Source organism: Leucopleurus acutus, assembly GCF_964270905.1.
Source record: "Leucopleurus acutus genome assembly, chromosome: 9".
NCBI classification, from domain to species: domain Eukaryota; kingdom Metazoa; phylum Chordata; class Mammalia; order Artiodactyla; family Delphinidae; genus Leucopleurus; species Leucopleurus acutus.
In genome coordinates, this window is record NC_139144.1 from 91145034 (window position 1) to 91288255 (window position 143222).

General features: G+C 47.1%; 5 protein-coding genes and 1 pseudogene across 9 annotated transcripts in view; 2 read left to right on the plus strand and 4 right to left on the minus strand.

Moving 5' to 3' along the window:
* Positions 1–7039: 7039 nt before the first annotated feature.
* On the plus strand, positions 7040–21070 carry TMEM140 (transmembrane protein 140). The gene is made up of 2 exons (XM_082846021.1): positions 7040–7597; positions 20430–21070. The coding sequence occupies exon 2, from the start codon at positions 20466–20468 to the stop codon at positions 21051–21053; it is 588 nt and encodes a 195-aa protein (XP_082702147.1). The 5' UTR covers positions 7040–7597; positions 20430–20465; the 3' UTR covers positions 21054–21070.
* A 1549-nt stretch (positions 21071–22619) lies between these two features.
* Positions 22620–26292, minus strand: CYREN (cell cycle regulator of NHEJ). 4 transcript variants are annotated; one of them, XM_082846024.1, is made up of 4 exons: positions 26165–26292; positions 24790–25050; positions 23755–23830; positions 22620–22892 (listed from the first exon to the last, which is right to left on the minus strand). In XM_082846024.1, exons 2-4 carry the CDS (start codon positions 24921–24923, stop codon positions 22641–22643), a joined length of 462 nt encoding a protein of 153 aa, XP_082702150.1. In that variant the 5' UTR covers positions 24924–25050; positions 26165–26292; the 3' UTR covers positions 22620–22640. The 4 variants fall into 4 exon arrangements, with proteins under 4 accessions (XP_082702150.1, XP_082702149.1, XP_082702151.1 ...); XM_082846023.1 differs by having other exon boundaries at positions 26115–26292; XM_082846025.1 differs by having other exon boundaries at positions 22620–22889; positions 25958–26292.
* Positions 26293–30206: 3914 nt separating this feature from the next.
* On the minus strand, positions 30207–57968 carry WDR91 (WD repeat domain 91; the record flags this gene model as incomplete). Its single annotated transcript, XM_082845960.1, has 15 exons — positions 30207–31025; positions 33457–33654; positions 34928–35040; positions 35872–35980; positions 38247–38415; positions 38547–38641; positions 40142–40292; positions 40892–41085; positions 42993–43148; positions 51069–51234; positions 52352–52482; positions 53472–53554; positions 55311–55518; positions 56307–56486; positions 57846–57968. 15 exons carry the CDS (start codon positions 57966–57968, stop codon positions 30861–30863), a joined length of 2241 nt encoding a protein of 746 aa, XP_082702086.1. The 3' UTR covers positions 30207–30860.
* An 11481-nt stretch (positions 57969–69449) lies between these two features.
* Positions 69450–69753, minus strand: LOC309966645 (protein S100-A10-like; annotated as a pseudogene). The gene has a single exon. The product of its transcript is annotated as a protein S100-A10-like (transcript).
* Positions 69754–79644: 9891 nt separating this feature from the next.
* On the plus strand, positions 79645–97809 carry STRA8 (stimulated by retinoic acid 8; the record flags this gene model as incomplete). The annotated part of the gene is made up of 8 exons (XM_082847090.1): positions 79645–79836; positions 83604–83679; positions 84331–84415; positions 87219–87428; positions 88250–88535; positions 92964–93037; positions 94693–94804; positions 97735–97809. The coding sequence occupies 8 exons, from the start codon at positions 79645–79647 to the stop codon at positions 97807–97809; spliced, it is 1110 nt and encodes a 369-aa protein (XP_082703216.1).
* A 1827-nt stretch (positions 97810–99636) lies between these two features.
* The window catches only part of LOC309966111 (solute carrier family 23 member 1-like), a gene marked incomplete at both ends in the record, with an annotated part of 44447 nt that continues 861 nt past the window's right edge, over positions 99637–143222 (minus strand). The window contains 11 exons of the mRNA XM_082846047.1: positions 99637–99893; positions 101171–101266; positions 102643–102751; positions 103155–103319; positions 112594–112842; positions 113672–113833; positions 114926–115046; positions 115970–116151; positions 124048–124207; positions 135088–135245; positions 138197–138340. Coding sequence (XP_082702173.1) covers positions 99637–99893; positions 101171–101266; positions 102643–102751; positions 103155–103319; positions 112594–112842; positions 113672–113833; positions 114926–115046; positions 115970–116151; positions 124048–124207; positions 135088–135245; positions 138197–138340 — 1803 coding nt within the window. The remainder of the gene's footprint in view (positions 99894–101170; positions 101267–102642; positions 102752–103154; positions 103320–112593; positions 112843–113671; positions 113834–114925; positions 115047–115969; positions 116152–124047; positions 124208–135087; positions 135246–138196; positions 138341–143222) is intronic.

Genomic DNA, 143222 nt, shown 5'->3' on the forward strand with positions numbered 1-143222 from the left:
TAAGATCCCACAAGCTGCACAGTGTGGCCAAAAAAAAAAAAAAGGAAGAAGAAGAAGAAATCAAAAGTCCAAGACCAGATGGCTTCAGAGGGGAATTCTACCAAATGTACAAAGAAGAACTTACGCTGATCCTTCTCAAACTCTTCCAAAAGATCAAAGAGGATGGAACAGTTCCAAAGTCATTCTATGAAGCCACCATCACCCTGATACCAAAACCAGACAAAGACACTACTGAAAAAGAACATTATAGGACAATATCTTTGATGAATATAGATGCAAAAATCCTCAATGAAATATCAGCAAACAAATCCAACAACACATAAAAAATGTCATACACCATAATCAAGCTACAATCATCCCAGGGTCACAAGGAGGGTTCAACATATACAAATCAATCAATGTGATACACGACATCAACAAAAGAAAAGACAAAAGCACACGATCATCTCAATAGATGCAGAAAAATCATTTGATAAAATTCAACATGCATTCATGATAGAAACTCTCACCAAAGTGGTACAAAGCGAACATATCTCAACATAATAAAAGCCATTTATGATAAACCCAAGCCAATATAATACTCAACGGTGAAAAGCTGAAAGCCTTCCTGTTAAAATCTGAAACAAGACAAGGATGCCCACTCTCACCACTTCTATTCAACATAATAGTGGAAGTCCTAGTCACAGCAATCAGACAAGAAATAAAAGATATTCAAATTGGAAAGGAAGAGGTAAAATTGTCATTATATGCAAGATGACATGGTACTATATATGGAAAACCCTAAAGACTCCATACAAAAACTATTAGAACTGATAAACAAATTCAACAAGGTAGCAGGATACTAGATTAACATACAGAAATCGGTTGCATTTCTTTACACTAACAATGAAGTACCAGAAGTAAAAAAAAAATCCCATTTAGAATCACATCAAAAAAAAAAATACATAGGAATAAACCTGACCAAGAAGGTGAAAGACCTATACACTGAGAACTATAAAACATAGATAAAGGGAACTGAAGATGATTCAAAGCAATGGAAAAATATTCCATGCTCTTGGATTGGAAGAATTCATATTGTTAAAATGGCCATATTACCCAAAGCAATTTACAGATTTAATGTGATGTCTATCAAATTACTCATGACATTTTTGACAAAACTAGGACAAATAATCCTAAAATTTATATGGAACCATAAAAGACCCAGACTTGCCAAAGCAATCCTGTGGATAAAGAACAAAGCTGGAGGTACTGCCTTCCCAGACTTCAGACAATACTACAAAGCTACAGTTATCAAAACAGTATGGTATTGGCACAAAAACATACATATGAATCAATAGAAAAGAGAGCCCAGAAATAAATCTATACACCTAGGGTCAATTAATCTTCAACAAAGGAGGCAAGAATATACAATGGAGAAAAGACAGTCTCTTTAGCAAGTGGTGTTGGGAAAGCTGGAGAGCCGAATGTAAATCAATGAAGTTAGAACACTCCCTCATACCCTACACAAAAATAAACTCAAAATGGCTTAAAGACTTAAATATAAGACAATGACACCATAAAACTACTAGAAGAGGACACAGGCAAAACATTCTCTGACATAAAATTGTAGCAATGTTTTCTTAGGTCAGTCTCCCAAGACAATAGAAATAAAAGCAAAAATAAACAATGGGACTTAAACTTATCAGCTTTTATACAGCAAAGGAAACAATGAACAAAAAGACAACATGCAAACTGGGAGAAAATATTTGCAAATGATGCAACCAACAAGGGCTTAATTTCCAAAATATACAAACAGCTCATACAGCTCAATATCAAAAAAACAAGCAAATCAAAAAATGTGCAGAAAACCTGAATAGACCTTTCTCCAAAGAAAACATACAGATGGCCAATAGGCACATGAAAAGATGCTCAACTATGCTATTAGAGAAATGCAAATCAAAAGCACAATGAGGTATTACCTCACACCAGTCAGAATGGCCATCATTTAAAAGTCTACAAATAATAAAACACAGATGAACAATACAATAACTGAAATTAAAAATAGACTAGAAGGAAGCAACAGCAGAATAACTGAGGCAGAAGAACAGATAAATGACCTAGAAGACAGAATGGTGGAAATCTCTGCCATGGAACAGAATAAAGAAAAAAGAACAAAAAGAAATGAGGACAGCCTCAAAGACCTCTGGGACAATATTAAATGCACCAACATTTGAATTATAGGGGTCCCAAAAGAAGAAGAAAAAGAGAAAGGGCCCGAGAAAATATTTGATGAAATTATAGTCAAAAACCTCCCTAACACGGGAAAGGAAATAGTCACCCAAGTCCAGGAAGCACGGAGAGTCCCATACAATATAAACCCAAGGAGGAACACACCAAGACACATACTAATCAAAAAAGCCTACAAATAATAAATGCTGGAGAAGGTGTGGAGAAAACAGGAACTCTCCTACACTGTTGGTGGGAATGTAAATTGGTGCAGCCACAATGGAAAACAGTATGGAGGTTCCTTAAAAAACTAAAAATTGAGCTGCCATATGATCCAGCAATCTCACTCCTGGGCATATATCCAGAGAAAACTCTAATTTGAAAAGATACATGCACCCCAATATTCAGAGCAACACTATTTAAAACAGCCAAGACATGGAAGCAACCCAATGTCCATCAATAGATGAATGGATAAAGGAGATGTGGTACATATATACAATGGAATATTACTCAGCCATAAAAATCATGAAATAATGCCATTTGCAGCAACATGGATGGATCTACAGATTATCAGACTAAGTGAAGTCAGGAAGAGTAAGACAAATACCATGTGATATCACTTATATGTAGAATCTAAAATGATACAAATGAAAGAGAACTAGAGTCACAGACACAGAAAACAAACTTATGGTTGCCAAAGTGGAAAGGGAGTGGGGGAGAGATAAATTAGGAGTTTGAGATTAGCAGATACAAACTACTATATATAAAATAAATAAACAATAAGGTCCTACTGTATAGCACAAGGAACTATATTCAATATTCTGTAATAAACCATAATAAAAAAGATTAAAACAATATATATATGTATAACTGAATCACTTTCTGTGCACCAGAAACTAACACACTGTAAATCAACTATACTTCAATTTAAAAAATAAAATAATAATAAAAAAATAACATAAAACACACAAGTAGGAAAAAAATCTCAACAGTAAGGAAACAAATAGTTCATTTAGAAAATGGGCAAAAGACATGAATTGATATTTCACCATACAGAATATACAGATGGCACATAAGCCATGAAAAGATGTTCCACATCATTAGCCATTAGGGAAATGCAATTAAAACCACAATGAGATATCACCACACACGTATCAGAACGGCTATAATAAAAAATAGTAAATGCCGACGAGGATGCAAAGAAACTGGGTTACTCACATACTGCTGGTAGGAATTTAAAATGGTACAGTCACTCTGGAAAATAGCTTGGCAGTTTCTTTAAAACCAAATATATAACAACCATATGACCCAGCAATTGCTCTCCTGAGCATTAATCCCAGAGGAATGAAGACTTATGTTCACAAACCTACACACAAATGTTTATAGCAGCTCTACTTGTAACAGCGATAAAATGGCAACAATCCGCATGTCCTTCAATGGATGAATCATTAAACAAACTGGTACATCCATGCCATGAACTACTACTCAGCAATAATGAGGAATGAACTACTGATACACAAAACAACCTGGATGAGTCTCCAGAGAGTCATGCTGGGTGAAAAAAGCCAATCGCAAAAGGTTACATATGGTAACCACATTCTCGAAATAACAAAATTATGTAATTTGGACAACAGACTGATTGGCAGGAATTAAGGAGGGGATGAGGAAGGAGGAAAGTAGGTATGACAGTAAAAGGGAAACATGAGGGGACTGTTCTGTATCCTGACTATATCTATGGCAATATCCTGATTGTGTTATTGTTTCTTATTTTGTAGTTTTCTGAAATTTGTCATTTCGCATTTGTTCATGATACTCTTTGCTATCTAAATGTCTTTAGATTATATGAAGTTAAAACTTTTCCCTTTAAAAAACAATAAAGGGGCACAAATCCAGTTCTAGAACTGCAACCTGAGAAAATCCTCCATCCACTCCCCAGTGAGAATACCAAAACTGGTTTTTTTAAAAAAAATTAAAGTCTTTAGAAATTGTCCTAAGGGCACACAACAAGTGAAGAAACATTTATTCAAGAAAATCTACCAAATCTCAGTAAGAGCAGTAAGAGTTTGTGGCACTTAAGCCACAACCCATTTCTCCCTTCACTCCAGTTCAGCATGAGGGAAACTCCACTCTCCCAAGTGTGTGACCAAGGACACAGGAATAGCACTCCCACAGCTCCCAGTCAAGGGCTATGGTATCTCCCCAGACAAGGCAGGCTGCTAGCATTTCTCATGCCCCTACCTTTATTTCAGAGGCTAAATTCCAGGAAAGTACAACCAAGAAAGAGGTCAGAGCCTCCTGTCCTCCACCCAACCAGAGGGCTGGGTGGAGGACAAGACAAAGGCTCTTCCCCAGATTCAGCAGGCCAAGAAGCTGGAGTCCCAGTCACCTTTGCCCAAGCTTGTTCATAGGGTGGAGGTTCCATGCAGGGTAAAAAGACCAGCGGCTATCGCCCCACCCAGCACCACACTCAAAAAGCAGAGGTGTCGCTCTAGAAGTGGATCGCTGCCTCCACCCCCAGCTCCACAGCTGTGGCTCAGAGAGTTTGCCCCAGGAGGAGAGGCATTCCATAAGAACTAAGAGCTCTGAAGTTCTCCCTACCTATACTGATTTGTTTGGAACAGAATGTGGAGAAGCTCAAGCCTAAGGGTGCTGTCAAAAACAACAGAGATTTGGGGGGTTAGCAATTAAGAGGAGGCTAGTAGCTTGATAAGAGCGACAAACTCTACTAGAGGACCACTATGTTGTCAGAGGGAACCAGTGAAAGAGACAGCTAAAAAGAGCCCTCCAAGGGTTTAAAAAAAAAAATTAGACTTTCAGTAAAAAATGGCAAACTGGACACATATTTAGACACATATTTATCCTTTTTTTTTAATCCTTTTGAGAAGGACACACATGCTCCTTCTCAAAAGCCTACTAAAATAACAATTTTAAGACAAAGCTACAAGGATGAGACTAGGAGAAGAGGCCATTTTGGAAGCTAGAAAGCAGAATGGCTCTAAACTTCTCAACTTCTAGTGAAAGCTAGATGGAATGGAACAAGACTTTCAAAATTATAAAGGCCAATTATTTTTAACCTAAAATTCTATACTCTTCTAGCTTTGATCAAATTTAAGAATAGAATAAAGAATAGATCAAGAAGGCTTCCCTGGTGGTGCAGTGGTTGAGAGTCCACCTGCCGATGCAGGGGACGCGGGTTCGTGCTCCGGTCCGGGAGAATCCCACATGCCGCGGAGCGGCTGGGCCCATGAGCCATGGCCACTGAGCCTGCGCGTCCGGAGCCTGTGCTCCGCAACGGGAGAGGCCACAGCAGTGACAGGCCCGCGTACCGCCAAAAAAAAAAAAAAAAAGAATAGATCAAGAAAAGCTTCTGACACAGGAAATATGAGATCCAACATTGGACAGAGGCAATGAGAACCCCAGGATGGTGGTAGTGAAATGAAATACCAGGATGACAGCTGTGTATCAGCCCAGACTTGTTGGGAAGGCTCCAGGGGAGACTATCTTGGGAAGAGATCAAGTACCATGCCTACAAATTCCTTGAAAAAAGATATTATGAAGATTTAAGGGTTGGGTTAGTGTTAAGTACACAGAAAACCACGCAAACAAACAAAAAGTTAAGGTGAGTATCATCTCCAGAAAAAGACAAAAAATTATGCAGGAAAGGAAAAGAAATTGTCATTTTCTGTGTGGCTCAGCTACTATATATGGTATTTACACAGTTATAATATTGTAGACACTGAGTACCAATTTAAACAAAATAATAACCAATGTGGAAGAGGGAATTAGGACTTGTGGCACATGGGTCAGGGAGAAGAAAGCTACATCGTCATCTTCTACAGTTGAGAGTCAAAAGATTATGCCAGAAACTGAGAAATCAAGAAGTACCACTATCAGCATGTTACTTACAGAGCAGAGGTAAATACCTAAAGAATCAGGTAAAACAGACGAGGTGCTTACCCTGGAGAAGAAGAAGGTGCTAGTGCAGGACTACTGTTTTCTATAACAAACTTTGACGAATTCTTGACTCTTTAAAAACTATGTGCATTCTAACTTGAAATAAAATTCTTAAATGTATACTTCTATCTCTTCTATATTGTGTCACTTCATTCACCAGTGTTCGGGTTTCAGCGTGACTAGTTTATACCAGTACCAAAAAATTAATTTTATCTCTGCCTTGAAGGCATTATTATGAAGGCTAGACAAGATATTCAGAAATTCTGCTTTTAATAACAGCTACCATTACTGTGTGCCCAGTACTGTACTAAGAACCTTCATACATTATCTCCAATTTCCACAACAGCCATGCTAAGTAGGTATTGTTTCCATTTTACACATGAGACCCTGATGCTCAGAGAGGTTAAATAATTTACTAATCTGTAGCAGAGCTCCTTGATCCCAGAGTTTCTGTTCTTCCTTCCTATTAGATCACATCACCTACATCACCTCTTTCTAGGGTTTGAATTTAAAAGAACTACAAAGGGGAAAAAATGTAGCAGTTCAAAGAACTCCTTTGAGGGAAGGCCAGGGAGGGGAAGAGGAACCCTGAAGGATTCAGCAATATTACTAGGTAGCTGTCTACTGACTTAACCGAGCTTAACCCCAAATTGGAATTTCCAGCTGGTCATGTGAGCATAGAAAGCAATTTTTAAACTCTGGCTAGGAGCCCCTATGATTACAAAAATAAAAGCTCCGTTCTGCTCTTATTTTGAAATAAGATATTCCAGCTGTTCCAGCATGGGCCTAAACACCCTGGTAAGGACACTAAGACGACAAGGTTTTGTGTCCAGGGATACCCAGTCATCCTACAAGGCTGATTTCCGAAAAGGAGGGGACAGATGCATAACTTCTTCCCCAGTGGTGACCTGGGTCTGGGATCTCAGACCAGATGATCTTGAGGGTCCCTTCTTAGTAAGATTCTAGGTTGTATTTATCTTGGTTTAAAACATTAGGAGTTTTGAGGGTGTCTTGGCCAGTTTCCTTTCTGGAATTGTGGTGTGATATAATCAAGACACTTGCCTGCCTCTTTAAGTCTACTGGTTGGTTGGTTCAGGTGTGGGTAAAGTGGCCGGCTTGAGGAACAACAATGTTGTTTACATTCTTTCTTTCTGAAAAGTCAGGAGCCACCGGCAAGAAATGAAAGTGAAATCAGGGGATAGTGTCATCAGTCAGCACAAATGTGACAAAGTTCAGAGAGCTGTTTACTTAGGCACAACTGCGCCTGCCAGCCAGTCATAAGCTCGGGGCTTATGCTCGGGGCTGCATCGTTCCCGTCTCCACCGGCCTCGTTTCTGGAACCTGACATTAGGACGCAGCGAGAGAGAAGAATCAAGCGAACATGATTTCCTGCTCCTCCTCTTTATGAGTGTTTTGTGGGTTCTGCATCTTCTTTTTGGTAAGTACCTACCCTACATGCCCCAGAGCTCGCCCAGAGGCCTGCTGTTCTGCAAGACAAGTCAGCTTTCCTCTCAGACCCTGCATTCTAGCCATGGGCCTGGGGAAACGACTGGTAGTCAGGATCTGGGGACCTTCCCCCCCATACACACCCACCTTCGTGAGCTCTGCTCTTCCCTCCTTCTCCCTACTCCCTGCAGCATCACTGTGCGACTCTGGCCTCAGAAGGGGTGCAGGTAATGTCAGTATAACTGGTTAGAAATGCAGGGGAGAACTGTGGGCAGCAGGGTCTTGCACCGAGTCTGTACAAATAATGGTTTGTGACGCATGAAGTGGATTCTTCATCAGAAATAGGCCACCAAACAAAAGCAGATCACTGACTCGCAGTAGCTAAACTGGTAGTTACAGGAAACACCATGAGTTCTTAAAATACGCACTGTGGACTAAGATTGTCAGAAAGACCTGTGTTCTTGACTCAGAAAGAAGACAAGAGATTTTCAGACCCTGTGTTATTAGACTACATTGCTTTTCACACCTTGATGGAAATTCATGGCGGGATTTTAGTTCAGTTGGTGATCTTAAAAGATTTTTTTTTAATGTGGTCTATTTTCCTAATAATTTCCAATATGCTTCTTCACCTGTAAACTCAAAGGCTCTTTGGGAAGAGATAAATACATGTATGTATGTGATTTGTCCTTCCTTCCTCCCTCATGATGGCTGAAATGCATTTTTCAGTACCTTCTTCCTAAACCTCATCTCTCCCAAAGTCCCGAATCCGTGCACATGACGTTCTCCTTTTGATTTTGTATATTCCCCTTCCTCAACACTCTTTCCAGCTAACCCCTGCTTTATCGAATCACTAAGATTGTTGGTTTTCTAAATTTCACTTTTACATAAATATAACACATGATTCTGGAAATATTTTTAATGTAAAAAGAAAGGAACTCTTACCCATAATGCCAGAGATATCAGGGCAAACATGAACATTTTAGAACAATTCCTTAGTCTCTTTCTTGCAGTTATACTATAAAGTGTGATTTCAGACCTGGTTCTTCTAAAGGCTGCATAGAGTTTTAGTATCTTGATATGGCATAATTTGATTGTAATGTTGGGCATTCAAGTTGCTTCTCATTTTTTGCCAAAGTAATACTATGATGAACATTCCTGTATATAAATCATTGATTGCATTTCTGATTGCTGCCTTAGGGTAGACTCATAAGTGGAATTACTTGGCCAAAAGGTATGATGATTTTTAGGGTTTTCAGTGCCTTTTGCCATATTGCCTCCCAGAATGTTTCTAGGAATTTTCACATCCACCATCATTATATGAAAATGCTAGTATTACTGCACTCTTGATATCAGTGTTTTTAGCTGCAGTTTTAATAGGGAAACTTATAGGTTATTTTACTTGGCATATCTTTGATTACATTACATGAGGTATAGACTTTTTTTCATGTTAGTTAATGTGATAGAGTGTTTTATAATAAGAAATATGTGTTTGGTCTCTGTCCCCATTTCTGGCACAGAGCTCCTAAAACCCTTGGAATTTCCTTAGTGATAATAGAGGTAAAGGTGTCTTTTTTTTATTCATTACAAACCCTTTTCAACCACATCTGAGTTGTTAACTTTTGGCAAGTCGCTAAGGATGGGGCCGGCTGCCAGGGAAAACCACCACCCCAGCCCCCAACCTCTAGGGAGGTGAGAGCGGCTGGAGACTGAGTTCAATCACCAGTGGCCAATGATTCAATCATACCTACGTAATGAAACCTCCATAAAAATCCCTTAAGTACAGGGTTCAAGAGCTTCTGGGTTGGTGGACACACGGAGATGCCAGGAGGGTGACAGGCCTAAAGAGGGCATGGAAGCTCCACGACCCTTCCCCCCACCCTTTGCCCTAGGCATCTTCTTGGTGGCTGTTCCTGAGTTGTATCCTCCTATGATGAATGAGTATTCTAGTTAGTAGGCTGTTTTCCTGAGTTCTGTGTGAGCCACTCTAGCAAATTAATCAAACCCAAGGAGGGGGTCATGGGAAACTCGAAGTTATCCTAGACTTGCACTGCGGGGGGCAGCGCTCGGCTTGTGGCACTGACCCCTTAACCTGTGGGATCTGATGCTATCTCCAGGTAGATAGTGTCAGAATTAAGTTAAATTATAGGACATCCAGGTGTCACAGAGAATTCCTTGGTGGGGAAAAACCCTCACACATGTGGTGGAGGGTACAAATAAACAGAAGAGCTTTTACAGTTAACTATTCTGCATTCCTTCTTATGTGAAATATCTCTTCATATGCCCTGTCCATTTTTATGGAGATTAATGTTTTTCTTATCTGTTTGCATGAACAGTTGTTATATTAGGTATATTAACCATTTCATGTTTGTTGCAGATATTTTTCCATACTCACTGACTTTTTTTGGGGGGGCTGCATTGGGTCTTCTTTGCTGTGCTCTGGCTTTCTCTAGTTGTGACGAGCGGGGGCTACTCTTCGTTGCGGTGTGGTGGCTTCTCTTGTGGCAGAGCACAGGCTCTAGGCGTGTGGGCTTCTGTAGTTGTGGTGCAAGGGCTCAGTGGTTGTGGCTCACGGGCTCTAGAATGCAGGCTCAGTAGCTGCGGCGCACGGGCTTAGTTGCTCTGTGACATGTGGGATCTTCCTGGACCAGGACTCGAACCCGTGTCCCCTGCACTGGCAGGCAGATTCCTAACCACTGTGCCACTAGGAAAGCCCTCCATGGTCACTGACTTTTAATTTTACATTTTGTTGTATAAAATGTATATTTTAACAGTTAAATCTGTACTGCTTTTTTCTTTGTAGTTTCAATTTGCTTTTAAGCTCAGAGCATTCTTTCTCATTCATAAATCAAATATTTACTTTTTTCTAGATCTTTTTTTTTTCTTTTGTCTGTTTGTTCCTTACACTTCACTATCGGATCCATGTGAAATTTATTTTGGTATGTGGAGTGAGATGAGGCCCTAAAAGAGTTTTCTTTTGTTTTAACTAATCAATTGCTTCAGCATTAGTCAATGGAAAACCCTTTCTTCCACTGAATTATAACACCAATTTTACGGTGTATTAACTTCATATACATGGCTTTTCTGAGACATTCTGCTCTCTGAGCTGTCCATCCAGTACCCCTGCCATTCTGTTCTATTGGGCCCACTTCCCCCTCAGTTATTTCTACTTGGGAGCTGGACACTGCAATGACCTCAGTGACTCTAGCCTGCCTTAGGCCTCTTCAAGTGAACTACAGCTTAAGGTGAATTAATTAATATAATAAATATCTTTGGAAGTTTAATCTTCACATATGCATACACAGTATGTTCTCGCAGAAACTGAGACTTTTTGCAGGGCTTTATTTTATACCCCTAGGCTCACACCACCTCAGCTGTCTCAGTCCTGTCAAAATGACAGAACTGAAATAATTTAGTAATGAGTTTACTCATTCCTTTGTTCAAGGAAAAACAATCCACAGATCCAGGGAGCGTGGCGCCTCACAAGCGGTGGAGCATTCTTTCTAGGGATGTGGGACAGAGCATTAGAAGAGGCAACGTGGCTTACGATGAAGCCTCGACCTCGTAGCCAGCAGGTCCTGTTTCCTGGGGAAGGTGAGCTGGCTCAGGCTGCTGGAAGACTGTGATTGGTGTATGTTAGGGTTCCTTGACAGGTGTTTCCCAGGCAGGCTGACTTGGGTTTAGATTTGTGACCTGGGCTGGGCCACTGGGGCCGCCTCATTTTCTGAGTCCCAATATACAACTTAACTTGATCAGCCAAAAATCTAGACTTGAATAGACTTTGGGAGGGGACGCCCCCGATCCCCAGCTCTTCTGTGAGGACACAGATCTTCTGCCCACTCAGCAGCAGTAGGGAGGTGCAGGTACTAACAGCCAAGACCCTGGCAGAGCAGAGAACACAAAGGAGCAGCGACCTCAGCCCCTTCCTGCAGCATCCCGCCCACCAGGAAGCATCAGGCCTCAGTCAGCAACCCCCTAAGAGTGACCAGGGAAAGATTCACTTTCTGAGGGATGGAGGGAGAGGCCCCATAGCACCTGCTACTCAGTTTGCCTGTGATTTGCTTTCTTTGAGTTATTTCAGTGAGTTACAAAGCCATTTCATATGCGTTACAAACTCTCCAGGTAAGAACCGCATCCTCCTGTGTGGGGATGGAGGCGAAGTCCAAGAAAACTTAGCCTCCTTTCCAGCCAACTCTCAAAATAACTTTTGCAAAACTGAAGGTCTAAGTCTAAGTGACCATCTATCATTCTTTCCCTCCTCTTCTTTCCTTTTGACTGCTGGGGGCAAACTACATTCACTAGTTTTACAGCAGGGCTAGTGGGCAGAACCGCCAGAGACAATGCCTGGCACTGCTCCAACCCCAGTTCAGGAACTCTCCGCACCTTCAGCGCCGCCACCTGGGGCCTCGCGCCTTAGGTTTGGGGGAGCAGGGGCTTGAGTTAATGAAGCACCTAGTGAGGATATAATCCAAACCTCTCACCCTGGCCTCCAAGGTCCTCAGGGACCTGGGTCCGCTCACCAGTCCAGCCTCGTCCTGTCCCCTCAGTCACTAGGCTGTCACCCAGTGTCTGTTCCTCTCCCAACCCGGTATTTATAACCACTGCACTCTGTTTCTAGAAGGCTCTTCCCCTGGCTTTTTCACACCCCTCAGGCCTCAAATCAAATGTCTCCTTCACAGACAGGCCTTCCCTGACCCTCCAATGGAGACCCATCACTTCCTTCTACCAGGTTCTCTCGTTCACATCACCCTGTTTATTTGCTTCCCAAATCTCTTCAAAAATTATAATTATCTTTTTAAAAATACATGTTTGGTGTTTGTCTCCCCAACCAGAGTGCAAGCTCAAGGAAGGCAAGCCCCTGCTTTGCCCCGCATGTTACTGATTCCCCAGGGCCTGTGACTCAGGGAATCGTCCAACATGTATGATCGCTGGAGTCACAAGAGGAAACCCTGGCCTCATCAGTAGAAGGAGGGGTCAGTGGCTCTCCAGGTGAGTGCAGGATAGAGGGCAGAAGCAGCATAATCGAGGGCGACAGCAAAGGCCGTCACTCTTTGCTGGTACTGTTATTTGTCTTCAAACTCTGCCTTGGGGCCTGTGAATCTTGGCCCCCCCCTAAACTGCACTGTGAAGTCCCCCCAGTAAAAACCAAACGAGGATGGGTCCCAAGGTGCAGGCGTTTTCTCATTTTTAAGGATTACTTTTCCCCCCACCCCCACCCCCCCCACTAAATTTTTTTTTGACCTTTGTTCCCAGCTGGATCATCTGCTTACTAGCAGGGCTAATGAGCAACAAAACAACTGGACAAACAGCAAGTTAATATTAATGGAGCTGCTGAGACAGTCTACTGCAGTAGCTTGCTGGAGGTGGAGGGGGTGGCGAGTGCGCCAACTCCACGCTGCAGTCTCATGGTGTAGTCATGTTTCTGCTGGCAAAGCTGTTTTTATTTACATGGAAAAATTAAGTAAATCCAGACGTCACAGTGTTCCATAAAAAGCCACTGCTGGCCCGGCCATCCATGCGGCATCTGAAACCCAGGCGGCTGCTTCCATCTTACAACATTTGGGAAACAGCGCTGTGGCCTCGTTTTCAAAAGTAAGAACCTGAGCTCACGTTTCTGCCAAAGCAAATATGACACATTTCCCTTTCTTCTTCCCTTTTTATTTTCGTCAGGAGCCACACCCAAACCACAAGCACAGTGATGGCTCAATGAGTTCAGCTAGACAGATTTTCGCCAGGGCTGGAGGCCCCCTCTGACAACCTGGCTCTCTCCTCTGTCAGATTCTGTTTTTCTGACTTTCTTCTGCTCCTATTTTCTTCCCTGGGCTTCGCTCCCCCCCATTCACGTCGCAGCCACGCCCTCCGCCCCTGTCCTGCTCTTCCCTCGTGTCCCCTTTCTCCCCTGGACCACAGCCTCCACCACGGCACCAGAGCAGGCAGCAGTCCACCTGTGCAGATCAAATTAACTCACTTCAGTCTCACAACAGCCCCCAGGGACAGGCCCGAAGGCGCGTTAAGGGTGGGGATGTAGACTCCGACAAGCTCACTGACATGCCCAAGGTCACGCGCTATGAGCGACAGGACAGCAGCCTGAACCCCGGTGGTCTGGCGCTAAGGTCCACGCTCTTCACCACCACATCCCTCACACCATCCCGGAGTCGTCCGCGCCAGCCACCAGTGAGGACAGCTTCCTGGAGTCCAGGTTCTACAGGGAAGCTCTGTTCTGAACTCCAGTACTAGTGTCTCCTCAAGAATGTCACTTCTCTGAGCCTCAGTTTCCTCTCTATGATAATAATTTAAGTAACACTAGGTAACGTTCCACATGCTGCACATAAATCACCTCACTTAATTTCCATAACATTTACAGAACATGCTCTATTGTTATACCCATTTTGCAGATGAGAAAACTAGGCAGAGAGACATTCAGGTAGCTAGTAAACTGTAGAGCAGGGATTTGAACCCAGGACACACAGCTTCAAAGTCTAAGCTCAATGTCACCCCCATACAAGAGGAGAATAATGTGATGTCCACACACTGTGGCCGTGAAGATTAAAGGGGATGATGCACGTGAGGGCCAGACCTCGGGAGACAAGACTCAGGTTCTTACAGTGATTTCACAATTCTGCCCGACAGGGCTCACCAGGCTCACTTGGGGAAGTTACTGAGCCTCACTAAGCCTCAGTTTTCTCCTCTGGAAAGTGAAGATAATAACATTAAATGCGCTCTCATAGTGAAAACTTAAGAATACCTGCTAAGTGCTTAGTACAGGGCCTGGCGCAGAGTAAATGCTCAAAAAGATTTTGAGGTCAGTATTTGATCTTTAATAAGCCCTCAATCAAACTAGATTCTTTCTTAGACACCTCCAGTGATCATAAAGACTCCTCAAAGCAAGTTCTGCCCTCCAAGCTCCCCTATAGCTTTCTTAAGTCATTAATGAGAAGGAAGGCCGGGAGATGAATTTGTAGCCGACAAACTAGAAACCCATCCGTTTTTCTTTCAAGCTTCTGTTCCACAAAACTTGCACACTGTGTAGTGTCTGTCAGCAGCAAAATTATAACATCCAAGTTTTGCCAGGTCATGGCAGCAACTGCTCCTGCTGGTGCGGGGGCGGGGCGGGGCCTCACCACACCTGAGTCCCTCCTTGCAAGGGGCCTCACAGTGTCCAACGCCTGAAGCTAGCTACAGGCTCACATACATGTCTGAGAAAGAGGGGACAAGCTTGAGGAAACTTACATTTAGGAAATGGGAAGCATAAAAAACAGAGAAGGAGGAGAACTAGGACAGAGATTCAGGTCAAAAAAATAGAAGCAGGGCTTCCCTGGTGGCGCAGTGGTTGAGAGTCCGCCTGCCAAGGCACGGGACGCGGGTTCGTGCCCCGGTCCGGGAAGATCCCACATGCCGCGGAGCGGCTGGGCCCGTGAGCCATGGCCGCTGAGCCCGCGCGTCCAGAGCCTGTGCTCCGCAACGGGAGAGGCCACAACAGTGAGAGGCCTGCGTACCGCAAAAAAAAAAAAAAAAAAAAAAAGAAGGAGGCATTTACGAAACTCTACGTGCCATGGCTGACGTTCACGAAACCATTGAGAGGTCACTCAGTGGATACTTACTACGTGCCCATAATGTGCCAGGTAGTCCTGGGTGTTGCGGATGTAACAGTTAAAGGCAGATTTTGAGAGAGACGGGCAGCCATAGATTTTTGTCTGATTTGCCTAACAGATAAAATTCCTTGCCCACATGAAGTTTACATTCTACTGAGGGTTGTAGATGGAAGACAAAAGAAAACATTTAGCACGTTAGATGGTGGAAAACGGCAAGGAGGAAGAGCAGGGAAGCAGCACAGGGAGAGCGGTGCCGGTGCCGCGGAACGGCTGCTGCGGCTTCAAAATGCCGACCAGGGATGGCGCCACTGAGAAAGGGACCTTTGAGCAGAGACCCAGGGGAGGCAGACACGTGATAACAGAGACCCAGGGGAGGCAGACACGTGATAACAGAGACCCGGGGGAGGCAGACACGTGATGACAGAAGAGCACTCCAGGCGAGGAATGCAAGTGCAAAGTCCCAAGCTTGCCTAAAGTTTTTGGAAAATGCGAAAGGAGCCAATGTGGCAGAAGCTGGGGGAGGGAGTGGAGAGCAGGAATAACGGGAGAAGAGGTCCAGGAGGTGACACGGGCACTAACAGCACTGGGGAGTCCTGATCCCAAAGAAGCAGGAGAAGGCCAAGTTATTGTTAATGTTGTCCCTGGAAAGTGGGCGCCCTTGGCATCAAGAGTCATCCTTGTTAACAAGCTCCAGGACATTTACACACCTGCGGGCACAGCACACTGTATCATTCCCTGGCCGAGGAATTCAAACGTTCCAGAGTCTCGTCCCCACCCTCTGGAGCGGGAGCTCGGGCTGAAGGGGACACTTACAGGAACTTGCCTTCCTCTCCGATGGGCACCTATAAGGGCTCATTAAACACGTGATGAACGAAGCAGAATCTCCCGGTGGTGGACGAGTGGTGCCCTGATATGAGCGCCAGTGCAGGGTGCTCCAGGAGGCTACCCTCGGGGCAACATTCGGGACAGAGGCGTGCAGGTGGTGAACTTGGGCAAAATGGCGAGAAACTAAATAAGCCCCAGCTATATAAAGTCCTGTTACTGAATATCATTAGACGTTCAGGCAGGAAGAATGAACTGAAAAAACAGAATGAGGTGGGTGATTTGGTAGTGGGTATTTTTGCTAAGTCAATGTAGAGAAAGGAGTTTTGTGGGGAATCTCGTATGTTGGGGGTAAGATGAAAATGTAATATGTGAAGTCATGATTAGAGCAGTGACGAATCAGAAGTTATAAATAAGTGTGTGATCAACATCTGTATACAGCAGCCGCATAATGATTAAGCTGATAGATATTTTAGCATAAAAGAAAGAAGTGCTTGGGAGCTGGAGCTACAGACCTTCTCTAAAATGGAAACAAAAGGTCGACGGGCAGCAGTTTGCAAAGTCCACTTTGACCCTGGAACTCAAGAGAGCACGTGGTAGGCCTTCAGCCATCTGAAGTAAACAAGCCAGTGTCGGTGGCAAGAGCCGGCCTCCCCGCTCCATCAGCCCTTCTCAAGTGTCCCTTACAGTCAAGGGGCAGGCCAGGGGTGAAACCTATGCTGGGAAAAGCTCTCTGGTCACCCGTTCTCTGCCTGCCAGGTGTCCTACCCTCGGGGCGTGGGCGGCCAGAGGGATTTCCAGTGCGACAATCCGCCAGAGCTCCAACCCTCCCTCAGACACGACCTCATGCAAGTTTCCCTCTTTTAACATGAAGGTGGCAAGAACGTAATTTAGAAGATCAGGATACTATGTCTGTGCCTCTTTCAGCCATCATCCCATCAGCGTGAAAACTTCAGAGGTGCTTAAACTAGAAAACAAAAGCAGACAAACTGCCTCGAATGCACTGTCTGGGAGTGTTCTCCTTCTGCTTCTCTAACTGCGACCCTGCTGCCCTGGGCTCTCCGGTGACAAGCGTGAACACACTCCACACACTCACTCAGAGTCAAGATCTGTGTCTTGGTCCAGGGGCCCCACTGCCACAAAAGGGTTATGCTTTACGATGACCGTTGTGACGACAAAAGGCTAGCAGCCTTTATTTATAAAGAGCTCATATAGAGAAACCAAACAGAAACCAAAACTGAAAATGATAGAAAGAAAAAAAAAAGGAAATGACAGCACTCCCAAGAGAAGAAAACAGAGACGGTAAACAAACACTTAAAAAACGTTAAACCTTGCTCATTAAAAAGAAACAGTACAGCAATGCTGTGTCATTTTTCATTATCAAAGATGAAAAGACAAGAAAATTCAATCTGGGAGGATGAGATGAGATAAGTACTCTCTTAAGCTGCTGGTGGAAGGATAAACTGATTCACAAACATAGTCACCCTGGCATTATTTTTAATATTATAAAACAACATCGTAAGACAGAATATATAAACCATACACAATAGAACAGCTAACGCAGCCGTTAAAAATATTGTTTAGGAAACACTTCTAGTGACAAAAGGAAATATTAATGCTATAATGTTTACAAAGCGGGATACAAGCACATATATTTATGTGGTCCCAACTATGTAAAACAACATTATAGAAGGAAATGTGTCGTTGACTGGTTACTTCTACAACCTTGAAATTATAGACGATTTTTAGTCTTGTCTCCATACTTTGGTGCATTTTTCTAGTTTTCTACAACCAAGATGCATTACTTTATTATAAACAGGAAAACTTCACCTAAAAATAGCAACAGTGACTCAGCAGTGTCCCCTTCTGCCCTCTGAAGGAAGCACAGGCTTATCATCTAAAGGGAACTAAAAAGCTCATTGTGGTGAGAACATGAATACTAGGATTGTTAAAAGCCAAAACAAAACAAAACAGGGTAAGCTCTTAGGAAGGCAGAGCAGAGTACCCTAGGGTTTTCCAACCAAATAACCATATCGTTTTACTGGGAAGTGTTTAGAAAAAAGAAGCTAGGACTAGCCCCCAACCTCTCTGTCCACATCCCAACAGGAAGCACGGAGGAGCCATCCCAGCACTGAGTATATATGAGACGTAAAACACGGCCCCTCACCTCAAGAAGCTTTGCCGTCTTGTTAGATAAGTACATGCAGGACCTAAAGGGCGCTACATGTCATTTTCATTCAAAAAAAAAAAAAAGAGTTCCTACTGTGTATCACGCACCATTCTGGGATAAAAAAGCGAGTGGGAGCATAATCTTGGCCTTCAGCTATAGCAGAGTGTGGGCTGAAGTAGTCTGAGAAAGCTGGTGAAAAATTAGTAGGACTCAGAGAGGCAGAGAACAGGGTAGGACTTGAGGAGGTGGAGTGCCTGAGCGGGTGGGCAGTCAGGAACGGGGACAGTGGGCAGGTGCCGGACTGAGCAAAGCAAGGGGGTAAGACCAAAGGGAGCTGGGCCTCACTGGAGAACCCAAGTTCAAGTTCTAAGCCATACCAGATCGTGGTGAGCCTCACGTACCAGGCATAGGAGTTGGGACTGAATTCTATGTGCATAAAGGGGTGAGAGGAAGCAAATCAGGGACTACCACCTTCTCCACACGCCTGCTCATGGGCTTCCTAGCTCCAATTTATTTTGTCTCACTCTCTGTTGAAAACCTCGAGAGAGAAGAGGAAGTCAGAAACAAAGGCCCTGGGTGCCTGGGGAGCTGCTGATTGACGTGGCTCAGGCAGTCTCCTCTGAGAAGCCCCAGGAATCTTTTTGCATTAAGCTTAATATATATATATATATTTTTTAGCCCAAGTGTAACAGGCTTGAAATAGGAGAAGTAAGAGGGAGCGTTTACACAAAGGCACCCCAACTCCCAACCTGGACCATGGAGGCAAGTCAAATCTCATTTCCCACTGCACAATGGTGTAAATCCGGATTCCAGTCCTGGAAATCCATCCTACACCCCGAAATACCTAAATGCATTAAAAATGGAGATACAGGCTTTTAAACATTTGTTAATATGTAAAACCGTGCAAATGATGTTCCTGCTGGGAATTTTTCCCATCCCGTGGGCTGCACCGGTTAAAACTCACCGTACCAATCTAATACCGTGGACTAAACACACTCTTCTTATACCTGGTAAATCTTTCTGTCTCTGCCAAAGGAGTCACTGATAAATCTTTATTCTCATCAGCCACCTACTGCAGACTGAACATCTGTGTCCCCCCAAAGTTCGTATGTTGAAACCTAACCCCCAACGAGACAGTATTTGTAAGTGGGGCCTTTGGGAGGTGATTAGAATGGGATCGGTGTCCTTAAAAAAGAGGCCCCAGAGAGTTCCTGGTCCCTTCCACCATGTGAGGACACAGCAAAAAGCTGAGCCCTTACCACACTCTGAATCGGCCGGTGCCTTGATTTTGGACTTGCCGCCAAAACTGAGAGGAAGAAATCTCTGCTGCTGACGAGCCACCCAGTCCGCGGTAATTTGCCGTAGCAGTCTGCATGGCCTGACGCTGCCCTCCCCCTCAGTCTGCTCCACGTCCTGCCCCCTCTCACCATGCTTTGTTTTTCCACGCGCAGGACAAGTGTGGGAGTGGTCAGGCAGACCCTCCAGCCAGCTCTGGGAAAGGTGAGGGGCTGCACCTCTCAAGGGGTCCCTCCAGAAATTGATCTCCAGGGCCACCACTGGCCACCACTCCCTGCACTGCCCACACCATGGGCAGCCCTGGCCGGGTGCACTGCAGGACACCACCCTGTGTTCTGGCCCTGTGCTCCTAGGCACTTCAGGATGGAAATGGCTGTTTTGTTCCATATTGGCAAATTTACAAATACAAAGGCATAGTATGCAGATTACTGTTTGAGAGGCCAATCTGGAGAAGTCCTTCTGATTAAAAACTTAGTGAAAACATTTTTCCAAAAAGATGACGAAGGTACATCCTATATATATCGATACTATATACTATGGAGGGACTAGAGAAGGCAAGTTTCCTGTAGATCAATTTGGCAAAATGCAGTAAAATCACTAAAAAATATTGCTACCCTTGACCCACTGATTGCAGTTTTAGATATTAATCCTAAGGAAAAATCAGATTCAGCAAAGTCTCAGGCCAAAGGTCATTCAGTTATGATATTTCCCGCCCTCAAAGCTGCCAGGAGGGCCCTTCCTCCTGACCTCAACCCAGAGAGGCAGCTGAGGACTTAGCCCCTGGAGCCTGCCTGGAGGTTACCCCAGATGTCTTGGTTTTGGTTTGGCTGTCTTGAAGGGAGTTTGCCACAGGTTTTTATGGAATTCCAGAAGGGAGAGCAGGAGCTTGAGAAGAAACTGGGAGGGAGACAGGGAGAAATGGACACTCACGGCGTGACTTCCTGCAGGTACCCAGGAAGGCGCCCTGCGAAGCGCAGGAGAAGATGCCCGTCCTAAGGTCAAGGCGGAGTAACCAACTGCTGTTCCTGGGAATCATGACACTCACAGTCACAGTGATCTTCCTGCTGTTCTTTGCTCTCCTCTGGAAGGCCGGCAACCTTATCGACTTGCCCAACCTCAGAATTGGCTTCTACAACTTCTGTCTTTGGAACGAGGGCACTGGAGCCCTACAGTGTCACCAGTTCCCTGAGCTGGAGGCCCTGGGGGTGCCTCGAGTTGGCCTGGCCCTGGCCAGGCTTGGCGTGTACGGGGCCCTGGTCCTCACCCTCTTCGTGCCCCTGCCTCTCCTCCTGGCCTGGTGCAACAGTAACGAGGGAGAGTGGCAGCTGGCCGTGGGCTTCCTGGCCACGTCCTCCATGCTGCTGGCCAGCGGCCTGGGCCTCTTCCTCACCTACACATGGAAGTGGCTCCGGCTCTCCCTCCTGGGGCCTGGGTTTCTAGCTCTGGGTGCTGCCCAGGGCTTACTCATCCTCTTGCTTATGGCCACAGTCGTGTTCCCTCAGAGGGCAAAGGACAAGAACTTGAGAGCTGCTAGCTCTAAAGGCTTACGTGATTGCAAGGGTTCTGTTTGAACTATGCTCAGAGAAGGTGCCAGAGGATTCACGGGCTGCTGTGTCTTCTCGGCCATCCTGCTTCATAGCTAATGCTGATCTCAAGACTAGCAGACGGGACCCACCGCGGAGGGGGTAGGGCACCCGACGTCAAGGACAGGCAGCAAGGGCGGCCAGGGCTCCCTCGGCCACTTAGTGTAGGGTTGTGCGTCCTTTGGGACTTTTAAGGTTCCCAAGGTCACCCTAAAACCACACAGCTCATTGTCACAAGAATTCCTGCTTTAACTAACTGATCTGAGCAAGCCATTCTTACTTTATCCTCAGAACAATGGGGAGATAAGGCTTCCTGTCATGGGGCCAGATTTCCAGTACAAGTTGCCAAATGCCAGACTGGAACCCAGTGAGGGTTTATGAAGAAACACCTCAGGGTCCCTGGGGGCCCTGCCTGGCAGGCTCCCCATCTCCATCCAAGGCGGGTAGAACGCGATGAGCCCCTCACCTCTGACAACGCTCCCAAAGGCCCAGGAATAACCTGAGGGATTCACCGAAGACAGAACACATAGGCACAAAGAGCAGGCTTGGTGGCTTTGAAGGTTCCCCTGAAAAGGCTCCCGGCTCCCTAAAGGCTCCCTGAAGGCTCCCTGAAGCCCGACAGAGCAGGGAGTCAGCGGGCAGATCCCTCCCAGCACGTGACCTGGGAGTTCAGGAGCCGAAGACACCGGGTCCCTGGTCAGGAGAGGAAGGTGAACAGGACTGAACGGTTCCACATCCACGTGAATGCTGCATCCCCTCACCTCTCACCCCGGGCCCAGAAAGGATACAAGCACAACTCACGCACTGGGGAACTTTGTGTATTTTTCAGCACCTATATATTGAAAACCTGTACAGCACGTGATTGCCTCATCCTATGCCTGTCAAAAGCCACAATGAATACAGAAGCAGAAACACGGACTCTAGTGTGATGTCTTGTCCTTGGTGTCTCCTTTGGGTTCCTGTCCCGCTCTTGCTTTCCGACTGTCCAGGGACCAAGGCCGAGGCCACCAAGTGGAAGAAAGGTGGCAGCTCGGGGGGAGGAGGCCTGACTGGTCAGGAGGCTTCCCAATCTGTATGCTGAGCCTCAGGTTCCTGGACGGAGCCCAGCACTGTGGCAGGATGTCTGGTTCAGGGCTGGACGAGCAAGGGCTCACAGACTGATCGACTGCCTCGTGATGAAGGCTATTTTTAAAATAGGCTTCCTCCTTAGGGAGGCCAAACAGTAGGAATTCCAGGGTACTTAGCAGCCATACTTGTTTTTCTTTAAACATTATTAAGTTGACTCTTTGGTTCCAGTAAATTGACCACCACAACCTCATCTCCCTGGAACCAGGTAACTGAACACAACAGACTGTGGGGATCCCAGACCCTCTGAGCGAGGAGAGAGCACAGTGCAGGGAGGATCTCTAACGGGAGCTCATTCTGATTCCTCACTTCCCAAGGTGAATCTGTGCAGCCCAGAGAGGCGCAAAGCTGGGAGCAGAAGCCGTGACAGTCTGAGGGCAGCGCCCAGGCCAAGAGGGAAACCCCGCTTCCTTCAGCCACTCTGGGCAGAAAGTCCTGGAAGTTTGTCCCTTAGCTGAAAAATATCTCTCTGACGTATTTTAGCGCGTCCTGGTCCTCCCCGAGTTCTCTGCCGCAGGCCGAGTCAGAACCCGCAGGCCCCGGAGGAGGGCCGTCTTCCCCACAGTCCTCGTCCTCGCTGTCCTCGCTTCTGCTCCCGCGGGGACTCGGGGACGGCGGTGCTGAGCTGGCCGGGGACTGCTCTGGCTTATCAGCGCCTGCCAGAGGCAGCTGTTCCAACGGCTTTTCCTGTTTTCGGCCCTGCTGAGTAGAAGCAATGGCAGGCAAAACAGACGGGGTTTACTTCCCTAACGTGCTGGTTTATCCGTCGGTGACGCAGAACATGCCCAGAAGCAACTGTGAAGCCAGCACCGGAGGAGTCAGGCCCTGCCCCCAAATCACAGATGGCCCCTCCCTCCCTTCACCCGACCCCTCCCCTCCCCGCCACCCCTTCTCAGATGGTGCAGAGGTAGAGACCAGCTTGGGAGAGCAGCAGCAGGGGCCTGAGGAATAGCGCCACAGGAAAGAAAACTAGAATAAATGTACGTGGAAAGGCGGGGTGACAGAATGCAAGGAGCACAGGAGACGAACCCCGAGTGCGGGCCTTAGCCTCTCCCTTACTGGCACCAAACCACTTATTGTAACTAATAATAATATCTATCAGCAGGTTATTGCAAGGAATAAATGCGATAGGAATATATAAAAGTCCCTGAGCAACCATCAAGTATTACCAACTATCAAGTACAACTCTAAAGTGGGACAGTTATCATTCGCTTCCGGAAGCCAAGACACTCAGCGGCGTGGTGCTCCGTACGGCGCTCAGAAGTCACCTCGCCCGACTGAGACCCTCCAGAGAACATGAGCAGTTAACGACTTCTGTCCCGTCCACACACCACCAGCACAGAGTCACCCAAACAGAGAGGGCTGCCCTCCCTCGCACAGCTGCACCCTCCCAGGTCTCCAGCCCCAAGCGGGTGCCCACCAACCAGGGAGCGGGCTGCGGATGAGTGGGCTCCTGGCCACCCCAGCAGGCAGGGCTCCTGTTTTATTAGCATGAACCAGGCCCTGGTCTAGTTTCTGCCCACCAAGAGTTTCTGGTCATAAGAAAAGACACAGCTGACTTTACCTCAATCAGGATCCCCAGAGCAACGTCTACGATTTCAGCTTCATTCATGCAGTACACAGTCCTCATGGCAGGAAGTCTGAAAGAAAAGCACAAAGCTAGAGATGGCACGGAATCACCAGGAGGAGAGAATGAGAGCAAGAGCTGCGTCTCAGGGCCTGCCCACCAGGGGTGAGAGCAGCAGCTTCCCCAGGGCACCAACGTGGTTTCTGCATCCTTGTAACCAGTGACTGGCACAGGGGGTTCTCGAGGCAACAGTGTGGGGCTTCCCAGCCTCCACCAGCTCCCCTGAGGATCTGGAAACAGGGCACGATGGCTGGCTTCTGAGAGTCAAACTCACACACACGGTGGATGCGAGCAGATCGAACAAGCCAAGACACAACCCACCCCCCTCCCACCGCAGTGCATGAACACAGTAAAGGAGGGCGGCACAGACCAGAAATCACGGCTGGCCAATGAAGAAAACTTAGAAAGGGAAGGGCAGAGAGGGACAGTGAGCGCCTGGGACCACGAGGGTAGAGGGCAGGGACATCCCCTCCGTGGCAGCCCAGAAACCCCCGCCATTACCACCATTCAACTAACCCACCCCGCGGCCTCTGATCTCAGGCCGGCACAGTAACCTGCAGCTTGTCCACCTGTCCCTGAAGATCTACCCGCAGGGAGTCTGGACCACCTCGTCACTCATCTTGCCCAGTGGATGGTCACAATTTCTGTGGCAAGAGAAGCAACTGGCAATTTGGACAACTGGCGTCTAAGACCTTGGCTGGTGTGTGTGACCCGAGAGGGGGAGCCGCTATCCAGGAGCTGACAAGTGAGGGTCTGGCGGTGGAGATTCACCAAGAGAGGCAGAAGCCGGTGCCAGTCTGGGAGGGCACAGCTCACTTCCTGTGCACCCCCCGAGAGCTGATGAGAGGTCTGTGGACTGAAACACCCCACCTCACCGTTCTGCCAACACGGGAAGAGTGGGCCCCAGCAACTGTGATGCCCCAAATCCCTCCCCCTGTCCTAATTCCCCAGGAGGACCAGAAGCTGCCCCACCTTGCTGCAGCCACTGGCACCGTGGCTGTTCTCCTCTTGGGGGTCTTCACCTGCACCGTCCTCTTTTCAGCCACCTGGGCTGTCATCCATGCGGGAAGCACCCTTTTTTTACTCTCAGATTTTAAGTCTTCCATCTCCCTAGTCTCTCATGAAGAGGAACCAGGGCCCAAGCTTAATGACTTCAGGACAGCAAATCCCACTCTCTCATCACACCAGGAATTATAGGTCTGTTTGTCCTGAATGGGAGTCCAGCTTTAATTCCTACAAAGAAGAACAAAGACCAGTGAATTCTAATAAGCGAGAATACTCCCAGGCATCAGCCGAAATTACTGGTCAGGGCAGGGCCCAGGAGACGCAGATGTGCCGTTCACAGGGCATGAAGGGGCAGGCGAGGGGCTCAGGGAGAAGCAGCCCTCCACGCAGGGCCCAGGGACCCCACCGGCAGCCAGGCCCAACGCCTCCAGGAGCCTCTGCACTGAGTCATTCCACACGGGAGGAGTGGCATGAACACCCTCCCAGGAGGACGGGAGGGAGGTGCCCCTGCTCCTCTCCACCGCAGAGGCTCACGGTCCCCAGGGTGTCCAGACTACCCTACCCTTAAGACACCTCTCCAAGATCTCTCCCCTGTTTCTCCCAACCACAGACTTCTCATTCCCTCTTCTGGGAGCGGTTATAAGAAATTCCAAGGCCATTTTGATTCACAATGAGGTTTCACCGGCCAACACCCACTCCCTTACACCAAAGATACTTCTGACCCGTCAGATTTCAGCCAGCAGTAGGGTCAGGAATCCAGAAGCTGGGGCGCCGGGCTGGGGGGAGTGTCTCACCTTACCGGGCCTCTCCCCACCCGCACTGGATTCCACCTCAGCCCCTCCTCCTAAAGCTCAGCCCCGACCCTGTGACTCAAAGGGTGCAGGGCTCCACCCTCCACTTAGCAGTTAACCCTGAAGGCAGCTGCGGGCGCCTTCTGCTTAAATTCAAGCGGTGCTAATACTCATTCCCACATCTAACGAGCACCGCTAACCGCCCGGCACAAACAGCGCGGCGGTCGGTGCATACACTGATTTGACCGTGAGGTAGATATTCTGAAGCGTATTTAACAGATAAGGAACTGAGACTGAGCAGTATGCACAAAGTCACAAAAAAGTTTGAAATGGCCGGCCGGGACACGCACCCTCCAGACTCCGCCGGCTGGGGGTGGGTGAGGGCCTGGGACGCCCCGGCGCGGCCCCGCGGGCGCGTGCCCAGCCCAGAGCTCCCGATTCTCAGCCGCCGCAGCCCTCGGGGACTCCGCGCCGTCCTGGCGCGACCAGACCGGTGCCGACCTGCAGGAGGAGGGCGAGGTGGGACGCGCGACAACCACGCGGAGCCTCACCGGCAACAGCACCGCCCGCGTCCCCGGCGCTCCTCCAGCAGGGCTTCCTGCCTCCGGGCCCGCGCCCCCTTCTTGGCTTCCGGGGCGGGTCCGGGAGTCTGATTCTGGGCGGTAGTAGGGAACTCGGAGCCCGGGCTCCGACCCCGCGCGCACCGTGACCCTTCCCCCGGCTCGGCCGCGTCCCCGCACTTCCGGCTTCCGGCCGCCCGCGGGCGCGGAGGCCCGGGCGCGCCCCCTGTCGGCAGATCGCGTTGTCTGCGCCCTCGGCTGTGGAGCCCTGACTCCCCAGCTGATGGGAGACGCCGGCCCCGCTGTCCCGGGTCCTGACAGTCTCTCCTTGACCACATCCAGGTCGGGCTCCTCTCTGAACTCTTCTCAGCTAGGCCCTGCCTTTTGGACTTCCGTGTGCATCTCCAAATTGTCCATTTTTAGCAAGAATACTGCTAAGTTGATCTAACCAAAGTCCACCCATCCCCCGCATCTGATCCTCACCCGCCACCATCTTCCAGGTGGTGTCTAATCACCCGGCCGCCCTCAGCAAGAATCCTGTTAGGTCAATTTAGCCAGAATCCCCTCTTACTCCTATGTTTCCTGTTAATAATCATCCATCCACCGACCCCCCACCCTGCCACTTTTCCTTGTATTGGGAGTTGAGCCCAACTTCGCCCCCACTGCAAAACCCTACTGAGTAGCCCCCTCGAATAAAGTTTGCCTTACTTGTCTTTAACAAGTGTCATAAATAATTTTCAACAATATTTTTTCTTTAACAGTCCCCAAACGTGGCTCCATTTGAGGCTTGCTGGATAGACTCTGTTAAAGTGTCAATTCCCAGCCCTCGCCCCCCACCAGAAATTAGGGGGAGGGGATCTGCATTTTTGAAAGCTCTGCTGAGGAAGGGCAGAGGCGCAGTGCTCCCTGCTGGAGGCGTGCACTCCCAGGCAAGGGGGGTGCAAGGTGAGCCCCCCACCCCCCGCCGCAGGAAGGGAAATTAAAGATTCTGTTTACATTTCAAATTGGCCAGAGGTGTTCTGTGAACAGGGCTGCTCCACGAGGCTGCCCAGATGTCCTCACTGCTTTGCTTTCAGCCTGATGCTGAGCACTGCAGTTTACACGTGGAGTTAGCATCTAGTTTAACTTAGAATCACACAGGTTGAAGTAGCTTAAAAGACAGACAAAAAAAACCCAGGTGGCACACATCACTAAAAACACAAGGACAAGTGCAGATGGTGAAACTTCTACCACATTTTGAGGCAAAAGGATGATCAGAACCAACCTCTACCCCCCAAAATGCAAAATTATCAAGACAGCCATTTGAAATGTGACTTACAACAAATCAGCTAATAATAGAATAATTACTCTCCATATGCTACAGGTGCAGGATAGGGGAGTGTGATCCAGAGTTTGGAGAATCCAGAGCCAGGAGTTCTCACTTCCAACTGTGTGTGCCTTTGGTTTCTGCAAAGCATTTTCACCCCATACTAATCCTCAATCCTAGGGAAGTAGGCTGGTCCAGGAAAGTTTAAATCAATTAAGGCTTAAGGAGTAAATCAGTGATTTCAAGTCACAAAACCAACCTGCTGTGCATTGGGGTAATTTAGCTGCGGGCTGAACCTGGGCTCTCCCTCCAGCCTCTTCAGGAGGCCAACCCTTCCAGGCAGGACTTGCTTCTCCTCTGATTCCCTAAAGGTTCCAAAATCACTGACCTCTAGGGTCCTCCGCTCCCACGGTCTGTGAGCCAGGACAAATCCAAGTCTGATGGGTGGAGATGCATCATTTTGTTTTAATAAAGGAACAGAGAACACTTGCCATTATGAGAACCACTCCCTCCACCTTTTTCTCAAAAACCTTCTCCCATAGCCAGCCGAAAAATGGGGTCTGAGGAGCAGGAAACCCATCTGCATAAAAAACATAAAAAACTGTGTGAAAGGCCAAATAGGGATGAGAAACCCCAGCTGTGGGATTTGAATGCGTGGCAATCAGCTCCTGAAGCATTTTGAATGCTGAGTTCAGGGAGTCTGAGGTCTTGGAGCAGAAGAAGGCAAGCGCACACAGGTCTCAAGGACGAGGGGAACGCACCTCACTGTTCTCGTGCAGCCCAGCCCAGAGCCAGGCTACACCTGCGCAGGCTTGGGGGCCTGAGGCTGGACTGGCTTGATGGTTTTCATCTAGTTGCCCTTGCCCAAGCTAGTGGAGGAGTCTTGCTGGCATTCTCGGGTAGATGTCAAGCAGGTATTGTGAAGATGTGAATTTTTTTTTTTTGGCTGTGTTGGCTCTTCATTGCTGCACGTGGGCTTTCTCTAGTTGTGGCGAGCCGGGGCTACTCTTCGTCGTGGTGCGCGGACTTCTCATTGCGGTGGCTTCTCCTGTCGCGGAGCACGGGCTGTAAGTGTGCGGGCTTCAGTAGTTGTGGCTCGCAGGCTCTAGAGCGCAGGCTCAGTAGTTGTGGCGCACAGGCTTAGTTGCTCCGTGGCATGTGCGATCTTCCTAGAGGTCAAGACAAGGGGTCGAACCGGTGTCCCTGGCATTGGCAGGCAGATTCTTAACCACTGAGCCACCAGGGGAGTCCCTGAATTTAAGTTTTTGTTTTTGTTTTTTTTGCAGTACGCAGGCCTCTCACTGTTGTGGCCTCTCCCGTTGCGGAGCACAGGCTCCGGACGCGCAGGCTCAGCGGCCATGGCTCACGGGCCCAGCCGCTCCGCGGCATGTGGGATCTTCCCGGACCAGGGCACGAACCCGCGTCCCCTGCATTGGCAGGCGGACTCTCAACCACTGCGCCACCAGGGAAGCCCTGAATTTAAGTTTTGACATGCGTTATTGGAGGATGAGAGCTCATCTTGGAGGGGTGAGGAAGTGGGACAGGGAGGAACACCAGGATGAATGCATGCTGACAAGCACTCAGGATGGGGTGGAGGTCAGAGAGAGATAGGCCAGGAGGGGACAGGGTGGCCCGCTGCACAAATCGTACTTGCTAATTTCAAAAGGTCAGAGGTTAATGGTGTTTTGGTTTTGTGTTTTTAGGCAGCTTCAAAGTGATGTGGAAGCCCCACCTCAATCCCTCCTGGTGGAGCCTCAGTCACATCAGCTATGAGCCAAGCTCAAAACAAGAGGGAGACAGGTATCCAACCCAGAGCATAAAGGAAATGAGAGAAGAGACAGCTCTTCAAGTGTTTTCTACAAACCTTAAAGACATTTCAATAAACTGTGGAGACCGTATTGAGAGGAGAGAATGGGCAGTAAGACAGAAACTTCGAGATGGAGAGAGGAAAAGCTAAACAATTAATTCTCTCACTCAAATGAAACACATGACCACTTTTTAAATGTCCTACAGAATCACTGGGAGAGATCAATAAGGTTGCTCATTCAATGCAGAAGATGGGAAAAATTATAAATGGAAAAGTCTTGAGTTTGTTCATCTGAAGGAGGATTACCAGGTGGAAATGGGTAACAATGTGTAAGTAACTACTTATCACTAAGTCTCTGGTGTTATCTCATAATTGAGCCACATAAACACCTCCCTGCTTTCCTCCTGACTCCCAGCAGATCAGAGCCAAAGCTTTAGTACCAACCTCTTCATGATTTTCCAAAAGTAGGTAACTGGGAGCACTCCCACACCAGACCTGCACCCCGGATCTGGGCTGGAGCCTCTGCAACAACTATTCTGAGCAGCTTGGTGACAAACTGCCCCTGTCAAGTGTCAGAGCCCGAGGTCCAGGCCTGAAATCCCACCGCCTCAGGTGGAAATGCAAGTGGGAGAACGGAGTCATTTTCTTGTTCCTCTCCACCCTGTGAGGGCATCTGCCTCTTCAAGGTCCCACCCCAGCCAGGGAGCAAAGGGCCGGGCTGTGGACACACGCGGATGGTGTGAACCCTAGGTTCCAGGCCGGCACCTGGCCGACTTGCTCCTGTCCTCTGGCCACTCACCAGCAGAGGGCGCTGGAGGCCGGCTTTGTTCAAACTTAGGGAAGTGAAGTTGAAAGAATGGGAGGAACCACAATCACCCAGATGGAGAGGGGCAGATGCCTCAGACCCTGCACTTGTCCTAACAAAAGCTGCCAACTCTCAGGGTAAAAAAGACACCATGGCCTCCTTGACATGAGCCCAAAGAAACAGGAACGGCACAAACCTTGGTTAGCCAACGGAGCAGTAGAGAGAGGACGTCCTACATCCGTGGCAAAGCGACAAGCAAACCTCCAATAAAGGTCAGCCCCATGGCTGGTGAGGTAAGAGCTGGGGCGCGGGGCCGAAGCTCACAGTGACCATCGCCAGGGCAAAGGGTGAAGGGAGATGCTCTGCCGCACGCATACGTTCCAAAAAGAGACACCAGGTGACCACAATAACATTCTTTTTTAAAAAAAGAAAACTGAGCAAACATATACAAAGTCCTTTCAATCTCTTCTAGGCCGACAGAGCAGCCACCACAATGATTCTCCTGCTTCCTGAGCTTTCCTCCCGCCGCCTGGAGCCCGCTCCCGGCAGAGGCCAGCGTGCCGATGTCTGGGGAACACGTGCCACAGTTCTACGTGGCTCCTGTTCTCGTCAGGCGGCTGGACAGTGCCCGAGCCCCCTGGGCAGTCTCTCCCTGAAGACTCCCCACCCTGGCAGGGAGCCGGAAGGGGAGCGCCCTGTCTTCCTGAGCCATCTCTGCCTGCCTCCCAGGATAAACTGTTGCCGTGGGTGGCCCTTGGGGCGGGCCCCGTCAGACTTTATGGGCCAGGAGGGTGGTCAGCTTGATCTTGCCGTCCATGGAGGCAGTGAGGCAGGTGCCGCAGTCCACAGCTGTGCTCCAGTCCACGGTGACCACAGGGGCGCGGTGGCCACCCAGGCTCAAACAGCTCTCCAGAACCTTCTCCTCCCCGCCCAGCTGCAAGGGGACAGGAGAGATGAGGTTGCATCATCAGGCACTGCTCACAAACACATCCACTTTATCCACTTTCGGTGGCCAAGCTGCCTCGAGCCTGGGGGCTGCCACCCCAAGCTGAGAACATGCCCAGGCACACAGGTCCCCCTTTCCAGAAAGTCTCAGGTTCGTTGCTTGGACCAGGAAATATCTTCACTTTCCCGACTACAGTTACTCCTTCAGCTGAAGTAGGAAATAGGTCCCTAATATGCTCTGAAAGACACAATTTTCCCTGCCACCTTTAACCTGCTGTGAGCCGTGTCTCCTGCTCGTGCCTGGTGTTCTCTTCCAGCACCATCTACCGCTCCCAGCTTCATATCATGTATCTGCCTCTCTGTTTTACATTTGCTTCCCCCAGGGAACACCAGCGGCAGGAGGGCAGGAGGGCAGGGTCTTGGTGATTCCCTGCCGTGCGGCCGGCACACACCCAGAGAGCAGTGCTGGCACCGGAGGCCCTGGGTCAGGGCACAAACACGGCTCTCCTCTGTGCCACCAGCACCTGCTGTCCGGGACTCATGTGCACAGGTGTGAGGGGTCAGAAGGTAATAAGGGAAACCAGGAGCAGACTATCAATCCAGCTACATGTAACATCCATGAGCAAGAGAGAGGAAGTATTCAGCCTTCACGGAGAAAACATCTTTAACAATCATGAACTGTTTATAGATTGTAAAAATGGGACCTGAAGGTCATTATATTCCTTAAGTAATTAGACCCCATTTTTGACATTTTTTAAATGACAGAGGAAAATCTTTCAACCCGTTAATTGGTTATAGAGAAAGTCTGACTGCAAACCATACGAACTGATCAGGACAAATGATAAAGCCTGCACGATCAAAAATAAAATAATATACACACACAATCATACAGAGAGCAAAGGAGAGCCCACCTGAAACTCAACTAAATCTAAATGATAAAATAAAATGAGGCTTGTGAACAGAAAGCTTTTTACGATACCTCCCGATAGCAACTACAAGAAATTACGGAGCTTTATATGAAACCATCACACTGTACACCTCAAATATATACAATTTTTGCCAACTGTACCTCAATAAAACCTTTAAAAGATTTTTAAATGTATATATTTAAATAAATAAGTAAAAATAAAGTGTGGAATTAATTTTTAAGGAGCGGTCAAGAGCCACCCAAATCATCACCATCTGCGGAAAAGAGGAGCCTGGGCGACAGTAAACCCAGGCCTCCTGGTGCCACACGCAAGGTCAACAGTCCAGAAGCCTCGCTACTTGCCACTTCAGCAGCCCCCTTCCCCCTCGCCCCACCGTTTGCCCTTGCTCCCCTCTGCCCTGTGGAGCCCCAAAGCCCACCTTCCTGCACATCCTCCCAACCCCTCCTCCTCCAAAGGCCTCAAATCCACAGACAGCCCCCCCGCCCAGTCCTCCCTGAGGACCCGGCCCCCACCCGGCTTCCTCCCCTGGGGGCCCTCAGCTCTGTACTGTGGTCACTGTTAGTGCTCGCTCTAACTTGAGCGTGAGCCCCAGGAGAGCGGGGCCGCACTCTCCGTCTCCTGTGTGCACTGCCCAGGGCCAAGGACACGCCCGCAGGCAGCTGCCGTCCAGAGCACCGGCTGCCCGCAGGCTGTGAGCCATGCGAGGCGAGCTCGGGGAGCCCCAGAGAAAGAGCATCCCACTCCATGACTCTACCTGCAGACGAAACACCGCCAGGCAGAGAGCTAACACCGAGGCTCAGAACTGAATCCACGTGGCAACGCGGAGCCAGACCATGTGCTTAGGCCACGACACAAATCCTCATCCCTAGTCTATTTGGTAGCGCTAGTAAAATAGGAGAGATTTATAATTTCGTTCAATCATACATCCAAAAAAAAGTACATGAACCAGAGAGGCTGTGACATGAGAATTAAAATAAGCAGATAAACTGAGTGGACAGCTTACATCCCGTGTGACAAACCACACCCCCCCGGATTTCTGTCCCAGCCATGGATTATAACGTCCTTGACCCACAGGACCTCCCATAAACAATAAACCTACACCAGATTAGGGTACCTGGAACAGACCACCTAGGCACCCTCCTGTTTGGGGTATGTCCCCCCAAACCAACCTACAGCCCTTCTCCCTAGCTCTTGAGGTTTCTATAGTTGGTATTATTCCCAAGGAGGGAGGCAGAAAAGGGACAGAGTCTCGTCCAAGGACAGTGACGGGCGAGCAGAGAGGACGGACATGCCACACTCATGCCCACTCCCGCCTGCTCCCTCGAGCTGGCCTGCAGCCGGGAGGCCCAGGCGCTGTCCATCCCGGGTCAAAGGCTTCTCCACGGCCATCGGGGAGGGACAGAGATTGGGACAGAGACAGGGACAGAGCCTCGAACTCAGCCGGGCCCAGACCTCCGAGGAGGAACCTCCCTGCCACCACCCGCCAGCTACCTTGTAGATGACGCCCCCTGTGGCAGAGCATGTCAGCATGTAATTCCCCTCCGAGTCAAAAGCGAAGAGTCGGCCCCGGGGGGCCTGCACCTGCTTGTAGCCGCTGTAACCCGACAGCACGAAGGGGCCCGTGGCGTCAGCGGGGAGGCCGTACTCGGACACCTTCAGGCCGCTCCTGTGGATGTTCCACTGGATGAACTGCAACCGCAAAGCACAGGCTTGGCACTCTCAGTGGGCCGGCAACAGAGCCCAGGTCCGGGGGGGAGGAGAGAGGACAGGCCCCAGGAAAGAGGAGGTGGGTCCACAGGCCCTGGGAAAGGTAGTGAGATGACCACCCAGTCCCGACTCTTCCCAACACAATTTAAGCATTTTCTTAAGGGAAGAAAATCTAGAAAGAGTCAGCCACTTCATGTCAAAGCCTGAACTTTCTCTCTGGCCTGACTCCAGGAAAGGGAAGAGGCAGGCAACAGCCTTCGCCTGGATTCCCATCTCTCAAGCAAGGGCAACGCTCCAGTGATTGTTATTATTACTGTTGTTGTTGTTGTTGTCATTATTAATATTTCTGTCAGGGTTAGAACCCAGCTAGATTTTTCTTAAAAATAGGACAAGTTCCAAATACACTTCCCGTTTCTCAGCGGTGCAATCAATGCAACATGAGCAATGAGGGATAAGCTGAGCTTCACGTTTTGTAGTGCAAACAGCCCTTTAGCCCACCCAAGGGACAGGCTGCCTGGGTGTGGCCACCGCTTAACCGAGAATCCTACTCAAATAAATAGGAAGTAGGGCTTTGATTTAAAAATCCCCTCCCATAGTTTTCAAATGAAGAATTCATCTTGTAATTACTGTCTTCATTGGATAATACAAGTGGATAGTATACAATCCAAAAGGTACAGGAGGGTACACGTGAAAAGCTCGTTTTTCTCCCCGCTCTGCCGCCCCAGCTCCCTTTCCAAGGATCCTAATGAATCTTTCCAGGGAGAATCTAAAGGGGGCAGTGATTTTTACTTTTTTCCCCAGCTTCCTTTTTACATTTCTTGACTCTGTTTGGGCGAAACTGTCTGCAGGCCCCAGCCCTGGCAAGCCCTACATATCCATGCTGTGACCACCCGATGACCAAGCTCACTGAAGTACATCCCTGCACCCCTGGGAGCCCACCGAGTCAAGTGGGTCAGTGAGATGAGTCCTTTTTGCTACAATCAGGAGGAAGGATGTAGGTCTTCCCCTTTCATAAGAACAGTCAACTCCCACTGAACTCATTTAAACCTCACAAAGACCCTGTGAGACTGGTTACTATTTTCATCTCTGTTTTACAGATGACAAAACTGAGGCAGAGGCCCAAGGTCACAGAGATAGTAAGAAGTACAGTCGGGATTGGAACCCAGCCCGTCACGCTATTCTAGTGCTCTCTAGAATCTCAGATGCCTAAGCCAGAGGAAGGGAGCTTCCTGACCCAAATCCCGTTCCCACCTACCTTCCCGTCCTCGCCAATGCTGTACACGGTGTTCTCATCGTAGCTGAACTCCACAGAGCAGACCTCCCCGCAGTGGGCCTTCCAGCTCATAGCGCACTCATGCTGCTGCATATCTGAGGCAATGAGACGCCACTAGGATTCCCGCCCAGGCCCTGGGGAGACATCTGCCCACGGCAGGAGGTACCTCCCACCCTCCCTCTGCCCCATGGGTGGCAGAGGGCCTCCCAGACCCGACAGGAGTCACAGAGCTGACCCCCGGTGAAGAGTGGGCACTGGGTGCTTCATTTTACCAGTTCTCTCCCCCACTGCACCTAGTCTTCTGCTAACCAATCTTAAACGGAAGCTTCTTTCACTGGGTCAAAAGTCAGGTTCAGAAATCCCTGGGTGGAGCCTGAGCTCATCTGGGGAGCCCGTAAGTCTAGGAGGACACGAAAGTCCTTCCTGGGAGGGCGCTGTAACTTCCCACCAGGGAGCCCTGGAGATCGGTTAAAGATACAGTCCCCAGGGCCTTCCCAGACCCTCTGACTCTGGTCTCCTGGAACAGGCCTGGCGAGAGGAGCTTTAAACAGCACGCCAATGACTCTGACGCACACCGTTCTGCTGCTCTCACGGGGACAATGAAGTGGTCACACCAAGAGGACAGGACGGCATTACTCTCTCGTATCCTCTTGGATCTCACTCGGGCCATGAGGACTCAGATCCAAAAGCTCAGGACTGGAGGACTGCTAAGCTCCACGCCGCCTCCCCGTGTCCACGGACACAGACCACGTGCAAGGTAATTAGGGGGTCCTGAAAACAGCGGACTCTGACCAAAGTTAAGTTCTATTACAAGCATCTTGAACTGGGGTTTTGCAATAGCCTCTAGTCCAGCTGGCAAAAATCCAACTCTCTTCCCTGGGGCATTTGAGGAGGGGACCAGGATGGCCGTGAGCACGCTTGCCTACCGAACAGCCGGATGACACCATCAGCTGCCCCCGTGACCAACAGGTTCCCATTGTGATTGAAGGCTGTGCAGTTGATGGCAATGGGCTCCGGATCCAGGGAGAACTGGAGCTAGAAAAAGGACAAACTAAATTTTAAAATGTAAGATGGTAATAAACCAAATTTCAAGACAGGTTCTGTTTGAAAGGGGGAAGGAGACCAAGATTGAGGAAGGGTACACCAGGGCATAAAAAGTGTCGGTAATGTCCCACTTTTAAACCGTGATGGTAGGTAGGTGCTCATTTCACGGTTCTTCTCATTATTCCGTACACCTATGATTTCAATATTCTCTTCTATGTATTCAATATTTAACGAAAAGTTGAAAAATAACAAGTGAACATAAAATTACAAATCATGACAAGTTCTTAGCACAAACTAACAAGATTGAAAAGAACCTAACCAGACTGGGTGGGTATAAAGGGGAGCATCTACAAGATGCTGGAGGACAGATGTCAGCCGGATGGAGTGGGGTAGGAACACTCTCGAGAGGGGACAGCATGCAGAGAGGGCGTGTGGCTGCAGGATGAGGAGGACAGGAGGCACCAGGAGGCTGGAGCAGCAGGGAGGGCCAGGCCAGGCACGTTCCAGGGGGTGTGGATGGGAAACCCAGAGGAGCGGGAAGGGGCAGGACCTGCCTCCGTGTCTGCCCATCCCCCAGGCGCAGTGTGGCAGGCGGGCGCCATGGGGGGCGCTGTCCAGCAGCTGTCCAGCTGAGGGGTGCTAGCGGGCATGTCCCCGAAATGGAGAGGAGTGTTCAGACTGGAAACAGGTTTTGGAGGTGGAACTGACAGTGTCTGCTCCTGGACTGACTTCAGGGTGAGGGAGAAGGCTGGCTCCAGAAAGACACCTGGTTTCTCAGTGGGACGCATCTGCCAGGACGAGGGAGCTAGAGAGCAAGAACTGACGTGGCAGGGTGGCCCTGACTGGCTGGAGAGACCTGCGAGGCTTCCAACTGGGAACAGGAAGGCGCAGAGAGGCACAAACGGAACAATCGGGACCCAGCCACCAACAAGACAGGGACACTTCAAGTGTCCGGTACCAACAGGAAACACGCTGCTGCAGGTAAGGGCCTGACCGCAACTGATTCTCCCAAGAAACACCACTGCCTTTTAAACAGGTGAGTGTAAACAGCACTGAAGCTCTCGGGATTCAGGCTCATAGCTGTAAGCATCTGCTACTGTTCTGGGTGGGAAGGCATCCTCCGCTGCTGGGAAGGTGAGTCACAGGCTCTGTGAGCAAGCTTTCTCAAGACTGTCATTTCTTAAGAATACGCATGTGTCCTCACTGCTTCTAGCTGCTGCTGCAATTTTTATGCAATTGTAAGTTAAGAGGCAGCCAGAAGGGGACTCTAGTTGTCTCCTGAAAAATAAACCACTTGAATGCTTAATAGTAAGTGAAAGAGGCCAATGTGAAAAGGCTGTCTGACTCCAACCATATATTCTGGAAAAAGCAGAACTATGGAGACAGTGTAAAGATCCACGGCTGCCGGGGCTGGAGGCAGCGGAGACTACATGGAGCACAGGGCAATTTCAGGGCAGTGGAAATACCCTCCGTGACACTGTAATGGTGGCTACGTGTCATTACACATCTGTCCCAACCCTTAGAACGTACGCCACTAAGACTGAACCCTGATATAACCATGGACTTTGGGTGATGTTGATGGTCAGTGTAGGTGCATCAGCTATAACAAATGTGCCCCTCTGGTGGGGGATGCTGACAGCAGGAGAGGCTGTGCGTGTGTGGGCAGGGGGTCTATGGGGGATCTCTGAAACTTCCTCTCAATTCTACTGTGAGCCTAAAACTGCTCCAATAAAAGAAAAAACTTGGGGCTTCCCTGGTGGCGCAGTGGTTGAGAGTCTGCCTGCCGATGCAGGGGACACGGGTTCGTGCCCCGGTCCAGGAAGATCCCACATGCCGCGGAGCGGCTGGGCCCGTGAGCCATGGCCGCTGAGCCTGCGCGTCCGTAGCCTGTGCTCCGCAATGGGAGAGGCCACAACAGTGAGAGGCCCGCGTACCGCCAAAAAAAAAAAAAAAAAAACTTTAAATATTAAAAGAAATTAAATTAAAAGATTTTAAATAAGCCAAAAGGGCCCGATAAGAGGCTGTGTGTGAATCCTAAATTTGTGGCATGATGCTGAACGACTTCAGTTGCTGGCAATCTGCCCCACTGGAGTATTACTATTTTTCAACACTTAAATGTTGAAACCTCCTCACAAATCAAAATCTTGACGAGCCCAAAGCAAAGAGGGAAGAGACCTCAGAAACAGAGGGCAGCACAGGCTGTGTGCCTGCCCGGGAGTGTGATCAACCCCAGGGAGACCACGGGGCAGGCCCGCACCTGCTGCTTCATGGTTTTCGTGTCCCACAGCAGCAGCTTGCCAGGAACCTGGTTAGTGCCCTTGCTGCCGATGTCTGGTGCGGACAAGTCCACCTGGGCAGCAAGGCTCGGAGCTGCAGCTGAACAGACGAAAGAGGCCCCGCTGGGGCTACACGCGAGAGACAGAATCCTGCAACACACGTGGGGCCGGGTCAGTGCTCCGCCCGTCCACAGAGGGAGGGGGAGCGGGGCTCGGGGGCTCGGCCAAGGCCAAGGTAGGCCCACCGAGCACAGCAGTTGAGGGAGCGGCCTCCAGCGCACCTGGGCATATCATCGTTGATGCTGATTTCACAGAGGTTCTTCTTGGCTTCCGTGTCATAGAGGCGCACCGTCCCCACACCGCTGCCCAGCAGGAGCTGGAAGGAGAAAGGGCGGGAGATGCAAAGGACAGCTCTGGGTCAGGCCCGCTCAGGGAGGCCCACTGGGGAGCCAGGCTCACCCCTGTGCAGTGGGCCAGGCTGTGGGGTGAGGCCTGCCTCCACTTCTCCAGCTAGTTCAGGGGAAAAACCCGGCTACAAAGGCCCTCATTTAAAACTTAAAGACATCACAGGTGACCTTGAACAGAAGCAAAACCACAAAAGGAATGTGTGGAATAGAAGCTCTATTGCTACCTCAGGTAGAGCTGGAAATGAGACCCTCTGCCCACCCCACCCCTTCCAGTTTAAATCCCAGCTGTCCCAGTTCTGCCCTCTGGCTCCGGATCCACCACCACCTCCCTGGGCAGCGGCCCCAGCTGGTCACTGGGCTGGGTGACAGCCCCATTTGTGTATCCTGGGGACAGCTCTGGCTCTGGGCCTACAAAGGCCTCCAGAAAAAAACAGAGGCTATCCTTGTGATTTATTTGGTGAAAACTTCAAAGACAATAACGAGGACCGCCAGAAGAAAGCAACAGAAGCAGATCTAAGGGTGTCCCCCAGGAATATTCCCTGGAATATGGCCTCAGCATTCACCTAGCAAACTGACACTGGTACAGGGAGAGCCCCGAGATCCTAGTGCCATAAGGATAATTCCTGCAGTTGTCAAAAATTATTTAAAAACAAGGTCTGGGCTTCCCTGGTGGCGCAGTGGTTGAGAGTCCGCCTGCCGATGCAGGGCACACGGGTTCGTGCCCCGGTCCGGGAAGATCCCACATGCCGCGTAGCGGCTGCACCGGTGAGCCATGGCTGCTGAGCCTGCGCGTCCGGAGCCTGTGCTCCGCAACGGGAGAGGCCACAACAGTGAGAGGCCCACGTACCACAAAAAATAATAATAATAAAAATAAAAAAATAAAAAATAAAAAAACAAGGTCTGCTCCTTGGGCTGCTGAGTATGATCCCCTCCAAAATGGAATACGGTGAAGAAAAAAAAAAAACACTATAAATCAACTTTATCTCCTTAACTACAAATGCTATGTCAAATATGCTAACACCACTGTGGGAACCCCAGGATAGGACACACCCCCTCCGGCCTGGCCAGGGAGGGGTCTCAGCAGGAGGGGGCACAGCTGAGAACGCTCGTGGTGCGCTGTCAGAAATGTGCAGGGATGGCAGGAACTGGTGGGGGAGAACAGGCAGGGAGCCGGTCTCTCTGCAGGAAGACGAAAAGCAAGCCAGACCACCCCACGCAGGAAGAAGGCCTCTGCCATCGGACAGGGTCCCACTGCAGCCTAATTCCAATTCCTGTTAATCCAGTAACCTCCAGATAGGAGCCTGCTGGGACAGTCCTGGATGTGTGGTCCCTGCCTTCCCAGTGAGAGAGAGAAGGGAGGGGCTCGTCTTGGAGGCCCCCACCAGGCCTGTGGTGCTGGAGCCACTGGGGAGAGCCCTAGAGAGTTCTTCACTTAGACCACAGGTCCAGCAACAAGTAAGACCACTCACCAGCCTGTCCCGTTTGGTGGCCCACTCTAAAGAGAGCAGTGGCGACTTGGAAATGGAGGATGCCTTGGTCTGCATGATGGGGTTGAAGGACCACACTTTGATGACCCCATCTACGTCTAAGCTGGCGACCCTCCTCCCCGAGCAGTCCACTCTAAGATGAGAGAAAGGGGGACGCTGTTAGCACCCTTGCCTTAGTCCGCCGTCCTCTTCAGCGCACCCAGAGGATCGCTTTTCTGACTCTCCTGCTGAGAGTCAAATGCCCACACTCCAAGGACGGGCGTGAACTACTTCTAGAAACAGTCATTCGTTCATCTGTCTGAGAACTACTTACGAAGCATTTATTCAATATTATGTGCTGAGCCCTGTGGGCAAGATGCACACAGCCCCGCCCTCGGCACTCGTGTGGTCTCTAGAGACGGAGAGCCTCCTGCATCACGGCTCCAGAGCAAGGGATCACCTACCCTCTGGGCGTTACACCCCAGGATCAGGAGTGAAGAGGCTGACCCGGCCAACGGCAGCTCTCGGCAGGACCCCAACGGCAGCCGTCCAGCCCTCCTCTGACAGTTCAGGGGTGACCACGGTCCCTCCGGGCCATCCCACCCTCCGCATCTCTGTTACCTCTCATCATCCTGCTTGCCACACCTTCACACGCACAGCCTGAAAACCGAGGCTTCCCGGGGAGCCCAAACCCCACGCCATCAGCCTTTCCCCCAGAGGGCCCTGGCCCCAGCCGGCCGGCCCAACACCCACCTGCAGTGCATGATGGAAGAGTGGTGCTCTGCGTACTCCTCCTGCCCCAGCACGATGAACGGTTGCTCGGGCCGGACCCCCCCACCCTCAGGGCCTGCGGCAGGAGCCCGCGCCAGGGTCTCCAGCACCTCCACGTGGAGCTCTGGGCAGGGCTCTGCCTCCGGGCCACCAGCTTCGGGCTTCTTCTCTGCACACTGCACCAAGCAAAGGGGGCACAAGTCAGCTGTGAGGGGTCTGCACCGGGCCCAGCCATTCCCCACGTCTGGGGACACACTGCGAGATGTCTGGGACGCAGGCCACAGCCCTCGGGGGAGGATCCTGGTGGTCTCAGGGTCTAAAAGAAAGAGCTCTGAACTACAAGAGCCTGCTCTGCTGGCGGCCCCTTCCTAGAGGCCCTGCTCCTCTCACAGGCCCTGTGGAGGGAGTGTGGGCCACAGGCTCCCGGCCACAGATGACGAGACTTGGGACACGCACCACCTTGACAGACCAGGCCAATGATAACAAGAATCAGTGAGTGAGTGAGTGCCTACTGCATTCCAGGCACTACGTGAGTATGATTGATTGCCTCATTTAATGTTCCACCCAAACATTTCTGATCCTACTATTAACCCCACTTTACAGCTCTGTAAAGTAAGACTGAAACCAGAAGTTAAATAACTTGCCTAAGATCAAGAGCTGGCCCGGGGTAGGATGCTGATGTGAAGCCGGGTCAGCCAGAGGCAAGCGTGGCCCCTTGCCAGTGCGCTGCCATGTCAACCAGCACCTCCTCCTGGGAGAGGGGTACTGAGAGACTGGGGCGACGGGCCAGGCACAGAGATAGACCCGAGCACAGCAGCAGAGCCAGAGCCAGGCGGGGCACCAAATGGCACCCCACACACCCAGCCACCCGGGAGGGCGGCAGCCGCCCGTCTCTGCCTCCCTGGGACAGCAAGTGTTGTTCATCACGATTACTATCTGCTCACCCAGACGTAACCCAGGCCAGGGGGCACCAGCCAGGGCACTCTCTACCACCCGCATGGTTCCTGAGGCTCCTCTAAGCACTCCTTGGGGTCCCAGAAAGAGCAGTTCTACAGCAAAAATGGAATGAAATGGAATGGAATGGAATGGAATGGAATGGAATGGAATGGAATGGAATGGAATGGAATGGAATGGGATGGGGTGGGATGGGATGGGATGGGATAGAATGGAATAGAATGGAATGGAATAGAATAGAATAGAGTAGAATAGAGTAGAATAGAATAAACAGAGACCTCCGAGCTCAGAGAGGTACCTTACGGGAGTGGCTGAGCTCGGGTGCGCCTCTAATCTTACAGCACAGAAGGATTTGAGATCCGAGCCGTAAGGGTCTACGCTATCGAACCAGAACCAGCACAGGGCTGCTAACGCCAAAAAATGCCTTTAAAACAGGCAAGTAGCCTCAATTAGGAGATAAATGGTCAACAAGGTGACTTAGGCAGTAAATCCCTTTTGCCTTCAATCCAGAGTATTTGACCGAAACGGAAGCAGCTTATACCACCAGGAAGAGCAGACCCCAACCCATATCCACTAGTGAGAGGAGTCCCTGAGCTCGCGCGGCAAGGGCCCTGGGCCGCAGCACGACGCTGCGTGGACACGTGGCTCTCGGGGCAGCGGCTCCAGCAGGGAGTGCAGGAGAAAGTGATCCTGTGATTGAGCAAGTCTGGGAGATGCTGGGTGAAACCAAGGGAAACAGGTCTCTCTCCCACCGACTCTGAGCGCCCGTGACATGCTAACACGCACAGTTAACCTAAGGGAAGGACAGAGCATGCAAGGGGTCCAAAACCAATTATTCACAGAGCTCACCTTCTGGGAACCTTTTCAGAGGCCAGCATTTTATGGCCCCTGTTTAGGGAAACACTCCATCGGGAAGAGGGATCACTGGAGAGCCAGGTGGTTTTGGAACAAAACAACCAAAGTGCAAGCAATTAAACCCAGTTAGGCAAAACCACACTCTACACAGCAGAAGAAATCAAGAGAGGTAAGAGCAGGCCCTACAAGGCCCCCCCCATTTTCCATGGCCCTCCACCATGTGGCCACGTGGTGTCCCTGCAGGCAGTCGTGAGACGCCAAGGCCAAGCCGTACCTGCAGAGTCATGGAGAAGAGCTCCTTCCGTTCCTTGCCATGGTCCTGCAGGCGCCGCTGGCGGTGCTGTGACCAGCTGGACTCCCCAGTGGCCAGCCCGCTGAAGAGGCTCTTCCCGTCCTTGGGCGCACATGCTGGCTCCCTACCCTTGGTGCTCTGGAGGACGAGACACCAGGCTGTGAAAAGTCTCTTCCTACCTGGGCCCAGGCCATGACACCTGGGCCAGGAGGGGAGCAGGGGCCAAGGAGTGGACGCTCCTCTTACTCCTGGGTAAGGTTCCTCCCTGGCCATGCTGAGAGGTAGTTAAAATGTTACTATGTCAGCCCATGAGCGAAGTCAAGGGCAAAACATAAGCAGGCTGGACCTCCTCCTTTCTGTTCCCCACTCCCCCATCCTAAGAGGACAGGTCCCTAGCACTTCTCCACCTGCCACACCTATCACCGGGAGGTAATACATATATATCCCCTTGATCTAACTGCAACTGTTAACTTTATTTAGCTTAGCACTTACTAAGTGACAATTATGAGGCAGATCAGGCCCTATGCTGGGTGTTACAAAGATTTACAAGCAATTATATGTTTGGGCAATACAGCAAAAAAAATTATACAAAATAAAATCACCCCTCTGGAGGGAAAAAGGAACACAGCACCCTCTTGTTTTGGGCCAAGTGCATGACTAAACCAGCCAATGTTAACAAATATTGAGGTATTTGGAAATGATTACTAGGCAACCAGAAAGTCTTAATAGAAATTGTTGGAAACTCAAGGCCTTTTGAGCAAGATAAATTGGACAAGAGAGAAACTGGCATCTTCTGGCTCCTTTTCATAGCAAGTGAGATAAAGTCAACCAAGGTTACAGCAAATGAACTCAGTAATTCCCACTCCTATAGAGACTGAAGATTCCTAATCTAGAGCTTTTTAAAAAAGGAGCTGCCACCTCATCACCTTTCCAAATTATCTGGCTGGTTCCTTTTATTCCACCCTTATTCCCACAAGTTGTGATGGTCACACTCCTACCCCCCCAACACACATCTTTTTTTTTTTTTTTTTTTACACTCTTAGCAAAGGGATAAGATGCAAACAGCCGCTATGGTTTGAGACCAACCTCCTCACAAATCATTTGTACACAAGTCCTAAGTAAAGAGAATAAACTGAACCAAAGTCTATTTGTGGGCTTCTAGTTCTTCTACTGGTTATTTTTTATGTGAACACTAAACAACTTAAAATGATTAACGTATGTTCCTTGGGACCCCGGAGTCATGTGAACAGTTAAGAAAGGAAATTTTAAAGGCTATTAGTTTACCTGGAGCCTAACTGTGGCTGACCTACACAGGATTGGTTATTTTTGGTTTTCTGATGAGGCGACCTCCATTGGTATCTACTTGTGCTTGTAACAGATGTTTTCTCTAGAAAGAGTATTTGATTCTCTGAATTCTGACTTATTTTGGGAAAAGTAAAGATCTTAGTTAAGATTTTTTTTAAAAAACCTAAGAAGAAAACCAACAACAATAATAACATCAATATATACTACTCATTGAGCATTTACCATATGTAAGGTGCCATGCTAAGAACCTTACAAACACTCCCTTAAAGATGAGGCATTATTTTAACATGGGGAGCAGAGGTTTAGAGAGGTTAAGTTACTCGTTTAACACAGGGAGAACTTGACAGAACAGGAATTTACATCCAGATCTGACAGTGGCCCCAAACTCTGAGAAACCTGAAGAAAGAAAAACCATGATGGGAGCACATGGAAGAAAGTGACACTGAAGAGAAAAGATAAGAAGAAATGTCATAATCCTGGAGCAAAATAACAACCAAGGTAAGGCCCTTCTCTCAGTGCTTCCAGCCATTCTTAAGAAGTATCCCATGGTCCATGAAACACTGAATAGGTCCCACAGTTTTAGAAAGTGGAAGATGACTCCTGTTACCTTCCCAAAAGTAAGAGGTGGTCCTGAGGTAACCATGGTCCCTCACACGGTCCCGGGGTGGGTAGTGGGATCGGGGGTGGTTGACTCCCTAGGAGGAGATCCAAGGATGCCAACCTTCATTACACAAATCTATTAATTCCTCCCTATATCTACTGATCCAGAGGGCAAACTGCTCAGACTAAAGAATTCCACAGGGGAGGCTATACTTATATCAGACAAAATAGACTTCAAGCCAAAGACTGTAATAAGAGACAAAGAAGGCCATTATATAATGATAAAGGGGTCACTCCAACAAAAGGATATAACATTTGTCGGGCTTCCCTGGTGGCGCAGTGGTTGAGGGTCCGCCTGCTGATGCAGGGGACACGGGTTCATGCCCCGGTCCGGGAAGATCCCACGTGCCATGGAGCGGCTGGGCCTGTGAGCCATGGCCGCTGAGCCTGCGCATCCAGAGCCTGTGCTCCACAATGGGAGAGGCACAACAGTGAGAGGCCCGCATACCGCAAAAAAAAAAAAAAAAAAAGATATAACATTTGTAAATATTTATGTACCTGACATCAGAGCACCTCAATATATAAAGCAAATATTAACTGAACTGAAGGGAGAAATAGGCAGTAGAAAATAATAGTAGAGAACTTCAATACCCTACTTTCACCAGTGGATAGATCACCCAGACAGAAAATCACTAGGGACACACTGGACTTAAAACTGCACTTTAGACCAGATGGACTTAATAGACATTTACAGAACATTCCATCCTCAAGCACACATGGAACATTCTCCAGGATAGATCATATGTTAGGCCACAAAACAAGTCCTAATAAATTTAAGGAGACTGAAATCATAGCAAGCATCACAATGGATGAAACTAGAAATCAATTACAAGAAGAAAACTAAAAAATTCGTAAATATGTGGAGACTGAACAACATGCTCCTGAACAACCAATTGGTCAAAGAAGAAATCAAAAGAGAAATCAAAAAATATCTTGAGACAAGTAAGAATGGAAACACAATATACCAAAACTTTTGCAAAAGCACTTCTAAAAGGGAAGTTTGTAATAACACCTACATTAAGAAGAAAGACCTCAAGTAAACAACCTAACTTTACACCTCAAGGAACTAGGAAAAGAAGAATACATGAAGCCCAAAGTTAGTAGAAGGAAGGAAATAACAATGATCAGAGTGGAAAACAATGAAATAGACTAAAAAGTCAATAGAAATGATCAATGAAACTAAGGGCTGGTTTTCTGAAAGTTAAACAAAATAGACAAAACTTTAGCTTGATTTACCAAGAAAAAAAGAGGACTCAAATAAAATTAGAAATGAAGAATTCCAAAACACGTCTCCAAAAGCTCTAACATTTTGATAGACAAGACAAAGGAAGAACTGACAGCAGAGGCCATGTTTTCTGGACTTCAAAGGTGGCTATGGGAACTCCACAGTTAGCTATAAAAATAGTGCTGAGAGGAGGAGGAGTTTCCAGGGTTGACGGCTGTTTTCCGAAATAGTGGGATCCTGGCAAGCAAGGAAGTCTCGAACAGCCTGGCACAACTATGATTCAGGTTTGACAGATTTATCAGCCTGACCAAGAGATCTTTAAACTGGATATGTGAGAAGGAAAAGAACCCATTTAATATTGCATGCATTCCCAAAGAAAGTACACAGACCACAGGGGTATCCCACCTTGGAACCAAAGGCTGGGAAGGCTGCAGAGCAGGCACAGGCACTTGGTGGCACACCTGTCTTTCCTTACTCACCTGCTACACCTGATAAGTGGTGTTTTTTCCTCTTCCAACACGTGGTTTTAAGGGTGCTCAATTCAATTGGCCCAAACTGATGGAACAGAGAGGCTTAGGATAGACTTCAAATTTCTCTAGCTGACACAAATTTCTCTAGCCACTTGTAACCCTTCCCCAGCAAATACATTACAACATTAAGAAGAACAAAAGCAATGCTACCCTGTCAAGTCAAGATGGCAAGGAAGTTGTCCAGTTTATCATTAGGTTGGGGGCTGGACAGTACTCCGAAATGAAAATTCACACAGGCATTAACATAAGGCACTGCAATAAATTAAGAAGAACTGTCTTTATAATGATAGGGTAGTTTATACCAAAAGAGCTATAGACCTAAGTGTGACCTATCAGATCCTGCTTAGAGAGAGCTTCTCCTTAAACTATATCTAAGTTATTTATGAAAGAAGGGTAAACTTCAACAAAAAATAGCATGCTAAAATCTGATGAATGCAGCCATCCACCAAACACCTAAATAAGTAAGTTAAGGTAAACTTGTGTCTAGCTACAAATGCATATAACTTAAGTAAATGTTCACTGTGATACAACTGGTAATTGAAAGTTTTATTTTGTTTGAAGAGCAAACCTCATAAAAATCTTAACTACTGGATTCAGATAACATTCCAACAGTCCAAATTATATTGTCATATTCTACCATAATCTACCTGTCTCCTACAGTTCAGGAGAGGTATCTTAACCTATGTTTTATCATTTGACCTTCTTGCTTCTCACTCTAGGGAAGGATCTAAATTCATTTTCGGTGGCCTGAATAGAGCTTACCAGGCAGTCGTCCAAATGGAACAGAGAACAAGTTCCAGTAATTTAGGCTCACCTGAAGCAAAATAAAGACACCCAGAAGACAGGCCCTAGTAACACAGAGATTACAGAATGAAAGACGGGGAAGAGGGCTCCCTTTTCCCCATCCTGCTAAGATCCATGGAAACAGTCCCAAGGGCAGCATTCTTACTCCTGATGTCACGGGAGCTATGAGGTAGTTTGATACTAATAAGAGTTACAAACACAGAAGTCTGTGGTCGCTTTGCTTTCTTTGCATTACAGCCAATTAGAGGTTATCTCTGTAATAACAACAATTCCCCCTCACAGTCCCAAACGGACTGAGTAGTTATGGAAGGAGTGGAATTATAACTGGAGGGGAGGATGGGGTAGAACTGCAGTGGGGGAGCCTGCTGAGGAGATGCCCACAGGGGCTTCTGTCACAGAGATCCCAGAAGAGCTTAGGAATTGTGGTTTTACAGCTACTTCCATGTGTTTCTAAAATTTTGCCTCCGGATTCATAGTGAAAGCACAGAGAGTGTATCACCATAACTCTACATCTATAATTTTATGAACTTTTCAGTGATAACAACAACAGTTACAATGACTGATCACAAGTGGGTAAAATGCTGATGTGATTGAAACTTACAATGCTATGTATAAATAATATTTAAAATAGGAAAGCCTCTCATTTTATGTATTGCTAATTTTTTTTATAAATTTTTTTTTTTTTTTTTTTTTTGTGGTACGCGGGCCTCTCACTGTTGTGGCCTCTCCCGCTGCGGAGCACAGGCTCTGGATGCGCAGGCTCAGCGGCCATGGCTCACAGGCCCAGCCACTCCACGGCATGTGGGATCTTCCCAGACCGGGGCACGAACCCATGTCCCCTGCATCGGCAGGCGGACTCTCAACCACTGCATCACCAGGGAAGCCCAAATTTATTTTTTATTTATTTATTTTTGGCTGTGTTGGGTCTTCGTTGCTGCGCGCGGGCTTTCTTTAGTTGCGGTGGGCGGGGGCTACTCTTTGTTGCGGTGCATGTGCTTCTCATTGCAGTGGCTTCTCTCGTTGCGGAGTGCAGGCTTCAGTAGTTGTGGCACGCAGGCTCAGTAGCTGTGGCTCGAAAGCTCTAGAGCGCAGGCTCAGTAGTTGTGGTGTACGGGTGTAGCTGCTCCGTGGCATGTGGGATCTTCCCGGACCAGGGCTCGAACCCGTGTCCCCTGCATTGGCAGGCGGATTCTCAACCACTGCGCCACCAGAGAAGTCCCTGTATTGCTAACTTAATAACACAACTCATGTTGTTTTGCTTATTAAGAGTAAAAAAGAAAGAAGGCGCTCTGGCATGGCAGTAGTGAGGAAAAGACTACGAGCTTAATATGCACTAACGAAGCCACGTGGCTGATTAAAAAACCAATGTCATTTTCTATTGCGTTAAGAGCAGTATAGCATTAAAATCACAGGAAGTGATCATACAGCTAACTGCATTTGGTATTGGTAAGAGAGCATCTTGAATTGTAAACTCAAATTTGGCCATCGATTGTAGAGAGGAATTTAAAACTTAGAATGTCCCCCCTAGAAGAAGCGAACCAGAATGGTGAGGGGTCTAGAAATCATGCCACATGGGTAAACAGTTGGGCAGAAAGGAAGGAATGAACATAGTACTTAGCCTGGAAAGGACAGGAAGGGTTGTCCTAACCAGAAGCCTTATTCTCATAGCTCGAAGGCAAAGCTAAGATCAGTGAGTAAAAATCATAGAGGTTTCAACTAACAACTTTCAAACAGGCAAACATCCCACATGTACAGGCAGTGACCTCCCCAGCACAGAAGGCCATCAGTCACAGGACGTGCCCTCTCTCAATAGGAGGGTGGGGCAGGTGACCTTTAAGCTTTCTCCAACTCTAAAATTCTGTGATTTTTCTTGAACCTCAAATATACTAGTTATCTTTAGAACTGAAACATCACTGCTGAGTCAAATATATCAGTAAAAAAACAAGTGACCCAACCACTGGATTTTTCAGATTGCAGACATTTATCAACTCCATTCAGGAAATGGAAAGAAGGCTGCCTCTGCTCTGTTAACATGCCACACGGTGATCCAAGCTTTGTTTGAATATATTTCAGAGGTAAAGGAAGGCATGTTTTCTGCAAATTACACATTCTTACCTTTGTCTCCTGAACAAGAGCCATACAAAAAATTTCCAATCCCATTTCACCCTCACCATAGGACACCTTAGCACCTGAACACGTAAACATAAGGCCACAGGCTTAAGCCCAAAGACCCCGTCTCCGTATTTTCTTTTAAGTTAATGAAATTGAATTTCATCATTTCATGCACATTTTAAGGGATGCAGCAGTCCATACGTCATCTATTACACTTATAAAATCTTGCACAGTGAAAGAGATTTGCAAAGCAAACCGTAAAACTTACTCAACCATATTCTACAAAACTGCAGTTCTAATTTTAAGGTTTGAACTTCAAAAAAACAGTTGTAGAATAACCATGACTGATTTTTGATGCCCCAGACCCCCTGGATGCTAAGGTTACAGTCATTTTGCATTGCTGCCACTTTAGGTCTCAGAACTGACTTAGGTACCCAGGAGGCCAATACTTTCCCAGCTACAACAACTACAACTAAAATGTATCACGTGCTTATAACCTGCCAGGCACTGCATATACCAAGGGCTCTCATATCAGCTCAAATAACTCTACCCCTAGGGAGTGAATGCTGTTCTCATCATCCCAAGTGAAGTGGGATGAGTTTAAGCAATCTGAGCAAGGATGATAAACAAGGTACAGTTGCCTGACTCCAAAGCCCATGCTCTTTCTTCCCTGGTGTCCTGCTCAATGTCTGCACTTCAACAACAGTACTAAACCCAAGTGCTGTGCTAAAAGCCCCGACGTCCCGATGGCAGCCTTGGTGCGGACCCCTTTCTCCCCAAGCGGCCCCACGCTGCTGCATCACTTGCACCTGTCCTCAAGCCAAGGGTGGCAGGAGAGGAAGGCAGAGATGATGACAACTTACTGTATCTGCGACTAATAAAAATATATTAAAAGGGAAACGGTCCCTACCCGAGCAATAAGGCATAACTATGGGTCTGTTGAAGTTTCACTCTGGCCAGCACTTCTGAAAGCAATGAATTCTGACCATCTCTGCTCGGAAAACTGCTCAATTTTGGACATATGCTGGCATAGAAGAAATTCTCTTGCAAGCTTCTATAAAAGTGAAAAATAGCAAAACTGCTTTGCAGAATCAGGAAATAACAACTTGTAAAAGAAATACTACACTGGATTTAGAAGTAACTTTAATTTAGTCTTTATCGACATGCTACTTTATATCACCAAAAATCTAAAAGTCCAGAATTGCTTGAATTCACACTTAAGTCAACAAATCACAGTCATAAGCGCTCATGAGTTAGAGGACATTTACGAGAAACGGGAAGGGGCCCTTCAGAGCATACTTCCTCTTGTCACCATCCACCCTCCACCTGCAGGTCCTAAGGGAGGGTGGACAAGTCTCCACCTGACGAGTGGGATGTCGGAGGCCTCCTGGCGAGAGTTAGAAAGGCAGGACTTGCACTAACCTGGCCGCCAAAGGACTCCTTCTTGGCCGAGCTCTGAGCCTGATGGGGGGCCTGGGCAGGCAACAACCTTGAGGGGCTCTTCTTACTCTGAGGCAGCAGCGAGGACAGGAAGCCCACGCGAGGCGACTGGGAGAGGGAAGCGTTCCTCTGGCTGCACACCATGGCTCTGGACAAGCAGACACAGCACAAGGTCACAGCGCTGGAGGGGGAACATGGGAGAACCCAGAGCACAGACCTCCCAGGCTATGGACGCTGCCAGTGACCAGGGCCTTGGCCAGGTTCGCACGCCTGGGCCTTAAGGCGGCGTGATGCTTGGTGCTGTTCTCGTACGAAGGGAGCCAGAAGCCTAACTGGCACAATGGTGAAGGCTGCGGCTCTTCTTTGAGGGCCGTGGTAAAGCTCAGAGCAGCGCTGTCCAATAGCCACTGGTCACATGTGGCACTGAGCACCTGAAATGTCTTTAGTCCAAATGGAGATTGTGCTGGAGGCGTAAAATCCACACTGGGATTCAAGACTGAGCATGAAAAAGAGTGTTAAATATCTCATGAATACTTTGTTTATGAATATGATATTTTGGGAAAGTTGGGCTAAATAAAATATATCATTAAAATATATCATTAAAATTAGCTTGTTTTTCCTTTTTTTAACATAGCTACTAAAAATTTTTAAGTTAGATTTTTGGCTTGCACTTTATTTCCATCGGAGGGCGCTAGCTCAGAAACTAGAGCAGTTTCATCTGCTGCAGTACTTGGCCACATGCAGGTTTGGAATCTAACTGCCTGGGTTTGCATCCTGACTCACCAATCGCTAATTCTGTGACCTGTGGTGCCTACGTCTCTTCAACTGCTATTATTCTCATTGCCTGGGTGTTCGGCTGTAACTAGCTGTTTTTTTAAGTTGCTCAAATACCTCTCTTCCAACCTGCCTACCTTTCCAAACCCTGAGACAAGAGCATGCTTCTACGGAGAAATGTATCCAACCTGTGGTTGGCAATCGTGTCATCCAAGAGGCGCTCCTTTCAGGGCACAGAAACTTCCCAGGGCTTCACGAAAGCGGCTGTGATTATTAACCCAGGCTGCACACGTCTGGATGTGCAGGCCCCTGGAAGAGCAGGCCTAGAGGCTGGGAGGTAGGGGACAACTAGAGGACCAGGGAACCTTACTCAGAAAGCTCAGACAAGAACAGTGAGCACCGGGGAGGCTCCTGGCAATTCCACGTTCATGGCCGGGAGGAGGGGAGAGCACAGGGGACAGAGGCGCAGAGTGGGCGCAGCACACACTCACAGTTCCGAGTCCCCCAGGCGGTCCATGTTGGAGACATAAGAAGGCAGTCTGTGCTGGACTAAGGCCTCTTCCTCTTCTGGCTGTTGCTCCTCTTTCTTCAGTCGGTGGATTTCAGCTTGCAGTGCAAACAGCTGCGTAGAGGTGGGACGAGTAAGATGGGGATCTCACCCAGCCTTCCCTCCCCTGAGGAAGATTAGACTCACGTCACATCCGAAACCCAACCACACTGGCTCAAAGGCCGCTCGCCCTCAACCTCGGAGTGCCTCTCTCACTCTCTGCTGACTGGAAAAATGGGTGAGGCTGCTGGTACTTGACTACAGGGAGGTGAGAAAACTAAAAACCGTTAGATATAAAAAATCCACTTTTTTTTTTTCTTTTTATCATTTGACTCGCTTCTTCCTGAATTCAGTGAGAAAAATAGTTCCACCCAATCCTGCTTTGCTCTTTGGAATCTACAATATCAGACTTTGGAACTCAAATGGAAAAAAGAAATTTTAAATGAAGGTCAGCACTTTTGACCTTTTGCCTGAAAGAAAATTATACACACACACCCAAACCCAAGAATCTTAAACCCCCAAACCTAAACAGCTTGTAACCTTCCTTTTTCTAAAAAATCCTCCCTTTTCTGAAGATGTGTCAATCTCAAGGTTAGAGAAATGCCCCTCAGGCAAAATGTAAAGGCAAATGTGGGTCCCCTGGAGCTATCATTTTACCAAACTAGAGAAACCTAGTTTAGCTTAGCTGAGAACAATTAAATCATTTCTGGGCTGTAAACAATACAGATGTGGGGACAGGTGGAAAAGGACTAGGGGTGGGAAGCAGACCTATGAAAGCAGGTTAGATGTAAGGTGACATCAATGCCTAGAGTCTTTTTCCTCTTAAAAGTTCACTCCTGTTACTGTGTTGTTCGCACTACGTGACTTACAACATGAACCTCACCTCTGGTTTTCAAAGACTTGTCACATGGCCCCCAAATCCCCAACACTGCCTTTCTGGTGACTCACTTTCATCTGAGATCAGTGCTTTCCTCTACTGAAATCAGTCCTCCATGGCTACGACCTAATTTTACACATGAAAAGCAGAAGTACTTCCCAAGGAGCAAGCATTGTTCGCAACAAACCTTCTGGCGCAGAACTTCATTTTCTTCCTGAACCTGGTTGGTCCGCTGGCACTCTGCATCGAAGTTCAGGATCACGGGAACCGGTGCACCAAGTTAAAGAATAAACCTGCCTCTTAATCAGCTTGACTGGGCTGATTATGTCACGATGTGTACATACTCCGAACCATCAAGTTTTATACCTTAAATATATACAATTCTTAATTGTCAACTATCCTCCAACAAAGCTGGGAAAAATAGCCGATTAAAATAATTCAAATCAAAAAATAAAAATAAAATTCAAATCAAAAAATATATTCTATCACAAACTCTGCAATAAGATAAAACAAGTCAATACAAAAAAAAAGAAAGAATAAGCCTGCCTGCAAAACGATTAAAAGCCCTTCCCAAACTCTTGACACCACACCAACACCCCTGAACATGACACAGAGTAAAAACTCTGTGCTGTGGGCTCTTCACAGCTTCATGAATAGTCTCTCCCTTGACACCGGGCCTGGCCTGACTTCCTTCAGAGAGACTCACGGCCTCTCTGAAGACAACCCGCCTGGCTAGCCCACAGAGAGGACATAACTCCAAATCTGACGCTTTCTCCCAAATACCAGCAGTAGAGGGCTAGTATCCTGCGGGCCTCACAGCCAGCCTAAGCTTTAGTGACACGGAGCAAAAAGCCAGCCCAGCAGCCAGTGGCTCTGCGGGCACACCGCCTGCTGCTCCACCAGCTGGGCAGAAGGGCTGGCCACTCGCCTTTCCCCTCCACAGGATGAGCCTCTCTGGCAGAGGTTCAGACTGAGAAGCAAGCTTTCTGCAGACTGCCACCCTATGAGCACCCACATTCTAGGTCACGGTGTCAGTCTTGCCTGACCACCTCAAACAGCTTCAGTCCAGAGGAGCACAGAGCAGGCAGGGCCTCAGTACCGGGGAAGCCAACTTCCCTAGAGGGCCCATGGGGTCAAGCCGTAACCACCTCTGGGCTGGGCACCCTGTTAGTTTTGTTTGAAAGCCCTTGGGGATGAAGGGCAGCAGCAGGGGGAGAGAAAAGGCCAACCTGGCAAGGGCGTAATTCACATTCACCACAGCACAAAAGGAAACACTCCCTTCCTACCTCCACCAGAAGACGTTCCTCCCAGAGCCAAAAGGAGATGGTGTGGGCCTCCCCACGTCCAGTTTATCAGTGACTCACCAGACAGCCCCATTCAAACCAGACTCCCTTCTCCTCCCGTGGAATTCCTGCTAGAGAGCAAGAGTGAGCGAGGAGGATGTCCTGGGCTTTCCACGACAAAATGGTAAATACGGTCGGCTGCAAATTATTCACATCCTCTCTCTCTTAAATATCCACCTATATTCTTAAAGCTGCTCTGTCCTCTGACAAGTCAAGGGATCCTAAGGTCATTATAAAGACAGTGACCCAGGCACTAACACAGGGAGGAAGTTCCAGCCCTAGAAGTGTTCTCACCTGCTACCTAATCCCAGCAAAGGCAAGTGAATCCTGGGGGGCACAGGGCATGCACAAAGGGTGCTCTCGGGGTTGGCCGGTTTCGCTGCAAAGCAGCTCTGCACTGACCCCTGCCTTTGCTGAGAGAGGCCCTATTTGAGGGCTCCTATCCCCCCACTGCTAGTACAGTCCCCACCCACACATGTCCACTATTCAGCAGCAGAGCTGCTGAACAACTGTAATAATGATTACAATTCCCGACCTACGATCTCCGGCCTACTGATCAAAATAACCACAATCTGTCCAGCCCCCTCACGTGACACATGACAGTGATCCTCGGGCATTTTGTAGAAGAAACGATTGCATTAAGAGTAGCCTGGGCCCCCAGCCCCGAGCAGCTGAGAGGATATGCATGCACTGAAACAGGACGCTCAGGAAGTTGTGCAGGGACACGATGAAGGTGTCGGCCCACTGGCGAGAAAAGTAGGTAGCAAAGATGGGGTTGGTGTCTGGGGATGGCAGGAAGGGCAGGACAAACCAATCCTTCCACTCGGCCTGGTTCTGGAGCTCCGTGGCCTGCTTTGCAAAGAACTCCTGAGCCTTGTCACTTCTGTTTGTCTGCCAAGACACAGAGGAGGTAGCAAGGAAGGGGAAGAGACAGAAGTCCACAGGTAAGATTCTTCACTACCGCACAGCAGACAGCCTCTGAATATTGGCCTGCTGGGTAAGTGGCCAAACATGATCTATAAACTCTATAAAATCAAAAGAATCATCACACTCAAGTTCCTTGTAACTTCAAAGAAGCTGGTTTAAACTAAAGTCCTGAGGGACCTCCCTGGCCATCCAGTGGATAAGATTTCGCCTTCCAATGCAGGGGGTGCGGGTTCCATCCCTGGTCAGGGAGCAAAGATCCCACATGCCTTGGGGCCAAAAAACCAAAACATAAAACAGAAGCAATATTGTAACAAACTCAATAAAGACTTTAAAAATGGTCCACATCAAAAAAATCTTCAAAAAATTAATAAGTAAAATAAAATAAAGTCCTGATGATAAATACCATCCTAAAAATTAATTCCTAGTTGATTTTCAAATAATCTAAGTGATTTACTCCCCCAGGTCAGCCATAATCTTTATTACTCAAACTTTAACCCAGCTACTTATATTCTTCAAAACTCCACCCAGGCTTACGTGCTTAAAACAAGAGGGGAAATAGGAATGAGGAAGACAAGTCCAATCATCTACAGATGAGGAGAAAAAATGTAGGAAAACAGTCAAAAATAATTTGCACTGTGACTGTTTCACCCTCTCCCAGGAGTAACAGAGAGAGCTGTCCCTAGGCGTTAAAAGAAAATCTATCTCTGGATCAAAGAACTCTCTCCACCAAGAAATCCCTAAACCAAAAGCACCTGGATTGTGTAGACGAGATAAAAGCGGAACAGGCTGGTTTTCAGCTTGTTGATGGTGGGTCTATACATATCCTCCAAACGGCTGAAGAGCCGACGTTCCAGGTAGTTCCAATAATCCCGAAGGGCAGCCAAGTCATACACCTGCATTAACTGCTGCAGCTGGTCCACAATCTTGTCCACCTGATGAGAGAAAGATGAGATGGAGAAGGCATTGAAGGACGGAAGGGAATTCTCTCCTCGTTCCAGAGTTAATACAGCTTTTTCCTCTTGCTGTGGCTTCTGGATGTTAATTTTTTTTTTCTTTAAGTTAGCAATCTATAAAACTTTCAAAGCACAGTAATGTAATAGCTTTTAGGTTTTTTCCTGATGCAGGTATGTGTTTGGACCCTCTACCAAGCATGGAAATTGCAGGTGTAAAAGCACCCTGGCCCAGGAAGGAGGAGATCTGGGTCCAGGGCCTGGATCTGCCTCTGACTTACTCAGCCACCTTGGCAATGCCACTTCAACTCTCTGGTCTCAGTTCCTAAGCAAAAAAAGACAGAGTGAGACAATCTCCATGCCCCTCCTCCTAACTCCTCCATTCCAGGATTCCAAGGCTCATGGTGAGATATGCTGTCTCCTTCAAGTCCTCAAAGCACTACCAAAGTCCTGGCAGTTGCTCAGAGTGTCAGCCAAAGGAAGTCACCTCCTTGTGAGGAGCAATCATACCAGAGTACACAAGATGGAAAGGCTTTTGAATATTGATACCATTCCAACACACCCATTTTATAGATCAGAAACACTGAGGCTCGGACAGCTGAAATGATTTGCTTTTGCCACCACCAAGTAGCCACTAACTTCGGCAAGACAAGAACCCAGGTCTCCTAACTCCCCTCCAGTGTTCTTGCTGCTAGCTCACTGCCTCTCTCAATTCACCTGCCAACACCAACTGAAGCCAGCAAATATACACACAAATCACACACATATAAATTCCAAGAACTTCTCAACAGAAAATCATGTCTGAGCAGGGGAAGTATGTTTTCAAATGCACAAGGTCTTCCTCAATCGTGAAGCAAAACTGCCAATGAGTCACTGATAAAGCCGTTTCAAACAGATACTTGAACCCAGCTAACATGTTGGGCTGCAGACCCCTTTGTTCCCGATGCCACTGGAAGCCAACTTCAGAATACTTCTGCTGCCAAAACCCCAAACATCTACCCCACGTTAGCGCCTAAAACCTCATCGCCATCCTGACCAATGACTGGCCAGCACCTGCTGAGAGGCTGGGGGTGGAGAAGGGAGCCCCGGACCAGGAGTCAGGGCACCTGGGCTCCAGCCTCGGCGATGCTCCTAACTGTCTGGGTAACTTCAGGCAAGTCACGTCCTCTCTCAGGGCCTCAGTTCCGCATCTGTCAAGCGACTGTCGCACGCGCTGATGTCGACGGTCCCCCTGGCGCGGTGACAGCGCCGCTCCCGCCCCGGAAGGCAGTGCTGGGGGAGAGCCAGCTCCGGGCTCCCTCGGGGCCGCCTCTGCCCGCGCCGCGCCCGCCGGCCCCTCACCCGGAACCCCTTCTCCTTGTCCGCCTTGATCTCGGCGTCCAGCTGCCGCAGCGTGTGCGTGAAGCCGCGGAAGAGCAGGTACTCGCGGACCAGCTCGTCTGTGCGCTCCACTGCCTCCGCCATCTCTGCGCCAGCGCCGTGAGGGACCGCGGCGGACCAAGGAGGGAGGGGCGGGGCCTAGGCCGCGCGGGGCGGGGCCGGGCGCGGTCGCCGAACACGTCACGCCGCGGCCGGCCTACCAGCCCGCACGCACCGCTCGCCGCGCGTCTGTGGACCCGCCCCGGCCCCGCCCCGCGACACCATCACCCAGCTCCGAGAGCGAATGAAAGAAGCACTGCCCGCCGGGGTTTTCTGGCAGCGCTGGCACCGGCTTTGTCATCTGAGTTATTGAAAGTAGCGGCTGCCGTCCAAGTCAAGTAGGGCTGGACCTTGGAGATTATCCCAGATCGTCACGAGGCGGGCGAGGGGCTGATGTGACCTGCTCGTTGGCATTACCTCGCGGAATCCTCTGTGATCTGCCTGCCCTCGTTTTACAAATGGGGGAAACTGTAGTCCTAAGAGGCAAAGTGACTTGTGTGAAGTCACACAACCAGGTGTTGTGTTACCAGAGAGCTCTAACTCCCCAAAAAGCCTGCTTTCATTAATAAGATTTATTAACACAGCACGATAACAAAGGCACACCGTTCAGAGAAAAAAGGCAAGTTTCAGAACAATATGTATAATACGGTCCCAGTTTCTTGGGGGGCAAAAAAAGGTATGCGTATGTGCTTGTGTGTACATTTTTAAAATTCAGGAAGATTGAACACTAACCGCCTGTAGTTGTTTCCTCTAAGAGGTGAGACTCTGAGGGACTTTCACTTCCTATTTTTTATGGTTTTTTGTTTGACATTTTTATAAAGTGCATATATTTTTGTAAGCAGGGAAATAGTCAATATCTTTGAGCCTCACTTTCCACCTACCTTCCAGAGTAATAATGAAAATGTATTTAGATAATGTATCAGTATGGAAAACGCTTAGCACAGTGAATAGCCCATCAGTAAATTGCAAAGTTTGTTCCCTTCTCCTTCCCTCTAATGGTATGGCTTTGTGTATTTGTCAAAATACTACTCAGAATCATTACTGCAACTCTGCTCAGATCCTCCAGTCCTACTGCATGGAAATTTAGCCCCAAGGGTGTTCTGATCTGCACTAGAGAAACGTGAAAATATAACAAAAAGCAAAACCCGTGGCAAGACAAGGTAGAGACCTGTTCCACTCTGCCTGCTTTACCTGTCTCCAAAGGTGTAAGCATACCCCAGGCAAACAGCCTTGCCACACAGGGCAGGCAAGAAGAGTCGCCTCTGTGATTACTGAGAACCTGGGCAAATCCTATGTTGACTGGGATCTCAGATCTTCAAAAGTGAACTTGGGAAATCCTGACAAGCATCCAATGCCCAAACCTCCCCCTACAGGAAAGTTGCGAATCAGATTCCCCTAAAGGCGCCTGAAGCTGAAGCCACAGCTCCCACCTCCTGTACCTCCAACGGCCATGGCAATTTCCGACCAGAGCCTATAAAACCAACTAAGACTGGTTTTCTGATCAACAAAATGCAGTTCCTCTGGGCCTTAGTAGGAGCTCTTTCCTCTACCAGGCATGCCTTCTCCCAGATACCCATATGGATAGCTCATTTGAGCAAACACACAAAGGAGGCTGCACACGTTTGCACTAATGTCACCTTCTCAGAAAGGTCTGATCATCCTGTACAAAATAGCAGTTCTATACCTCCAGAATTCCTAGACCCCTTGCCTTGCTCTGTCTTTCTCTGTAGCGCTTATCACCATCCAACAAACTAGATATTTTTCTTATTTGTTGTCTGTCCCCCTCCCCCCTCAAAAATACATGCTTCGTGAGAACGGACATTTTTGTCTGAATTGTTTGTTACTATATCCCCATTGCCTAAAGCAGTGTCTGGCTTATAGTACAGGCTCAATAAAAATTTACTGAATTATAAATGAGGACAAATTCAGTGTGGACCCACCACATTCAAGCAGGACAGCCCAGTTAGAGGGAATGTAAACTCTTGGGTCACTCCAGTGTGTAGGCTCTGTGGGCTTCTGACCAGTTTCCTGTCCAAAGCATTCCTCTTCCCCCATCTTCCCTTCCTACCATTTTACTCTCTCTTTCAAAATTTTTGGAGACATTTAACTGAGTTTCTTTATGTAACCGGAGAAGGCACTAGATTCTCCAGCTCACTCATCAGCTCCAGCGTGTCTGATTAAGCCTTTACTGTTTATGCTCTGACACCTGCTATGAAAGTAACAGGTAGACTGATGTTCGTTTAAGCAGGTGCTATTGGGGCCCGCAGCAGTTCCGTTATACAATGAAAAGTATGCGGGTGCCCACAAGGAGAACCACAAGTTATCTTTTCTTCCAATCTAATAATCTCTCTTTGCCCTTGAGGCTTCGAGTTGGGAGAGAAGGGAGGGCACGGAGCACAGGGCTGGGACGAGGGGTAAACATTTAATGAACACCTACTAGATGCCAGGCACTGCGCTAGGTGTCAGGGACACAATTATATGCAAGACCAGGGTGTCTGCCCTCAGGACTAGCTCTGGCTGGTTGGAGGAGCAGGATGACTTCAGAGTGGAGGCTGGATTGGATGGGAACAGGGCTGGAAGGAAGATGGAAGTCAGCTAGGAGCCTGTGGCACTCCAAGCAAGAAATGAGAGTAGACGGTGGCAGTGGGGATGAAGATTGCCGGGGCAGGGGGAGGATTTGAGAATTATGGAGGAGTGGAATTAGCTCAACTTGGTGATTAATTAGCTAAGATGAGAGAGGAGCAGAGATAGTGATTGGCAGGTTTCTGACTTGGGCATCTGATCGTGCCATTTGTGGGTAGAGAGAACTCTGGAAGAGGAGACCATGGGACATCCAGACACACTCTTTTTGGTAGAAGCTAAAACAAATGGGGACCCATAAACAGTAAGCAGTGCTGGGACCTGAAGCACGGCTATCCTACCCCACCCTCGTGAAGGCTTCATCTGTTACCTGTACACTGAGGACTCCCAAATCTTACCTCCAACCCAGACCTTTCTCCTGAGCTGCTACCCAAATACCTGAGGACATTTCCACTTGGGTATCCTACAGGCGTCTCAAACTTAATTGTACCAGTTGCGTTCAGAAGCATTTTTGGAGACTCAGTTCAGAATGGTGAAGGAGGCTTTAGTCCTGCTACATTCGACTGTATTGGGCTGGCCAACAAGTTCATTCAGTTTTAAGTAAAAATAAAAGGCACGTTTTTCATTTTCACCAAGAACTTTATCGAACAATGTATTCATTAACTGAACGCACTTTTTGGCCAACCCAGTAGAACTCAGTTCCCGTTTCTCCAGCGTGTGATTGTGTCACCACCTGCATCATAATTACTTCAAGGTCTTGTTAAATTACAAACTCATGGGACCAACCCAGACCCACTCAATCAGAACTGCTTGGGATGGTGCCTGGGAATCTGCAGCTGGACCAAGTTCCAGGGGATTCTTAGGAACACATGTGTCTGAGAGGAGGCTAGAAGGGGTCAGCTGCCAATTAACAGAGCTTCCATGAATAAATGACTATGTTAAGCTCAATAGTAATAGTAATAACCATAAGATTTGTAGCTACAAAACACTTTTACATGCCTTATTTCATCTGAACCTCTTGCAGCCCTATGAAGTCTTTTCCCCTCATCTTAGAAACAAAAAACTGAGATTCAGGGAGACTAAATGATTTATTCAAGGTCTCGAGTTGACGTTTCTGATTCGAAGTCCACCAGTGCTCACAGCAGCATCACTGAATCAGTCAACTTGTGAGACAGGCCACGTGGCTGAATGAGGATGAATACACCCCACTTCTGAAGAGTATTGGAGCTCAGACTCACCACGCAGGGTCTCTTTAATGGCTGGAGCATTCTGCCTGGGGCAGGGATCAATCACTTTAACCCCGGGTACCACAGATAACAGATCAGAGGTATAAGAGCACCTGGAGCTCTCTAAGGTTCTGGGGTACCTTAGAATTTCACCTCTTGCCCTTACTTCTAATCTTGATGTTCTGGGCTGCCCTTTGTTTAACCTACAGTTTCTGAGATTTCTTTTCACACAATCCTTTGCCTGACTGCCTGTGATTGTTCCCTTGAACTCCTATCCTTTAAGACTCAACCTAGAGACTACATTGTTGTCGTGGCGCTTTAGGGGAAAAAGTTGGTGTTTCGCCGGGCTCTGGTACTGAGGACGCGGTCCGGGTGGCCCCTGGCCTCTTCCTACCCACCCCTCCGCCCGCCTTCCCCCCCCACCCCCCGCCCACCCCGCTCCTCTGGCAGGATGAGGCGTGCAGGCCTGGGTGAAGGAGTACCTCCTGGCAACTATGGGAACTACGGCTACTCTAATAGTGGGTATAGTGCCTGTGAAGAAGAAAATGAGAGACTCACGGAAAGTCTGAGAGGGCTTCCCTGGTGGTGCAGTGGTTGAGAGTCCGCCTGCCGATGCAGGGACATGGGTTCGTGCCCCGGTCTGGGAAGATCCCACATACCGCGGAGCGGCTGGGCCCTGTGAGCCATGGCCGCTGAGCCGGCGCGTCCGGAACCTGTGCTCCGCAATGGGAGGGGCCACAACAGTGAGAGGCCCGCGTACCGCAAAAAAAAAAAAAAAAAAAGCAAGAAAGTCTGAGAAACAAAGTAACTGCTATAAAATCTCTTTCCATTGAAATAGGCCATGAAGTTAAACATCAAAATAAATTATTAGCTGAAATGGATTCACAGTTTGATTCTACAACTGGATTTCTAGGTCAAACCATGGGAAAACTGAAGATTTTATCCAGAGGGGGCCAAACAAAGCTGCTGGTTTCATGGTTGTCCTTTTCTGTCATTTATTGGATTATTAAACCGAGGTGATGCAAGCAACTGTGAGTTTGGAATCTGTTCCAACTTCACGGCTTGGAGTACCACTTCAGTAAAAATTCAGCATCAAAACATTCCTAAATTTCAAATAATGCTATGGCTTTTTCCATCAAAGATTCCTGAATTTTACTTGTCTTATAAGTCACATTAGATAATACAGTGCTCTTTGGATACTGTTTCTTAATGATTCATTTTTTTGCCCCTATTTTCAGGGGTATTGACATGGGCCGAGGTCAGTCTGGCCCTAAGAAGTTTTTTTCCTGTTTTTTGCTGTCAGGTTAAATAGCAGTGTAATATCCTGTTGTTACCATAAATGTAGGTTTATGTTCCACATAAAGAAACTTAGTGGGAAAATAACAATGCCTGGACAGCCTTGTGCTGAGCTCTTGAGGTGGTGAGAAAGTTTGTGATGGATGGTAAATGTATTTTCCTGAACTGTCATCGCCCCTGATGATGTACTCTCCTTGCCTCCTCTATTTGGTTAAAATTGTAGGATGATGTCTTTTTACCTACAGTTTTCGTAATAATTTTTGATGATATGACTCTTCTTCCGCCTCTGCCCAAGGACCTCATTCTTTAATAAAACTTGTTATTTTGGCATATTTCTAGTAAGATTCAAAACAAATGTGTACCCGTATAGTTGTCATTTTATATTAACTTTATATATATACCACTGACTTGGCTTATAATAGTTTTATGATTTTAACTACTTAGGCCATTTGGTTATCATTTATGACAGAATAATGTGAAGTTAAAGTAATTGCTAAGCTCTGAATGGAAATAGAATGTTCAAGAAAAGTAAAAAAAAAAAAAAAAGACTCAACCTAGTCATCCCTGGCCTTACCCCTCAGGTTGCACTTGGTGTTTCCCTCTCTCTGTTCCTACGGCTTAGCACCCTGTTTGTGCTTATCACATTGCTTTGTAACTATCTGTCTGTCTCATCTCCTTGATTATAAACTCCTGAGAGCGGAGAGTGTGTCTGGCTGATCCTCCAATTCCTAGCATAGCCCCTTGAAAGGAGGTACTCAAGAGCTGTTTGTTGAATTAATGAATGAATGAAGCCCACCTGTCTGTACTGCCTGGAACTCCAAGTTACATGCTCAGTACAGAGCTTCCATCGCCATTGCCTTCAGCAGAGGAATCTTTTCTTACTGTGGTCAGTGCCATACAAAGTTCTGAGCACTTCTGAAAACTGGAAGTGGCCCAGCCCTGCTGATAACCCTTGGCCTTGCCTTAGGGGGCAGGCTGTTGACACGTTAGCTCTCAGCCCATTGAAAATCGATGACATACAAATTAGAACAGATGCCCTTTTCACTCACCAAATTTGCATTAAAACATCTACTGGCCAGTATTGATAAACATAAAATGAAGCGGGCGTTCTCACAGAGCTCCAGAATGAGCTATTATACTTTTCTAGGGATGGCATTATCAATGATCACCGCCACCAACAAAAAAAATGTTCATACTCTTGAACCCAATGACTACGCTTCTAAAATTTCCCTTAAAGAAATAATTTTAAAAAGACAAGGTGCATGTAGAATGGGTTGTTTGTAAGAGCGCAAGTTATTTGTAATAATGAAAGTTATTTATAATAGTAGAAGCTGTAAGTACTCAGAGGCTACAGTAAAGTATCCTCCAAGAACTTAGGAATGAGGAAACTGCATTTCCCACTGAGCGCTGAATGGCAGAATCCACCCAAAATGGATCAAAAACCAAAGACAGTCAATGGAAGGAGAGAGAAAAGCTACTGGCTCACAGGACTTGATTGAGGGCATCAATTCACAAAATAAATATTGTGTCCATCAGAAGAGGTTTTGCACACAGACATGCAGAAATCAAGAGAGTGACCATGGGCAGAGCCCACTGAAGCCCTCGTGTGCATCTCGGCCAGCAGATATCCTGAGTTCTGTTCTATGACAAGACCATTCCCAAGATGAGAAGAAGGCACTAGACCACGAAAATGGAGCCATTAGAGGTAGTCCACCCTTTTCCTGGTTCCAAGCTCACCAGGGGACCATCTGATCACCCTGGCACTTGACCACAGGAAGAGTTGTGGCATTCTGGTGTCTTTCTCCTGGTAAACTAAAAAGGAGTTTACAATTATGTTAGCCTTCCAACCCAGCCAAAGGGGATGTCGTTTATGCCAGTGGTACCATGCATACTCCCTGTGTGTGCGATGGTTGTATTTCTTGCTGAATGACAAAAAGGGTGGCATTCTGATGTCTCCCTCAGGCCCCTGTGCAGTGAAGTTAGCACAAATCAATCTTTCAGAACCTTCTCATCACTGGGCACGGCAAGAACAGTTCCAGCCGGCCTGTTCTTCACACCAACTGCACATGCAGGCGTCTAATCATGATTTCTACAGGGAAAGAGAAATCTGAAACAACCAAAATGTTCAACGTTAGGGAAAAGCTTAAATAAATTATGCTATACCCATCCCATGCAATATAATGTTGTCATTTAAAATCTTTTTTGCAAAGCCTACTTTATTACTTAGAGAAATATTCACACTACATGTTAAAAATGTGTGATTCAGGGACTTCCCTGGTGGTCCAGTGGTTAGGACTCTGCGGTTTCACTGCAGGGGGCACGGATTCAGTCCCTGGTCTGAGAACTAAGATCCTGCAAGCTGCGTGGCATGGCCAAAAGAAAAAAAAATGTGATTCACACTTCAAAAAAAATTTTAGGCAGTTTCTTATAAATTAAACACACAATTACTACATGACCCAGTCATCAAGTTCTTGGACATCTGTCCCAGAGAAATGAAAACATATCTTCACATAAAAAGTTGTACATGAGTGCTCATAGCGGCTTTATTTAATCGCCAAAAACTGGAAACAACGCTGATGTCCTTCAACTCTTTTTGGTAGAGGCTAAAATAAACAGGGACAACAGGCAATATGGCTGACCTACCTCACCTCCTCTAGTTAAACAAACTGGTACATCCATAGCACAGAATAGTACTCAGCAATAAAGAGAAGTGAATTAGTGATACACAACTGGACAGATCTCAAGGAAATTATGCTGATTGGAAAAAAACAATTCTAAAATGTTTTATATATTTTATATATATATATATATATATATATCAAAAGGCCATTATGATTCATTTATATAACATCTTTGAAAACACAAAATTTAGACATGGAGAACAGATTAGTGGTTGCCAGGGGTCAGGAATGAGTGAGCGGGTATGAGAGTAAGGGGGTGTGATTATAAAAGGGCAAAATGAGAACTCCTTGTGGTACTGGAACTATTCTGGGTTTCACTGTGGTTGTGGATACATGAAACTACACACATGATAAAACTGTAGAGAACTAAACACACACACACTCACAAATGTGTTTAAGTAAAAGAGGGACATCTGAATAATATCAGTGGATTATAAATGTCAACGTGCTGCTTGTGATATTGTACTATAGTTTTGCCAAGATGTTACCATTGGGGAAAACTTGGTAGCGGGTACGTGGGATCTCTGTATTATTTCTTACAACTGCATGTGAATCTACAATTATCTCAAAATAAAAAGTTTAATTTTAAGTGCAATACAGAATTGTAGATGCAACATGATTGACTTATATAATATTTTTGACCTATACGTACACACAAAATATCTACAATTATTGGCTTTAGGTAGTAGAGATGTTGGATTTTATGGGTGATTTCTGACTTTGTCTATATACTTTTTAATATTTTTCAAATTCCCTACCATGAACATGTATTAATTTTATTTTATAAATATAATGACTGCCTTTAAATATAGCATGTTCATTTTTCATAACCATATCTTAGTGCTGACTCACACAAAGCTTTTATCAACGATCCACCCAAAACTTTTAAATATAAATTGATGCTAAACTCGGAATTCCCAATCCTATGCTTATACAATTCAGTTTTCAGAACAAAAGATAGGACCTTACACCTGAACTCTGATGATCAAGTTGTCCAGCTTCCTCAGCTGCAACATAAAGACCTTGGGTTAAGAAGAACCCTGGGGTCCTTCCAGCCCTTACAGTCAATGGGCCTCATGCTGGTATAAGGCACCTGCTGCGAACCTTGGTCTGTCTGTTTAGAGATTATCTCTAAGATTATCCCAAAGACTGAAAGTGATCCACCTTCTCCCAGACCACATTTCTCCTTTATTTTAAAAATAAATTTTTAAATTTTTATTTATTTTTGGCTGTGTTGGGTCTTCGGTGCTGAACACAGGCTTTCTCTAGCTGCTGAGAGCGGGGGCTACTCTTTGTTGCGGTGCGCGGGTTTCTCATTGCGGTGGCTTCTCTTGTTGCAGAGCACGGGCTCTAGGTGTGCGGGCTTCAGCAGTTGTGGCACGTGGGCTCAGTAGTTGTGGCTCGGGAGCTCTGGAGCACAGGCTCAGTAGTTGTGGCCCACAGGCTTAGTTGCTCCACGGCATGTGGGATCTTCCTAGACCAGGGCTCGAACCCGTGTCCCCTGCATTGGCAGGAGGATTTTTAACTACTGTGCCACCAGGGAAGTCCCATGATCATATCTCTTGAGGAGCAGCTCAAATTAGAGTGAGAACCTGCCTGCCTCCAACCCTCTGCCTTCCACCCCACGTGGCAGCAAAGTCCCCATTTGCACAGGGCAGTAAACTGCCAATAATGGCATGAGACCGCCAGCAGCAGGAATCCATGAGTTTATGAGTCTATAAAATCATTCACTTTCACTGCTGGAACAATTCACATCTCCTAGGTTAATAAGAAATATGCCTTCGCAAACACTGAGTTGAGGACAGCATGGGGGAATCCCATCTCTGTTGCCACTTTTCCTAAAAAACAACTCCTTGCTCTCTGCAATCCTGTTTCTACCTTCTGCAATAATTAGGGCAGCTTCCCCTGCCTGTCCCCCACACCTCTCTCCGCCCCTGTATAAATATATTCTGATTCTCTGAAGAACCCTGACTAATACACCTTTCAAAAGTTTTCTCCACTTTCAAATGAAATCACCATTCCTTTAAAGTTGTCTAATATAAGGAATATTATGCAGTCATGAAAACAAATGAGGTAGATCTCTATGTACAAGTATGAACTCATTTCCAACTCATATTATTGAATGAAAACAGCAAGTTGCAGAGCGATGTATTTATGTAAAGTTCTTTCCTTCCAGAACTCACAAAACTGTATTGTCCAAGGGAATATCTGTAGCTACGTAAACATCTAGCAAAGGATCTGGGAGCATTCATACCAAACAAATAACAGTAGTTAAATCTATAAAGGTGGAGATAAGACCAAGGTGGGCTCAAATGTTTCCATTTTTACAAGGGGAATGTGTATGCTTTGTATAATTAAAATTCATTTTATGTAGCAAGTGAATAATGAGTTGACCAATGATTTGATTTACAAGAACTGAACCTGCCTGACCCATGGTCTTCCTCATCCTTTCATTTCATCCTTCCAGCTCGCCAGGCTCAAAACCAGGGAGTCACCTTTGACTCCCCTCTTTCTGTGGTGTCCTCCCACCATCAACCCATCAGGATATTCTGTGGGCTTTGTCTTCAATATCTAGTGATTTCTAACCTCGTCCACCACCAGCTCTCATATTTTCTCACCTGTGTTATTGTAAGGGCTTAACTTGCCTCCAGGCTTCCCCCATCACTTCCTCACTGCCTCTTCTTGATACGGCAGCCAGAGAGGTCCCAGGAAAGCCCTGCCCCCTGCCCTTTGCTCCTCTAACCTCATCTCTCACCATCCTCCTCCTCACTCACTCTCTCGTTCTGCTCCAGCCACAGGGATGCCTTGCTCTGCACTTGACACAATCCTGCCCAAGGGGTTTTGCATTTGCTACGCCCGCTACCTATTTAAAGTGGACCGCCTCCCCCTGTACTCCCTATCTCCCTCCCCTGCTTTATTTTCCTTCTTAGCCTTTATCATATCACCATCTTTTTAGGAACGAAAAAAAGTAAGTTGTTTATTGAGGGCAAGAGGATGTGACCAATATAAAAATGAAAAGCTTATCTGGGGGGCTTCCCAGGTGGCGCAGTGGTTGAGAGTCCGCCTGCCGATGCAGGGGACACGGGTTCGTGCCCCGGTCTGGGAAGATCCCACATGCCGCGGAGCGGCTGGGCCTGTGAGCCATGGCCGCTGAGCCTGCACATCCGGAGCCTGTGCTCCGCAACGGGAGAGGCCACAACAGTGAGAGGCCCACATACCGCAAAAAAAAAAAAAAAAAAAAAAAAAAAGCTTATCTGAGACTTCCCTGGTGGCGCAGTGGTTAAGAATCCACCTGCCAATGCAGGGGACACGGGTTCGATCCCTGGTCCAGGAAGATCTCACATGTCACAGAGCAACAAAGCCCGTGTGCCACAACTACTAAGCCTGTGCTCTAGAGCCTGTGAACCACAACTACTGAAGCCTTCGCGCCTACAGCCCGTGCTCCGCAACAAGAGAAGCCACTGCAATGAGAAGCCCGTGCACAGCAACAAAGAGTAACCCCCACTCGCCACAACTAGAGAAAGCGTGCGCACAGCAACAAAGACCCAATGCAGCCATAAATAAATAAATAAATTTATTTTTTAAAAAAAGCTTATCTGGCTTTAACTGACTCTGCTTTCTCTGCTTGTCAAATGGGAGTTGGATTTTATTTGTACATTTTCTAAGGGGCCCTATCTGCTCATGAAATCCTTATACGGGGGAAGCTATGGGACAGATTCCTTAAGCGCCCCAGTGGGAGAACTCTAATCATGGTGGGAGTAATGGCTCCAAGCTGCCTTCTTCTTTCCCTTCTGCTTCATGTGTACCACAAAATAGTCATCGCACGCAATAGTGAGCCCAGAATTTAGCAAAAAGGAGCTCTGGAAGCCCACTTAACCATCTTACTACGGGTCCAGATCCTTCAATATTTTGATTTTCCAAAAATCCAGGGAACTCCTTTTCCATGAGTATCCTCAGGTCCTCCTTTGTAAAGTAGACTTTATCCCCAGCAAATTTGTGAAACGTGAACATCATGGTTTCCATGGCATGTTCCATTTGACATGGCATTTCGGTGAGGTCTGTTGAAACCTTAGCGCAAGGTGTGGAGGGGTCACTTGGCTAGCTGGGATGCGGGTTTAGTTTATCACCTTCTAATATACTATAAACACGTTGGTCTTTTTTTTTTTTAATCTTCCCAGCACTAGAATTAAAATTCAACAAGGATCAGCATTTATGTCTGTTTTGTTCATGGTCATATCTCCAGCACCTAAAACAATGTTTGGCACATAGTGGACATGCAATAAATATTTCTTTAATGGGGAATTCCCTGGCAGTCCAGTGGTTAGGGCACCATGCTTCCACTGCAGGGGGTGCAGATTTGATCTTTGGTCAGGGAACTAAGATCCCAGATGCCATGCAGTGTGGCCAAATATATATATATATATTGAATGAGTAAAGAATACATTTGACCACAAAGTTTCATGAGTTACACTATAATAATGGGAAAAAACCCAAAATGAGACCACATTGATTAGCTTTTCAATTTTGAGTAAATCACTTAGCCGCTTCTTTTTTTTTTTCAATTGTGGTAAACACACACACACACACACACACACACATAAAATGAGATTTACCCTCAACACATTCATAAGTGTACAGTACCATATTATTAACTATATGCACAATGTTGTACAGGGATTTCTAGAAATTTTTCATCCGTGACTGAAACTCTATACCCATTAAACAGCAATTCCCCATTTCCCTCTGGCAACTCCCCCAGCCCCTGGCAACCACCACTCTACTCTCTGTTTCTATGAGTTTGATTACTCTAGATACCTCATATAAGTAGAATCATGCAGTATTTCTCATTCTGTGACTGGTTTGTTTCACTTAGCATAATGTCCTCAAGGTTTATCCATCTTTTTTTATGACTGAATGATATTCCATGGTATGTCTATACCACATTTTCTTTATTCACTCATCTGTCAATGGACATTTAGGTTGCTTCTACCTCTTGGCTATTGTGCATAATGCTGAAATGAACATGCGTGCAGACATCTTTTTAAGATCCTGCTTTCAGTTCTTTCAGATAAATACGTAGAAGTGGGATTGCTGGATCATATGTTAGTTCTATTTTTAATTTTTTTAGGAACCTCCATATTGTTTTCCCTAATAATTGCACCATTTTACATTCCCAGAAAGAGTGCACAGGGTTCCAATTTCTCTACATCCTTGCCAGACTTGGTTTGTTTGATAATGGCCATCCTAACAGGTATGATGTGATATCTCATTGTGGTTTTTGTTTGCATTTCCCTGATGATTAGTGGTGCTGAGCACCTTTTCATATAGCTGTTGGCCATTTGTATGTCTTGTTTTCAAAACAGTTCAAGTCCTTTGCCCATTTATTAAAAAGGTTATTTGTTTTTTTGCTGTTGGGTAGTAGGAGTTCCTTACATATTTTGGATATTACCCCTTATGAGACATAAGATTTGCAAATACTTTCTCCCATTCTCTGGGGTGCATTTTTACCCTGTTGAGTGTTTCCTTTGCTGTGCAGAAGGCTTTTAGTTTGATGTCTATTTTGGCTTTCGTTGCCTGTTCTTTCAGTGTTATATCCATGAAATCATTGCCAAAACCAATGTTATGAAGATTTTCCCATATGTCTTCTTCTAGGAATTTTATAGTTTCAAGCCTCAACTTTCTATATCAGTATTTGTATAGCTCTTTCTACATTTCAAAACACTTTCATATACATTAAACCCTAAAAACAGAAACCCCAGAAGGAAGTCCCTTGTCATGATGACAGGCCCTGAGCCTTTGGGAGTTTTACTCTGGAGGTCAGGGGAGGATGGGTACTCTCACCCTGGGACATGTCTTGGTAGTCATATATCTGCTCTTCTACAGCAGAAAGTGCCCAGCCATGCTGACCCAGCAATACCTGCTCCCCATAAAGGAGCCTACTATATTCCCAGCCTCTCCTGGAAGCCAGAATCTGCCCTTGTGCAAAGGAAATGGAGGGCAAAAGCCCATCTGAGCTTGCATCCAAGGTTCCTCTTAGCAGCAGTGCTGGGAGCTCCTAACTGGAGTCAGAGAATGTACGTCTCCATGGATCTCTGCCTTCCTCATCCCTCCCTATAAGCTACTGTCCACAGACCTCAGTTCACAGCTGAGGGTCTTTTGCTCTGAAACTTACAAAATCGTGCAAATTTCTCTCTGGTCAAAGATAGTTAATATTCCTTTCACTAAATGCCACCCAAGGAGGCGTGGTGAGCAGAAGACCAGAGAGAACTTTAGGTGTTTAAACCTCAGGCAGGTCACTGCCCTTCTCTGAGCTGGCTTCCCCATCTAAAATGAGCAAGAGAAGACGCTTCACAAGGTCATCCACAAGGATTAGGAACATAGTAGGTGCTCAGTACACGATCCATCACTCTTATTTTGTTTGGAGGAGATAGAGTCTGAGACTCCCTGCCCTTCATCACATGAAATGGATGGAAAACAATGTTGGTGTAAATAATCAATAAACAATTTATAATAAGGGATAGAGGAGAGTTTCATGTGAGCCAAAATGAGGACTGTAGCCCAGGAGACACAGATTCAAAAAGCACTTGAATTGTCTTCCACCGGACCACAAAATGAAGGAGGCTTATATATACAAAACCCATAAAATTAAATAAGTTGTTTGCCAAGAATTAGGATTGGAGCTGGCACGAAGTAAGGGTGCTTGTTAAGCACGGATTGGTTGGGGCCCAAAACGGTTGCATAGCTACAAGGGGAGACCCTGAGACCATAAAGTTGCAACTGGCAGCTGCTAGCAGATATTGTTTTGAAAACAGCTGATGATGTCCTTGAGTTTGAGATAGTTCAGAAAATTCAGGAGTTGATGCAAGAATGTGTCTGAAACCACATCCACAATGGCCACCCGGCTCCATTGGATACGCCTGAACCACAGTTCCTCCATTTTTATTTTTAAATGATCTTAAATACGTCATCCCCAACAATGGAGAACAAGTGAAAAAGGCTGTTTCTCCAACCAGAAAGTTAAGGCCGAGGACACAGAACACGAGTGGCCATACTGGGTTGGCATTAATGCAAAAATGTTAGCTCCCCATTGGGACAGGTGTGGAGCTGGATCTGAGGGGAGGAAGTGCTATCAGACTGGTGGAGGGCAGGGGTATTTCAGGGCGGAATCTATGCTACTTAGGGGGCTGGCATTGGGGGCAGGATCTACATTACCTTGAGGAGGCATGTACAGGGCAGGATCTCTGGTACTGGGAGGGAGGGGTCAGGGTCAGAAGGTGATGGGGTGTCCTTGGCTGTTGCCGTGGAGAACTCTGATTGTATCCAAAGCTGGTGAGAGACCACCCAGAGGTCCCAGGGTTCATGAGCAGAGCCTCCTGCCTCACAGCTGCGGGGAAGGTTGACTTAAGTGGACCAGAGATCTTCATTTTCTATAAAGAAATCAGGCTGCGGCAGGTAAGGAACCCTCGTAGCAACATCCCACCCCAGGACTGCATTTCTTCTGGGTGCAGATCTGCTCCCCAGTGGGCCTCAAACAGTGAGGCAGATGAGTGTGGGTTGGTGGTTGATGGGGGGAGGGGATGACTAGATGAAGGCCAGGCAGGTTGGTTCCTGGACCTCTGTGTGCCCTCTCGGTGCAAACGTAAGGCTCTCCAAGACAGAGGTACACAGACTCCTGAATGCCCTCTGCTCCCAAGGAAGAGAAACCAGGGAATGTGGGAGGGGAGAAAAGCCGTTCCTCAGGGACCCTCCGTGACCCTGGGTCATGGACAGCCAGCAGGGACAGGGCCTCAACCTAGGCAGAATTTGATTTTTAAATGAACATTTTACATTCACCTTGAAAGGGAGAAGGAGAATTTGCTCCTACTGGGCGCTTTCCGTGTGGCAGTTTCTTTCTACATAACACAATGTTTAATTTAATGTTCCACAAAGACCCGAAGTTGAATTTCAGGAGTGTCCACCGCGGGCCAGGCGCCCTATTTGTCTGCTTTAGGTAGAACTCATTTGTGATCCTCACGGCCACTTTGAGGTGCATCCTGGATCAGAACCCCAATTTGAGCACCACCAGGCCCAGGTTGCTTCAGCGAGGCTGTGTGACCTCAGGTTCACCCTTGCCCCGGGGTGAAGCAGCTTGCCCCAGGTCAGAGAGCAGCAAGGGGCACCTGGCCTGGCTGCTGCTTCCTAGGGTAAAACTGAAGGCATGGGAACACCACATCCTGAAACATTCAGGGGTGCAAGAATTCAAGCAAAAAGAAACCTAAGAGGGAAGAGATATGGGAACATATGTATATGTATAACTGATTCACTTTGTTATAAAGCAGAAACTAACACACCATCGTAAAGCAATTATACTCCAATAAAGATGTTTAAAAAAAAAATCCTAGACACGAGTCTATCTATATTTGGGGTAAAATGAATTTTTTTCCCTAAGCTGGAGGAATATGTTTCCTCTTTGTCTCAAAGAGTCAGCACCTTTTCTCTTCTTGCTATTTTGATCCCCCCTTTTAAAGGCCTCTTCTGCCCAGCCCCTCTTAAGCCCCACCCCCATTTCTTCTTCCCTAGTTTAAAACATCATTCCCGGGTTCCCCCTTTTACGCGTCTCTCTATTTCCTCACGCCTGCATGCTCTCATCTTTTCCCCTGAGACAGGGAGCCTCTGCTCTAGACCCTTTATTGACCTCCTCTTCTATAAGTCTCAGGATAACCCCGTAAGGCAGGTGTCAGAGCCCCGTCTGAATGAAGATACTGGGATGAAGTATACTGGGTGAAGAAGGTACTGGGGCTCCAGGTCAGGTGAGCAGACCCAGTCGGAGGACATCCGTTCAGTTCTCTGTGGGCACATACAAGCCGTTTGGGGCACCTGAGGTGACAGAGGTATCCCCTCCCTGCCCCTTGGGCCTCCGCTTGGAAAGGAGCCATCGGGCAAAGGTGAGAAGTTCAGCCCCGCCCCTACCCCTCTCTCCCCGCCTTCTTGTGTAGCCTTCAGACAAAATGTTACACTGTTCCACTGCCTGCACCCTCATTGGCTGGCCACCGCGCGTCCCCATTGGCTGTGAGCCCGGAGACACACTGCGATTGGTCCCTGCACCTGTACCGAGTTGCTGGGTCTGTCTGGCCCGGGTGGAGACACGGTCACCACTCTGGTTGGCACGCGAGGCCGGTGACCGCTGCCACCGCTGTCAAGCCTTCTGGCGGCCCGCGTGTTCCAGGAGTGGGGACGTCGTGTGCCTGGGTGCCCATCTGCCTCCGAGGGTGAGAGTCGACTCAACGCTGTGGAGGGTAGGGGCTGACCTTCTCACCTCGCCAGCCGGCTGGCTCCTCCATAAAGGTGCACTTGTCCTTGTGGGTGTTTATGTACATGCAATTGATTCGAGACCCTGGATCCAAACAGGTGAACATTTAGGTCTGGGTCCAGACTTTAATAGGAGCGTTTGTACATGTCATCTTGACACCCTACATATTTCTGAGACTGATTTTGGATTTTCTTTTTACATGATCTAATAAGCATAGGGAACCAAAGGAAGCTGCTGGTGGGTTGCAAAACGTTATCCAGTATCTTGTATGCGTTTGCTTAGGGTTTGCTAATGAGACTGGATCACACTCATATGTTTTGCAGAGTGATGCTTAAAAATGATTGAGGGCTTCCCTGGTGGCGCAGTGGTTGAGAGTCCGCCTGCCGATGCAGGGGACGCGGGTTCGTGCACCGGTCTGGGAAGATCCCGCATGCCGCGGAGTGGCTGGGCCCGTGAGCCATGGCCGCTGAGCCTGCGCGTCCGGAGCCTGTGCTCCGCAACGGGAGAGGCCACAACAGTGAGAGGCCCGCGCACCGCAAAAAAAAAAAAAAAAAAAAAAAAAAGATTTAAAGTTACTCTGAACCTTGGAGAGGGTGAAGTCATAGTTTTTGAAAGTTCAGCCTAGGGAGTTTTAAAAAATGTCAGCCCTAAATGGGTACTAAGTGGTGTTTTAATTGGAAAGTCTTTGGTAGTGAAAGTATACTTTGCTTTATACATGAGAGTTGATAAAAATTATGGCATGATAGTATGAACCTTCACAAAATGCCTTTTTAGAAGAATGCATCAATGAAGCTGTCTTCTAACTTTGTGAGACTGAAGGTTACGCTTAGCAGGCTGATCTAATGAACAGAATTGAGCACAGTAAAAAGTTTTTAGAAAGGAAAAGATATCAGAGTTATGGCCACTCTGAAATGCCTAATATTATTTTTGGCCCCAGTTTCCCTCAGAATGAATGGGCTTTGCATAAAGTGCCCAGTAAACATTTGTTTACGGAGCTGCAGTCCCCAGAATTCCTTCCCATGCAGCGTCCCATGCTGTTGTATGCTCCTTCCTCCACTTCTGTTGGGAAATGAGCGGCTTGTGCTACTTGCCCTTGTTCCAGATAGTCACAGAATTGTGACAATGACCTTCCAGGGGTGGAAAGTTTAAACTATAATCTAGTTAAGGACTTTTTCACCTCCTTTATCCAGATAAAGAAATTAAGATTTCAGGTTTCTTGGCTCATAAAAAGTCACATTGCTGGTTAACAAAGAGTTACAACCCAGGTCTTGAGCCAATCTATAATCCATCCTGCCTTTTCCCACACTGGTTCATCTCATTGGCCGGGTACCATCTCTGGGAGCATCCCTGCATCATCCTACCCACCGTGGATTTGTAGGACTAGCTTCTTTCCACCTACTATCCCCGTACTGAGTTCCCCCAATTCTTAAACCTTTCAGATGCCCGGAAATTCACACTCACCCTCCAAACATGCCCCGTTTCCTGAGCCAGAATAGGATACCCAGGTTCTTGCCCCTGTATAATCCCTCCCCACCTGTCTCACATGGCAATGGGCCAGGATCACCTTCAAAGGCTTTTTCTTTTTCAGCTTCTCAAATATGTGCTTCTCACTGTGAACCTTGTCAAGAGCTGAATTCATGAGACTGTAAATGCTTGGGATCCAGAGAGGCCTTCTGGGTCAGGGTTGAACTCGCTATTATTTCCTGCCCCCAGTGTTTTCTCTTAATGCTATCCTGTCTTCTTCCTATTCTGATGCACCCCAGGAAGGACGCTTTAGATGCTGGATACATGGATCCTGATGTAGGATCGTACCGATTTGTTGGCAAAACAAGATTGAAATGAGAAATCTGTGTGGACTGGGGCTGAAAAACTTCTCAGAGAAATTGGGACTTAAACTGGGAACTGAAGGACAAGCTGACTCTAGAGAGGTAGAAACTGGGGGCAGGGAGGCATTCTCGGTAGGAGGAAAGAGAATGGGCCATAGAATAGGGGTTGGTGGGCAGGGCAGTAACATCTACTGCTGGGGACAGTTTCCTTAACACACTTTGTATCTGCATAGGACCTTTAGGAGAAAAGGTTTGTTCTTGTTTTGTTCTGTTTTGAAATAAAAGATCACTTATTGATCTCATTTTTACCGTTAATTCCCCCATTCCTGGCAAAAGAGCCAAGCTTGCAAGAAGGCGGAGGAGGGTCCTGCCCTCCCCTCCCGCATCCAAGAACATGACTTCTGTGGTACTTGTCCTGGGCGAGCACCCCTTCACACAGATCACAGATGCGGATGGGACAGATCCAACCGTATTATTGTAACAAGAGGCTCTGTCTGAAAAATATCCACCTAAGCTCCTGCCGGGTCCACAGTGCAAGTCAATAAAGATAACTTGGAAAGAATGGCTTTGGGGGAATATAGCAAAGCATCCCTAGTGGAGAGCACGATGGAGCATCTAGGAATAGCATGTTTACAATTGCACAAGGTCTAATGAAGGTTAACATCTTGATTAGATCCTTGGCTTGATTCTCCACTGAAAGCAGAATGGAAGGATCATCTCCCATCTTTTACTGCGGTGTTCCCATCTCCCAGCTCCTGACCTGGGGCGCCCGAGGCAGGCAGGCTGAGATGGAGGCCACAGCACCCGGCAGCTGGGCAGATGCTCTGGTACCATGCTCACCCCAGCGGCAGGCAGAGAGGGCTGCCCTCAGAGGCAGCAGGTAACGGGAGTGTCTGCCGGCTATGGGAGAGGCAGAGGGCTGCACCCTTATTCAGTGACTCAGCAGTCCCCACAGCCATCCAGATATTTCCTGAGGAATGTGTTTGGGTAGAAGCCTGGGAGGAAGCCCAAATTATCAGCATGGGCACTGGGAGAGCTCCAGACGCCCCACAAGCCCAAAGGCCTTTGGTATTCATGTTCCGAGACTACTAAAGAATTTGAGATGCTGGGAGGATCCTGGTATTTTTTCCTCCATTTGTCGACCTAAATTCCCTGGTGTCCACGCACATGCATTTCTCTTTAATTTAAACAGGTAAAGAAGACCTATGTTCTTTGGTTCAAAAGTTTCTTGTTTTTCTGTAGGTAGTTCAAAACCTTCACTGTTTTACTTTGCTCCCTATTAAAGATTTGTTGATGTCTGGAAATGGGAGACTATAAAAGTGTGGCCTCTGATGTAACCTAGCCCTTGGGCTGGGTGGGCCTTTGTGATTCTGTGGCTGTCCTCCCCACACCGATGGCATAACTCCTGGGAATGAATGTTACAGGAGCCGAAAGCGACCAGCGCAGGCAACAAAAAGGGCACCTACTTACCATCTTCCCACCACTGTTCTCAGAAGCAAACCGAGGCAAAGTGGACACCCTAGTGAAGACCACATTGGTGACAGGAGACTTGCTGTCTGACCTAAAAGACATTTTAAAATCCCACATTACTTCATTGGGTTCGTGGTCTCTGTGGCCAGTTCTCCCCCTAGAACTTAGTGAGAAAGCTTTCTTCCACCTCCTTCCCTGATATTCCCTCTTCGAAGGAGATTTTGCTCCCAGCTGCTGTCAGCTGAGGTGCTTTGAGAGAGGGGCTGCTTGTCTGTGCCCCAGTGGTGGCTCAACCGGGAAAGCATCAGAATCATCTGGGCAGCGTGTCACCTACACAGACGCCTGGGCCACCCCAGGAGATGCACATCCAGTGTTTCTGAGGCAGGGCCTGGGCGTGTGTATTTTCATCGGTCTCGCCAGGTGGCTGACATACATCAAAACCGACCCAGGTCATGCATTGTCTCTGCCCAGCAGAACTGTGCTCAGGGGAGAGTGGACCCCACGGAGAACTCCCATCCTAATTCACTCAAACCCCAGTGCTGAGTACCTCCTGCGAGTATAGCGGTGATGACAATGCAGCCCCCTGTTCAAATTGCTGGCAGAGCCATCCATGGCTCAATCTTTTATTAAAATCGTTACATTATCAGCCTTAGAACCACCTATCTCAGAGAAGGGCTCCTGATTTGTAAAGTTAGATGTGACCAAGGACAACATAATGATCATTTTCAGAACCCACTGGAAGCATTTCAAGGCAAACCAGCTTCCAATTCTCTGCCGTCACGTACCTTTTTGCTTTCACATGTAGAAGAGTGCGTTCTCTTCTTTTTTAGGTACAGTATACATGCGGAAAAGTTCACGAATCTAAAGAATACACCTTGATGGATTTTTTTCATATACTACATACACCTGTGTAACTACTTCCCAACTCAAAGAGGGGTGCCTTCTCACAGTAGGAAAGACCTCCAAGGGTAGGACACATACTTGTTCCACCTCTGACAGACTGTAAAGAATGTGATCTCAGGGTACGGCTTGCTCTCCTTGGCCACTGTGGTCAGTTAACAAGTGTCTGGTGAGTACCTGCAAGGTCCTGGAAACTTCCTGGTGTAAAGCAGCTGTGCCCTTCAACTGTAAGTCAGATATGAGCACCTTGTGTTTTAGGAGTCGAGCTTCAATAACAGATTTTGTATCATCTGTTATTTATTGTGTATCTGTCATCGATTAGACTCATTGGTTTGGGGCCTTTTACTTGGGAGTTGTTTCCCTTTCTTTCGGCTTCAATCCACTTTCCTTTTTCTTTAATGTTGTATCTTTATTATTTAGGGCCAAACAAAGCCTGGTACGTTGCAGCTTCTCATGGAGACCTCTGGAGAAGACAATAACCCCAGCGGCAGAGCAATGCCCTGGTCCCTGGCACAGCTGCAGAAGGTCGAGCCGCGGGTGGCCCGCAGACGCCTGTCCCAGGCCCGCCACCGAGCCACCCTGGCAGGGCTCTTCAACAGCCTCAGGAAGACCGTTTACTCCCACTCTGATCTCACAGCCTCAAAGGTACGGGGACCTTAGGATAGGGAGGAAAAGGTCCCACGCATGGAGGGACTGTGGAGCCGAGATGGGGACTGGCCTGGAGCTCCCGCCCCCGAGGGCTGCGGCCTGGGTGGGTCAGCGGTCAGCTGCGGACCCCTCATGGCACTCTGTCTGCTGCTGCATGTGGGTAAAGCCTGAGAGCTGGGTCTTACCTACCTGCTGCAGACAAGGCTGGCCTTAGAGGGGAAGTGACGGCCCAAGAGGCCCGGTGAGCCAGTGACTGCAATGCCCATCCCTCTCACGGGCAGTGGTGAGCCTCTAGCAGCTGCCCAGACCCTACGTCCTCAGCCCAAGCACGCACACATACCCCAAAGCACACCCCCCAGTACACGCCCGTGTGTGCCTCTCAGTTTTCATGCATCAACCAGGTCTTTCCCTAGGCGACAGGGCTCTCCAGGTAGGCATTTATCTTTTCCTGATCTTAATTTTGCCTTTCTCCTTATGCAGCTTTTTCATTGCTGATCAGTGCCTCTGGTGGAGCACAGAAGGTTCGGGTGGGTTTGGGTGGTGGTGGGAGAATGGAGTGGGTATCACTGCAGGAAGCATTTAGGAGGTCTCCGACAGGGGAGAGGTCCCCGACAGCCTCAAGTCCCCCCACCCTCTTTTAAAAGAGGAGGGAACTGGAGTCCAGACAGGACCTGTCAGCTGGTTGGTGGCAGATCCAGGAGGAGGCCTGGTTTCGGGCTCCAGACCTGGCCTGCTTTCCCCGTCCATCTCTCTGGACCAGCCCGATGCCCTGCAACTGCTTCCAGACAATAGGTTTCCCTCTGGGCTGGTGCTTTCAGCAGAGCTGCGCTTATGGAGAGGGACCATTTGACGGGTGGGAGCATCCTGCCTCCAGAGCTGGCACCAGAGCCTTGCTGAGGGCAGGCACACAGAAGAGCCCCTCGGTGGGCACAGGGCCAGGGCCTCTGTGGAAATTACAGGAAGGCGCCCAGAGCGCCCTTGTGCAGGGCTCCAACTGGGGCTGGAAGAATATCCACAGAGGTCCCACGTGCTCCTCTGGAAGGCTCTGGGTTGTAGCGGGAGAGGTATGGGGAGGGCTACTCCCTGGCTGAGCCAGGCGCAGGGGCTCGGGACTCAGGTGAGGGTGGGGAGAGAGAGTCCACATCTGGGCCTCTCAGCAAAGAGCTTGTTCAGCACACCTCTGCTCTGTGTCCCCTGGGTGACAAAAAACCCCAAAGTCCCTGTCATTGGCCAGTGAAGAAGTTTGCACAGACTGCAGCACAGCTGAAGAAAGAACAGGTACTCAGGGCTGGCAGTAAGGAGTGGAAGTGAATCTAGAGGAAAACCCTTTGCAGCCCCTAAAACTCACACCTCACGACGTGGTGGTTGAGAGCCTGGATGTTAACGGGCCTCGGTGCACGTGAGGCAGGTTACCCGCTAAGCTTCAGTTAACACACCTGTTAAACAGGGACAACAGTCATGGCTTCCTGAGGCCTGCTGTGGAGTTCTGCAATATAGTAGCATGAAAAACATAGCATGGTCATATGTGGTTTGGAACGTTAGTATCACTTAGGAAAGTGAGGCTCCAGAAAGTTAGACAGTTTGCCTGGAATGGCACAGCCAGAGGGCGGTCTGGAAATCAGATGTTTTCTGTCCTCTCCTTCTTTCTCTTTCGTGCTGGAGGGACAACCCTGAATTTTGCATTTGTGATGTCCATGGAGAAAGGATTTGTTCTACGAGAGTGAGATGCACGTATGCGTGGTAGCAAGGTGTTCCTAGTTGTCTGTGGCTGCCAAAACAAAATACCACACACCAGGCTTAAAACAACAGAAATGTATTGTCTCAGAGGTCTGGCCTCCAGAAGTCCAAAATCAAGGTGTCCACAGGGCCGTGCTCCCTCTGACGGTTCTAGGGGAGAAGACTTCCTTGCCTCTTCTGGCTTCTGGCATTTGCTGGCAATCCTTGCGTTCCCTGGCTTACAGAGCCATCACTCCAGTTACATGGCCGTCTTCTCCCTGTGTCTTCACATTGTCTTCCCTGTGTGTGTGTCTGTCTCTGCATTCAAATTTCCCCTTTTTATAAGGACACCGGTCATACTGGATTAGGGCCCACCCTAATGATGTCTTTTTAACTTGATTACCTCTAGAAAGACCCTATTTCCAAATAAGGTCACACTCACAAGTCTGGGGGTTAGGACTTCAACATATCTTTTTTAGGGGAACACAATTCAACCCAGACAAAGGTCCTAAGAAAATCAGCCTGCCAAAACCATTCTAGAAACAGAATTTCAATGAATTGCACCCGGCTTACCTAGCTCTGTGCTGGTCCAGTTGACGTAGTGAGACTGTGAGGTGAGCGTGGGGTGGCCCGGCTGTGCGGACACAGGTGACCAGCCTGGACCAGAGGACTAGAAAGTCCTCACCTCACCCTGAGAACAAGCCTGAGGTTCACGCCACCTGTCAGCCCCTAGTGTCCGAAGAGGGGACAGAGTCCTTGCTGACCCAACGGTATAATCCTGAAGCTGGGGTGGGACAGGGGCAGCAGATGGTGTAAGACAGCAGGTGGCCCCTGCTCTAAAGGAGATCCTGTGTCCACTGTGTTCTCCTGTCGCTTTCTTTTGGGTCTTCAGAGCGCTGTGCTTTGAGGTTCCTCAAGTCTTCTTGTGCACCAGCCAGGGCAGCGGGAGTCTAGAATGGCAGCCCCTGGGCTGTGGGCCCCTGCCTGCTGCTGCGTCCTCTCCCACCGCCTCCCCATTTCCTTTCTTTCCGCAGCTCCCTGAGCGAGGCCTGCGTCCCCCAGCGCTTCAGAGTCCATGCATACTCTGGGGCTCAGCTGAGCTCAGCTGCCCGGAAGCCCGGCTCCATCGAGCCCTCCAGTTAGATGGGTTCCTCCTCCCGCTGCCGTGTGTTCCCACAGCCCTTTGCGGTGCTTACTGAATTCTAGCGCGTGTTACACGCAGTTGTTACGTGTTTTGTGCATTGAGTGGTTGTTTCCATGCTCATCTTCCCTGTTAGAATGTCAGCGGCCTGAAAGCAGGGCTGTCTTGTTTACTCTGTGTTCCCGGGCTAAGCACACAGCTTTGCCCTCATACATTCCGGATGAAGGTGTGGGACTCCTGACAGGCATCGGGTGTCTGCATAATAAACAACATTTAGCATTTCTCATTTTTGAATAATCTTGTGGTTACCATTTTGACTGTAGTAATATTACATACAGTACAAAAGGAAAGAAGGGAGGGAGGGAGGGAGGGAGTGAGGGCAGAAATGCTTGTGATTCTACTCTTGCAGAATAGGAAATTCACAGTTCAGGTTGACAGAGCACTTGATCAATGTTTAGATCAACTAGAGTGTACGCATTTAGCAAACAAACAATATTAGCACGTTTAATGTTAACCTGCCGGTTGCACACTGGGACAAGCGAGCAGAAGTTAATTGGCCTTCGTGCCGCCTGGAGCTCTAACCATGAGGCCACCTGTGCCGTCACCGTCCACGCCGACTTCATGCAGCGTATATAGTAGTGTGCAACCCTAGTTGTCTGCTGAGCTCAGCTTAACTGTTTCCAAATACTTTGATATTTCTGTGAGAACCATTTCCAGAATACAAAGTAAATGTCATGCCTTCTGTGGATCAGAACAAACTTCCTACCTTTTCTGTCGACAGAGTCAAGGACTGGGGCTTTGCCCCCGAGGGAGGGTGGCCTCAGGCCAGGAAAGGGGCTCCTGTGTCCGCAAAACCTTCTCTGTGGTGGGAGCCTGGCTTTTCCGCACTCTCTGTCTCTGTCCTCAGTGGCAGGTTTTGAATAAGGCGAAGAATCGTATTCAGGAACTGGAACAAACCTTGGATACTCTGCTGAAGCTGAAAGGTAAGAGATCCCTACCTGCCACTCCTCTGCCTCCCAAGGAAGGGCTGGCTTGTTTTTCTATTGAAAACAAGGAGATTGGGTTAAGCCAAGTGAACATATATTTATTGAGAGCCTACTGTGTGTCAGGCACTGCACCTGGGCCAGGGGTACGGTGAGATCCATGCCCCTGTCCTCAGGAAGCTTAGCGTCTGGCAGGACAGACAGACGTCAGCGGGCTGTGTGAGCATGATGAGCTCCTTCCTAGGTGCTGTTGAAGGGTGCCTGACCTCCTCAGGTCAGAGAGGCCAGAGAAGTGGACTGGGGCCTGTCCAACTCAAAAGCAAGGGGCAGAAGCTGTCTCCCTTCCTTGCACTCAGGCTGGGAGACATGGCTGGCTGGGAATTTAGGTTTCATAAGCTAGTGAAAGCCGAATTCTGAAAGGGATACTTTCCATGTCTTGACTGAGAAAGTCCAGTTCAAGAAACTCTTCCCCTGTTCTAGTGCTCTCCCCGCACACCTAAAAGGAGACGTGAAACTGGGCTCTTGACGCCCTAACACTGAACCTGGGTGGGCTCAGCGATCACCCATGGTCCACCCAGGCCAGAAAGGCAGGAGAGACTGGACAAAGTCCCAACTATCATGTGTGACCCTTGACTTCAACTTCCCTCATAGAATCCTTCAACCTGGAGGATGGGAATGTAAACAGCTTAGAGGAGGTCAAGGAAGAATATGCCAGCATGCACTCTAGAAATCCCAGGTAAGACACCCAAGCATCAGGAGACCTAGAATCTGCTGTTCTACTACCACAGTGCTGCTACAGCTCCACAGCCCACCTTTCCCCTCCAGAACACAGAACCGAGGAAGAGGTGCTGCTTACCTGTTTAAAACAGTCTTGTGCTGGAGAGATTTCTTTTCTATTTTATTTGAATCACACGCATTGGATTTTTTCCCGATTATGAAAATCCTACTTATTAACAGAAAATGTCAAAAAGACAGAAATGCCCAAAAAAGAAAATTAAAATACATATTATCTCACCACTAAAAGAAAATCAATGTTAATCTTAAAGAATATCCTAGTTTTTTTCATTTTGCACATTACTTTGTAGAGAAATGAGATCATAGTGTTCATATCGTGTTATAGCTTTTAAAGAAACTCACCTAATGGCTTTATTGAGGATATATATGAAAATAATGAAAATCCAAATCTCTGCCTACTTTCCAAGCTTCGTAGGAACCTAAGAAAAACCAAACTGAACTTCAGAGAGGAAAGGAAAAGTAGTACACTCAGGTGTCACAGATGCTGAAAGGGGAACCTCCTTTATAATGTCACAGTCAGACAAGAGAGGCTGATTCGAACAATGTCTTTCTCGTACTTTTATGATCTCATTTTGAACATTTAACTCTCGCACTTTTTGATGTGTACTTTGTAGACTTAGTCTTTGCTGTGCTCTCAAAGGATGACCCAGGCCCTGTACCACCATCCTGCACAGCTGCTTCGAGAGCGGCCTGGACTTTAGGGACAACGGCTGGGCCCTCATCACCTCTGGTGGCCCCAGGGCGTGCCTAGCACAGTGTACATTCAGGCTGGCCTCTCAGGAGGCACAGGAGTACGTGTATAAACAATTTTACTCACTCTGAAAAGGGGACTGCGAACTACTTACTGTCAGAACCTCCTGAGAGCCTGCCGAGGTGAAGTGATGTTGTTTCCTCTTTTTTCGGTGGGGTTACTACTGATGAATTTTATTTTCTTCTCCGTGCTTTTCTGTATTTTCCCATTTTTTAAAACAATAAATGTGTATCATTATATCCTAAGGGAAATAATCAGGGGGAAATGATAGATTATTAAATTAAATTCACATTGTAGACAACATGAGAATACAGAAAAGTATTAGAAGGACACGATCACCTATAATCACACTCTGCACTGCTTTGGTCGTCGGGGGGCGGAAGCAAGAGTGGTGTGTGTGTGTGTGTGTGTGTGTGTGTGTGTGTGTGTGTGTGTGTGTGTGTGTGTGTGTGTGTGTGTGTGTGTTGAGTGTACGTGGCAGGGTGTTTGTGGCCACGTTTTACAAATCAGACTAGCCCCACCTGGAAATCAGCCTGGGAGATGATCTCAGTGAGGCAGATGTTAGCTACTGGTCCCACCACATTTATTACATAAGCCATCCTCTCCTTCCTGATTTAACATACGACCACTATCACATACTAAAATCTTATTAATACTTGTATCACTTATCCACATGAGGATGACTAAATTTCTTTCAGAATCATATTAATTAGGGAGGATTTTTTCACTAGAATTATTATAAGCCTACAATAATTAAAACGGTGGTACCAGCAGAGGAATAGATTATTACATTTTATAATTATTATATTTTAATTAATTAATTAAATTATGTGTGAACTTAAGTGCCTTTGTTCAGGATCATTTGTATTTCCTTTCCTGGGAGCTTCTTTTAACCTATTCTTTGCCCATTTTCCTGTTGGGTTGGTGGTCTTTTTCTTATTTAGTGGTAGAAGGGCTTTATGTATCATAAGAAATTAGCCCTCTTTCTAGTATATGGATTCCAAACAATTGTACCTTGGTTGGTTGTTTTCCTATTTTGCTTTCAATGTTTCTGTTTTTTCTTTTGTCCATGCAAAACTGAAGTCTAATCTGTCCATCTGTAATGGCACCTGATGTTGGGTGAATAGAAAGACTTGCTCCACTCTGAGATTAGAGAGAGAGAAAGAGGGGTTGAGACTTCTCCTATGTTTTCTTCTGGCACACTTGCTTTTTAACTCAATCTGCTACCTGGGGGATTATTCCTATCAGTATAAAGAGATTCTGGGTACAAGTCCTGGTTTTCCAAATTATGTCATGTTGTTTCAGTCTCAAAACTGTCTTCTGAAGAGTAGAATTAAAAACTTTATGAAGCCCAGCTTATTCATTGTTTTCTTTTCTAGATGGAGCTTTTAGTTTAAACCGATTTAACCATGGGTTTTTGTGCTATTGTAAATGGTACTTTTTAAAATTTCAATTTCCAATTATTCATTGCTAGTCTATAGAAATACTATTGGTTTTTGTATACTGACCTTATATTCTGCAACCTTGCTTCCTTAGTTCTGGTCACATATTTGTAGATTCTTTGGGATCTTCTACATAGATAATCACATTGTCTGCAAATAAAGACAGTTTTATTTCTTCTTTACAATCTGTACACCTTTTATTTCTTTGGTTCACCTTATTGGACAGGCTCTAATCTCCAGCACAATTTTGAATAGAAGTGGTAAGATAGGACATCCTTGTCTTATTCCTGATCTTAGCAGAGAAACAGTCTTTTACTGTTAAATATGATGTTAGCTGTAGGTTTTTTGTAGATGCCTTTTATTAGGCTGAGGAAATTCCCTTCTATTCCTAGTTTCATCATGAATGGACGCTGAATTTTGCCAACGCTTTTCTGCACCTGTCGAGATGATCATATAGGTTTTTTTTCTTTAGTCTGTATATGCTAAAATTGTGTCAAGAATTTCAGTCTTGATGTTCATGAGGGATTACCTTGTTTCCATTTCCTCCCCAGTCTGATATTAAATACAGTTCATCAGAAAGGTTCCGACAGCTGGCGCCCAATCGAGGCAGTCGGGAAGGAGGTTGAGGAGGAAGAAGAGGAGGAGGACGATGACGAGGAAGAGGAGGACGACGAGGCAGAGGAGGAGAAGGCAGAGGAGAAAAACACGGAGCTCTTCAACTCCTCGGTCACCTTGCTGCCAGACCTCTTGGAATTTGAACGGTGTGAAGAGCTGGGCCCCTGTGGGGAGGGGGACAGGTGCTCCACCTGGGGCGTCCTGCAGGCCCCGAGTCATGGAAGCTCCAGGATTTCCACGTGGCGGGGGCTTAGGGATGAGGTTGTTAGAGGAGCCAAAGAAATAGTCCTGAAGCCACATCTGCATAGCACGTGAACTGTTTCCTTAGACTGACTTTATTTGGGGTGACTTTGGGGGGCCTGTGGGTGGGATATGAGAGCTAAAGCCACCCCCACTGCTGCACACACACCACAGGTCTGCTTCAGCAGCCTTACTAATTAATCTTGGAGTAAGAAAGGCAGTGGATGGATGGCTCAGATTCCCCTGTCCCTCACCGCTCCTCCACAAACCTGAGGCCCTCCGCATCCATGTGGGAGAGGTGGGCCCAGTAGAAGGAGGCTCGCTCCACAGCTTCCAAATTAAAGCGAGGTCATATCATATCTGCACACGTCTGGGCTCTAAACTTGAAGCAGTTTTCCCTGGGGGGAGAGCTGAGCCTGCCCTGCCTCCCGTCCTCTCTTTTGTCCGGCAGAGAGCTTCACAGGGGGCGCTGGGAGGACTTGGGGAGGGACCCCCCAAAGCACAAATCTAAGTCGCCCATGGCCCCCCAGATAGCTTCTACTCTGCAAGTGGCAGGGCAGGCTGCGGCCAGTGAGGCTGAGTCCCTGGTGAAGCACAGCGCGGGCAAGACCTGTGTGCTGTGCTCGCTTCCCCTCTCCCCGCCACCACGGGATCCCGAGGAGCCGGCCTGGGCGGGACCCCGGGCCACCGGCTTCAGGTCCGGGAGTTGCTGACCTTTCTGTTGCAGGTACCTCAACTTTTACAAGCAGACGATGGACCTTCTGACCGAGAACGGGATCGTCTCCTCGCAGGAGGTGACCCTCCCCATCATGTCTGCGGCCATCTCCCATCTGTGGCAGACCCTCTCCGAGGAGAGGAAGGCCAGCCTCCAGCACGCCTGGGCGCAGAAGCACAGCGGCCTCCTGGGCTTCGCGGGGGCCTGTCAGGAGCCGGCCTGTGCCGAGGGCAGCGTGAAGGACAGCGGAGTGGAAAGCCAGGGGGCCAGCTGCTCGCTCTTCTCCACCCCTGAGGAGGTGAGCGGACCGACGGGTGGGGTGGAGGGTGGGCATCACCTTTGCCTGGAGATGCCAGGGAGCTGCCCGGGTCAGACAGTAACTTGGAGGTGCTGTCTGGATTCTGGCGCGCGCGGTAAGTTTCTGATTTTCCCGACATTATATACGCAACCACAGAACCACAGTTATTTTTCCCCTGCTACTTTCCTGGCCTTTCCATGGGGATTACAGAAAAGAAGGTTTAGAAGGTTGTACGCACTAGGATTCTTTCGGCTTCAAGTTACTCGCTGTTTAAGCCAAGAGGAAATGTACTCGGCACACCCAGGGAGGGCCCGAGGCAGGAGGACTTCCGCTTCGTCTCCCTGCGTCGTCGCCGCCGACTCGGCTCTTCCCGTCTGCCTGCTCTGCCTCGTCTCAAGGCCGGCATTTCACCTTCCCTCCCCACCCCACTTCCCCCACCCCGTGTGGTGACTGTGGAATGGCAGCTGGTAGCAATCAAGTTGTTATTCCTTTTCTACACCAGGTAGGAGAAAAGATTCCCTGCCCCTCTTTCTTAAGGGTCAAGGAAGAACTTTCCCAGAAATTTGCACCATACCTCTCCTGCCCTCTCATTGGCCGGAATTGGCCAGATTGCCAGATTACTGAGCCAATGAGTAATCGAGATAGGATCAATCAGGCCCAATCCCTGAGAGCAGGTCAGCTCCCACCCCAAAGAGCATTGCGGAACGCAGAGGAGGCAATTACGCCTCTGCCGTAAATGTGCTTCTCGGCGTTCAAGCAGCAAGAACAGCCATGGTGAGACATGCAGAGCGGTGGGTGGCGTTAGGTTAGCGGTCAGCTCAGCTCTGAGCTCAAACTGGGCCCCTCAGCTGCTCTTCCAGAATTAGGACAGCCTCAGAAGGCTGCTGCTACCACCTGCGGCTGCATCTGCCCTCCCTTGTCTAACGGGGAGGGCAGTTCTTTGCTCTCCGCGTCTGTCTAGTGCTTTGCGGGACATTTAGCTTCCATGGACCCCACCCCTGCTTTGCCCTGACTTTCCAAATACTCCTCCGCGGGTGGTCCCTTGGAGGGGATGTCCAGTGTCTCTCTGGGGAGTCTTAGAGCCAGAGAACCTCCTCCAAGTGCCTCTGATGCTGGGGGCCAGCCCTGGAGGCCCCATTCTCTGGGAGGCTTCCCAGCCACCAGGGCCCAGGCCTGGAGAGCAGTGGTCACCTTGTCCAGTCTTTCCAGTTCACAGACAAGGCCTAGCATGTGGCAGGACTTGTCCAGGGCACATAGTTCCTGCTTCAAGCATTGTATCCTTCATCACAGAGTTTTTCAAGTCTCTGCCCTTTGGTCACCTGTTTATGCTCTGCCCTCCTTGATCTCCCCTGATGCTTCTCAAGTGGAGTTTAGTTAAAAGGCAGGTGCCTGGGGACTTCCCTGGTGGTCCAGAAGCTAAGACTCTGTGCTCCCAAGGCAGCGGGCCCGGGTTCTATCCCTGGTCAGGGAACTAGATCCAACATGCCTCAACTAAAGATCCCAGGGCTTCCCTGGTGGCGCAGTGGTTGAGAGTCCGCCTGCCGATGCAGGGGACACGGGTTCATGCCCCGGTCCGGGAAGATCCCACATGCCGCGGAGCGGCTGGGCCCGTGAGCCATGGCCGCTGAGCCTGCGTGTCCGGAGCCTGTGCTCCGGAACGGGAGAGGCCACAACAGTGAGAGGCCCGCGTACCGCAAAAGAAATAAAGAAATAAATAAATAAAATAAGGAATAGTATCGATAGCATAGGCTTTAAAAAAAAAAGATCCCACGTGCCTCAACTAAGACCCAAGGCAGCCAAATGAATAAATCTTTAAAAAAAAAAGACAGGTGCCTGGCTAGTACCCCAGACCCACTGAATCCGAGTCCCCAAGGGGGTGGCTCAGAATCTCATTTTGAACAAGCACCCCAGGTGACTGATGACTGCGGGTGTTAGTCGAGGGAATTCGCAGGGCAGATGTGCCACAGTCAACCGCTACCACCCATGCCCCGTCCCCACCCCCCATTCGCCACTCCACTGGACTATGGTTTCTGATCTGACTATCCACGAAATGTTGGGTCCACCATGAGAGGATGTGAGCTCTCCTCCATAATGGCCAAAGCAGGGCCAGACAACCAGCCCCAAAAGACCTCAACCCAAGGCAAGCATCAGCCAGGATAGATGTCTTTGTAGCCTCAAAGTGCCTGGCCCTGGGGTCCCACAACAAAGAAGGCAAAAGAAAACGTATGTCAGATGCATGAAAATTCTGTCAAACTGTAAGCTGACTGCACACGTGTTTGCAGCACAAACCTTTCCTCAAGGAGGAGCAGACCCAAAGAGAAAACTTCAGAATCCAATGTCTCCAAATCACGGAAGCAGCTTGTCTGGGCTTTTTCAGGAAGGGCTAAGGGCTCACATTCTTCTGGTGTTGAGGGAAGCTGGCAGCAGAGTCTCTTAGCCATGCCCAGAGCAGGGCTCTGACTGCATTGCCATCCCCAGGCTTGGGCCAGCCCAGGGCTGAGTGACAAGGTGAGTGGAACAGATGACAGTTATGCCCAGGGTAGGTACAGAGCCAGTTACTCCTGCTGTGGCTTCTAAATTAGTTGCAGTGAAACCTCTGCAGCTCCTGGTCCACCTGAGAGGTTTTGCTGTGGAACAGTTGCGTTTGGGGCCAACCCCTGGACTCTGGATCACTTCTGAGAGGTGCGGCCCCGTAAGTGTGCTGGGTGCCCCAGAAGGACCTCAGAGCCTGGCCATGCTGCCCCCAAGAGCTGGCTTGTGAGAGGGGTTTGCACAGGTGAGGATGGTGTGTGGCCTGTGATTGTGATGGGCTGATTGATTTGAGGGAAGGAATTTAGGTCCTGCATCCCTGCCTCAGGCCTGCTGGGAAGGAACACGGAGACAATGGGCTTCTGTGCTGATGGACACAGGAGCCCAGGCCTTTCAGTGACCCCTTCCCAAATCCTCTCTGAGGTGACCAAAGGGGTATCAAAAAGAAGGACACCAGAAAACGTCCAGAAAGCCAGGAGTACAATTCACAATTCCAGAGTCCCAGGGAATTCAGTTCCGGGAAAGTGAATTGTAAGAAGACATGAAGTGGGGAACTTCCCTGGCAGTCCAGTGGTTAAGACTTCGCCTTCCAATGCAGTGGGTCGGATTCAATCCCTGGTTGGGGAACTAAGATCCCACATGCCCTGCCACCAAAAAACCAAAACATAAAACAGGAGCAATATTGTAACAAATTCAATAAAGACTTTAAAAATGATCCACATCAAAAAAAAAGCTTTAAAAAAAAAAGACACGAAGGGCAGACAGAAGGCCCCCAGACAAAGAGCAATGTGTCCCCAGGTAAGAGGGGAGGAGACCCTGGGGAACCTGCTAGAACCTGCCAACTAGGATCAGAGAATGCCCTCTTGACTCCCATATAGAAGGGGTAAAAAGCACAGCTAGTTAAAATTTTCATATAAGAGTGTCCATGCAATACTTGGGACATTTGTATGCCAAAAAATTATTCATTCTTTATGTAAAATTCAAATTTAACCAAGCATATCCTGTATATTTACTAAATCCTGCAATGCTAAGTGTATATCATGTTCCCATGGAATATTTAATATTTGTCAACAAATTTTTAAAAAGCAGAACTGAGAACTTTCTAAATAGCAAGATTCCAAAATAGGAAATATATGCTATAATATGCCCTGGGAAATGACTGGAGGAAACAGATCAGTATGTCAACAATGGACATCTCTGGGTGGGACTGTTTCTCAGTGATTTTAACTTTGTTTCTATTTTCCATTTCCAAGATGAACCTGTGTTTCTTTTACAAAGCACATAGTATTCAATAATAGCTAGCATATTTGAGCCATTATTCTGTGCCAGGTGCTGCCCATACATTTGATTCTTGCAGCATCTCTAGGGGTAGGCACTGTTGTGATTCCCTTTGGGATCTGGGAAATTAAGTCACAGCTTAGTGAGTGGCAGGGCTGGGAGTCGGCTTTCCTGCAGCTTAACCCCAGAGCCCCCTTAACCTCTGTCCAGCTGCCCTGGCATGAAACCGCTAGATTGTGGATCCTGGGCTCAGACAGCCTCTGCCTCTCGGGAGGAGTAGATGAGCCCTTTCCAGTGTAAACTGAGGCTCACCTCTGGCTGTTGCATCTCGCACCTGAGCTCCTGCTTTCTTTAAAAGGAGGAGACCATGGTCCCCGGTGCTTCCCCGTCTCTCAGCCACCTCTGGGGTCGGCAGTTTGTTCTGGGTGGGCAAGAACTTAATACTCATCCTCTGGAAAGGTCACCAAGCAGAGAGCCGGGGTTTGGGCCTCAGCTTTAAGATGCACCCATTTGGGGCTGAGGGGTAGAGAGGCTTTATACGCGTCTCTCCCCCAGCCGCCCAGAGCAAACGTCAAAGTGTAGGGGTATTTCTGACACATGAAGTTTTGTGCTTCCTTTCAGATCCTTTTTGAAGATGCCTTCGATGTGGCAAGTTTCCTGGACAAAAGTGAGGTTCCAAGTACATCTAGCTCCAGGTGAAGATGGGGGTGTGAGACTGTGTGTGTATATGAGTGTGTGTGTGCATGGGCACCCCTGTCGGGGTGTTTACGGGCCTCTCCCCTGCAGCCTCTCAGAAGGGAGCATGATTCAGTGGAAGTTCTTGGAAATCCACTTTTTTCTGTGATTCAAAGTAGGTCCTAGGATTGTGCCATTGCCCTGGGGATGATGTTGTCTGGGGCTTCTTCAGAGCTGACAGTTCTTCCACCGTGGCCCAGGGCTGAGACACACCAGGTTATCAACTCCAGGTGGCTTGTGCTGCACTGTTCCCCGGGGTGAGGTGGCCATGGGCAGGTTACAGCAGTCGGTCTGGTCCAGGAGGTGGGTGGGGGGCTCTGGGCCACAGAGAGCCGGGGCCAACGTGGAACCAGGCCCGGTGCCCTGGGCTCTGAGTCGCACAAGGGGGGAAGCTGCTTTTCATAGTGCTGATGGGAAGGATGTGGAAGGAGGGGAGGAGGAGATGGCTGATGCCCTGAAGTGAGAAGAGCATCTGGGGAGATGTTAAAACAAGAAGGAGCTTGTTTTAAAAAAAGAAAACAGGTGTGTTTTCTCAGAAAGAAAGTTTAGGATGGAAATTCCCTTGCTACTTTGAAAAGCTGTGGTCTTACAGCCTGAAGGCACAGGCCCTTTGCATAGCTGGCTAGAAAGAAGCAAGAAAATTTAGTTTTTCTGCCTTGGGAGTGAGGCTGACGTTCATGTCCTCGTGATCCCAAAGAACATGTCCGTTCTCCCCGAGGCCTGTGGCTACGGCCTGGAGCCCTGGCCGCCTGCTGGCAGGTCAGGGGGCAGCATTTGCTCCTCTGCTCTCACCCCACCGCCCCCAGCCCAGCCAGACTTGCCCAAAATCTCAAAGCGCTTTTCCCTGGTGACTCAGGCTCTTCCCAGCTGTGTGTGGAGTCTGATTTGGCTGAAACTGGCTGGAGACAGACGCTCCTGTTTCTGAGCTGGGCTTGGGCTGTGAAGACGATTTTGTTGAAAAGTGGCCAAAGTGTACTTGGAACTACTCATTCTACTGATGGAACAAAAACCAACCAATTAAAAAAATTTTTTTCTATTTTCCCTAGAAAAGGCAGGGGTTGCTGCCAGGGTTTCCCACGCTGACTGTGAGACCTCACTCCAGCAGGAAGTCAGCTGTCCAGGCCTGATTCACGGTCCTGTTGGCAGGCTTCTCCCCTTGTCCCAGGAAGCAGCAGGAAAGGAATCTGCAAAGCAGCCTGCTCTCTGCGCCAGGCCCGTGTTCCGTGGTAGACCTCCTGAGCGGAGGCATCTCAAGGGGCTGATGTCAATCGTGCCCTGAGCCCCCCGAGCCTGGGCAACCACCGGTGGGAGCAGAACCGTATGGCGTTGCTGTACGAGCCTGACTCTGGGAGGAGAGGAAATCTCGCTCCTTGTTCCACAGGCCGCAGCTCAGAACACTAAGCTAGGCATGCGGGCCTGCCTCCCTGTAGTCTCACTTTCCCAGCAGGTTCCAGACACGATGTTGGAACTGGGGCCATGCAAGCCTTCCATGGAGGGCTCGGCTGCGTGCTTCAAAGTGCTTGGCTCCCACTGTAATCCAAATATTTTAGTGGGTACAGAGGTAAAACGTTAGGATTTTAAAGGTTTGCTGTTTCTTCCTCCTTTCTGCTGTCAGTTCCGTGCTGGCTGTCTGCAACCCACAAAATCCCGAGGACAAGTTTCAGCTCTACCTGCAGATCGTCAATTTTTTTAAAGGCCTTTGCTGTGTTGACACTCAGTTCAAACAGGTAGGACGGAGCAGAGCACAGTGAGGCCTTGGCTCACCTCCCCTCGGAGGGCGGGAAGGGCTCTGGAGGGGAGACCCGGCTACAGCCCCCCCCAGCTCACACCCCGGCGGGGAAACGTTCTTCCACGGGTGGTTGACTTCAGCCTAATGCATCCTGTGAAATGGAGGATGTCCGGGGAAATGGAGGGGAGAGACAAAGGGATGCTCTTCAGGGCAGACCTGAGCCTGGGGAGTCCCTTGATGCCGGGACCAGACCTCCGGGGCCTGGCCCTTCACAGGCATTCCTACATGCTGTGTGACTCCTTGACGCCTTTCTAAGAGGCCGGACCGTTTCATCATCTTCGGAGACCCCGGGGTAATATTTGCTGCCAGCTTTTGAAGGATATTAATTTCTGCTTCCAAAAAGCTGACTGTGCAGCCCACGGGGACATGCACTGTGGGGGGTCTTGGTTAGAAGGTCCATTCCTGGAAGCTTCCACGGGGGTAGAGGGTTACGCCTGAGCTGCCAAGGGGACAGGCCCTTTCAGGTTCATAGCCACTGATCTTCTCACGAATTTAGCAAAACTATAGCTGTTCATTAAAAAAGGTAAGTGATAGGGATGAAAATGTCTCAAATAATTCGGACAGCTTTTCCATGGGGCCTCTTCCTGCTAACCCTTCATTTCCCTCTGCCGAGACCACTTTGAATCTCCACTTGGAGCCAGGGCCCTTCCCTGCGCTTTGCTCTCCACCTCCCAACCCTTGGCCACCAGCTCTGACCACTGTGTCCCTTTCTCTCGACACAGTGAAGTCAGTTCACTTTGCCAAGGCCTTGAGAATGGATCGATGGGACAGTCTTTGCTTTCCCTGCTTCCTTTCTCTACACATGGCAGGAAAGAAAGAACAGGCAGGGCTGGAGCACCCATGGAAAGCAGAGGTACTCAGACTTGAATCGCCTCGGGAGCTCACTGGAAATGCAGACTCCTGATGTCCCCACACCCAAGATTCCCATCCAGTGTTGCGAGATGCAGCCCCAGAAATCTGTATTTTGAACAGGCTGTTCAAGAGTGTCCTCGTGCAGGAGGCCTCAGGCTTTGGTAGATGGTTTGTAAAGAGGGCAACTGCATTCTCTTCCCCGTTTGTCCCCCGCTATCAGCTTCATGGGAGGTGGTTGGATGAAGCTTAATTAGTACCTGTACTGGTTTCCTAGGGCTGACGTTACAATTACCACAAACTTGGTGGCTTAAAACAACAAAAATCTATTCTCTCGTAGCTCTGGAGGCCAGAAGGCAAATCAAGGTGTTGGCAGGGCCACGCTCCCTCTGAAAGCTCTAGGGAAGAATTCCTCCTTGCCTCCTCCTAGCTCCTGGTGGCTCCCAGCAATCCTCGGCATCCCCTGACTTGTAGCTGCGTCACTGCAGTCACTGCCCCCGTCTTCACATGGCCTTCTGCTGTGTATCTCTCCGTCCCTCTCATCTTGTAAGGACACCAGCCATTTGGGTTGAGGGCACACCCTAGATCCAGATGATTTCGGCTTGACATCCTTAACTCATCTTACATCTGCACAGACTCTATTTCCCAATAGGTTTCAGGAGGATATGAACTAGAGGGAACACTACTCAACACATTGCAGCACCCAATCCCAGCAAACACCTCTCACAGACTAGTGCTTTCACAAATCTGCAGCTTAAAAATGCCTCATCACCGTTTTCAGAGGCTTAAGGAAGTAGAACATTTGGAATGACATTCAAGCACTCTGTGTGATAGAGACTCCAGCGTGTGGTTCCCTCCCAGGACGCTTGGGCTCCGGGCAACCACTATGCTCCGACTCCCTCTTTTCTCAAGCTTTGCCGCATCCTCACCCTGAATGATGGGGCTGGGTGACTTTCCTTCTACCAGCTCTTCCCCCTCTTGGACCCCCGGGCTCTCGTGCGCCCCTCCCCCAGCAGCAGAGCACAGCAGGTGGGGGCCGCTCCCCAGAGCTGGAGAGGCTTCATTTGCAGTCACCCCCAATCTGGCCGTCACCCTGGGGACCAAGTCCCATGTTCATAAGATGGTTGGCTGGATTAGGGGTGCTTCCCGGGGCCCAAGGGGATCAACCCCTAACCATCAGGGCTAACAAATTACAGGGCTGATTTTCTGCTGGGGTGCGTAGAGGTAGGAAACCCAGGAATGTACGGTTAGGGGAAGAGGTAATGGGGAGTCAGAGAGGTTGGCTGGGGTCATTGTTAAGGGACTGAGAAACCCTTGCTAAACAGACATAGTGCTGTTTCTTTTAAAAAATTATCTCCAAACAGCTAACCCATGAACATGGTTTAAAGTTCGAAAGTTACCAAAAGATATACAAAGAAAACGTAGTCTTTCGCCTACCACTGTCCCTTGCTTACTATCGCATTCCCTTCCCTGAAGGCAATTACCATGCCCAGTTTCTGTACAGCCATCCAAAGGTATTCTCCAGATATTTATGTAATCTTTCAAACACAAATGGTAGCCTACTATACACATTGCTCTGTACCTTGCCCTTTTAAAATAGTTTATCCTACGGATAGAGAGGGATCTCATTCCTTTTTTTTTTTTTTTGAAATAGCTGGTGGGTGCATAATGGTGTAATTCACCATCCTCTGTGGAGGGCATTTGGATAAAGCTTTAAGACTGCCCCCGTCTCTCTTATGGCATCCCAGAAATCTCCAGGAGAAGAAAGAAGTCAGTTCTGATGAATCCAGAAGCCATTCTGGAGATCACAGAGTATTGAGTGGAGTGAAATAGAAATGGACTCCCTGCCCCCCATTGCTTTTAACTTCCTGGCTGGAAGCTGGAGAAGAAGATACCACTGAAGAGACGTGGGGGAGAGACAGAGGGAGGGAGCACGTCTGAGATGATGGGGCCTTCTCCTCTGCCTGAGGCCCAGAGCCCTTAAATAAAGTGGAATCCTCTTCTACCTGTGTTTTGCAGGAACCAGACCTTTCCTTCGACGATGAGACGGTAATGTTGAGGTGCACGGAGACCTTTGACGATGAAGATCTGTGATGCAGTGGGAGCAGGAGGGGTGAAGGAGGGCGGGCAGTCTCCAAGTTTGAATGCTCACAGCCCAGGTTGCCCCTGCCTCAGCCTTGCAGGCCGTTTTGGAGTGGGCTGTCCTGAAAGCATTTTGATGGTTGTAGTTTCTGATTATTATAAAGTATTGAAGAGGAGTGTGGCCCCATGTCAGTCTTTCAGGGTTGTTTGGTATGAGGTGCTGGCCTGCTGCAGGGCACACACCTGCTCCCACTGTGCTCCTATTCAGGGGGTACCGGATGCACCCAAGGCCCAGGCCACGAGCCTTTCAAGAACAGGACAGGCAGGATCTGTCCCATGACACCGGGTACTTGCAGCACACCTGGGTTCAGGGCATTGTTTTGATGGGTTCTAGAGAGTTCTGGAGCCCACCACACATCCGGCATGTTCTAGGAGCCCAGGAACAGTGTTGACCTCCTGTGCTCCAGGACATCAGCTACATCTGCTTCTTCTGATAATAAAGACTCCTGAACGGAGTCCAAGCCAGATCCCACAGTGTTCTGAGTGCTTTCTGGTGAGGCCCCTGGGCGAAGAGTACATAAATGTCCCTGGGCCTGTACACTGGGTGTGATGGTTAATTTTGTATGTCAACGTGGCTAGGCCATGGTACCCAGGTATTTGGTCAAACATTATTCCAGGTGTTTCTTTGAAGGTATTTTTTTAGAAGAGATTAATATTTAAATCAGTAGAGCTTGAGTAAAGCAGATTACCCTCCATAGTGTGGGTGGGCCTCATCCAATCAGTTGAAGGACTGAATAGACCAAAAGATTGACCTCCCCCAGGAAGAGGGAATTCTGCCAGTGACTGCCTTCAGACTCCAGCTGTAACTCTTCCCAGCCTGCTGGTCTACCCTGCAGACTTTGGACTTGCCAGCCTCCACAATCACATGAGTCCATTCCTTAAGTCAATCTCTCTCCCTGCCCTGCCCTCCCACCACCTCCATATATGTATGTGTGTGTGTGGACACATGTATATCTCTCTCTGCAGACATGTATGTGTATACACACCCCCACACCCCCTATTGGCTCTGTTTCTCTAGAGAATCCTGACTAATCCACTGAGGATACAGAGAGAACAGGTTCGCCTGGCTCTTTACAGTTTATATATCATAACAACAGTGGCTCTGCTCCACTGAAGGCCTCTCAAATGCTTTGACTGTTTCATGTCCCTGTGAGAACCTGACATGCAGGTTAAGTCTTAGGATCCAAACCTGGTCCTGACTCCACAGCGCCAGGGCCCACAGCCTCACTATACCGGCCTGTGATACACAGTCTGACCCCAAGGGCTGGCGCTGGGGCTGTGCAGGGATTGTAGCTTTGCTGGCCCTTCGGTGTTCACAAATGGCAGGGGCCTGGCGGGGAGGGACCTGCAGGGGAGAGGCCTGGAAGAAGAAGCGTCTGGAAGAGAAGGGCCTGGGGGGGCTGGCAGGGCCTCCAGCCTCTTTGGGGAGGAAGAGAACTGTTCCCGTCACCTTTCAGCAAACAGCCCCATCTCCGTCGCCTGCCCCACCCAAAGCCTCTTCCTCCCGATGCATCAAAATACTGCCAGGAGGACTGGTTTACACTGGAGATGGGAGGGCTGGAGCATGGTGGAAGGAAGCAGCTTGAGGCCAGACCTCAGTGACTAAGTGACTCGGTCAAAGCATGCTTGTCATGGTCTTAATCTAATACTTATTTGGCTGCCACCACGTGCGGGGTGCAGAGGTACTCGAGAGGGCAGGGTCCCCCATACGTGAGTGGGGAGCTCAGCACATTGGGTGGGGGGATAGTGAAGCCTCTGGGACGTGCAGAAGGAGCGTTCTTACATCCTGGTGTCTGTGGCGCCCTTGGGTCGCTCTTCTGAGGGGTCCCGGGAGCAGAGCGTCAGCTGGCTCACCCCCACCTCACCTCTCCCACCACGTTCCAGCTTGGGCCAGAAGGGGAGGCACCGGGTGCAGGAGGATGCGCAGAACCTGGTGCCGATCCCCCAGGGGAGGCTGTAGACCTCCGAAATCTTCGTAGTCTCCTCAGACTTCTGGATTTGATTCCACGCCAGGAGGCCTCTCTCCTCCAGGCTTCCTAAAGGGAGCCAGCAAGCAGTCAAGCCTGGGCCCTGACGGAGGGGGCGGAAGCCTCTGGCCCCCCCTGCAGGCACTCACGAGGCCTCGTCTCAGTGCCCTGCACCTGCCAGCAGCCCCTCCTCCCCCTCCAAGCCCGTCCCAAGAATCAGCTCAGCTCAACTCAGCTCATCATCAGGTGTTCCCTGAGCTCCGGGGTACGACCTTCTACGAACCACTGTTCTTTCCTCATCTTCCAGAGCGGACCTTTCTATATTTCAGTGTTTCTGGAATGCAGATGCATTTTACATTTGGTGGAGAGAAGAAATGTGGGAAATGGAATACCACGAAGCAGGAGCTATCACAGAGGTCCTTTCAAGGGGCCATGGGAGGATCAAGAAGGGAGCACTGAAAGCCACCAGTGAGGGCAGCTCTGCGCTCTTCACCTCAGCGCTCATGGGCTTCGTTTGCTCATCATCACACTTACTTCCCTGTACTGTTATGGTCTGTTGTCGTGTCTCTCTCCCCTACTAGCCTGTGAGTTTCTAGAAGGCAGGGGGGCATGTCTTGCAGCCCTTTGTGTCCTCAATACAGAGCACCTGGAACACAGTGTACTTGCTGTGGTTTTTATTGGAATATGAATAAATGAACACATGCATTCTCTCCCTTGTCAGCTAGACGGCAGGCTCTAAGAGAGCTGGGGCTATGTCTTTTGCTTTTTGCTTCTGGTGTATTTCTCACCTTAGGGTCCTTTTATGGGCTGAATTGTGTCCCCCCCCAAAAAAAATCATGTTGAAGCCCTAACCCCACAAACCTCAGAATGTGACTGTATTTGGAGATAGAATCTTTAAAGTGGTGATTTAGTTAAAGACGTAAAGATGAGGTCTTTAGGGTGGGCTCTAATTTAATCTGACTGGTGTCTTTATAAGAAGAGGAGATTAGGACACACAGAGAGACACCAGAGATGCACACACAGGAAGGAAAGGCCATCCGTCTGAAAGTCAAGGAGAAAGGCCCCAGGAGAAACCAATCCTGCCAACACCTTGTTCTTGGACTTCTAGCCTCTGGAACTGTGAGGAAATACATTTCGGTTGTTTAAGCCTCCTAGTCTGTGGCATTTTGCGATGGCAGCCCTAGAAAGCTAGTACAGGCCCATACACCCCACCCAGATGCAGGGCCCACTCAGGGTATGCTGTGGCCAGTCTTACATGAGAACTGGGGCTAGAGAAGCAATGTGGGTGACCCAAATGCTGACCATCTACCCAAACTGCCAGCTTACAGAGCAAAGGTGAGCCCTACCAGGGATGGTGTTGTCCAGTAGAAAGCCCAGAAATCCACCAACAAACATGCCCGTGGTCAGCAGCACCTGGATGACCTGGTCCAACTGCAGAATCCCTAGAGTGAAGAGAGAAGTGACAGGGATTAAAAAATGGGCAGAGGGGGCTTCCCTGGTGGCGCAGTGGTTGAGAGTCTGCCTGCCGATGTAGGGGACGAGGGTTCGTGACCCGGTCTGGGAGGATCCCACATGCCGCGGAGCGGCTGGGCCTGTGAGCCATGGCCGCCGAGCGTGCGCGCCCGGAGCCTGTGCTCCACAACAGAAGAGGCCACAACAGTGAGAGGCCCATGTACGACAAAAAAAAAAAGGGCAGAGGATCTGAATAGAGATTTTTCCAAAGAAGATATACAGATGGCCAATAGGTACATGAAAGGTGTTCAACATCACTAATCATCAGGGAAATGCAAATCAAAATCACAGTGAGATATCATCTCACCCCTGTTCGGCTTTTACCAAAAAGACAAGAACTAGGAAGTCTTGGCAAGGGTGTGGAGAAAAAGGACCCTTGGGCACTGTTGGCAGGAATGTAAATTAGTGCAACCACTATGGAAAACAGTACGGAGGTTCCTCAAAAAATTAAAAATAGAACTACCATATGACCCAGTAATTCCACTCCTGGTTATTTATCCAAAGAAAATGAAAACACTAACTCAAAAAGATATATGCACAGCCACCTTCACTGCAGCATTATTTACAAGAGCCGAGATATGGAAACAACCTAAGTGTTCATCAATGGATGAATGACTAAAAAAAATGAGGTATATATTTACAATGGGTATTATTCAGCCATAAAATCTGGCTATTTGCAACAACATGGATGGAACTTGAGAGCATTATGCTGTGGCATGAATCAGATAGAGAAAGACAAATACTGTATGATCTCACTTATTATATATAGACTGTTAAAAAAAAAAACTCATAGAAAAAGAGATCAGATTTGTGGTTACCAGAAGCAGGGGGTGTGAGGAGGAGGAATTGGAGGAAGGTGATCAAAAGGGACACACTTCTGGTTATAAGATAAATAAGTACGAGGGATGGAATGTACAACATGACGACTATGGTTAACACTGCTGTATGATATATAGAAAAGTTGGTAAGAGAGTAGATCCTAAGAGTCCTCATCACAAGGAGAAAATTTTTTTTCCCATTTCTTTTTATTGTGTCTATATGAGGAGATGGGTGTTAACTAGACTTATTATGGTAGTCGTTTCACAATATATGTATGTCAAACCTTTATGCTGTATACCTGGGACTCATACAGTGATGTATGTCAATTATATCTCAATAGAACTGGAAATAAACAAGTCACGGTGATGTAATGTACAGCATGGTGACTATAGTTAATTTTTTAAAAAAGTGACAGGAATTCCCAGGGACCAGGAACCCCACCAGCTCTGCCCCTGGAGTGGTCACAGTCTAGAGGATGGAGAATCACCTGTGTGGAGCCTCTCCGGGTTCTTGTTCACCCAGTTGGGAACAGCAAGCCCACAGTAGATGGAGAAGCCAAAGACAAAGATGTTTCTGGACGAGTTCATGTCCACGTACTGTAGGAGAGAGGCCCCCACAGCAGAGCCGGAACGATCAGTACCTGTATTGCACATCAGTCAAACACCCGCCCATCCAGCACCCCCCCCCCCCCCGCCACTTGAGACTGGAGGGGGAGGCTGGGCTCAGAGGGCACAGGTTCTCAGACAAGTCCCGACTCCCACTTGACCCTGGGAGCTGAGTGGTCTGGATAATCCAATTCAAACTGATGCAATTTTGTTTTTCAGAAATTCGGGTGCTTCTGGTTATTTCTTTCTCCCATTTGGGGCCAGTGCGGTTTCTGGGACTGAGGACTCCCTTCCCCTCCTCCCTTGTCCCCACCCTGTTCCATTCATCTCCATCCCCATGGGCTCCTTTCAGGAGATGCAATGCTGCTGCTTTCCTAAGGGTGCCTTGCCTCACCTGAAGATTGGAAATCCCCACGGCAGTGATGACCCCAAACATCACCAGGAACATGCCTCCGATCACAGGGGTTGGGATGGTGGCAAACGCAGCCCCGATCTTCCCAAATATGCCCATCAGGAGCAGCACGCAGCCCGCCGCAACAATCACCATCCTGCTCCCTACCTGTAGCACTCAGGGAGATGGGGGAGAGATGAGGAGCTCAGCACCAGCTGGGTCACACACCCTGGAGGCCTCTGCCCTGCTCCTGGGGCATCACAAACAATGGCTCCAGGGGACCCACAGGAACAGCATCGACTGACCCAGAAATGGCCCCGCTCTACTCCACACATGGTGCTGGCGAAAGCATGAAGGTGTGACCTTGGGTCCCAGCCTCTGCCCTCACCTCTCCTCTCTGCTGCTCTCATACGTGTCTTCAAGTCCTGACTCCAATGCTCCTTCTCTAGGCAGACTTTATAGTGAGGCAAGAAGTCTCTCTTGGGAGGGAGTGGCCCAATGCTTAAGAATGGGGTTTGAGAGCCAATCCCAACTCTGCCTCTAACTAGCTGTTCGGCTTCACGCAAGTTATCTAACCTCTCAAAATGTCAGCCTCCAAATTTAACAGGTGGGATTAATAATACTTACTTCACAATCTCATTTTAGGAGGACAGCATTACCTTGATACCAAAGCCAGATAAGGACAGAAAAGAAAAGAAAGTACTGTGTGGGTTCACTTATATGCAGATTTTTTTTTCAACAGTAAATACTGTAGTACTAAACAATCCATGATAGGTTGAATCTGTGAATGTGGAACCACAGATACGATGGAACCATGGATATGGAGGGACCACATGTACAGAGGTCCAACTATAAGTTATACACGGATTTTCGACTGCAAGGAGGGTTGGTGCCCCTAACCCCACCCCACTCCCCACATTGTTCAAGGGTCAACTGTACAGACCAATATCCCTGATGAATATAGAGGCAAAAACTATCAACAAAATGTTAGCAAACCAAATTTAACAGTACATTAAAAGGATCATACACCGTGATCACCTGGGACTTATCCCTGGGATGCAAGGATGTCTCAACATGTGCAAATCAATAAATGTGATACACCACATTTATAGAATGAAAGATAAAAACATATGGTCATCTCAATACACACAGAAAAAGCATTGGACAAAATCCAACATCCTTTCAGGATAAAAAAACTTTCAACAAATTAAATATAGAAGGAATGCACCTCAACACAATAAAGGCCATATACAAAAAGCCCACAACTAACATCATACTCAATGCTGAAAGGTTGGAAGCTTTTCTTCTAAGATCAGAAAACAAGACAAGGGTGACAACTCTCACCACTCCTATTCAACATATTACTGGAAGTCATAGCCATAGCAATCAGGTTAGATAAAGACATAAAAGGTATCCAGGGCTTCCCTGGTGGCGCAGTGGTTGAGAGTCCGCCTGCCGATGCAGGGGACACAGGTTCGTGCCCCGGTCCGGGAAGATCCCACATACCGCGGAGCGGCTGGGCCCGTGAGCCATGGCCGTTGAGCCTGTGCGTCCGGAGCCTGTGCTCCGCAACGGGAGAGGCCACAACAGTGAGAGGCCCACATACTGCAAAAAAAAAAAAAAAAAAAAAGGTATCCAAATCAGAAAGGGAGAAGTAAAATTATCTTTATTTGCAGATGATATGATCTTATATATAGAAAATCCTAAAGACTCTACCAAGAAATTGTTACAACTAATCAATGAATTCAGTAAAGTTGCAGGATACAAAATCAACATACAGAAATCAGCTGCATTTTTCTACACTAACAATAAAACATCTGAAAAAGAAATAAAACAATCCCATTCACAATAGCATCAAAGACAATGAAGTACTTAAGAATGAATCTAACCAAGGAGGTGAAAAATATAAGACTGATGAAAGAAACTGAAGAAGACACAAATAAATGGAAAGGTATCCCATGTCATGACTGGAAGAATTAATATTGTTAAAATGTCCATACTACCCAAAACCATCTACAGATTCAATGCAATCCCTATCAAATTTCCAATGGCATTTTTCACAGAAGTAGAAAAAAAAAACCTAAAATGCTTATGTAACCACAAAAGACATCAAATAGCCAAAGCAATCCTGAAAAAGAAAAATAGAAAAAAAGCTGGAGGCATCACACGTCCTGATTTCAAACTATACTGCAAAACTATAGTAATCAAAACACTATGGTACTGGCATAAAAATAGACACATAGACCAATGGAACAGAACTGAGAGCCCACAGATAAACCCATGCATATATGGTCAACTAATACTTGACAAGGGAGCCATGAAAACTCAATGGGGAAAGGATAGTATCTTCAATAAATAGTGTTGGGAAAACTGGATAACCACATGCAGAAAACTGAAATTGAACCACTATCTTAACACCGCTCACAAAATTTAACTAAAAATGGATTAAATACTTAAATGTAAAACTGAAAACTGCAAAACTCCTAGAAGAAAACACAGGGAAGCTTCTTGACATTGGTCTTGGCAATGATTTTTTAGGATATGACACCAAAAGCACAAGCAAAAAAAGTGAAAATCAGGAACTTCCCTGGTGATCCAGTGGGTAAGACTCTGTGTTCCCAGTGCAGGGGGCCTGGGTTCGATCCCTGGTCAGGGAACTAGATCCCGCAGGCATGCCACAACTAAGAAGTCCGCATGCTGCAACAAAGATCCCTCATGCTGCAACTAAGACACAGCTCAGCCAAAAATAAATAAATATAAATCTTTTTTTTAAAAAAGTGAAAATCCAAAAGTGGGACTACATTAAACTAAAAAGCTTTTGTACAGCAAAAGAAACAATCAACAAAATGAAAAAGCAACCTATTAAATGGGAGAAAATATTTGCAAACTGTATAGTTGGAAAAGGGTTTCATATCTAAAATATATAAAGAACTCATATAATTCAATAACAACAACAAACAATTTTAAAATGGTCAGAGGAACTGAATAGACTTTTTTTTCCAAAGAAGACATACAAATGCCAACAGGTACATGAAAAGATGCTCAACATCACTAATCATCAGAGAAATGCAAATCAAACCCACAATGAGATATCACCTCACACCTGTTAGAACGGCTATCATCAAAAAGACACAAGGTAACAAGTGCTGACAAGGATGTGGAGAAATGGGAATCCTGTGCACTGCTGGTGGGAATGTAAATTGGTGCAGCCACTATGAAAAATGCTATGGAGATTCCTCAAAAAGTTAAAAATAGAACTACCATATGATCCAGCAATTCCACTTCTGGGATTATCCAAAGAAAATGAAAACACTAACAAAAAAATATGTGCACCCCCCCACCATGTTCATTGCACCATTATTTACAATAGCCAAGGTATGGAAACAATCTAAGTGTCTGTCAACAGATGAATGGATAAAGAAGATGTGGTATGTACAATGAAATATTATTAAGCCATAAAAAAGAATGAAATCTTGCCATTTGTGACAACACGGATGGACCTTGCGGGCATTACGTTAAGTGAAGTAAGTCAAACAGAGAAAAACAAATACTGTATAATATCATATACATGTGGACTCTAAAAAAGCTAAACTTGTAGAAGTAAAGAGTAGAATGGTGGTTACCAGGGGAAATGGGGAGATGTTCATCAAAGAGTACAAACTTTCAGTTAGAAGATGAATAAGTTCTGGGGACCTAATGCACAGCATGGTGATTATAGTTAACAAAAATGTGTACTTCAAAGTTACTAAGATAGTAGATCTTAAATGTTCTCACCACAAAAAAGAAATGGTAATTATGTAATGTGATAGAGGTGTTAGCTAATGGTGGTAATCATATTGCAATATATAAGTGTATCAAATAAACACATTGTATACCTAAATTTACACAATGTTATATGCCAAGTGTATCTCAATAAACCTAGGGGAGGGAATTGATGTGCCTGGGGCACAGTGATGCAGGGTGAGAGACAGGAGATGGGATGGAAAGCAAGGAAGGGACTCTGTCATGAAGTACTTTAAGGGCCATGGAAAGGAGTTACGATAAATTCCAAAGACAAAGCATAAACAAAACGTAGTATATACATGCAATGGAATATTATTCAGCCTTAAAAAGGAAATAAATTCTGACACCTGCACAACATGGATAAAACTTGAACATTAAGTGAAATAAGCCACCCACAAAAAGACAAATACGGTATGAGTCCACTTATATAAGGTACCTAGAGCAGTCAAATTCATAGAGACAGAAAGTAGAATGGTGGTTGCTAGGGGCTGGGAGAGGGGGGAATATGGAGGTGTTGTTCAATTGGTACAGATTTCAGTTTTGCAAGAGAAAAGAGTTCTGAAGATTGGTTGCACAACAATTTGGATGTACTTAACTCTACTGAACTATACATTTAGAAATGGTTAAGAGGCTAAATTTATGTTACATGTATTTTACTACAATTAAAAATAATAAATCCAAAGACAAAGGAGACTCAGTAGAGTTGTGTCAAGCAGGGTAGTGACATGATGTGATTTACATTTCAGAAAGTTCCCTCTAGGAACCCTCCTACACTGTTGGTGGGAATGTAAATTGGTGCAGCTACTATGGAAAACAATATGGAGGTTTCTCAAAAAACTGAAAATAGAGTTGACATACGATCCAGCAATCCCACTACTAGGCATATATCTGGACAAAACTCTAATTTGAAAAGATACATGCACCCTTATGTTCACAGCAGCACTATTCACAATAGCCAAGACATGGAAACAACCTAAATGTCCATTAACAGATGAATGGATAAAGATGTGGTGTGTGTATACAATGGAATATTACTCAGCCATTAAAAAGGGTAGTGTTATTTGCAACAACATGGATGGACCTAGAGGTTATCATACTAAGTGAAGTAAGTCAGACAGAGAAAGACAAATACCCTGTGATATCACTTATATGTGGAATCTAAAATAGGACACAAATGAACTTATCTACCAAAGAGAAACAGACTCACAGACATAGAGAACAGACTTGTGGTTGCCAAGGGGGAGCAGGTGTGGGGGAGGGATGGCTTGGGAGTTTGGGATTAGCAGATGCAAACGATTACATATAGAATGGATAAACAACAAGGTCCTACTGTATAGCACAGGGAACTATATTCAACATCCTGTGGTAAACCATAATGGAAAAGAATATGAAAAATAATGTTATATAAAACTGAATCACTTTGCTGTATAGCAGAAACTAGCACAACATTGTAAATCAACTATACTTCAATAAAATAAGTTTTTTTAAAAGTTCCCTCTATAAGTCACTTCATTATTATTAATTGATATATTTTCTCAATTAGGACAAATTAGATTTTCTCAACAAGCAATTATCATGGATTATGTGTAAACTATGATTCCTCCTTCATCTACTGGAGGTTCATTAAGATACAAAACAGAGACAAGGCTCCTCCCCATGGTATTATACAGCATTAACTGGTCCAAAATCAAGGATCAGTTGTGCTAGAGTCACTATTAATTGCTATCACCTGGTTTGCATAGGGTTTCTCGAGCAGCTAGGAGTTTGGGAATGCTAAAGAAGTACGTTTCACCCGCTTAGAGCAGCTATTAGATCTGGAAATAAAAAGTTTCTACAAAGGTTAAAAAAAAAAACCACTATGCTGTGAAGATTATGGGCTCTGGTCCACATCCCATCCCAGTACCAGGCACACACAGCTGTCACACGCTGGACAGTAATGATTGTTGTGCTAGTCAAGGGTTGTATCTAGGGTTTGAGTGACAGCTACCAGTGAGACAAAAATGACCTCTGACCTGGAAGCATTCAGCCTCATCCTCAAAAGTTGGAGTTGTGCTGCAAATGTCTGAATATCCCATCATAAGTCTATTATCAATGAATGTGTTTAGGTAGTTCTTGGACCTCTTCTCATGCATTTGTTTCTACTCCCAGTCCTTAAAAGATACTCTATGTGACAGACTCTAGGTCTGTCCACCTCATTACAAATAGCTCAATTTCGTTTCTTTTTATGGCTGAGTAATATTCCATTGTATATATGTGCCACATCTTCTTTATCCATTCATCCGATGATGGACACTTAGGTTGTTTCCATCTCTGGGCTATTGTAAATAGAGCTGCAATGAACATTTTGGTACATGACTCTCTTTGAATTATGGTTTTCTCAGGGTATATGCCCAGTAGTGGGATTGCTGGGTCATATAGTAGTTCTATTTGTAGTTTTTTAAGGAACCTCCATACTGTTCTCCATAATGGCGAGGTGGATGGACCTAGAGTCTGTCATACAGAGTGAAGTAAGTCAGAAAGAGAAAGACAAATACCGTATGCTAACACATATATATGGAATCTAAGAAAAAAAAATGTCATGAAGAACCTAGGGGTAAGACAGGAATAAAGACACAGACCTACTAGAGAATGGACTTGAGGATATGGGGAGGGGGAAGGGTAAGCTGTGACAAAGCGAGAGAGGCATGGACATATATACACTACCAAATGTAAGGTAGATAGCTAGTGGGAAGCAGCCACGTAGCACAGGGAGATCGGCTCGGTGCTTTGTGACTGCCTGGAGGGGTGGGATAGGGAGGGTGGGAGGGAGGGAGACGCAAGAGGGAAGAGATATGGGAACATATGTATAACTGATTCACTTTAAAGCAGAAACTAACACACCATTGTAAAGCAATTATACTCCAATAAAGATGTAAAAAAAAAATACAGATCTTGCAATAGGGAAGAGATATGGGGACATATGTATATGTATAACTGATTCACTTTGTTATAAAGCAGAAACTAACACACCATTGTAAGGCAATTATACTCTAATAAAGATGTTAAAAAAAATAAAATAAAAAAAGATACTCTAGTGTAGTTTCAGTTTTGCAAGATGAAAAAGTTCTGGAGATCTGTTGCACAGCAATGTGAATACACTCAATACTACTGAACTGTACACAAAAATAATTAAGATGGTAGATTTTATGTTATGTGTCTTTTACCACAATTTAAGCATTTTTTTAAGATACTCTAGTGTCAACAACTTGAAGTCCATTAATGCAGCAATAAAGTAGCAGATTCGGCCTTTGCTTATTTTTCTTTCCAGTTTAAGAGCTAATTTATTTAACTGTCTTCATTAGAAGACAAGTGATAGGAATTAACCACATCAAAATAACTTTTTTTGTTTACAACCCTAGCAATGAACCGTGCCTTTGTGGGAACAAAGGCATGCTTCTAAGCACAATAGATCAACTTGTCAGGTTCAACCAATACCCTTTGCATATAATAATGGTCTCATAAAGATGGCAGGTCACCCCCAATCCTACTACCACGGAATTTATCATGCAGCCCTGGGCATCTTTTGGTCTCAGGATTCACATCTGGGCTGGGAGCCATGACACCCTAGAAAAGTGATGGGAGATCTTTGGCCTTCAGCCTGATTTCTCCGGACTGACCAGGGGAGAACCAAGAATAGGTCAGAGCCCATGAATGCAGATGCAACACGGGGCCACAAGGGGGAGGTGTGAGTCCAAACCAGAGTTAATGGGTCTGCTGGATTTGTAGCCTGTTTGGTGTCTGTGTATCTTTTCTTGCCTGCTCTTTCCCTCTCCTGTAAAGGGTCTTAATTTAGAAATGATACATCAAAAAATTTTTTGTTCTGTTTATTGAATATAATTTTCTGTTCTGCGTGAGATATCTTCCCTTCAGCAAGAAAAATATTTGCTGCTTTATACTTACACAGGCCATTCCCACATTTCTGTGTGGGTCAGTGGCCCTCACGTGGAAAAATGTTCCTCTCACTTGCACCGAAGGTCTTGAAACTTTGGGGAAATGTCAAAGAGTCCACAGTGTCCAAGCACATAGAATTTGCCGTAGGGTTGGGTGCTGGCTCTGCTGTTTGCTCACAGATTTTAACTCTCACTATGGGCCAGAGGCCATGCAGGGTACAGAGGTAGATAGGTCCAAGGGAGCTATCAGAAAATACAGGGTGGGGATGTGGGTGGAGGAAAGTGAGTACTTTCCAAAACTCACTTCACTTGTGCTGGGAAACACCGTACCTATGCACTGAAGCATACAGGAAAGCAACATCGTAATAATATTCTTTTCTAAGTCACCTTAGAAAGCACCATCTTGGGGACTTCCCTGGTGGTGCAGTGGTTAAGAATCCACCTGCCAATGCAGGGGACACGAGTTCCATCCCTGGTCTGGGAAGATCCCACATGCCACGGAGCAACTAAGCCCATGCGCCACAACTACTGAGCCTGCACTCTAGAGCCCGTGAGCCACAACTACTGAAGGCTGCGTGCCTAGAGCCCGTGCTCCGCAAGGAAAAGCCACCGCAATGAGAAGCCCGCGCACCGCAACGAAGAGTAGCCCCCGCTTGCCGCAACTAGAGAAAGCCCACGCACAGCAACAAAGACCCAATGCAGCCATAAATAATAGTAAGAAGAAGAAAGCACATCTTGAAGAATTCTTGCTGACCTCATGAGGCTTTCCTGTGGAAAATGGGAGCCTGGAAGAGATTTTAAGCAGGGACTAATTTAATTGGGTTCTAGAAAGATCCTTGGGCAGCCATGTGGTAGCTAGATTAGAGATGGGCAAGATCCTGGGAAGAGACAGTTAGGGATACTGCCATGTCCAGGTGGGAGATGATAAAGCTGTGATACTGGGAATGGAGACAAGAGGACAGGAGGGCAGCACGCATGCTGAGAAAACAGAATCCACTGTGAGAAGCACACAACAGAGAGAAGTTAAGGATGACTGGGTGAATTCATGAAGACAAGGTTTACGGGAGAAGTAGTAAGGATGGGGGCATGGACTGAGCATAATAGAGGCCATTCTGAGTGTGAGGTACCCTTAGGACATTCAGGTGGAGGTGACCACAACCAAGAAGGTCAAGTATAGTAAGCAAAATAAAGGCTCCTCAAAGATGTCCATGCCCAACCCTGTGAATACGCTACCTTAATGGCAAAAGGACTTTGCAATGTGATTAAGGATTTTGAGGTGGACGGAGTAGCCTGAGTCATCCAGGTGGGCCCAGCCTAATTACATGCATCCTTATGAGCAGGTAATCTTTCCCAGCTGTGCTCAAAGGGAGACGTGACTAAGGAAGAAAGCTCAGAGAGACGCCATGTTGCCGGCTGTAAAGATGGAGGAAAGGGGCCAGAGCCAAGGAATGTGGGCAGCCTCTAGATGATGCAAAAAGCAAGGAAACGGACTCCCCCTGTAACCTCCAGAAAGGAGCACGGCCCTGCCAGTCCCTTCACTGTAGCCCTGAGACCCGCACTGCAGTTCTGACTTCAGATCAGTAAAATAATACATCTGGGCTGTCGGAAGCCATCACGTTTGTGATAATTTGTTGCAGCAACAATAAGAGGCTAAGACACTGATGACAGATTCAGGTACCCAGGCTGCCCACCCACCACCCCACCCCCGGGGCCACTGTCAGCAGCCTTACCCTGGTGATGCCCAGAGCGCCGACATTCTCGCTGTAGGAGGTGGTGCCGTTCCCCGTACCCCAGGCCCCTGCCAGCAGGCAGCCCAGGCCCTCGATGCCGATGCCTCGGTTGATGGCGTGCTTCGGAGGGGGTGGTGCCCCCACCAGGCGGGCACAGGCATAATAATCGCCTACTGACTCCACCATTGAGGAGATCACCCCCGCGACGATCCCAAAGACCCCAGCCGGGCTGATGGTGGGGAGGCCCCACTGCCCTGAAATTGCAGCGCAGAGGGAATGTTCATCCGTAAGATAACAGGCTGCTGGACCCCAAATAATTCCCTTGCCAGAGGGTTCTCCGGAAGGCTTTAAAGACCAGGCAACATGTCTTCCAACCCAACAGCTGTCCTGAAGCTTTGTCTCAGGCTCCTGCCCTCCCGTGCCTCCCTGAGGGTAGGTCAGAGGCCCTGACCTTGAGGTCACAGTGCACAAAAAGAACCAGAAACCGGGCCTCTTTCCGGGAAGGCCTTGAAGCCTTTTGAAGGCTTCCGGGATTCTTACTCAGGGAGGTCCTGGCTCCCCAGTCCATGAGGCCAGGACCTCCTCACCCCTACAACTGGAACGTGGTTATTCTCACACCCTGAGCCAAGAACTGCAGGGAAAGGAGATGCCCTTGACCAGCAACCCAGAAATGTTCTAATTCAGTCCCAAGCCTCCCTTGTGTGGGATCCACCAGTTCCACGAGGAGACCCGAAGGTTGGCTAAGAGGTCAGGATCCCTCTGTGCTTTCCCCACCCCCAGTGGATGGGGCCTGAGCAATGTGGAGGAGGGGATGAGGCATGCGGGCCAGGAAGGAGGTAGGGCTGGGAGAGGGAACCTTTGGTCTGCCACCCCCAAAGCACTCTTAGGACCACCCAAGGGTCTCCTTCCTCTCTTAGGGGTCTCATATGGACTCCGTGGGGCCTGTCCCTCCTTGCCAGATCCCTTGGAGGAGATCCCGTCCCGGCTCTACTCACTTCCCCCTCTGGTGCCTGAGCCCCACGGGCAGCCCTGGGAAGCATATGCCCCAGGCAAGATGGGCCCCGGCGTCGGCCGTCACGTTACCTGGGTAAGGGAAGCGAAACCAAGGAGCCTGGCTCAGGACGTCGCCTTTGGTGTCTGTGCGGGCCAGGTACCCGTAGGCTGCAGGTGCCGAGGGGAGGGCGTCGGTGACTGTGAGCACGAAGCACAGCAGCCACGAGATGCAGAGCGCCAGCAGCACCTGCCGGAGGGAGGGAGGCGCCCTTCATACTGGGCCCCCCCCTGCACCTGCCCACACCTCCCAGAGAGGGTGGGTGAAGGAGGGAGTCGGGAAAGCTCTTTGAGATGAGGAGGTGTTGGGCTACAAACCCTTCCAGTGACAACAGGAATCCGCTGTGTCAGTGGATAATGAACACATTACGGGAATAGAGAAACTAAACTGTGGGGAGACCTTGTGTCAAGTAGAGGCAGAAATGTCTAGGAAAGTGGACACAGCCTGGTCAGAAGGATTGCAGTCTGACTCCCTTTCTATTGCTTGCTGGTCCCATGACCCTGGATCAAATTCCCTGAGCCTCAGTGTCCTCATCTGTACAATGGAATTACAACCATTGCTCTGCAGAGCCTGAGGCTCAGATATACTGTGAGGTCCTCAGATATACTGACTTTTAATCTCCGATTGTAGAACCCCTGACATCAGCCTTTTTAGCAATGTCCCCAGGTGATTCTTAAGCATACCGAACTTTTGAACCACTGGCCTACAGGATTGCTGAGGGATCAATGAGATCACTATGTGGAAGTAACTTTTTATAATGCAGAATGTATTTCACAGATAAATTGAACCTGAAAACACATTTGTGTGGTTGGCAATGGCACCTACTTGACAGAGTGGAGCAAATTCAACAGAGAAGGCTCTGAAAAAGGAGACACCATCATTGTCAGCAGGATCTGAATTATCCAGGAGCCAATGAGAAAGAACCTGATCTAAGCAACTTGGCCCTTAGTTTTGCACCTTTAGCGGTGAGCCTGGCTGTCTCCCCCAGTGCCATGCTATGAGGACGGCCCAGGGACACGAGAAGACTGTCCCACAGCGGTGCCCAGGGCAGCAACCTGGGGCGAGTTCTCTACTCCTGGGAGAGAAGCAATGAGGGAAGATCTGGGATGGCATTACACCAAGGCTCCCACCACCCACGGGGCAACGAAGGGAGGCTCAGGAGGAGAGGCCGCTGCAGGTGGAGAGCATTTGACTTGGGGGCCATCTGGGAGAGCAACAGGCTGTCCCTCACTCTCCAGGTGAGTCAACTAAGAATGGCAGAGGGTGGGGAGCGCTTCTTACAGGGAAGACCTGAAACAGGTAGAACTTAGAGGTGTGACACTTCTTCTCTCTTCCGTAAACAGGCACAGGCACCGCGATGTTTTTCAGGTACTGAGAAAACAGCACGATGAGGAAGATGGTCCTGAAACAGAAACAAACCACACCCAACCTGGCAAACTTGGGCTCATCACGAGAGCAACGGTCCGGGAAGGCGTGCCATCACGTGTCTCTGGGACCATGGGGCAGTGGCTGTGCTGCGAGGGTCCCCATCTAGGCCCTGCTCTGCAGTGTAGGCAGCATCCTGCCAGTTCCGAAAAGGTGGGCAGGCCCCTTTCAGAGGCTGCTGGTGGCTGAAGAGGAACAGTGGGCAGGGGCCTGAGAAATAAGCATGGCAGCTGCACAGATCCAGACTGAAGCCAGTGAGGCCAGAGTCAGGCCACCTTCTCTCCCAGGTGGTCCTGCAGGTCCTTGCGGTCAGACCACAACAGACAGAGTGAATGAGCGTGTCCAGGGTCATGCCCAAGTCCCTTCAAAGCTCTGTTTAAATGCTGAAGGCCTCTTTTTCTGGGAAGCCTTCCTGACACCACCCCCCACCCTCGGCAAGCTGGCTGTCACCACCCCATTCCCTGAACCAGCCGGCACACTGTGACTCTCATCACTGTCTCCTGGTGTCACAGGCACTTGGACACAAGTCTTATCCCTCTACTACGCTACAAAATGCTTGAGAGCTGGGGCCGTGTCTTTGCACTCTTCCCAGGTGCTGGAGGTTTACAAATATTTGCTCAGTGAAAACCTAGGAGGCAGGGGACGGGTAGCATCAGCTGTCTGTGAACCCTACGCTAAGTATGTTTATACCCTGCCTGTGATGAACTTATTGTCTGTGAGGACTGACAACATAAGAAATAGTAATAATACATTCTAAGTAGCCATTTCCCTGCTTTTAAGGTATCGTGATGTTTGTGAAAGTATTTGTAAACCACCAGAGTTTGCCAATATCCAGGACTCACTCTTCTTACTGGGTAATCTTCCTCCAAAGACGGCCCACCTTCCCCAGAGGGTGCTTACATGGCAGCAATCCCCCAGTGGATCCCGGCGTCATTGCCCGCAGAATCGAAGAGAGGCAGGGCCACCAGGGAGATGGTCGGAGCAATGGTCAAGGGGCCGATGAAGCGCATGAGGAAGCCAATGAGGCCTGAGAAGCCCACCAGCATCTGGACACAGGAAGCAACCATGATGGCTCCCTGCAGCTGAAGAGGAAGCATGGGGCTCAGCACCTGGGAGCCTGTGGCGGGGCCACCCAGATCGGTGGTACCTTCAGAGGCAGTGCAGGGGCAAAGCAGGACCCCAGAGGAACTGAGGGAAGGTGAGCTCGGACCTCACTCCTCTCTCCAGTCCTCTATTTCCAACTGTCTGTTGGACATTTTCACCTAATGTGAAGTTTTTCAGGAAGTAGATTTCAAGATTATCTATTGATCACAGTGATAATGTGATGACTCGTAATACTGGCATCACCCAGTTATGTATTGAACATCTTGCTGATTTATTTGTCTCTGTTTTCCTACTTTCTATTGCAGAGGTTGGCAAAGGTTTTCTGTAAAGGATCAGAGAGTGAATAGTTGAGGCTCTGTGGACCGTACAGGCTCAGCTGAAACTTTTCCAGGCAAGATGGAAAACAAATGAGCTTGACTGTGTTCTAATAAAACTCCACTGATAGGCACTGAAACTTGAATTTCCTACAATTTTGACGTGTCATAAAATATTATTCTTGGATTTCGTACAATTTTGACATGTCATAAAATATTATTCTTGAATTTCTTACAATTTTGACATGTCATAAAATATTATTCTTGAATTTCGTACAATTTTGACATGTCATAAAATATTATTCTTCTTTTGATCTTTTTTCAACCATTTAAAATATAAAACCATTTTTAGCTTGCAGGCTATAAAAAAACAAACAAACAAACAGAAAACAGGCAACTAGCCAGATTTGGCTCACGGGTTGTAGTTTGCCAACCCCTGATCTATTGGACTGAGTGTTACTTTACTTCTCCTTTTCTACTTTGCTAATATGGATGTTATTCATGTTACCCCTGAAAATGTTCCTTGATTTGAAGTCTGCTCTTCCTGAAAAGAAAGAAGTCTGACTCCTGCTTTCCTTTGATCAGTGTTAACGTGGTATATTCTTCTCCATCCATTTACTTTTAATCTACATGTGTCTTTATATTTAAAGCCGGTTTCTTCTGGACAACATACAGTTGGGTCTTGTGTTTTGATCCACTCTGACAATCTCTGTGCCTTTAGACCAATGACGTTCAAAGTGATTATTGATATAGTTGGATTAATATCCACCATAACCATTACTCTTTTCTATTTGTTGCCCTTGTTCTTCATTTCTGTTTTTGTCTTCTACTGGTTTTCTTCCTTTTGTGGTTTTAACTGAGCTTTTTTTCCCCTCTCCTTTCTTAGCATAACCATTATCCTTTTTCTTTTTTCCTTTAGAGTTTGCAATGTACATTTACAGCTAATCCAAGTCCCCCCCCCCTTTTTTTTTCTTGTCACACCACAGGGCTTGCAGATCTTAGTTCCCAAACCAGGGATCAAACCCACGGCCTTGGCAGTAAGAGCGCAGTCCTAACCACTGGACCACCTGGGAATTCTCCCAAGTTCACTTTCAAATAACACTATACCACATCATGAGTGGCGTGAGTACTTTATAGTAACAAAGCAATCCTAATTTCTCCGACCTAGCCTTTTTATCATTGCTGTCATTCATTTCACGTATACATAAGCATACACAAGGATATAAAAAATTTAAAACCACCACAATACTGGAAGGTGAAGTTCAAGTTGGTCTAATGTGTTGAAAACTGAGCTTGCCATCTCTTCCCAGAGTTTTCTACATTTTCTGCTACCACCACTTTCTAAAAATATAATCATTACTTACTTGTCCTCTTTATTACTTCTTATCTCCCAGAAAGTAATGACACCCCTATTGGTCCTATATTTGCCTCACCTTCATTTGTGGCTAGTATCGTGATGTAGAGTTGGACTGCTAACCATTGGTGGCTTCAAGACTTGAGATGTGTGTGAACAAATTTAACTTAGTGAAACATGGAAACTCTACCTTAAATTCCAATAGGCTGGCCCAGTGAATTAAACCAATCCATCAATTAATAAAAGAAGATTGAAACTTGAAAGAATTTTCCCTTGTTTCCAGCACTGGTGAAAAACACTGGACCAGTAGATGGAGCTAAAATACCACAAATAAGACTCTGGGTTTGTACTCACTGTTGGACACTTGAAGGCAACGTGGGAAAAAAACAGTGGAGGCTACAGTCTTAGATCTGGGCAAGAGAACTCCCACCCTGGGGCCTGTGCTTTAGAGCAGGGGTTGGCAAACTTTGTCTGTAAAAAGCCAGATAGTTAACATTTTAGGTTTTGTGGGCCACATACAGTTTCTGTCACATTCTTTTTTAAATTTTAAACAACTTTTTAAAATGTAAAAACCATTCTTAATTGGTGGGCAGTAAAAAACAGATTACAGGCTGGATTTGGTCCAAGAGCAATAGTTTACTGACTCCTGCTTTAGAGGACTCACAAACACAAAAGTAAATGGTAAATGTATTTAAAAAACATGGTTGTGTCTGTAACTTGGGATCCTGTGCTCAGTGCAGGCACAGCATGACCCAAACATCCCTAAACATCCTCTCTCACTACTAATACTGTGTCCTCAAAACACAAAGTAACTGCTTCAGACCACTGCAATGTTGAGGCAGACAGGTCATGAGAACACAGGAAGAATTCGAGCAGCAGAGTGCTTAGGTAGGAGAAGAGACGAATTAACTTGTCAGATCTTTCCTCTTGGATAGCACAAAGGCAAGAGATTCCTGCACAAAAAATTATAGTTCTCAGTAGGTCTAAGTGGAAGGGAAATCCTGCCCCTGGCATCTAGCAGAGCAGGGTAAGGAAACTGATGAAATAAAACTTTTATTTTAAGGCAGGACAAGTAAAAAAATTACACATAAAGTTCTGTGTGTGTGTGTGTTTGGGCCTCCGCCCTCCCTAATGTGCAGTGTGAACCTGCATTACACATTAACCAGAGCTCCTCAAAGATAAGGGGCCTGCTCAACCGTAAAGATCAATTGTTTTTCTTTCTTCTGATGCTAGCAATGTAATTTCTTAAAAGAACAGCGTTCCCTCCCAGCTCTGCAGGGGGTCATGGTGACTGGCTGCTCAGCTTTGTACCTGCTTATCTGGACAATGTATCCTTGGTGGACTTTACGTAAAGTATCAGTGTGTCATTTTGATGTTCGATCCTTTGTCTCAAAAATGTATATGACTGTGCCTTCAACTTCTAACAGGTGGAAGGGTTCCCAGAGCTTCCTGAGAATCTGCTTCCTGGGTTTATAATCCTCAGCTTGGCTCGAATAAAATTCCAATTTTTTCTTCTTAACTTGATAGTTAATTAAATTTTCGCTGACAAAATCCACTTCTTATTCTTTGCTTAGTTTTAATTTGGATTTACGAAAGCCAAGTATTGGCTCCCTGGGGGACAGCAGAAACAAAACCCCCAAAAACCTCAGACCACATGTATTTTGTGATTCATGTTATCGATGATATAATAAAACTAGGCTGCACTGAAGAAGAAATACATCCTGCTTTGGAAAAGGTGGTACAACACACAGCATTTGAAGACTGGCCAATGGACCTGGCAAAAATCCAGGGCCCACCCGCTTGACAAATGAAATCCTTAGGTATATCTTGGTCTGGAACTACATGGAAAGTTCTTTAAACATTAAAAACCTCTGTTAACTCTGGGTCCACCTTGAGAAAACAAGGAAGCACAAGAACTTGATAGGTCATTGAAGTACATCCACATCTGGGTGCACTGTTGGACTGTATACCAGAGCACGGCCACATGCAGAAAGGCTGTTTTTGAAAGGGAAGAACAGCAGAAGGTTCTGGCTGAAATTCACAAGTTATGGCTCAGACTGGTCTCAGAGTGGTGTCCTGACCAGCACAGTGCTCCTGAGATACCAGAAGCATCAGTGGTTCTGTCCATGCTGAATGAGGACTGACCCTGGCAGATGCCTGGCGCTTCAGCTCTGCGTGGGACATTTGGTGTGGAGGCGGCGCAGAGCAGCTACTCAACTACTCTCCCTCTGAAGGACCATTCCTAACTCGTCTGCTACTGGGCACTATTTGGAATTAGAGCACTACTGAATGGCACCAAATAACTCCAAGATCAGAGATCCCAATGGTATCTTGAGTGATGTCAGAAAGACATTCAAATAAGGCAGGCGATCATCAACAGAATGTGCTAATTAAAGGGAAATCGTTATATTCAGGAAAAGAAAAGGCAGTTACACAAGGAGGCGTTCATAGGATCCATGAGTGAGTGACAGTCCCCCTCCCCTGGGTGGACACTACCTCACGAGATAATCTATCTCTAACAACAGAGCCTTGGATCCCACTATGTGGATCTTTGAATTCAAAAAGCACTGCTTGGGGGGACTTCCCTGGTGGCACAGTGGTTAAGAATCCGCCTGCCAATGCAGGGGACACGGGTTCAAGCCCTGGTCTGGGAAGATCCCACGTGCCACGGAGCAACTAAGCCCGTGCGCCACAACTACTAAGCCTGCGTTCTAGAGCCCATGAGCCACAACTACTGAGCCCACATGCCAAACTACTGAAGCCCATGCACCTAGAGCCTGTGCTCCACAACAAGAGAAGTCACGGCAATGAGAAGCCTGCGCACCACAACGAAGGGTAGCACCTGCTCACCGCAACCAGAGAAAGCCTGCCTGTAGCAACGAAGACCCAATGCAGCCTTAAATAAATAAATAAATTGATTTTAAAAATAAAAGCACTGCTTGGAGTCTTGCTAAAGGTGCTGCTCACCCACCTGAGAAAGACTGAGACTGAAAGAGTATAACATTGCAACAGAAGGACCTTGATGGAGGAAGGAAGGCAAGTCTAAGTCCAGCCAAAGGACCAAGCTGTGTGTGATGTGACTGACAGTACACACATAAACCCCCAGAGTCATCCCTTTAGAATTCTATAGGTTCTCGGGCTGTGGCCAATGGACCAGCAGTTTGGTCTGGCAAGTGCATCATAGAGGCTCTACTGAAATTTCACCTTTTATGGGAAAGGACTTTATAGTCAAATCTCAAATACTGGTGGTTCACGTAGATGCCCCTATGTCTTAAAAAGAGGAGGGAAGTAAGATTTTGAATGTAGTCAGTAGGGCCCACAAGATGACACCTCGGGCCACAAGCCATGCATATGCGGGCTCACAAACTACATTATCTCCATCTCTCTCTGAAGTCACCTGCGTTGCCCAGGATGATCCAGATTGCCAACAGCGCTGGGCACAGGTGCCTCTGGTGGGAGAATATGAGGATAAATGGCCCATCACAGAACTGACAGGCTGCCTGTACTGGACAGTCCACAGAGCATGGGAGGTTTTAACATTTTTTTAAACTGGTATGGACAGTGTTTCTGGTTTGAGCTTTGCCTATCCTGCCACTGAAGCCCTGGCGCAGGCTACAATAAAGAGACTAGCAACTCAGATTGCCCACCAGCATGAAGATCAACTTATATATCAAACAGCTCAAGGATCACTTTTCACAGCATGAACAAGACAGGAATGGACCAAGAAATACAGTATCAAGTGATCTTTTCATATTTCATGTCACTTTCCAAAGGAGTGAAATTATTGCAAAATTAGAACGTGTGCTTGAAGCAACAAAATGTGGGTGACAAAGGCACGAAGGGCAGGCTTTGCAGGGCAGGATAGTGTAAGATCAAGCTACAAGTGGGGCACTAAACTGAGTCACTAGTGGAGCAGTTTGTAAAGGACAGATTGGGCAATGAGAAGGTAAAGAAACCCTATTTTCCCAAGACTAGGGATTTGGTTGTGTTCCCTAAGATAGGAATAATAAGAATCAATTTAATTTGACTTGTTGGAATTCTGATGGTATTTATGGGCCGGATTGGTAGGATGCATCCTACCCAGTGGAGAGGCTACAGTGACAATATACTTATTAAATCATTTGAAAGTACGTTGGGGAAGGACACACAAGGAGGGTTTAACAGTGTTACTTTTCCTGCCCGCTATTTAAAGGCTAGCAGAGAAGGTCTCAGCACCTCCTCTTCCAACAGGAGCAAGGAAATGGGTTAAGAAAGGCTCACAGTGGGCAGAAAGAAAGATGGCGGCAGGAAGAACTGGAGTTACCAAATTATGGTATTGAATAATGCTACTTTTGCCCGTTGCATTTAAAATGTTGGAAATAAGAAAATGATTTCTTAGCCATATTTCTAGATATGTCTTCAATCTGGAATGAGGGATGCTGGCATCAGAGTTGATTCTACCAAACTGAAACACATCTAATAAAACTAGACCCAGAGTATACTGTGCTGAACTGGATGGACAATGAGGAATGAACACTGTGAAAGTAGCCAAAGCTACTATGATGCTGGCATATTTAGGACACGGTCTGTTGTTTGAACTTTAAAATGGGTCATGGACTAATTCATAGGTCATTTACATGATACTCAATGAAAGTCATGGAAATAATGATAAATAACGAAGTCTATATTGGGATATTGACCTCTAGTCACCAGCTAATGTGGTAAGCATAGGAGCAAAAATGACCCCAGGCGGTCAAACAGACCTACAAGATGAGGACAGACATTTATAGTTAACTCTAAATCATTCAATAACATCATAAAAGAATGATACAAGTTTACCATCATACACTGACCAGAGCAGCTAAAATGAAAAAGAGAAAATGTTGGTGAGAATTTGGAGTAACTGGAACTCACACATGCTGCTGGTGGGAGTGTAAATTGGAACATACACTTTGCAAATGTATTTGCTAGTGTTTACTAAAGTTGAACATATACATAACATACAGTGATGGTGAATTTTATGTGTCAACTTGACTGGGCTGAGGGATGCCCAGATAGCTGACAAAACATTTTTTCTGGGTGTGTCTGTGAGGATGTTTCCAGAAGAGGTTAGCATTTGAATTGGTGTGAACTGAAGGAAGCAGACGGCCCTACCCAATGTGGGTGAGTGCCATCCAATCCTTTGAGGGCCTCACATAACCAAAAAGCAGAAGAGCTAATTTGCTCTGCTTGAGCTGAGTCATCCACCTTCTCCTGCCCCCAGACATCAGCACTCCTGGTTCTCAGGTATTTGGAATTAGTTTAGGACTTACACCATTGTCCTTCCGCCCCAGCCCTCACCCCCACTGGAGTGTTTTGTCAATTCTACTCCTTCTCATTGGTCAAATCTGGGTAAGAATAGGAATCTTGTTACCATGTTTCCTCTGTCTTCCCTCTTTCTTTATCTTTCATATACAGCAGATGTGACCCTTATTGTAGCCATGAGGCTGTGAGGATGCTGAACATGGACTGGGTGGGGTGCAGGATGGACCCTGCCTGGGCTAAGGCTTCCTAGCTTAACTCCTAAGGATATCTAGGGAACAAACTCTGCTCTAGGTCCATAGCCCTGAGTTCAGGAATGTCCTTGGTCCAGTTCTAGTGAGTTAGTGCTGAAGACATTAAGTGAAAGCTGGATTCATGCCTGAGCAAACTACCTTGTATTGGAAACCCAGTACCATACGGTGCTTGTGTAACTGTCCCTGCTCCAGAGGAGGTGGTCCTTAGCCTCACTCCAGGCCTACATATTTAAGGTCAAGCTGGGAGGAAGCTGGTTGGGCTTCCTAGAAATCTCAAGTGACCTTCACTCTCTCATACAGTACCCCACCCATGGGCCGTCCTTGACCCCTCACGTAGGAGGTCAGGTGAGGATGCTGGGGTCTGGATGCTAGCAGGTCTACTGTCCCTGAGGGTATGGCTGTGCTCTCTGCCAAGAATCCTGTGTGCTGGCTTCCTTATCTATTGTTTAGATAAGCCAACCTGGAGCATGGCCCAACTTCAGAGCCTGCTTCAAGGCCACTAGTTTCTCTCCCTGGATGATAAAACTGAATTAAGCAAGGGCCAAGTATCTTAAAGCCTGGAATCTTGCTCAGCCATGAGTTGAACAATGAATGTTGAACAAATGAATCAACTCAGGAGCCCCTGTTGAGGACCACTGCATTCCTCTCACCCCATCCCCCTCACCCCAATACCTCTCGGATCCTCTTCTGCCATTCCTCAGTGAATTCAGGGGAGCTGGTGTTCACCAGGCTGGCATTGAGTGTCCACATGGGGCACTTCCAGGTGGGAAGGGACAGCATGGCCAGGGAGGGTGCCAGAAAAGCAAATGTTCCTCCCTGGAGAATGGGCAGCCTGGAGGAGGGGAAAGGAGAGAGTTACCAATCAGCTCTTTAAGCGCTGGTCTGTCACTGGTCCCAGTGGAGGTCTTTTAATCCCAAGTCCTACCTTGGTTTCAAGGCAACACATGACCCCTGCAGTTCTCAGTTTACAGGGAACTCCTGCCAAGCTCCAAGTCAGACCCATGAACCCTGCCAGACTTTGGACGGGTAGGAGAGGTGGAGAGGGAAAGCAAGCAGACCTAACCCCAGTCCTGGAGATACAAGCCCAGGAGCAGAGAGTCAGGTGCTGGGAAACGATTTGGGGGTAGCACAGAGCTCAGGGAACATGTTGAGTGGGTGCCATTGTCTTCCTCAGTCCCAGAGAATCTTCCCCAGACCCCAGGATCAAAGCACAGCTCACACATGTGGAGTTCCACCCACTGACAAGAGATGCACAGCCTAGAATCTGGGTGGCCAGATTCCTTTGCCTCTTCAGAAATGAACAGCAATCCCAGACCTCTACCTTCAGGCTCCTTTTTATCACCTGGACTGAATAGGCTTGAGGTCAATTATCAGGGCGTATCCCCCACCCACGTCTTTCTCCCTCCTCGTTGGTGTCTCACTCTGGCCTCTGTGAGAACTTCTAGCAGAACTTCTAGCCCATCTGACTTGTCTCCCTTCAAGGTGAATGTAGCCTGATAAGTCAACCTCCAATAACCCTCTCTTACTAGAAGGTCAGAAGCTATCAAGGCTCACCTAGTCTCTTTGCCCTGCATATTAGAACTTGGGGTGGGGGGTGGAACAAAGGGACGTCGGCCTCGTGCTTGCATTTGTCACCATAGCACACCCAGTTTAGGTACTTTTTCTTAACAATACTAGAAGGCTATTTTTGAACTCAGGATTCCATGAAGACAGCTTAAAGGGTTATTTCTGAGAAAGACTGAACACATTTTACTTAATGAAAATATAAAGTTTTGCTGCCTAAGTGGACTGAAAGTAGGAATCAGCAATGCCTGGGTATCACCCTCAGATGAGTTAGTGGGCTTGTCAAGAGGGTGCAGCCAGGGATGGGGAGGGCTTAAAGCTCCAGGTGATTCTAATGTCAACCAGGGCTGAGAACAAGTAATCTAGATTCATAAATCTAGACCCATAAGGTTCCAAAACAGATTGGAATATATGGCACACACAGGGCAGGAACATATGGGTGGTGGAATGGGTATGTGTGAATAATGTTTTTAATTAAAAAATTATGGGGGGGAGATAAATCAGGAGTTTGGAATTAACATGTACACACTAATATACATAAAATAGGTAAACAACAAGGACCTACTGTATAGCACTAGCACAGGGAACTATACTCAATATCTTATAATAACCTATAATGGAAAAGAATCTGAAAAAGTATATATGTATATATCTACACATACATATATATATATATATATATATTTGTATAACCGAATCACTTTGCTGTACACTTGAAACTAACACAACATTGTAAATTAACTATACTTCAATTAAAATGCATAGAAATTATGAAGCTAAGTATCTTGACAGAGAAGGGAAACATGCTATACTTATATCACTGCAAAATCCTTTTGAGCTTTTAAAATGAACATAGAAATCTTTGCATATCATATGTACAAAGTATATAATACAAGAATTGTGTTTTAATTTTTTGCTGTAATTCCATATGCACATTTCATTCATTCAACAAATATTTATTGAGGACCTGCTCTGTGAGAGGCACTGGTCGCCAGGTATTGGGGATACCATGGTGACTGAGACAAAACACCATTTATATTCTAGTTACACATTTCTCTGTTAGCTCTTGTACTAACAAACTAATCATTTATAGTAACTGACTCTCAGGGGTTCTTTAAACACCTTATGACTCTGCTTAAAAGCACTCCGCCATTACTATGCCACCATTGCCGCAGCCATTTCAGTATTACTGGGTTCCATGAGGTCAGGGATGATTATTTTTCTTTTCCATCTCTCCAGCACTGAGCCTAGTGCTGCAAAAACCTACGAACGTTGGGTTTTCTCATTTTATTTTTTTTTTTTAGTTTAACAGGTATATAACGAAACCCTAACAAATGTTAATTTGCATTTCATTAAGTCATAATAGATGTGCACTCATTCGTGTGATTTTATATGTTTTTCCTTGTCTATAAACTGTCTACTCGTTACACAGAACTTAGATACTGTCAAAATATATTTATAACAATTTTTATGATGGTGAGCTTTATGTTTGTTGAAAAAAATGTTTTTTGTTATTATATGCAGGAATTCATCCCCAGCTTAGAACTTCTTTAAGGGAGCACTTCAAAATTTTCAAGTAGCTCAGCACTTTTCTAACTCTGTTCATGTTCCTTTCAAGATTATTATATGTAGTTGGGATAATGTGATATATGGACTTTCTACCTTTTTGTTTTGTTTTGTTTTGTTTGGTCACGCCTCGCAGCTTGCAGGATCTTAGTCCCCTGACCAGGGATTGAACCCCGGGCCACAGCAGTGAAAGCACTGAGTCCCAACCACTGGACTGCCAGAGAATTCCCTCTATGTTTTTGTAATTGCTAAGAATACCTTTTATGTTCAAGAGCAAGATGAATTTTTTCCATTTATTTACTAGAGAGTACTCTTTTTTTTTTTTGCGGTACGCGGGTCTCTCACTGTTGTGGCCTCTCCTGTTGTGGAGCACAGGCTCTGGACGCGCAGGCTCAGCGGCCATGGCTCACGGGCCCAGCCGCTCCGTGGCATGTGGGATCTTCCCGGACCGGGGCACGATCCCGTGTCCCCTGCATTGGCAGGCGGACTCTCAACCACTGCGCCACCAGGGAAGCCCTGGAGAGTACTCTTATGTGCTACCTTTAGATTCACACAATGTATCCATAAATTCTTCCCTCATTATTCTGTACTCAGACCTTCCAATCCCATTTTCCATCCATTCCTCTCCCCCTCCCCACCTCATTTTGTTAGCATTCCCATTTCTTTCTCATAACTTCTCATTGGTACCTTTTTAAGAGAGGGAGAGAGATCTACATGTATTTCTTGCATTTCTGCTGGTTTTGCTTTTACGCACTTTCCTGGTACATGTTTAAGATGTGTGCATTCAGTATCGCTACAAGGCTTTATTGCTTTATGTATCTTTTACCTTTCATGGTGACCTTAATGTGTATCTCAGTGCTGCTTTAATTTCACAATTACTTTCATCTGCTAGCATGATGGTAATTCCTATTTTTAAAATTTTCCCATGAGTATGATTCACTATTATTATACATACGCCTTCTGACTTAAATGTCTCTCTTGTAAACCATAGACTGTTGATTTTTAAAACTCAACATTTTAGAAATAGAAGAGCCATTTGAAGCGTATCCAGTCTGGCCTTGTCATTTTATAGATAGGGGATTTGGAGCCCAAGGTCTTAGAGTTAACCAGCATGAGTGCTTGGGTTTCCTTACTTATCACCATTGCCCTGTAACACCAGTTAAGAGCATGGTGTAGACCAAAGGCAAGTTTGAATCAGGCTCTACCTTATCAGTTGTGTGACCTAGGCATGTTGCCCAGCTTCTGCAAGCCTCAGTGTCCTCTTTGACAAAATAAAGATAATACTACTCTCCCAAGGAGTAGCTGTGAAGATAAACTATATGTAAGTGATTAGCACAATGCCTGGGAAAGAGAAGAGCTCAATAAATAGAGTAATTTTCATTTTTATTCCCTCTGCAATGTGTGGCTACTTCTAGAAAAGGTAGTGTACACCAAAACATTTTCTTAATGTTTCCTCAAATAACAGATGTTATAGTATGGACTTTTTTTTTTAAGCTCTTGTCTGGCATTCCCATTTCTTGCAGGTTGGTTCTCCAAGATTTGTTTCCTAAGACCTTCCCTATCCATCTTCCTCTTCCCTTCACCCTTTACCATCTCATCTGTATACTCAAGTCTGAAGAAGAAAACTCCCCACCATTTTCTTTTAAAACAACAACTTGCATGTAAAATGTCAAAATCTGCAGTCTCAGGAATGTCTCCTAGAAGTTTGATAGGATTGATATTTTAGGTTGTCAAAGCCACAGAAATGTGTCGTGGGGGTACTATCAACATCTAAGTTTATAAAGTATTTTAAAACTACATAGCATTTTCATATAATTATCCCAAGAGTACTTCAGGGTGGGTAGGACAATACTGCACTGTCTCTGTATGAGGAAAATGATGCTGGGGGCAGGTGCCAGTGGCAGGGCTAAGCTGGGAAGTGCAGAGCCCTGATCAGAAAGTCTGAGTCACTGGGCCAAATTGCAAAAGTGTGTTTGTTATAAGAACTGATAAGAGGGCATGTGGAAAGACAAACTTCTTCAACAGTTTATGCTAATGATTGTGTGGGGAATTTTTCTCATCTCTTAGTAGTTCCATTTGGGCCCATAAAGCAGAAACAGCTAACCTTTTGGAAGTATTGGGAAGTTAAGCTTCAACCCTTCTCCCTGAGCTCTCATGTACTCTTCATAAGATGATATACATGATGGTTGTTAAAGACGTTAAGGCAGACTTCATTCAAGGTGGGCTACTACGATGGGGTTTTGTAATAGGGGAGAGAGATCAGGCTCAACTCCCAATGTGACAAGGAAAACTTGGAATTTATAGCCAAGGAGCAGCGTGGGGCTCAGTGGATGGAAAGTTACTAAGAGGAAGCATCAGGGGTAAGAACAGGATTCTTGCTGAAAACAGGCCAAGGTGAACAGACATCACCTGTGGATAGTGAAAAATGAGAAAACCAATCAGAGAGTGAGGGTAGGGATTCTGGCTACAGTGACTGAGCAAGATTCTTGCTAAAATTGGATGATGCAGAGACCAACATGGAAGCTCAAAAGTCAAGTCTAGTTGAACAGTTGTCTATTGGATTTAGCAATAGGATGATCATAGTTGATCTTGTATGTTAGACACTATAAATAAATAGATCTCTCCCAGTTAAATAATAAATAGACTCAGCACAACTTGGGCCTGCACAAAATTCTGCAGCAGAAGGGGGAATGTCACATAAGGCTTTGGAGTTCTTAAAACCATATTGGAAACTAGAAGGCAAGGGAACAATTCTTTCAAAGTTCTGAAAAAAAAATTATTTCCAACCTAAAATTTTATACCCAGCCAAGCTATCGATCAAGTATGAGAATAGAATCAAGACATTTTCACATATGCAGAGTCTTACAGAATTTACCTCCCATGTGTTCTCTCGGGAAACTACTGCATATTCGTGTTCCACCAAAAAAAGAGGAAGACATGGGAACAAGAGATCTAGACTTGAAAACTGACATGAAGGGAATTCCCAGAATAAGGGTAAAGAGGCATCTCAGGATGACATATCTAATGTATACCAGGCACAGACAGCGAATGCTCCAGACTTCAGCAAGTCAGAGAGCCCCAGGAGGTAGTACATCAAGAAGATGAAGTTGATAGGCTACCTGATGTGATGAAATTATTAAGAAGAGATGTAGACAACAGGCAGGGAGTTTATCATTGAGTTAAAAACAAACAGATAGAAACTAAAGAATATTTAAAAAAAGAAAGATATTAATTTCAGGGAAAACAAAAAGTTGGGCAGGAAAGGAATCACTTTGTGATTCAGCTCTGAATAGCATCCCAGTCATTATAATGTGTACATTCAATATTGACCTATGCTGGGAGGGTATGAGAATAGGATGATGGAAAATATGCTTGTATGTGGTGGGAGTGAGGGGCTGTGAAAGAAAATGAAATCATAGTCATCCATATTGGCACTTCAGTCAATAGTGCCTAAAACAGAAGTGCATTAATTAGAGACGGTGGAAAATAACTAAATAATCAGCTTGGAGGGATGAGACTGCTTGTTTCTGCCTAGAAGAAAGGGGGGAAGGGGGAGATCTCTGGTTGGTAGGGGAAGGCTGTTTGTCTGCCTTCTCTAAACCCATCACTACCCACTGCCTTGAGTGTACCTTTGACACCCACCCTCATTGTTCCAGTCCTCCCTTCTGATCTGCCCCAAAGACAAGCACAACTCTCCTTTTTTTCTTTTTTTAATGGCTTTAATGCTGACCTCCACAGAGAAACACATTGGGGAAAACAGAGGTAAAAGCAGGTGAAGTGACAAAGAATCTAGGAAGTTGTCTCAAGGCTGTAGCCTTGAGCCTTACCTATCAAGCCTCCTTCCAAGATGGTAATGGGCAGCCTACTGGACTTTTGCTCTCAGGCAAAGATTCAAAGGGTGTGGCTCACAAAACATATCCTGATACTTTTCTAAAAAAAATTTTTAAATGGTTTTCATTTCTCCCAGTTATAAAGAAACACATGGACTCTGAAGAAAAATTAATGGTAAATAAAAATACAAAGAATAAACCACCTTAATTCTACAACCCAGAAATAATCATCAACATTTTGTTCTCATCTTTTTTTAATCTTCAACTAGATAAACTTTATCAGCACACATATAATATATACCTTTCCTATACAGTGTATACCAGCCAGAAATAACCTTTAACACTTCTTCAAGTCTCTTCTCTGTCTTTAACTAGATAAATGATTATCAGTACACATAAGATGCATCTCTCTCATAATTATGAATTATGTTGGTCACTATTATGATAATGAAAAGCTCAAAACAACTTAAATGTCCTTTAATAGGAAATGGTTAAACTAGAATATGTTATGTACTCTAGAATACGGAATACTAAGTGATATTTTTCTAAAAGTGCTATTGTGGAAATGTGTTTATTGAAATGGAATGATATTTATAATGTATTGTGTATGTTTAAAAAGGAGGGGGAGGAGTTTTTTTAACCACATTTAAATTTTTTTCAATAATTTACAAAGGGAGGGAGGGTGCAAAATTGTGTTTATGGTAATACCCTTTTCTTGGTGTGAAAAATAAATTTTACATACCAGGCACTGAGCTAAGCACTTTACATACATTATCTAATTTAATTATCATGGCTTTGGTAAAATTTTTTAAAATTTCCTCTTCACAGAAATATGAGGGACTGCCCTGGTGGCACAGTGGTTAAGAATCCGCCTGCCAATGCAGGGGGCACAGGTTTGATCCCTGGTCGGGGAAGATCCCACATGCCACAGAGCAACTAAGCCCATGCGCCACAACTGCTGAAGCTCACGTGCCCTAGAGCCCGCGTGCTGCAACTACTGAAGCCTGTGCCCCTACAGCCCGTGCTCCACAACAAGAGAAGCCACCGCAATGAGAAGCCGCAACAAAGAGCAGCCCTTGCTCGCCGCAACTAGAGAAAGCCTATGCGTAGCAAAAAAACCCAACACAGCCTAAAATAAATAAATAAATATTTTTTAAATGAAGAGCAGAGAAAATATTTGAAAAAAAACAAAAAAAAAAAACCACATGAGGACTCCAAGATAACATTAATGCAAAAATTGTCAGGGGTAGAAAGGAGAGGGAGAATTAAATCTCCCCTAGGTAAGGCAATACAGCTTGGGCACCCAGGAACCTGGAGAGGATGAGCCCCCAGAAGGGGTTTGGGGTTGGGACATGTAGAGCATGAGGGGCTTCTGGGGAAGAGGTCAACCGTTGGGGACAGAGACATCTGGAGCTTGAGCTGCTGGAATCCAACCTCACCTGTGTCATCATTTTGATGTTCCCTTTTGGAGTCAATCCAATGATTTGGCAAAGGGTGGTGTCACAGGGATTTTCTTTGAAATAGTTCAGAATGGGGAGCAGAGCCTCAGGAATGTCGAATGGGATTGATGACTTCTTGAACTTAAAAGGGTCGCTCTGCTGTGAGAAACCCTGGGTACCTTCAGAGCCCCAACTCCTTCACTATTGGACAAAGATCACTTAGTGCTCATCTTTTTACTGAGCTTCCTACCCCAAGCACGTAAGAACCTGCTACCCTGTAGGAAAGCACGTCCCGCACCTTCCGTGTAGTTAACTACCCAACCTAAACCCAGAGGAAGAAGCAGCACCAGGCCCCTCTTTGGGACACATCATCCCCTCTCCCTCCTCTGATGTGACTGATTACCAGGTCACTCTTCTGCTGCCAACAGCCGCCACTGTTTCTGTTCCAGACAGAACTCCGATGGCACATCTGGTGCCTAGTTTTCAATGGGGCAGGGGCAAGATGGCTGCAGACCTCTGGCGATGGGCATGGACTTTCTGCAGAACCAGTAACAGATGCAGAGCTAGGACAGATCAGGGCTTGGCCGCAGGGAGGTCCATGGAAGAAAAGGACAAATGCCAGGCAGGCTGATTCGGGCAAGACTACACAGAAGCCAGATTTGAATGCACGTTGGGCAGAAGTACTTGCTCCACACATGAGACTTTCCCAGGAAAATGAAAAGGGAGACCTATCACTTGAAACCACTCCAGAAAAAGAAATTCCCGGGTAAAAATCATGAATAATTCCAGAGATGGAGTTAAGACCCAGAATTACACATAGTCAATAATAATTTCCTCTAGTGATTGCATTTAAACTTAATGCTTTCTTTTGAAACAGATAATGAAGTACGCCCTTACATGAATTTTGGAACTGAGTGCTTAACTGAGGAAGGCCCTTGGGGGACACACCCAAGACCCCTAAATTCACACCAGGGAGGCAGCCACCCCTCCGCCAAGGATTGCAGATGCCCACCCCACAATGGACACTACGCTCTTTAGCTCTTATTAGGGAAGCTGTTTTTACCTCTCATCATTCCCTTTGACTATTCAAGATGGTTTTAATCATTAAGATCTGAAATCTCATTGCTGCACCAGCATTTTTGTTTGCAGTCTAGAAAAGTACATAATTAAATACTGGTTATCAGATAATCAATAATCAAATCTACTTGATTCACAGGCTATCAGCTAGTTTTATAATCTCTAATGTCGTAGGCAGTTACTGTACTCATTAGCCTCTGAGCAGGAAGTCCATTTCCATGAGTGGAACCAAACTCAAGTGTATTCCTGTCCCCACCTTAGTTTAAGGACATTAGCATGGTTTTATTTCCTAATTTTATTTCCCTCTTTCTTTGTATGTTTAATTAGGCTATAGATTCTTTGAACTCTTAACTCCTGATTTGTTGTGTCTCTCACAGGGTTTACCAGAAGGCTAGGCCCACAGGCACTCTCAGTACTGAGATTCCAGTAGGAATATGGTACTGTATCATCTGTTCTGTCAGCATCACAGGTGTCCACAATATTAGAGATGGAAGGGACTTACAAATATAACATACTTCAACTCCCTCATGTTACAGATGAGAACACTGAGACTTAGAGAGGGTGAATGGCTTGTGCAGGTTCCCACAGCACAGAAGCCAGGACTAGAATTCAGGCCCCCAGTTTCCAAGATCAGTGTTTTTCCATAATTATAGTGAACACCATCTCAGTTTAAGAGGAGGTGCTTCCCCATCCAGAAGAGCCTTGTGTTTGTAACTCTCCATGGGGCAGCCAGGGGGATTGCTCCTGGGTATCCAGGCAGGTGGCTGCAAGGCCTCTCTGATGCTACCACAGCATCTGACACTCCAGGGACTGATTCTGGAAAAGTGGGAGGGGTCCCAGATTTTAGGGGCCTAAGAGACCAGACCAAACCCTATACCTCTTTGAGTCCTTGGTGGGGAATTTAGAAGAAATCTTGGCTCTCAGAGATGGTGACAGAAGGAGGAAGAAAGAGAAGGGAAATAACCTGACAAAGATGCAGGCACTAATCCCCTCTCCTCGACAGAAAATGGGAGAACTTAAGCTTTGGCATATCTCCTGGAAATGACTTGCAAAAGAAGCACTTTGGAAAGTGCCTTTGATTTGGTTTAGGCCAGAAGACCACACAAGGAATGAATATTCTCTGGATGCTGTCTACAGACAGCCTATCCGGGAAATAATTGGCTACCTTGCATCAGCCTTCGCCTGTGTGGTTTGATTCAGAAAATTGATAAAGAATAAATAAATGATAAAGAGTAAATCCTAAGAGTTCTCATCACAAGAAAAATTTTTTTTTCTGTTTCTTTAATTTTGTATCTATATGAGATGATGGATGTTCACTTAATTTATTGTGCTAATCATTTCTTGATGTATGTAAGTCAAATCATTATGCCATACACTTATACAATGCTGTCTGTCAATTACATCTCAATGAAACTGGAAGGGAAAAAAAGAATAAATGGACATTAATTTTTCCTGTCAAGTCATTTTCTCTTAAGACAGGTCGGGCAGAAGCACGTCGTAGGGAATGTTTTACACTTTCCTCTGCAACTCCAGGGCTGAGCACAGACCTGGCACAGATTAGGTCAAAGCAGATTTACCAGTGAAGGGCCCCTCACTTGCACCACTCCTTCTGAAGTCCAGGGAGGAGGCCCCGCAATGTGTTCACTAGCCATATGCCTTGTAATTTGCAAAAGAAAAGGTTTCAGGCATAATTGTCTGTAGCTATTTGTGTTACTTTAATCAAGAATCCTGGCTAATGTACACAGTAAGTGCTGGAGCTAGGACTTGAACCCAGGCTCTTAGTTCTGGTCCTGTGCTCCCTCTATCATGCCACTCATGTAACTCATCTCAGGCTACAAGCCAAGCAAACCTTGCTGCTACCCTGGCAGGTAAAAGTCAGAATCCAGGGCTTCCCTGGTGGTGCAGTGGTTAAGAATCCACCTGCCAATGCAGGGGACACGGGTTCGAGCCCTGGTCTGGGAAGATCTCCCATGCCGCAGAGCAACTAAGCCCGTGGGCCACAACTACTGAGCCTGTGCTCTAGAGCCCATGAGCCACAACTACTGAGCCCACGAGCCTAGAGCCCATTCTCCACAAGAGAAGCCACCGCAATAAGAAGCCTGTGCGCAGCAACAAAGAGTAGCCCCCACTTACCACAACTAGAGAAAGCCCACAGCAGCAATGAAGACCCAATGCAGCCAAACATAAATAAAATTTTTTAAAAAAAGTCAAAATCCATGGGGAGGAGTTTTACCTACCTGACTCCTAAAACTACTTGCAGGAGAGTGCAAATGCCAGAGACGAAGAAAATGGTGCTGATGAGGTAGCTCTGGGTCAGGGGGTCATGCTGCAAACACAGGTCCTTGGCCAGGATGAGTGGAATTGCCACGAGTCCCCCCAGGGCTGTGAGGAAGTGCTGTGGGCAGAGCAGAGAGAAGAGATGGGCTTGGAGATGCTGTAGTTGCCTACTCTACCTTCATTCCTATTCCTACTGCCAGAGGCAAGAGTTCCATCTCTGGTCTCAGAGGAGCCTGGCCTTGAGCAACAGGCAGCGAGATCCAGGCAAGCAGTGGGAAGGAACCAGGAAGCCCTGGCAGCAAGAAGCAGGGACCCAGCCAGCAGGTCTGGGGTTCAAGGGCAGGACCCTACTGCCAAGAACTGATGTTCTAGGTAAGAAATCAAGGCAGGGACACAGCACAGGAGGATATAACATGAACCAAGGAGGGGACCTTAAGAACAAGAACAAGGCAAGAGGCTCATTATTAAAATAAGGCACAAGGTGAGGGCAAGACCATTGACCAGGATGGCCTGAGCACATTCTCCAAGATAGATCATATGTTAGGTCACAAAACAGCCTTAGCAAATTTAAGAAGATTGAAACCATACCAAGAATCTTTTCTGTCTGCAATGGTATGAAACTAGAAATCAATAACAGGAGGAAAACTGGACACAAATTTGTGGAACTTAAGCATCACACTTCTGAACAATCAATGGGTCAAAGAAGAAATCAAAAGGGAAATCAAAAAATATCTTAAGACAGGCTTCCCTGGTGGCGCAGTGGTCGAGAGTCCGCCTGCCGATGCAGGGGACAGGAGTTCGTGCCCCGGTCCGGGAAGATCCCACATGCCGCGGAGCGGCTGGGCCCGTGAGCCATGGCCGCTGAGCCTGCACGTCCAGAGCCTGTGCTCCGCAATGGGAGAGGCCACAACAGTGAGAGGCCTGCGCACCACAAAAATATATATATATGTATACCTTAAGACAACTGAAAATGGAAACAAAACATACCAAAACTACTGGGATGCAGCAAAAGCAGTTCTAAGAGGAAAGTTTATAGCAATAAATGCCTACATTAAGAAAAAAGAAAGATCTCAAATAAACAACCTAACTTTATTCCTCAAGGAAGTAGAAAAGGAAGAACAACCTCCAAAGTTAGAAGAAGAAAGGAAAAAACAATGATCAAAGCAGAAATAAATGAAATGAAAAACAACAGAAAAAAAATCAGCAAAACTAGAGCTGGTTTTTTAAGATAAGCAAACCCTTAGCTAAACTCAGAAAAAAGGGGAGAAGACTCAAATAAAATTAGAAATGATACAAAAGAAATACAAAGTACCATAAACACTAGTGTGAACAATTACACACCAACAAATTGGATAACCTAGAAGAAATGGATAAATTACTAGAAACACACAACTTACCAAGACTGAATCATGAAGAAATAGAAAACCTGTACAGACCAATAAGTAGTGAGGAGACTGAAACAGTAATCAAAACTTTCCAATGAAGAAAAGCCCAGGAACAGATCGTTTCACCGGTGAATTCTATCAAACGTCTAAAGAAGAATTAGTACCAAGCCTTCCCAAACTATTCCAAAAACTGAAGAGGAGGAAACACTCCCAAACTCATTTTACAAGGCCAGCATAAACCCTGATACCAAAGCCAGATAAGGACACTACAAGAAAAGAAAACTACATGTCAATATCCTTCATGGATATAGATGTAAAAATTCTCAACAAAAATACTAGCAAACTGAATTCAACAGCACATTAAAAGGGTCATACACCATAATCAAGCGGGATTTTACCCCTGGATGCAAGAATGGTCAATATACACAAGTCAAAAAATATGATACACCACATTAATAAAATTAAAGACAAAAATCATATGATCATCTCAATAAATGCAGAAAGAGTATTTGACAAAATTCAACATCCTTTCATGATAAAAATATCTACATTATCCATTTTATTGGCTCATAATAATATTTTTAAAAATAGTATGACATTTGCTCTTATTTTGTAGAAAAGCACAGAGAAGTTAACAAAAAAGTGTATCCCATCCCTGGTACCCCACATTGAACTGTTTGTAAAATTAAAAGAAACACATCTATAAGATTAGAAGATTCAAGCTACAAAAGTTACAAAATAAATAGCGAAAGTTGAAAGCCACCCTTCCTTTCCTAGCTTCTCTTCCCAAGGCTAAATACCTCTATTAGTTTCTTGTGAATTCTTCAAAACATGCAAAATTACTACATATACTTATTTCTATTGTTCTATCTCTCTTTCGTTTGTTAGTTTTTAACACAAAAAAAGATCACATTATACCAGCTACATAAAAAAATTACTTGTTAGGATGTGCCACAGTTCTCTAAGATGGATATTCTGGGGGTGTTTCTAGGGTTTTGTTTGTTCGTTTGTTGTGATTTTACTATTACCAAAAGAAGAACATCTTTGTACTTACCTTAATGAGTCTTGCCAGCATATCTATAGAGAAATCCTTCTTTTTTTTTTTTTTAATTTGGCCGTGCCACACGGCTTGCAGGATCTTAGTTCCCCAACCAGGGACTGAACCCCGCCCTCAGCAGTGAAAGCACAGAGTCCTAACCACTGGACCACTGGGGTATTCCCTACAGAGAAATTCTTATGCATTAGGGACTGGGTTAAACAATATATGTTTTACATGTTCACAGAAAAGTTGCACCAAATAATACTCCAACAAAAGTGTTTGAGAGTGCTTGTTTCCCAATATTCCCCAAGCATTGGTTATCAAACTCTTTAGTTGTTGCCAAACAAATCATAATTGGTATCTTGAAAAAAAAACCCAACACCACAATGGCCCAGTTGGTGTCCTTTATGTGACCTATTAGCTCAGCATGGGGGAGAATCCTCCCTTAACTCCACGCCCCACCCCCAAACTCCTTGAGAGAAAGAGAGACTGGAGGAGCCTTGAGCCCCCTGGAGGTCAACAACATAGAAGGCAAGAATATCAACAACATGGAAGCCAAGAATATCAGCAATTTGACCTGAGTGTGTGTTCATGTGCCTTTTGAGGCAGAGCTTCTCCGAACCCAGTGCTTATGGGTGGCATTACCTGCACTCCCAAGAAGATACAGAGATACCATGGTGGGATATCCAGGATGCTATAAGCCAGGTTACTGCTGAGACCCCTAGGCTGGCCATCCTTCTTCCTGCCTTGGCCACCTTCATGGGAGTTGAATACACCATCACCCTTCTGCTGAGAACAAGAGAAGAACACATTTGAGCATTTCAAGAGGAATCAAGTGGACTTTTGATGCCGAAACCTCGGCCTCTGTCCACCGGTACTGAATCAAATCTCAGAGACAGAGTTTGGGGTGAATTAGAAAAGAATAACTTTATTATTTTGCTAGGCAAAGGGGCACACAGTGGTCTCCTGCCCTAAAAAACTGTGTGTCCCAACCTGGGAGGATCTGGTGAGGAGTTTTATAGCAACGGTTCAAAGGTGGATTTGCTGATAAGATTAGGGTGTGTGCAGGGCCTGCACTCCTTTAATCTGATCTCAGGTAATCTGATGAGTTTCTGTGGTTCTTTTAATCTGGCCTCAGGTGGTCTTCTTGAAGAGCTTCTCTGGTTCCTTTAAGCTGGAATGAAGAATGCTGACATCTTCCATTTATTGGGGGTTTTAGTTCTATAAAGAGCTCAGAAGATACAGTTATGTGTATCCCTTGAGGCTGAACCAGGACCCTGGAACCAGGAGCCTGTCCCAAGGCTGCACTACAGTTTCTTGGCTGCTCCTCCCTTGTCTCTGCAACCCCTCCCTTCCCTGATTAGCAACTGTTTGAATCTGTCCTTTGGGACTCAGGGAAGGTCATGGAAGCTGGAGTCTGTTCCCTACGAACAAGGAACTGGGAACACGGAAAGGCTTCCGTGCCCAGGAGCTCCCTAGGGTCCTGCTCAGTTTCACTTTCTGATTTCAACCAGACAGATGCACAGCTTTCCAGAGGCAAGAGCGATGGGACAGAGATAACTGCTGGCCTGCTTGGGATTTCTAGGTCAAAAGACCAGTGATTTTCTATATTATACATCTGCAGCAAGACCTCCACATGCAGTCTGGGGCCAATCAAGAGAGGTGGGTGCCTTGCCTGAAGCCCTGGCAGAGAAGAAACTTTGTGGAGGAGGGAATGGGGGGTCAACTCCACGGTCAGGAAATGGGCAGGTAAATGGGGATTCTGGCCCAGAACGGTGTAGCTGCCCTTGCATACGCTCCTACAGGCCAGCCTTGCGCCAAAGCCCTCATCACAGCATGTTGATTATAATGGATGGACTGTTTCCTTATCCATCTCTTCTGCTGGGGTGTGAGTTCGTAGAATGCATTCACTGTGCCTTATTCTTTTTGTCCCAGCTTCTAGAATAGTCTGTGCGCTCAGTCTGAACAGTCTGAGTGTATGGATGAATGAATAGATATAACACAAATGTAGATAAGTGCAGGGCATACAGAATGCTCTAGGGTCAATAGCCAAGTTATATTCCTACCAGTTTAACCCCCAATTAACTTTGAATCGTAGACCTTCTCCTCCAACTTATTGGCTATATAGTTTACCAAACTTGGGCAAATTACTAATATTTTTAAGCCTCATTTTTCTGATCTATACAACAGAAATGTCAATAACATCTACTTCATAGTTGAGCCAGTCCTCCTCCTCCATGGGGTAGAGCACTGGCAAATCTGATCCTAATTCCTTCCCAGTACTCGGGGCCCACATCACTGGCGATGGAGAAAATGGCCCAGCACACTGAGCCTCCAGGCAGCCGGAGGAGCCCAGGGCCGTGGTCAGGCTTGCTGACCGTGGGTGGACTGAGCCCGCCACAGCACAGCTCCGCAGAGTCACATTGCTCCTGGGCCTCAGAACAGCGTTTGCTCATTAACCTTCTAGCATTTAGTTTCTGAAACTTAAATGTAAGGATTTTGTCTCTACTCATCTATTTAGCAATGCCTGGGAACAAGCATCCCAAAACTGTTCCAGGAAGCATTCCCTGACTTCACTCCACCCCGGCCTCAGACCAGACGAGGCCTTCCCTCCTCAGAGGCATGTTTACTACAGCCCAGAACACACCTCACTACCATATGTCTTCTCGTCCTAAAGGCCACAAAGTCCCAAAACTACTCCATCTCTAGCACAGTTAGTGCTCACAGCATTCTCTGTTGAGCTATAAAATAAATGAACCCACGTATAATGACCATAAAGAACTTTTCTCACGGATTTTAAAAAATAAATACTTAACTGGTTAGACTTCTTTGGAAACAACACGCTGATCTTATTTAGACTCCTGAAAAGAAGGAGGCACTGATGCTACTTGGTACTTGGGTCGCACAAGAAGGACGGCTGGCTCTGCCTAAAGAGGTCAACGCCAAGCCAAAGATGGCCGGGAGGCTGCTGGAGGGAAGTCTGGAGCACTTATCGCGAGGTTTTAGTGAAGGCGTGGCACAGTCAGTGAGCACGACAGCAAGAGCGGGAGAACAGGCTGAGGAAAAAAGAGGAGGGGCAGAAGGAAAGAGCGGCTGGCTGATTGGCTGGTTGGTTGATTGATGCTGGGTAGGCTACACAGAACAGCAGAGCGCGCAGTTTGGAGTAGGGGAGACGTGGTCTGTCATTCCCCTGCTTGGCAGCCATAGGCACTTCACTTTCCCTCTCCCAGCCTCGGTGTCCCCTTCTAACTCTGGGATGGTTGCAAAAATACTGGAAGTCTGTGTGGCTGCCTGTTACGTGCGCCGGCGATTGAGCTCACCGGGCTGGGGCAGGTACAGCTGCCAGCAAACTCACCTCATACCTTCTCCCAGGACCCCTCGGAATTCTCAGAAAGGTGATGGGGAGGGAAACACTGACTGAGGGAAATGTTAGTTTGGGGTCTTTTTTTTTTTTTTTTTTCCTATTAAGAGTCAATGACTCAAAGAGTGTTCTCAGCCTGATGACCTCTGAATGTTCTAAGTTCTGTCTAGATATCAACTTGGACCATCTGGAGGTTATGGAAACCACTTCTGTAATCGTTTTAAAACAGTTTTCTGGGAAATTGACCTTGTATGAGGTCCCACATGAAAAAAAAAAACTAGAACTGAGAGTGGGGAAAAACTTGTCTTCGTTGAGAACGGCTGGTTCTTCGCTTCTGATAGGAGTGTGAGACTTCTGTGAAACCCGTCAGTCATGGCTGGTAGAAAGCATAGGGCCTGATCAAAATACATCTTTTGTTGTAAACTACCTTACATCACTTATGCAAAGCACTGGGACAAAAAATAAAATAAGAAGGTACACAGTGTACCTGAGATTCCTGTGTGTCAGAGATGAGTCACTAGCATATTAAAGACACACATAGAAACAAGTGACATCCCAGAGGTATTTTAGAGCAGGGGCTTCTCAGATGGAGGGGGAAGAAGTCCCATCTCAGGGCATATCCGGATACGGGAAGCGCCTTTATCCCAGGAGAATCCCTGGGCGGGAAAATTCTGTGAGTCTTAGAGCAGCTGAAGATCGCCTACAAATACCTTTTTGAAGGAAGAATGAACTCTTAACGAAGCTTCCCTGCCAGTGAGCACTGGTGTGAGAAGGGGGGCCACAAAGTCTCCTGGTTGGAATTGTCTATCAACTCAACACACGAGCTGTAATTTCGCCAAAAGCCTTGCTCCAAAGAGGCGTTGTGCTGAGGCTTGGCATTTTATAGTGCTTCACAGTTTGCAAAGACCTTCCAATGCATCCTCTCATTTGATTCTCACAACCCAGTTCAAGGATGAGGAGACTGAGGCTTGTCCGAGGTCCCCTTGTAAATGGGAGAATGGAACCCTCCTCTTTCCGTGTCGAGGGCAGCTGCTGGCAGGTGCTTCCCTGTGAGTACAGGGACAGCTTGCCAGCTCTCAGGAGCAGACCAGCAGAGCAGCAGGAGACTCTGCTGCAGAGGGAGCAGCAGTGGGAAGGAGGGTGCCTGGGGGGGAAGTGAATCCCTTGGCCCTCTGACTCCATCCATTCCCCATACAGCCTCCCACTCCCTGATGTGCCCCTCTAGCTTTGCTTCCTAACACTTCCATTCAGCTGACTCTAGCCAATGGGATTGACCATATCCCTCCAAACGTGGCCTCAATTATCCTGCCTCAGTGCCTTTGCTCACCCTGTGCTCCCTACCTGATCCCCACGACCCTGCTTCCCCTAAACCCACCTTCAAAGAGCTCAATGCCTCCTTTTCCTTTACCTCTTCTGCTTCCCCCACCCGATATGATTGCCCTCCTTGTACTCCTAATACATCTTGTCACTCTGTTATGTAATTCACCATCTTCTCCCTTGTATCAGAAATATTTTTTTATACCCCGCTTCCCCCTAGCTAGGCCATAAGCTTTCAAGGTGGGGAAGCTGTCTTCCCCATATTTATATCCCTAGAAGATTCTAGCAAAGCAATATGCACTTGAAAACCAAAAACATCTCAGAAAATGGCCTCTTAATCTGGGTGCTGAAACTGAAGCTTTGAAGAAAATGACAAGACAGGCCACTGAAAAAAAATCAGATGTGTCCAGACTCTTCCACTCCCCACTGGCCTCAGGTGACCAATGAGGTGGAAAACATCACAGCCTTCAGAAAATGGGTCTTCAACTTATTTCCCAAGATTTTTTTTTTTTTTTGGCTTCCATAAGGTAGTGGCAGAAGTGTTTTTTTTTTTTTAAAGAAAGGCCCAAAATGGAGTCACTTATGCTAAGCCCCATGTTGGCAAACCAAGACTTAATATCTCACCTAACTGCAGTTTCAGTCTCTCCCAGGAATGTAACCTTTAACCAGTCAGTCGAATTATCTGGTCAGCATTAGTGAGCTGATCTGCCTGGTAGACACCTGTTTTCAGGAAAGTGACCTCACCTGAAACAATTCACTCTTTGATAGAATAACTTCCTTGCCCTGCCTCCTTTTGCCTATAAAACTATTCCATTTTGTACAGCTCCTCAAAGCTCCTTTCTATTTGCTATGATGGGATGCTGCCTGTTTCATGAATCATTGAATAAAGTCAATTAGAGCTTTAAATTTACTCCATTGAATTTTGTTTTTTAACAGAAGGAATTCTGAGGAGAAGACAGGAGATTTCTCTCAGGTGTCTTCCACAATATTCCA

Bases quoted from the DNA above. Each gene is read 5' to 3' on its own strand.
- CYREN (XM_082846024.1), bottom strand. From the start codon at position 24,923: ATGGAAGACTTAAAATCTGAGAGTAAAAAAAGGGTGCTTCCCGCATGG. The intron at 23,831-24,789 runs GTGGGGCAGCTT...CTTTTCTTTCAG, and splicing joins GTGCCAGTGGCTGCAGCAAG to ACTTCCTGCCATGAGGACTG. The intron at 22,893-23,754 runs GTAAAGTCAGCT...GCTTCTACTCAG, and splicing joins CTCTGGGGATCCTGATTGAG to CAGGGCCGAAAACAGGAAAA.
- TMEM140 (XM_082846021.1), top strand. From the start codon at position 20,466: ATGCCCGTCCTAAGGTCAAGGCGGAGTAACCAACTGCTGTTCCTGGGA.